Here is a 112,720-nt window from a genome sequence, read left to right as displayed (position 1 = left end):
TGTAGCCAGAGCTGCCCGGGGGCAGGCTGATGGAAGTATGGCTGCCAGTGTGTGCCTACGGCGCCTCCGACCTCCACCAATAATTCAAACTCAGCAGTACACCACTGTGAGTGGCATTGGAGGGTGACAAATCTTGCCCAAGGACACAACGAAACGTGACTGGGACAGAGCGGAAATCGAACCGCTCTGACCTCTGACCCATGGCCGCCCCAATCTTTTCACAAAATCCTTGTTCTTGCACCCCTCTCACCTCCCACACAAAATGTAACTTCAATGACACCAACGCATCACCTACTGCTGACAACAAAAAAATAGATGAATTGGGGTTAATCTCATGCCGCTCGCTTTGGCTAGCCTGATTTCCGCTAGCCGATTTATACAAGTGGCAGCGGGACCGCGGAGTTGAACAACAAGGGCAACAATGCAAAGTAACTCTTGTCCAATAATACCCGGACAATAACTGTGTGCTAACCAGAACTTAATTCATTATAGAATTTGAGGAGATGCTGCACAATGTTCAGACTGCAGGCAAATGCAACTCAAATCTGATTTTTTTTTTTCCCCCATATGTGACCTGTATCTTTTTATTTCATTTACTTCTTTTTTTAATGGCTGTCTGAATGTCTACCCCCCACCCTCAAATCCAACTGGGTCACTTTAATATTTGGTCCTACATTGGATACTTATCAGATTTTTTTTCCAATGTCTCTGAGTCTGAACAGACAGGTTGCATAAATCCGACCGATATGTCATCATAAGCCCAATATGCTTCCTGACTGCCATGTGACGGCATTTGAATATAGCATCTGACCGGTCTTGTTGAAGCGTAGCTAATGGTGAGGTTTGAAAAATTCAAATTACATGAATACGCTTAGTGGCACAAAAAAGTATAAGGACTAATATTTTTCATGCTTATTAATGCATGTCTACAAATCTTTTTTATTTCACTTTCTTAGACGTTATGATCATCATAATGATGTTTGTGCAAATATTGCGATAACCTCTCGCAAGTTATCCCAAACCTAGTCTTAAAGGCTGCGCCGATACCAGGGTAATAGCAGGTATGATATTTTCTCCATCTGCGAGGCAGCCTGGAGTCACTATCAGCTGCTGTGCTCTCCCCCGGATTGTTCTGCAGTACCTCAAACTGAGATGGAGTGAGGCCATTATGACAGTATATCTCTGGCTGGGCAACACTGCCACAGGCACTCTGCAAAACACATGCAACTGGGCAAACACACATCCATGCAGCCAAGTATTCATGTCGTAACGCACATCCTCCAAGTGCGACCACACGCATACATCAAACCTGATTGTGCTGTCATCACATTAAAAAAAGAAAGAAACGAGAGCTCGTTGTGAGACTGCCTTTTTTCCTTACATGGGGTCAAAGTTGACTTGAAATTACAGCTGCTGCTCCCATCAAAGTCAGTGATGGATCTCAACGTGCACCGTGTTTACCCACACACCCACACCCTCACTGACAGCAGCCCAGAGAGCACACAGCCATTTTGTAGCACCTCAAGGACCCCCCCATGCGCTCAAACCCCCCCAAACTGCGTATGAGCTATAGATGAGGTGGTGCCATTAAGTGAATTTGCTGTTATTTCCCCTGGCTCTTAGCTGAAGATGTCAAACCTCCGCCAGTGAGGCAGCCAAGGATGACAGGCGGCAAACACACACTCGCACACGCACACCAACACGCTCGTGCGCACACGATCCGCTTTTATTCTTCTGTGTAATTTATCAAATTGCTTGGGCATGCGGCAAATGGACCCAGGTCTCATCAGAGGGAAGAAAAAAAAGATTAAACTCGCTTCCAATGTGATTACAGTGAATTTTAACCACCTTATTCACTTTCTCTCAAAGAATTATGTCGAAGGTTTGATTGCTTTATAGATTAACTGGCTACACTTGAGCAATTAACAAGGCTTTTGACTCGTTTACAGCAACAACAAAAATTCAATGAATAGAATGCTCAAGCAGGCTTAAATACATTTTCCCCATAATGCCAACACGGACCGGCACATCCTTTGTACACGAGGCGGCGTGGTTCTCACTGAGTGATTCGTCACAGTTCCTCTTTTTGTATTACAAATCACCTCTCCTCCTTTCGCTCCCTCTCCTCTCCAAATCATTTCCTTACACATGTGTGGCTGCCCTCTCTTGCTGTGATTCTGATACTTCATAACAGTGGGAGGAAATTGAGCTGACCTTGAGGCTGCCGAGACCCTTTTCTAATGCTGATGTATGAGCCCGTGGTCACCGGCGGGCAGTAAGTGAGAGTCATGTTTTTATTTGGCCGGGTGCGTGGCCCCGGTGTCAGGACGCATAACAAGGTTCATTTCTCGGCCACTCAAGCTGCTTCAATGTCATGCAATTCCAGTCCAATAGGTATGACTTAGCCAAATGTGTCTTTGTATACAGAGATAAGTGGCGTCACGTTGCCTCGAGGATTTGGATAGCCGCTGAGGGCCACTACTTCTCTATGGTCTGAAGCGTAAATGCTGCAGCAGCACTCTTAGTTGGGTTCTCCACATTTCTTTTTTGGAGCAGCCAAGCTTCTTGTTGCCATAGAGTGATAGCAGTGGTGCTTTGACTTATGAGTTTATTTGTTCCATGACCACAATTGTAACTCAATGCATTCATATCTCCAATGTTTTTTGTTTTTTTTATTGATATCAGGGTGCCACCAGATGCTTAAAAAGTCTTAAAAGGCATTGAATCCTTGATTCAACAAGGCCTTTATTGATTAGATCAAATTAAAATGTCTTAAATTAATTTGAGGAAAATTAAAAAAATATTAACTCAGGATAAGTAGAATTCTATTATTGTAAATAGTGGGGCTTAATAGTTAATCAAATTAAAATCCGCATCACAATCGATGTTGCCTCTAATTTTCAATGTGTCTGAGCATTCACACAAAATTCCTAAGCATCCCTTCAACCTCAGACAAACACATGGTGACCAAACTAGTATCACACCTGTCCAAAACCTGAGATCATAAGTTACGTCACATCGTTTTATTTTAGCTTTAGTTCAATTTGATCTTATATATGGTATTTTGAATGTTTGGAATGATTGCTCCCCCTATGTGTTGTTAATGGTATGACAGGCCCACAGATTTTTCACTGATTCCCGTGCATGTATCAGGTGTGTTTAAATGGATGTCTAACAGGGAAGTTTGGGTTTTTTTCATTTCTCAAGTATATTCATTTGGAATTGTGAATAATCTTTGGGGAATTTGTTCCGGATCACAATAAACAGCCATTGGAATTTTCTACCAATGACCATTTGACTAATTACTGGAAAGTGCGTCTGAAAACTTTTTTTTTAACCGCGAATTGGCCGGGTTGTGTTTGGTCATCGAAAGCCGGAACAGTCTGCTCCCCCCAAATATTCAAACCCCCTACCGTATATATCAAAATAGAGGATATCACTGAATAGAGATCTGTGACATGGGTAAAATGAGCCAGTAAGAGCATTCGTGCAGAAAAACATAATTGTCTTAGTTTTATGTTTAGTTTGACCGTTACCTTCAACTGTGGCAGTAAACAGCTCACTGCCTCTGTTCGCTATCTGCCAAAGTGCTGCTTCTCGTCAAGTGAGTTGAGTTTGCTAAAAAGCTTAAAGTATGCTTGTGGAAGACATTAACAATGATCTTAATCTGACGAAGGAGGGCTTTGAATAGTAATATCAATTACCCTTCATCCTTGTCAACACAAGTAAGGATGGTGATAGTCCAAACACTCCGATTAGCCCAGCGGAGAGAACAGCCTCATTAAAATTTGATTCATATGCTCGTTTGACATTGCTCAAGGGCTACTGTTGGAGTACAAATGAGCTCGCCGATTATTCATTTGGAAATAATGCAGTGTGTTTGAACAGCCTGACGTCACCGTTGTCTGTTATTGACATCATATTCCCCCTCTTCAGTCCTCCTCCCGCCCCCTTCCCACTCTTAAGATGGCCCATCTTCTTCTCATCAGCAGCACTGTGCTCATCATGGCAATCAGCTTCCTTCTAACACAATCAGCCTGCTCGCAAATGACTGTCACGATTGAGAAATAGATGAGGGGGGGGGGGGTGGACACAATGTAATATCTGTTCAATGTGATGCAATCCATTACGACAGCGTTCGGCCATCCCTCTCCCCTAGTTCTGCTATTGATTTCTATTTTTGTTCGTGGTTTCTGTTTAAAAAGTACCCAAGGTTAATTAACATCCATAAAAGACCACATTCATGTAGACATCTTCAAATCTATATTGGCAATGTGTGCACTGTTTAAACACAATGTTTTGGTTGTTGCAAGTTGATTGAACAATTATGAAAGACTGATTGGCATTCTCAGCACACTGCAGCCAAGGGACACGATAAGTTGCTAATAAGATACGACGAGACCTGATTAGGCGCGTTTTGTACGGCTTACGGGGTGTATAAATGCGTCTGCTTTCAGCATATTTAAATGAAACTGCTCGTTTTCTATAAAAAAAAAAAATCCCCTGCTCATGATGCGTTTATTGATTCTACGGCTTGTTTCATTGGCTTTGGCTTGGTATGCTCACTTATTTCAAAAACCTCATTAAACTCCCTTTACAAATTCCTCCCAACGCATAAAAATGTCAAACGTGATTTTGTCCGATGGCATAAATCAGCGCGCATTATTCAAAATCAAATCTCACTGCATGCGGCTGAAGCTAATGTGCTGTGATGTTATTACGATATGGATATTCCTCCACCCGTCTGTGCCGCAATGTTTTGTCTTCAGTTCTTCAAGCATGCATATTTAACAGAAGCACTCTGGCGCAGCACAGTGTGCAAGTGGAAACACTCGCTGCACGTTAATGTGGTTATACAAACACAAGAATGACTCAATGGCGGCATGTCTGCTTACTGTGAAGACAACACGCTTATTGTCAGTAACGTTAAAAACAGGTGTTATCGTCATTTAGACCTTGCGTTTGTTGGACATTTAGGATTATCACAGGGTGATCCGTCTTCACTTCTCTCTGATGACGTGCGGATGTGATGTATTCACAGTCTATTCTACAACACTGACTGTATTTAAAATAGTTCAATACAGTAATGGACACCCGCATTTTCTGGCCATTGATTTTGGCGCGTTGCAGACCTCGACAGTCGATATGTTTACATGCCATATTGAATTATTGGGTGAGTCTGACTGGACTGGACTTTTGAGATGCGTGTAAACTATGGTTTGTTGAACAACATTATTGTGTCTCTTGACTTGGTTAGGGAACGCTTTCCACGAAACAAAACAAAACAAAAACAGGATTAATTGATCCCACCCGAATGACACCCCAAGAGATTTTTTTTGTGTTAAAACTAAATAAATGACCCACACTAGTTTTAAACTACCGCTGCAACTAAGTTATTTTGATAATCGATTATTTTTATTTATTCATGTTTTTGCATTGATTGATGAATCAGATTAAAAAAACATTTTCTTGAAAAACAGGACTTTATGTCAAATTCACTTAGCAGAAAACACGCCAAAAACTTGATTATGATTCAGTTGGGTCTATTAAGGATAAAAATTGTAATGTTTTAGTCTGTATTAAGTGAAAGCAGATGTTTGCAAAGATCTTATTTAGATTAAACACAAAGATAACACTGGTCAAGAAATTAGTATTTTTTTTCCCGATCAGAATAGAATTTGTAATTTATGAATTATGGGTTAGGTTCAGCAGCATGTGGATTTTTTATTTTATATTTTTTTTTTTGACATCATAGCTATAAATTGCAATGGATGTACTGCACATGCTTTTATAGGTCAAACTTAAAAATACAAAATAAAAATATCTCAAAAACCTGATGTGCTAGAAAAGTAAAGACATAAAAGTCACCTCTGATTAAAATTTGCTGATGACCAGAATAATAATTCTGCTTACATTGAGGACTACGGAAAACTGAATGTTGGCTATTAAGAGACTGATATTCTCAGGATTCGGACAATTTTAAGTTGACATGTTTTGATTAATCGATTGTGAAAGTCGTCATCAATTAATTTGCTAATTGCATAATTTGTCAATTAATCGATTATTGCACCTAAACTTTAAACACTTTGATCCCATTTCAAACACATCTGACAGTACTACATTTAATGTCTTACAAATGCTTAAATTTATTGCAAAATCATACACGTCATGCGTCATACACCCTCGAAATGCATTTTCATGAGCTCGCTGGTGGTTAGCGCCTTTCCTCATGGCATCGAAAAGCCTCGCGATGACCCACTATATTAGTTGGCGTATGCAGAAGAAAGATGTTTTATTTGATTGGCAGTCAAGAGATGAGCTGTGGGTAGTCTCAGTGCATTCAGCAAACACGCTCAGTGTTTGAGAGTGAAGACAATAGCTTGATTTATTTATGTTTTTTTTTTTCATAATTGTGCAGCCTCATTTTGAATACATGGTGGTTTTTGTTGTTTTTTTTTTCATTGGCTTCTTGTTCCTGACACTCTTCCACATGACGTGTCTAATTCACAAGACGTTTATTGTGACTTTAGGAACCTTAAGGCTTTTTGTGGCCCATCGTGACACTTTTTTTTTTCCTCAAAGCGAAGACCGTGTTTAAATGAGCCTTAAATAATTTCTTATGAAAGGTTTTGTGATTTCCATATCCGATTAGTCGCCAAAAGACAATGACTCTCAGTGACTAATCATTTGTGGCAGCCCTAGAAGACGGCCACAAACACATTTTTAGAGTGTGGGGCCATCTGAAGTAATGGATGCTGGTCTCGTGATGTGAGCCAGCTTCCTTCCTAAGGGCTGTGATGGTCAAGGGGGAGGGGGGGGACTTTAGCATGGGATTTTGGGATTGTCGTGTCAAAAAGGTCTCCCTGCAGCAGACTGAATCACAGCGTGTGTGTGTTTGTGTGTGTGTGTGGGGGGGGGGGTGTTCGTGTGCGTGTGTTTGTGCTTTTATACCAGCTTTGAAATTCAAAGACAGAGACCATCAGACTACAAAAGAAGGAAAGGCCAGTTTATCGTTTTCATCATGCCTGTCACCCCTAAAGTGCTCACATATAGTCATTATAAACTCACTTAGTCCAGAAGTCAAATTGGAATATCAAGATTTCCAGTGCCGTTGATTTTTTTTTTTAAATAAATCTTTTACGACTTGTGGGATGAGTTGTTTGTTCTAGGAATCGTTTTCTTTGCCTTGCCTCAAGACTAGTTAGCAGATTAAAAAGGAGATAGCCATGTTATTCACAAAATTATTTTAGTGACAATAAAAGCTCCGATAACAAAGTGTAAATGACATGTTCCACTTTGTTGCTGATGTTTAGCTTGATGGTTTTTGGACTGTAAATAAAATTCCCCCTCCTCTGGTTTATCTTACTAATGTTTATTCTTTCCATAATTTAATATATTATTGTTGTTTGCCGCTGTAAGCAGTGAATTTCCCCACTGTGGGATCGATAAAGTCTTCCTCCTGTAGTGTTTGACGGCCATGATGTCTGTCACGGTGGAAATCCCAGTGTTGCTGAAGGGCTGCAAAATCAATGTAGCCTATTCATATACGGTTTTAATCCTCAGATTTACTGCCATTTAATCTGTAGTTATGGCAGCGCTCTGGTGTTTTTAATGCCATCGAACAGATGTCTCTGCTCAGCCATCCACGTTAAGGTTGCACCTGGTGATCATCAACCCGTGGCACCGAGAGGCACATTTCATTTTTTTTCCCCTTCAGGTAGTAATTATTGCAGCAGGAATATAAGTACTACAGTGTTGTGATGCATTTAAAGTAGAAGTATGGGGGGAAAAAAGCTCTTGGCTACTGCTATTCTAAATGCTAATTGACAGTGTTAGGCATACATTTAACAAAAACGTTGGATATGAACATTGGTTGCGTCAAAGTGAAATCACTTCATTCAAATTCTGACGTCTTATGACTCCACTTGGAGTGAACAACTCACTTTATTCATTAAGTAGCGAATTCATTCACTTGGCACAAGATAAAATCGACGGATAGATAAAAGTAGCTAAGTAGAAAACTAGCTTCTTGCTCAAGTAAATCGAGTCAACAAAAACATGGTCAGTAGCAAAAGAGACCAAGCCAATGAATGTGCTTGCTAAAAGCTAGCATAGCATAGCATAGCATAGCATAGCATAGCATAGCATAGCATAGCATCGCATCGCATATCTGTGTTTGAACACCGTGTTTTGAAAGCTGAGCTAATATGTGGCCATTTTCAGACCATTGGCAAATATGATGAAATAAGAAGTCTTATATGCCTTTTAATATATTATGTCACAAAAGCCGCTTTCTTAATTGAATCGATTGCCTCCACCTTCCCACCCCCCTTACCTTAAGAAAATGTCGATCACAACAGTAATAATAATGAGTTTGGAATAATTCATATTAATACAGATGTATTTATTTCAAGCATTTATGTAAACATGTCAAACATTTATGTAAACATGATCCTCAATAAATTACTTGTTTGATGTTCATCCATTTAACATCAAATGTTTTGGTGGCAGCGCAATTGCACCTCCTCCTCTCTCGCATGCTTTTTTCTCATGTTGAGAAACCTCATTACATTGACAAATACTCAAATTAATTGCATTAATTACCTAGATTGCTACGTTCCACTTAGGGATGCGTGGATCGATCAGCCAGGATCGGCGCTGATTTCATTAATTTTGGTGGATCGTGATCAGCTGATTCCTTTAAATTAAAAACAATCTTGTCCACTGATCTCATCGCCCTGTGGAGTGGGGGAAAAAAATCAACCACTGTCCTCTTCCGCTGTGAGATGACTAACAGGCTTTTCATGTGCAGTTCAAACAATCCATTTGTATTGTTTGACAGGTATTGGTCGATGTTTTACAATAAAACAAGATTAGAACATTAAAGGTGTATTCTGTTGGTTATGAAAAAAAAAATCGAGATCGGCAGATAGGTTTTTTAAAACCTGGGGATCGGTGTTCTGCCAGAAAATTGTGATCTATCGTGCTTTTTGTGGTCTTTTCTTGCCACAATATGCTGCCAAAGCCGATTGTAAATTGGAATTGGTGTCAAGGAAGTACGTTGAAATGATATATCTCTGAGAGCTTTGTTTCAGTCTTTGTTTGAGTCAAATGATCGGTGAGCCCTTTAATTTTAAAAGTAACGTAAATTGGAGCGCTCCAGGAGAGGCGCTTTTGATTTAGTTTGAACTAGTTTGCTGCCTGAAGATGATGTCATCTATGCGCCCTTGAACAACATCCACACTAGCCCAACTCCTCCACTACTGGCATTGAAATAGAACGAGAATCTCTCATGATGGAAAAAATTGAATTGCGTTACTTTTTTTCTTTAATCATCAGCGTGTCTGTAGTTTCCTCATAATCATCTGCAATTCTTTAACTGCGTTGATTGAGTAGCTTACTCACCCCTAGTTATTGCCGACAACTGGAATGCTTGTCATGGTTGTTTATACTTGTAATTGTGTTTTTTTTTCCCCTCTTCTGCAATGTCATTTAACAGTCCAGTTCACACTTTGCATTTGCTGCAGCGCAATATGAAGATGAAGAGAGAAGCGTGATCATTGTTATTCCCAGACATACAAATTTAAAAGCGAGAGGACCATTCATTGAGGGTTTATTTCAGGAGACGTGTTACATCAGAAGTGGAGCATGAATAATATCAAACAGTAGCATTTTGCACTTGTAAATATCCAGGGATTGCTGCCTTGTTCTCTTCAAGCTTTGCTGTCAATAAATAATTGGATAAGAGGAACCCAGCCGTATACCCTCCTTACGTAGGAAAACACGAAAGATAAAATGTCAGGCATGAACTTGATGATATTCATGACTACAGGTGCAAACAGTTACTGTTTAAATATTAGGGTTTCTTTCTTCCATTGGAGGAAATCCATTGATTCACAGCGAATTGAGCGAAATTATTATTATTTTTTTTTAAATTATTACATTTAACCAATGATTTGATTGGCATTTCGATGAGAGTTAATCAAGACAATTATCGTACGACCTTTTATGCGCCGCACACACACACATGTGCCTCCGTGTTTTGTCTATGCAGTGTGAAACTGCTCGCATTGAAATGTAACAGATTGATGTGTGTCTTTGGTTTAAATTCCGACAACGTCTCAGCTTGCGGATGCCGAATGTGAAATGTCAACGTTATTGAACAGGTGCTGCGAGGCAGGCAGTGCTGTGATGTTTTTATTTCCAAGCTCTTGTCGAGTGAGGCGCAGGAGAGAGGGCTCATGGGATCACGGAGGGATGGGGGTGTGTGTGTGTGTGTGTTTTCGTTTGGCGTGTAGCGGGTGAGCGCCGAGATGCGCATTTATTGAGTCGTGGGAAATGACCACTGTTTTCCTTGAAGCCAACGTTACCCGTGATTGCTATTTATTATTTGCCCACCCATGTTCACCGCACGTTGTGTTACCAAATATGGCTGCCCAACTCACCCCGCGTATGCGGGACGAGCTGTTGTCACCTCATTTGTGTCATTTTTCGCATCATTCATGTATTTCTCCCCCCCCCCCCTGTCCTCTGTGTGTCTGTTTCCCGTCGGTGTTTCTCTTGCAGACTGTCGTTTTGTCAATACTTGTTGAGAGCCAGAGAGCTTGGAGGTGAATGCAGTCAAGGTTAGTCAACAATGCCTCATGACACTATAGAGCGCTGATTTAACGCTGCTCCCCCCCAAACAAATGTTTTTATACTTGCCTGTTGGACCTTTTGATACTTTTCTCTCCCTGTCCTTGGTGCTCCGAGGCATGTTGCTTCCTGTCATCATAATCACTCATATTCTCCCAACCACCTGTGCCGTTGCCTTCACTGCCACTGAAAGTGTCCATGCTCATGCTTTATGTGTGTGAATGGATTAACTTGTATTTCGTCGCTTTGCACACACTATGCAAGCCCACAATGACTCACTCACAGTCGTCTTTTGTCAGAGATGGGCATTCGTCTGCGTTTTAGTCCGTCTGTGAGTCCTTGTCAATATTTCTGGACCGAGTTAGTCAAACGGTGTCGAGAACGGATGTAGCAGTAAGATGTCAGACACAGGTGCCGGAAACCTGTCACGCAGCCAAGTAAATGAAATGAAATAAAATGTTAAAACTGTTTCAGTCCCGCAGACCTCAATGACGTGTCCCATATTGTTTTCATTTCGCAGCTCACCACCATGTGCGTGTGAGTGCTGCTGTTGTTTTTATTTTATTTGTTTTCTTTATTTGGCTGCATGTCTGCTTGTGCTGTGCCTGCATCTGATGTGAAAATTATGTTCTCGACGTCGATTGGCTGTCGATGACGTGGGACCGACTGGACGATCATGGGTCAGCCTGAAATACTGACGGGAACTTAGTGATGGACTGACGATGCCCACCTCTGGTTTTTGAAATAACTATTCCATGTTGCAGTTTTAAGGCAGGTGTTAGCTGTTACCTTAGCACAGGGGTGGGCACATTTTTTGATTGGCGGACCACTAATGGGTTGTAAAATTTGACAGATGGGCCGGACTAGGACCAGCTGGATTGAGTGTTTTGGTAACCTCACCTCATAGGAGAAAAAACAATCCATTTAATTTTAAATGAAAGTGAACAAAAGCACAGTATTTTGAGAATAAAACTAACAAGGTTCATTCATTTCATTTTTTTCAAGTTCGGCGGGCCGGATTAAAACGTTTAACGGGCCGCATGAGGCCCCCGGGCCCTAGTTTGCCCACACCTGCCTTAGCCATTTAAATATATACATTGTCGCGGTCCTGTGAAAAACATTAACGTGATGTCTGTAAAGCGCAAACTCCATTTACATAGAAAAAAAAAAGAATAAGGCCCACATAAGTGTTTTTCACACAACCACGGTATGTAAAATAACACCACTAGACCAGAACAGTGACTGTTAATCGTTGCCAGCTGTTTAAAAAAAATGCCCATATTTCCGTCCGTTTCAGATAATTTTGACTGGTCTTTCAAGACCCAGAGGATTTTGTTGCGTGACAAACTGCCCAAAGAAAGAGTAAATGTATTTATTTTGCCTGAAAAATTACGTTATCTTTTCAGCAGGGTTGGTTTCATGAAAAACGCCAGTTTCTGACCACAACCCTAAGAAAAAAATATTTTTCTGAAAAGAAACGTGAAGCACAATATATATTTTTTTACTTTTGAGACACCTCTAACTATAAAACAATCGAAAGAAGACTGAGAATGGGCTTTTGATTGGAACGTAACTAATTTACAGATATACAAGAAACAGACAACACCTGACTTGAATTGGACATGTTGTTTGCCATTCATTAGATGAACTGCATCTTTTTTTTTGTCACGCCCTTGCCACACCCTTTTGCCACACATACTTTTTTTTTTTTTTATAACATCCACATACATACTGCAAGGTGCCTACTTATGTCCGACTTGCAACGTGGCACTTTTGTTTGGTGCTGTGCCATGATGATGATCTTAATGTAAAATGGCTACCTTGGCTCGATAAACACTCAACACTGAACTCGAGCCTAGCCAAATAGCGAGTTTCTTAATATTTGGTTTTTGGCTCGTTGTGCCCTCCTGCTGATGATGTGTTCACGAGCAAAGCGCGGCAGAGTCCTCTCCTTCCAATTCCACGGCATCCGTCTTTCCCCTCGATCCGTCCTCTATATTCTGTGCGCTGATTTAAGGAGCTCACGCTGCGCCGAGCTTCTTCTGTCTATTCCCCGCTGCTCCTATTACATTGACTGTTAGCATGCAGCATGTTAGGTTACTGCGTGGCTCAACACTGTTACTCTATCTCCCTCATGTATCTCTCTCAAACTCTCTTTCCCTCTGTCTCACGCACGCACACACACACACACACACAGACGCACACGGTAAATGTTAGATTCTTCATGCATTATGCAAAATATGTTAATTCGCACAAGCAATTTGCAGGTTCCGCTTCAGCACATCAGAACAACATAATGTTAAAACATACCTGCAGGGTATCTATAATGTGTGTGTTTTTTGTGTGTATACATGCAGATGTTGCGTTTATTTAGTCTAAACTGTAAATCATAAAAACAGGCTTATCACACAAGCTACGAAACATGATGTTCTCCAAATTTTAAAATACATTTCGAGGCTAAGGAAGGAGAGTAAATCATATTGTCTTGTTTTTATATTTGGAGAATCGCTGTGTTTTTTTTTTTAACACTTCTCCACAGAATTTGAAAAGGTAACAAGCACATTAGGTGTGATTTAAATGTAGCCTTGCGTCCTTAATATAAGAGCTTTCCCTAAAATAAGGACTTTACCATTTCGGAATTACTGTCCTCCCATTTGATGCCGGGTACCTTCCAGGGGCTCAAAGATATTCGAACCATTGACTTAGAAAGAGATATTGTGAAGCATTTTGCCAGTGTTAAGCAATTCTTTGCAATTCTCCGAAAGAAGAGGGAAAAAAGACAAGATGTGATTTTAATAGAGAATATTTATTAACAAACAAGCGGAACTTGAGGTTTAATAACAATACAGCTGCTTTCAAAACATACAATCGAAACAAATACAATAAATCCTTAAAGGGGAAGTCAAGCCCAAAAAAACATTTGCAACAAAATGTCCTATGAGTCTTCACTACTGTAAACACGACATTGTGATTAATGTTGTGTTTGCAGAATATGAGTTGAGCAGCAAATTCACCCGTTTTTAGCCATTTCAAGGAGCGGCCATTTTGTCGCTTCTGCCAGCTGAAATCTACACAGATGCTCAGGGCTCAGTTAACAACCAATCACTGCTACCCTGTTTTCTGAAGCTGAGCCATGATGAGCCCTGAGCAACTGTGATGTCATTTTCAGTCGACGACAACTGGCAAAATGGCGGCTCCCTGAGGTGGACAAAAGCGGGTGATTCTAATGCGTGTCTCATATTGGCAAAACAGAATCTTAATCAAATTGCCCTGTTTAGACAAGTGGGAAATCTTTTGGGGTAACTTCCCCTTTAAGTTGGATTGTTGGAACATTTTCAAAATTAGTATTTTAACTGGTGGATTTATGAGTTGGTGACTGGAGGATTTAACTTGTGCCTGCCAGAATGAGGTGAAGTGGGGTGGTGACACTCGATTGAAGGATGTGGACCTTTTGAAAATATGTCTTTGACGGTGTCACAAAGCAGCTTGTCACATTTAAGTTTTTCGTTTCACAAAGATAATTGGCCCAACTTTAAAAATGTGTAATTGTGAACAACTCTGTTAATGGCGTTATGATCTCTGAAATATGTGTAGATTCATGCTAGTGGCTTGTTCACGTCCCAAAACTACTGTCATCTGTACGTAGGCTTTGGAGTGAGTGGTGTTTCAAAGCGAAAATACACACAAAGACGGCAAAAACTGCACTATGTGTTTGAGATGATGAGTCATAAAACTTGTATAATGATACTTTTGATACTTCAGTCATTTGAGGCACTGTATTTGGATATCCCACCAGAAAGAAAAGCAGGATGGGTATCGATTAACGTACATACTCAAGGATCACACCGAATGGCCTCTCCATTTAAAAAAGGTTAATTCAACGGTTACGTATTGACAGGTAGCACCAAAATCTATAAGTGACTGCCAAAATTAATTTGTGGTGGACCACCACAGGAAAATGTATACATGAGAAACCACTGTGAAATTGATGGCTAACCAAATAATCTTAGAATTATTTTTTTTTTTTTAAATTGAAGTGTGCCAGTTTAATGCCTTTGCAACAGGTAAAAATATTTTCAGACAAAAACAAGACCTTATCGTTAATCATTTGTTCGCTTGCGCTTTTCAATAGTTACTCCCTGGCTTAAACCTTTCTCATCACTGACCTTCAAAGTTCGAGACAACAATTACTACTTGACAGTTAGCCAGGTATTTGATGTGGCGTTTTAAGAGCGAGAGCTGCAAATAGGTGAGTTTTTGCAAACGGCTGCTCATTGGTTCCACAAAAAAAAGGTTAACTGCAAAAAAGCGGGAGGTTCACTGTACTTGGGGTAATGAGCAAGCTTTGCAGCGTCCCACCTTTCACATTCACCTCTTTTTGTAGCTTGGAAAAAAAATAAGCACTCCCGAGGGAATAGATTTGTCTTTACTCGCAGAGCTGCTTCCCAGCTTCTTTTTTTTTTTTGTTCTCCCACTGCGGAGCGGTTGATTTTGAACACTGCGGGGGTTGGAAGGCCAAAGCACCGCTAAGTGGCTTCTCTTGACCTCAGCACTGATATCCAAACTGTCTGCTCAGACAAATTTTACACGATCGCTCCTGCGAAAAATAGTCTAATCTGGTAACACAGTCTCAGCGAGCTGCCTTTGTGCCGTCTCTCTGAATAACACTTCCCCCCCCCCCCTCCGTGCTGACACACTGACTGCACACTGGACTTCCAGATTACTTCTGTCTGTTGTTTGTCATGCCAGATGGCGGAGGGTAAAAAAAGCACATGAGCTGGTAAAAGGGCCTTGAATGATTTGAAATCCTGCTCCTCTAACCTGTAAAGCGTGTGCATATTCCACTTAGCACTATCTGTAAACTCTCCAGCTGAATCACTCATGCTATAAGCAGCTGAGTATGACTGGCATGGAGTAATTGATTTTGGAATAAGCACTGCTACTGTAGCTTGGGTGTCATTCAAGTACTACACTGTTATACGGTGCCAAGAAAGAACATTATGGAAACTTGCTCAATAAATATATCTAGCTGTATCTGATATGTTGGCTTGATAGATACGGTAGATAGTCGTGTTCAGTTTTGAGTTACACTGTTAAGAGGTTTTTATTCAACTAAATGCTAATTATTGTAGTTGTAGTTTGCACTGGTGTGGAACTGTACTTTGTCATACTGAGAGCTATTCTTAATCGCTCTATATTTTGCTTGCCAAAAGGGAGGACATATCTTTTGTGTTAAACAAATACCTACCCGGCTCTACCGATTAAAGCTAAACTTTATCTTTGTGAAAGGAGAATAGTTGGATATCATATTGTACAAGTGGTCAAAGTGTTGTGCCTTCTTTCTTGAATTTTTATTCTATTTTTTTAAATTGATTTTATGTACCGTCAGCATGAAGGTGCAGGTCTACACTTTGTCCATAGGGTGGCAGTATACGGAGGCTCACTGGCAATTTAAACAGATGAGTTTGCAACCATACAGGAAGTACACTACAGGACCGCCCTTCTTTCTTTATCGCTTCCTTGATTTTGCGCTTGGTCTGCTCTGTGCTCACGTCCCAACACTGTTTGAGCCAGCACTTATCCACTCCTGGTTAAGTATCAGGCCCATGTATTGTTTGGTTGTCTTATACAGTCCACAAAGGGATCTCTCTCTCTCTCTTTCGCTCTCTCTCTCTCTCTCTCTCATCTCCCGCTCGCCCTCTCTCTGAAATAAACTGTCCATTCCTTACAGACTGTTGTGTGTGCAGACATGGAGGCCTGAACTGCTCCTTTTTATTCCAATGAATGAGGTCCAGTGTTGCTTGGAGAATCGGACACATGGACTGTCCATGTGAGAGCTTGAAGAATGCCTGTGAAAAAGCAAAATGTCTAAATACGCTCTGGCATCAGAAGGGTTTAGAAAGTATTAAATCCTTTTGATAAGTTATTCAATGGTGAATTTTACGAGGTACAGTAATGTTGTGCTATCATTCTCAATGATAGTGTTTCACTTGTATCATGGAAAAAGTTCTGAGATTAATTTCCCTTTTTTTTCCCCCACACGGGTGCGTAGTCTTTATGTCCACTGCATTTTTAGTTGTGTTGTCCATTAGTGTGTGGAAACACATTGAGGTTGGTAAACTGGTAGTTTAGTAGTTCAATGGAAAGCACTCCGTTTTCATTTGTGTTTTGCTATCATAATGATTTGAGTGTCGTTTTTATGTAGGACGGTGTTTACCACTGGCAAACGTACATAAAAGCAAGAGAAATAAAAGTGAAAACCCGAGTCGTCCCTCTTCTAAATTGCATCCATATGGCATAAGACTTACCTACAGTAGAATCACATTCTCCAAATGGTTCTTATGATTGACTTTCTCTCTCTTGAGTAACTTGGCAAAGAGATGAGGACATATGTAGCCTGCAAAAGTGTCTTTAGTTTCCTTAGTGCTTGCAAGTCATCCAAATGGGAGTGCGAATAGCTTTGTAAACAAGATATCTGTGTGAGCCGAGACCTTGCACTGATTGCCTGAAGGGAAATACCATTCCTTGGCCTTACTTGCCGTTTCACTGCTAATGCTCATAAATTAAGGTTCTGTCATGATTATAAGCTGTCTCACTGGATGCCTTCCAGTGGACATCTTGATTATCGCTCAGCCTTTTGTCTCCCCCTCGATAAGACGTGCTCAAAGATACTTGCATATCCATACTTACTATACTGCCGCATTTAGTAGTTTAATTTCCTTGTCTTTCAAGGAGATTGGAAAGCGCTTTTTTTTTTCAATGTTTCTCCTATTCTCAACTAACCCGAGGCGTTCTGTGTTTTAATTAGCAGCGCAAGACCTGATTTTCTCGTATAATTCTCGACCCACGTTGACTAAAAGGGCCATTTCGTTTTGTTTTTTTTTTCTTTAAATGCTTGCCGAAGAGGGATTGGAGTTATCGACGCTTGCTGTCAGAGGGCGAAACTGTAAGTTGAAGCAGCAGTCAGTCACACGGGCTTTGTTCTTTATGGGTAGAATATGTGCGGTTGAGATAGTCTGCTGTAAAAGCTCCATCTGGAAAATCTGCGTCAAAGGTTCTAATATAAGCAAGCCGCTCTGTCGAATGGTGAAATTGCCCTTGCGTATTATGTTCTGGCGTCATTGTTACACTGCAAAGATTTAGTCATGTGTTAAAGTCCTCCTCAAGTGCTCCACCTTCCGCTATAAAGCAAACCTGCCTCTCGGTTTACAAGTCTGTTCCTTTTAGTCAAACACCCCCCACCCGCCTCCCCCAACTTGTCGGCTCATCCCTGGTGAATGTATTAAATGAAGTTACAAGATAGGAGTACTTAAGAGGCCAGGGCCTCTGAGGTTTCTCCCAAGCATGGCTCACTCATCCATGTCTGTTTTCCCCCCCTCTTGTTTCAGCTACTGGTTCACTTATTTGTGTTTCTGAGGTTTTTGCTTTGCCTCCGACTAGCTTGTCGTGTGCAACAATCAGGCTATAGCAAACAGAGGGTGTGTTCTTGTCTGTCTGTGAGTGTTGATTGTGTCCGCCGCAGCCTTTGTTGAGTATTTATTTTTAATGAGCGCAAGTGGTGACCGACTCCAGAAATGAGTCATGTAACTGAGGAGGGAGGGGGAATTCGGTTTCGGCCTTTGATTCTGTTACAGAATGGGAGTGACAATCAGAGAGTAAGTCATGCTTTAATAGCGTAATACTGTATTACGTCAATGATGATGTGACGATACTGCGATAATTTGACGGGTGTGATATATCGAAGGAATTAAAAAAAACAAACAAAAAAGTGTGGATGTTCGATACCACTTTTCGATACCAAGTACCAATATCACGACTACTTTTAATACATACAATTTTTATTAAACCAATTTTTCCTTAAAATTGCATGAAATCAATGTCAATTTCTAGGATGTTGCAAAGTCCATGTAATAATGTTGAATTAATTCCCTTTGCAGTGACCAACCACTTTTGGTTCTGCTTGGATTAACGATAGTCTTGAAGGAGGTACTCATTGGAGGGAAAAAGGGATTGTGATGGATTGTTTGAATGCTGAATAGAACTGAAAAACACAGTCAGCTTCTCAGATACATGCTTAGGCCTGTAGAATGTGCACTGCTTGGCTTGTAACTGCACCGGTTGTCTCCTTTCATTATCGGTTAATGGTGCCCAACTTGACAGAGCCATGTGATAAACAGAGGAGCTGTGAAATCCTGGAGGTGGAGTTCTCGTCGGCTTGATAATGGATTCTTATCCGCCAGGGGAGGGGAACTGGCGCCCGTCTGCCGATCCAGCTTTGCTCAGCAAAGCCGTCGCCGAGGCTTTTGCTGCTCCTTTCCTTCTCCCGGCCCAACCTAAAAATCTACTTTGAGATGACGGCACTGCCGATTTTATTTAGCGTTGTGTTTTAGCCCTTTCCAGGACAGAGATCACCACCGCGGACAGCAAAAGTTACTGAGTAGTACATGAATGAACCCCCCCTCCCCCAAATCCCTGAAAATCCAGATGTCGGTTATCATAATTTGTGCATGAAAGTTAGATTAATTTAGTGTAGTAGTGTGTGTGCGTGCGTGCATGTGTGTTAGAGAGAGAGAGAGAGATTTTATTAGATAGTCTGTCGTTTAACAACATCCTGTCTACGCTAGCATTGATTCAGCTGCGGGATTGGTTCTAACTTTGTCGAACAGAAGAACATCGAGAAGGAATTCAATTTAAGCTTTTGTAGTTCTTTGCTAGGCTGAGACCCAAATTTTCTAAAACAAAACATTTTTTGTGAAATGTTACTACAGCTGACCTCAACAATGTCATTAACAGTCCTTTATTCTTGTCTTCTCTTACTGTTGTGGTTAAGTGAAGTTTTTCCTTTTATGACTTCATTCTCATAATTTTCTCCTCTACTAATTTGGACTGGATTGTCATATTTACGACTATAATTGTAATTTTGACCTTAATTCTTGCAGCTACATTCAAACCTCTGGAATGTTTTACTTTTTGGAATTTCTTGTATAATTCTTTTTCATTTTTTTAAATAAATCTCCAGTAGTTACAAATGCAGATTTAGTTTAACGTGGCAAGAAAAGCCATTTTCAGTCACTGATAGTGTGACTGCGGTTCATTCGCCTGACTTCCATGCAGCGTGGGTTGAGTGTAAATGGTTTTCTGTCTTCACCTGCGTCCTCTGATTGACTGTTGACCTGTCCAAGGTGTTGTCTGCTTTTTAACCTAACTCAGATGGGACAGGCTGTGCAGCATATGTGATTCTGACATCCCTGAGCATCCTTTAAGATATTTAATGACACCCCGTTGGAGTTTGCTGTAAAACTAAACGAATTACACCCATTGAGTATTTAAATGCAAAACGTGCTTCATTTTCAAAATGTTGCTAGCCGCTAATGCTAAAGTTAATGTACAAGTATCCCATTGAATTGCGAACAGCAAATAAGCATAGACTTTGGAAGTGATATTCCTTCAAATAAAAGATATTCACACACAAACACTGTGGAAACACATACACAGGAAAGAGCACTGCTCAAAGGCACATATTCTTCCCAATCTGTGATGCATAAATTGTGTTAATAGAGTTCCATCGCAACTTCTTCTCATTCTGAGCGTGTAACCCCATCCATGCACGGCATCAGACGGCTCCTAATGAGCCAAAACGCACAGAAACCGGTGGTATTTTTTGGGGGGGTTGTTTTTACAATTGCTATCATTTTAATTTGTTGTTTTACCTGATTAAGGATTCAACGTATTTTCCTTTCCTCAAAATTCTCTCAAAGACTTTTTGTAGTACCAACACACATTTGAACATGACAAAGCACAAAATACAATTCCCGATGTATCAGGTTTGTCCAGGAAGTTCCAAGACATGTGAAAAAAACATGTTAAAATAAATAAAGAGATAAGGGTGATGCATAAGAATGAAAATGTTAGCGACTTGACAAAAACAAAAATAGTGTTCAGGAATAAAGTGTTCAACATGCAGGGGTGACTTGTTTTGACCTTTGGCCTGAGTTTTAATAGTTGAAAAAATACTAAGTTTTGAAATTCAATGAATAATCACTTTAATTTCAAACTAAAAGTTTCAATCTCAATTTAATTTTTTTTTTTTTCCATAATCATCCAACACTCGATGAGAGGGCATTTTTTAAATGTAGGCATTTATAGCAGATGTACATTTTTTTATGGCTCAGCTGCTACTTTCAAAAGCACCTAATCCCGCTTTAACAGAACATCACCACCGTTTGTACTTGAGAACGGTAACTTTGATTGTTCGGTTTGTACAAACACCAATCTTGTTCAATGTAATGAAATTAAATATGACTTACCACCAGAGCGGTGAGTAGTTGCCTTGGGAGCAAGAAGAGGTTGTGTATAGGAGAAACCACCCCCGCCCCCTTGCCTCTATTGAAAAGAAGACGGCCAACATGGTTTGTAGGACAATGAAGGACCCCCCCCACCACCACCACCACTACCACCCCCACCACCAATCCCCCTCAATGCAGATATACACACACACGCACACGAGAACAACACACCACTCTCAACTGAATTTCTATTGATCCCCACTGCCTGTCTCTCCTGCTCATGTTTGGCTTCCGTGCAAAAAGAGCCCATCGCGCTGACTATTTGCTTTGGTTAATTGGATTCTGACAGTGATCCAATATCGTGTTTAAGACAATGAAAATGTGTCAAACCACCTGCTCAATGAAATGGAAATACTGCTGTTATTTCATAACTTAGTGCAGCCCTTTGTTGTTTCCCTGCTGTTTTAGCACCACTTGGGGAGGGGTGGATTGAGCTGTTTTTTTTGGAGACAAAGCAAATTGTCATTTTAGCACTGAAATCCCGGTGAATACATTTGACGTGAGGCGCTCCATAACTGCTACAATGGAATCATTGGTGATAGTGTAAATAGACTAATCACGTGATTTCCCCCTTCCCATTTTTTAATGGGCAGGATAACTAATTAATTCATTATTCCAAAATGCAAATGAGCTTTCCAAGCCTGAACAGCCTCCATTTGCTTCTTGCCGCCGGTGTCTTCCCACTAGATCAGGGGTGGGCAAACATTTGTGCTCAAGGGCCGCTTTTGATTTTTAAAATGAACTGATGGGCCAGGTCATCCGTAGAGTATTATCATTTTTTTTTAAACATATATGTTATATATGTAAATATATATATTTTTGAAGTAATTTCAAATCCCACAAAGCGGCCCTCATTGGTAAATACGCATATGCACCCCACTTGCACCATCAATCAAACCACCGCGAACCAACGTCTTGATAATAATTATTTTAAATCACCTTCATGGTTTGGTTTCCTCATTTTCTTTTTGCATGTAGTGTTGATTTGAGAGGTTATTATATCTGAGTGATTACTAGGGGTGTGTTCTGAATTGTTCACTCATACCCTAGTCACTGGGGATTTTTACATGGTGGACTACATAATTCACTCAACAGTGAAATAAAAAAAAAAAGCTTTTAAACAATACTCTGGCACGTCATAATTACGTCATTATTGTCTCATAATTACAACATACTCAATCGTCAGGTTATAAATTATTACAAAATATTATTTTAAGACGATTCCATCCATCTAATTCCCGCTTATTTTATGCCCGGATACAACCTTTAAGCCATCGTTAGCAAAGGTTACTTCTGACCAACCATTAGTACAGGAAATGACCACCATCCTTTACTGCAGCAAAATTTAAAGCAAGATTCGAGCGTTTACGCTCGAGACTTTTAGAAATAATGAAAAAAAAACAATTTAAGAAAAAAAAAATGTAAACGTTTGTACTGTCGTAAGTAGATAGTAAATGAGGCTAAGATGTATAAAACTATAAGATTATAAAACAATTTCCACTATTTATAAGTTAATGCAGAATTCCAAAAATCAATGAAAAACATCATTCTTCACGAAACCCAAAACACTGAAATATCAATTTTGAATTGTTATAGAACCACTATAATCTGTGAATTACATGGAGCTTCTTTAATTTTATTATTAAGATATTTTCCGTTAAATAAGCAATTAAATCAGCAATACTCGCTATCGCTTGTTGACGCCTATTACGAACAGCGCAGTCGAATTCATTCGAACCAGTTCTGTCCTCATATGCAACTTTCCGAACAGGCCCTGTTTTTTTTTCTTTTATCTGACGTCCACGATGTAGTCCAACTGCCTTCGTCAGCCACCGTACACACTTCCTGGTTTAGCACGCATGTGTTCTACCTTCAATGTATTAATCAACCCACCACTTACACCGTCTTTCCCCTGATAATTATTTAAAATGGGCTCCACTTACTTTTTGGGACTCGTGTCGAGTTAAAGGGTGATTGTGTCTCAACGAAGACTAGGTCCGCCATGTGGATGCGTCTGTTCAACAGCTGAGGAGGAGAAAGAGGGGGGCGATAAGGCGGGTGTGTGTGTGCGCGCGCGCGCGCGTGTGCGAGCATAGAGAAGTGAGGCAGGAGAGGAGGAGGGGGAGCGGGAGCGTGTGTGCATGTGAGCGCGTGTTTGTGTGCGCGCGCGTGGAGAAAAGGAAGCAGAGCCTGTAAACGGCGAACTCGCAGCTTTCCTCTCGCACCTCCAAGCAACCAGCAGCTCCGGGCTACTTTTTGTTCCCCCCCGCCCCCTTCTCGTCGTCGATGAAACAGCGAGTAGGAATACTTCGGACCGGGCTGGGGGGGAGGAGGTACCGCCGAACGCCACTCTCGCCCGTCTCAGCCTAGCTCGCCTCGCTGCCTTCGGACCTAGGAGCGAGGTGAAGCTGTCTTTTGTTGAAACAAGTGCGGCTCGCCTCAGCTTCTTACGCATGTGGCCGGTGGGGGTTTATTAACGTAAGGGGAAAAGTCTGCTCTCGGCGTGTCTGGATTTGGTGCAGCAAGTTCGTTGGGTCATCCCGGGCGAGGATTTAAAGAACTTGTTTGCACCGGGACTCCCCAAGAATCACCAGACTGGCGGGTGAGTAGTTGAACGCATAGGAGGGGGAGGGGTGGGTGGTGGGGGGATATGGGGACTGTTTGAAGGAGGTGGGCTGCCAGCGCGTGTGTGGAATGAGAACTATCTGATGACTAAAGCCAGGTGGCATTTAAAATGTGCACTTTTGTTGTTGTTGTTGTTTTTGTTTACTCTGGTGCAGCGAGTTTGCGTGACCTGGTGTGTTGTGACTAAGATAAAAGTTGGCTTGATTGTTGTAAAACTTGGCTGCTCTTCTGACCAGAAGATGCTTTTGGATGTGGAAAAAAACACAAGTAAACAAAAAGCTATGATGGTATCTCTTCCCGCTGTTTTAATGTCGGAGTGGGATTCCCCCAAATTTAATCTAGGCATTTTAGCTCTGGGATTGCGATTATTACAATGTCATAATCGAAAGTAATTAAGTTTCTGGGGAGGGAAAGTACTGTGCCTGTGAATGGTGTAACATTTGAAAACTGTTGAAGGACCCCCAAATTAACTTGACTTCCCCCTTCAGCACTCCAGAGGCTATGAACTCTGGCCCGAGCACATGCAGCTCTCACTGTGGGGGTGAAAAGAAGAGGGGCTGTGCCTGTTGCTGAAAAGAGCAAGTTTGGGGGGGAAGTTGTTAGTTGGTGGGATGTGTGTATTCATGGAGGCAGATGAGGATTTGAAAGCAGACCAAATTATAAGTCTGAAAGGCAGTTTATCTAATGTTTTCCAGTCTTTGAGGATGAGAAGTGAGTGTGTGTGCGTGCGCGTGTTTGTGAGCGCACTTGAGTCAAAATTGCAAAATTGGTCATAGTGAGTATTCATGTGACACCAGTCAGAAGTCATATCCACAGCAGAGCCCGTGGCCACATAAGAACAAAAAAGAAAAACTCACGAGCTGGGTAGTGATTGCCTCCAACTGCTTCAGTTATAAAAACAATTTCTTCCCTCCTCCTTCATTGTTTTACCCCGCTATTACTCAGATGTTACATTGCTAATTATGAGGAGCTTAATCTTCAACATGCCTGCATGGCTTCCTGTACGCCCCCCCGTACCACCACCAATGAAGAGAAGTGACCTCTAGTTTAATGATTCAGATGTGATTAATCCACCGGAGTTAGGAGACGCAGCGAGGGCTCGCTTGCAGATAACGACACATTATTGGAATGTAAAGGACATTTATGCTCTCAAAAATGGTCCCTACTAGTAAAGGGCAGCTCGTGTTCTACAAGTCATCGAGGAATGTAGCTGTGTGGCATTGTATAAACACCAGGTGCACTTCTGGTTAAACATTTGACTGACGCTGACTGGCTGTTTCAGATTAGTACTACGACACATCAACATTGTTTCATCGCTTGTTTTCCATATCGTCATTATGGCGCAACTACTCTCGATGCAACAGAGGATTATCTCATTTGTTAAGAATTTGTACATAGTGGCTATTTAGCAGGTGATAATGTTACCATAGATTACTTCGTTGCTGTTTTATCCATTCCAAATTTTAAATTCAGTCCACCCTTTAGTAATCCTGCTCAACTATGACTATAATTCCACTTTGTTGTTCAGCGTGCCTGTGTTTTCAGGGCTTTTTCGTTGATGGTGTTTATTTGACTGTGGTCAGAATTAAGTGTTACATTTCTGTTTCGGCTTGTGCGGTTCTCAACATTGTATTCTTGGGCGACACTCAGCCCCAAAACATGTGAAAAGCATTTTACGGTACATTTTCACCTCACCATTTATGTTGTCACTGCAACAAAATCATACTTAATATTTCGATGAGTCTTTGCCAGGCACTCATATTTGTTATATATTTCGCTAATGACACCTCCGTAGGTGACTAAATGAAATGTTTCATCAGGAGTTTGGCTCCTTTCTGCTCTGTTCATTGTAGTGTGAAAGGGTTCATATATCAAGCAGTCCCATTCCTAGATGCAGCCTCTCCTCGCAGTTTGAAACAGCTTCTTCCCGTCCCCGCTCAAGGGTGTGCTACCCATTTAGTTTCACTACTTGTGGACTGACTGAAAGGGGAAGTGGTCAGCCACGTTAAGGTGATGTGCACGGCATCCTAAACGTTTAATGTGGTGAGGCTGCAACGCGATGGGAATTTGGCTGCAAAATCCCCATTAAACTGCCGTTTATGACTTTCTGATGTAATGTTTGAAATGCTGCTTACCGACACTTGCAGCACTTTGAGCCTGGCGTGCCCTTTGATCCCGGTCCAATTCTTCTTGTCTGCGGTGGCTGTTCATGTAAAAGTAAGGGAGGTGAGGTAGCAGCGTGAGTCACCCCTGCACAAACACCACTTGTAGCAGAGAGCTGGTAAACATTCAGCTCACACACTGGCACATGTTTGAGTGTCACCTCTGAGGAATCTGACATCTGTATCAAAGAGGCTGTTTCCGAGCATGGACAGGAGAGAAAGAGGGAGAGACATGTTTCATAGAAACAGGCTGCACCGGCTGTCCGGCCGCTTAGAGGCAGATGAATGTTTGACAGCGCTGGAAAAACATTATTTAATGTGCTCGCACAATGGCCCTGCTGGGATTGCAACACACTGTCTCTCTGGCCCCTTTTCCTTCCTGTGACAGGACGATGGCAGCTGCTGGCTGGTAGAAGAAAGGGGGGGGGGGGACATGTAGAGATTGTCTGTTCATCCTGAATGATGTAATAAACAAAGAATTGGCTGAAAGAGTTATAAATGATGCAATGGTGACATGCCTCTCATTTTCTTTCTAATACCTAAATCCGCTGGGGTCTGCATATTTTTCCATGGTGTTAATGCGTTGACTGACGATGCTCTATTTCAATTACATATAAATGACGTAGTTGTTTTTGATAATTGTCAATGTGAATGAAAATGCCAGTTTGCCTCATGGAGGAAAGAAAAAACAATTTGTAAGTTACTGATGAGATAAATGTCTGTTAATTACTACCGTCTGGGTGTGTGAATGCTGCTTAGTTACACACACGCACACACACACACGCATAACCCGCCGTCACCCTCCCACTTTTGACCTCAACAATGCAGGATTTGCGAGAGCTGCCTCATCATAAAGAGAGGCAGAAAATCAACGAGAAGCCTTGGCTTCCATGCCATTGTTGCCATCACTTCATCCCCTACAAACAGGCAGACATGGTTGTGCGAAGGACTCGGTGACCGGGGGGGGGGGGAGACTGATTTGAACTGAAAAGAACAGATTTATTAATTTTTTTAAAGAAATGAGTCATTTTGATTATTTGTTTATGTGGCAGCTGCAAACAGTTGAAAACTATAGCATTGCCAAGGACAAGCTTCCAGTCTGGGCATGCGTCAGTATTATCAAAAGAAAGTCAATGCCGAAGCAGCATTTTAATGTATTATAGTCATCGTCTCGGGGGAAATTCCCTTTACACTGCTGTATATATTTGTAGCAGACCACAGAGAGAAGCAGATTACAGCTCAACGTTACCACGACAGTAATCAGGAAGCAGACTAGCATCTACTAGGTTAAATGGATTCTTGCACACAGCTCCGCTTCTAAAGCCTACCACATACTGCTACCGTGTACTTTTGAGTCACATTACTTACAAGTCTTAGTTTACATATCGCATATACAGCGACAAAGGCTATTCGAAAGACTTGTCGAGAGTCAGTTTTTGCGGGTGTGCCTCGTGTTTGGCTATAAAGCCACTACGCCAACTACTGTTCTGCTATGCATTTTAAAGCATTTTTTCTGGCGTGTGTGTGTGAGATCATTTTGACTAGGTGGTTTCTGGGTATAAATGATTGAGCCAGCCTGGTAAATTCTCTCAGGTTGTGGTTCTCCAGTGAGCCAAGTCCATACTTGCCACATATTTGATGTAGCTCACATGAAAGGGCGCTAAGGAGGCAGTACTTTCTTGCTGTGTGAATACAGAACTTGAGCATGAAGAAGTGGCGTTGGGCTTTGATTGTTCATAAAAAAATCCATCTAATTTGTTGTATGCACAGTGGAAGGGCTGATATGTTTAATTAACATAAACCCCAGGAGCCACGAATGAGTGAGAAATTGGCATAATTGAAAACAGGTCCTATCTTCTTTCCTCCCCTCTGTGTGTGTGCACATCCTTGAAGCAGCTCAGCTCATCGGAGGGCACTTTCACACATGTTATGTGTGTGTGTGTGTGTGTCAGAGAAAGAGAGAGAGAGAGAGACATATGGCTTTGTTAAAGCCAGTGCATGGTCATAAAGTGGAATGGCGATCCCCACAGGGCTACCTGCTCTGAACGCCGTCATATGGAGCCTCCTTGTCCCTCCCTATTGACGTCCCATCTGACAGCGGCTCTGTAGCGTCAACACTCAAGCTCGTCTTAACAATTATGAGAACTAAAGAGACGCAGCATAAATTTTCAGACATTAAAGCAGCTATCATTAAAACTTTAATGCATGTTTTTATTGACTTCTCCCTTTTGTCCGCAATTGAATCCCTCAAAGAAGGGAAATACTCGCCATTTGTGATGTTTTCCAACAAAGCTGTTTTTCCTATCCACACTCTCCACTTTACTGTTTCCACCTGATTTCTGAGCAATTGTTTCAAAATATGATAATCAAGTAACTGCGGTAAGGAAGTGTCCAGGCTGTGGCTGCATATCCTATTTTAGCGAGTAAACATTTAATGCGTTTAAATGTAACACCGCTTTATTTATGCATAGAATCTGCTGTTAACTCTGAATTATACATTAGTCAATGAATAATGCATCGGTGCCATTCCTTAATGATTACTTGCCAGGCAGCGAATGGTAATATTTGCTGATACATTTAGCCATTGATCTTGCTTGTGTTTAACCAAACTGGTAGAAATGATGTTGCTCCGTTTTGTCACAGGGAAAGGGGGCTGATTTTTTTTTTTTTGGCAAGGAGGTGATCAGAAGCAAGCTAATTTCTGTTTTCTTTGACTGATGTCTTTTGGAAATGACAAGTAACCTCTTAGGAATGAAAAGCAAATGGATGTGGTCTTTAGAGCATACACACATCCACAAACACCCCCACACACACACACTCGCTCTCTTGTATTTATAGATGTCATTTATTCCATTTTTACTAAGATCTCAGAGGCCCACACTTTCTTCTTCTCCTGGCTGCTCTTAAAATGAGTTATTCATCCCAAGATTTCAACAGATCAATGTCCAATTACAGTTTTGTCTTTACTGGCTTGTAGCTGTTCCAGGATGGAGTGTTTGTTTGAAGTGCACAGTCTAGACCATGTCTGCTGGACTGGTAATTTAACCTCTCCTTCGTAAAGGTTCTTTTGATACCCGTCTTTATTGGCAGCGGACCTAACAGCTGTGCCGAGCCAGATTATTGGCACATTATCCGCATACTGCTGCGAGTCTAGCAGAGTCCTTCGCCCTGACACACAAACACACACACACACACACGCTGCCCGATACTGTGCAGATATATTGCTTGTCCGCACAATGAGAAAATATTGACTTGTTGTCACTCACTCATTTGATTAGGCCTGAGAGTGATTTTACATTTCATTTGTCACCATGGCAATGCAAATTGGAAAACACTACGGCAGCATCCTTTCTATTTATCGAGGAAGCGCTGGAGCAGAAGACCTCTCTCAAAGCCGCAATGAATGGCTTTGTCACTCGACTAGTGTCATTTGCACTTGTCAGCTAGTATTTGAAAAAAAAAAAAAAATCCTACATTCAGGCGCTGCGTGGGAGTGATGTACTTCATCGAAACGACTACCATTTTCCACTTTAGCAAAGTGACACGTAAAAAGCCTTATTTTCATTTGTCTGCAAAATATCGGCGACTAATGCCATTTTAGGGTACGTTTGATATTGAACAGGTTGAGGTTGACAGTTATTTCAAATTCCTGTGAAGTCAGAAGTTGTCTTCTAAATCTGGCACACTGCAGTGAAATGTTGCTCACCACCCTGCCATATTTGAATGATACAAAAATAGTCACCAAGTTCATAAAATGAGACTTCAAAATTGTGAGAAAACAAGCCGTCGTCTCCGCTCTCAAACGCTTTGAGGGTGTCCACTAAATATTTGAAACCACGCCCCGCTGAACAATAAACGCTACTTGAGCTAGCTGCTTTCTTATTTGAACGACCAAAAAAGTATCCGCTGAAAGCCTCCAGTGACTAGAATACATCTCACCGGGTTATCACGGGGCTTTTCACTCTGCCACAGCTGCTTGTCCCAATCCCAATACCCACACTCCACCCTACGGTCCTCACTGAAGTGTGCACGTCAAGCGCGTAGGTCACAAGCACCCAATGATGGCCGAGTTGGCACAGTGCGTGTGACGTCATCCATTTACGACCCTGCGTCATCGACCATGGCAGCACGGGTTTTGCTGTTTAAAATTAGATTAAAACATAGATGGAGTGTGTGTCTTGCTAATAAAAGATGATGCAATGACACACGGGCACGATATGATTCAAGAACGGTACATTTTCAATTGGAACCATTCAGTGAAATTATGATTCGATATGGTATGGCTATAGCATTTGTCATATTTATTAATATGTAACAATATGTTAACACTCTCTAAAGGTACTCAAGTTAATTCTAAGAAACATCAAATCAAACTGATTTATAACTGGCATGCATCTCTCATGGTACATTTTAAAATGAATAATTAGATTTTGGTTGACACTCCGACTAGCTAATGTAGATAAATCGACACTGTAGTGTTAGAAATGGTCCTAGCAATTAAAAACTAAGTAACTCTAAAGAATTGTGTCACTCTTGGGAGCTCTTCATATTGTGCGTCTCTTAGCGCCATTTATTTTTATTTTTTTCAATTAGAAATCTGAAATGTTGACAAAAATAATTTTACACTGCATCGCCAACAAATGATTTGCAAGAGTGATGTAACTTGATTATCAGTTGCACTACTGCCAGAATTATTACCACTAATAATAAATGATTAAATAATATAGTAGTCTGTTCTGTGGAGCCGGTCATAATGAGAGCACCTTATAGGGATCACCAGTGGCCTTGTTCCTGCAATAATAATGAGGTAGACACTCTGAGCTGCCCCAGGCTGCATGTCAGGGGCTGATCTCTCTCTGAACCGGCAAATCATCTAATGTTTTTTTTTTAACGCTAAAAAGACAGGCTAATGGCTTTTCTTGATGTGTGTGCGCATGTAAGAGTGCTTACAGCACCACTAGCGTTCATTCACAAGCTCATCTAATTGGGTTGATTGTCAAGCTGAGTCGAGGCAGACAGAGAGGGAGAAAGAGCATTTTGGGGGAGGGGGGAGAGCAATTCTCAGCAAGAGATGACTGCACAATCCAGATATGTAAACAGGAACTGAAAAGATTTGAAATCACCATGCTGATACATGTGTGTGTGTGTGTGTGTGTTTCCCGTTGATGAGTGGAGCTTTTCGAAAGGAAATATCTATGCTTTGCCCAGACATGCGCCCGGCTAAGCATTTAAAACATGTAAACCACACGCGGAAAGTGGGAGAGCTTGAGTAAATCATTCACTGTGACCGTGCGCCATAAAACAAAGAGAGGGGAGAGTTAAAGGCAACAGATGCTCACATGGTTTGATTGTGCTTATTGGAGCATGACCTCTCCAGTCTAAACAGTAGACAATGATGCAGTGTCTGGCTAATACTCTGCCACTCATCTGTTCTCCAGGGGCATTTCGCTGTTTTTCTTCTCTCTCATGTTTATGCATTTATCTCCAAATCTTATATCTTTTCTTTTTTTTTTTTTGCCCACGCTCGCTATCTTCACAGCATACTTTGAATCCTCTGAATACAGCGGACCCTTGCTATTCGTAGAGGATGGAGACCAAATCAGGCCGCAATTTCTACAAATAATTGACACCACATCTGCATCCCCCCAAGACGATAGATATAATTTGTGATAAGGAGTGACGTTATCATTGCGTATATCAATAGTTTAGACCACAAATGTACCACAAACTATCGTCCTTAATCAAATTTAAATTGACATCGCAATATAGTTTAATGCAATTTTCAAATCGCAAAGGCTGAAATGTGGGGAAATAAACGCCTGCTTCATTTCAGTTGTTCTGTGGACTTTATTTTAATGTATACGCCTGTATGATTTTTTTTTTCATTTATGTAGTGTCTAGATAAATTCAGTGCTGAAGAAGTGTAGTCCATGTGTTTACATATCATTGTTTCATGACGCACAAAAAGTTGAAGAGACAAAGCCACAGATTTGCTTACATTGTTGTTGTAATCTGATTTAGGATTTACTGATTTAAGTTTACGCCACACTTGTTTGGTAGAATTTTATAGTTTCATAGTTGAACACATAGTGAACACTTTAAGACTACACTTTACAGTGTTTAGTAAGTTAACAACTTTAATTAAAGTACTTAAATAAACCATCTTTTTAGTTTTTAAATTAATTGATGGTTCCATCACTTAAGCATAATGCTAATTTATAACACCAAAACAATTATTCGCAATAAATCTAAAACTGTTTATTGTCATGCAGATCATTTTATTGCTTATTTGTTAAAAAATACAAAAGGGGGCCTTGGGGAAAAAAAATCACATATCAAGGGGAAAAATGCAATTAGGTTAGTTTTTAAAATTGTTCACCCCCGTACACATCTGTTGCGCGGAGGACTGATTTTTTTTTTTTTTGTTTGAGCGCAAGCCGTGAGAAGACAGAGAGAGGCTCTCGTTTGCTGGCCAGCTGAGACTCGTGTTTTTTATGGAATCACTGGACATTCCATACTCCCAAAGTACATACATTACATACTGCAATCATTCTTTTGCTACGAAAGTAGTAAAACCAAAAATGTACTTTTCTTTACCATGCAATGTAAAATTGCCAGACGCCGAGTGGGGTTTCTTCTCATAAAGTAAAAAAATTTCGATTCCCGAACTGCAAATGTGCAGGCGGTTGACTTGACTGTACTCACTTTTATACGAGACAGCTTGTAATGTTTTGCCAGCGCCAACTGAGTGAGTGACTTTAGTTGGATAAATGACAAAGCCAGTCAAGGGTAACACTGCTAAGCGTGTGAGATGACTAGATTTGCTCGAGAAAGACCCGTTTCAAAACTGACCAGATTGCCAACATGCCTTTCTGGCGCATGGCGTCCAGGTCAGCATTGTGGCAATGATCTATAGCCGTGTTCCACCAAGCGCTACACTTGACTTCATCTTGACATAGTACAGTTCAAAATGGTAAAAGCCCAATCTGGGCTGAGATCCCACTGTGGGGTGTGAACTAAGGTTGGATAACAATAGTTGTATGAGCTAAGTAGTTCATCAATTCTTTTGAAAACAAATATTATAATTTTTCCCATAGTAAGTTTGTAACATTCCCAAGAGAAGGGTCCAGAATATTAGTATAGGTCTTATATTTTATTCCAGCTTTTCATGGAAACGAGTCTAAAGATCAAGTTATCACCCACTCATAAGAAGTCCAGTTTGCAAACATGCGGTTCTCGGGGTTAGTGTGGGTCATTGTGATGACAAGACTGGACATCTGTGTCCTGGGGATCTATACTACCCGCCGGCCCCCCCAACCCTGGCACCGCCTCTCAGACTGCCGACTTTGGCGCTCATGCGTTCCACCACTTGCTTTGGTGCACCCTCCCACCCACCATCGGGGCTTATCTTGCTAGCATGACAAAGCTAACAAAGAGGATTGAAACCAATGGGATACACAACGCAACTCCTCGTCAAAATGGGGGCCTTTGTTCTGAGATCATTGGAGAGGACATCATAGCATGGAGGAGTTGTTGTAGCAGTCGGGCTTTTCATCCTCAAATGCTCAGCGTGTTGTTGCTGAAGGAGATCCCTTCCCTGATACGGCTTCACAGGAAGGTATTCCTCCGGGACTGGGCTGTTGAGGGATTTCTACAGTTCTACCATGTGCTGATTAAAGGAGCACTTGTACATAATCCCTTTTAAAAACATCCCTTTGTTGTGTGCGGCATGAGGAGAAAACGCCTGATTTGGATTTTGCAATGGCTCTCACCTAGGTGTGATCTGCCACTTTGCTAGGATAAATATTTAATGACAACATGGGGGTCTGAAATAGAGCTATTACATATGGCTGCTGAGAAATGGATGGTCTATTTCGAGCCCATACTCTTCCATAAGGCCACGGCATTAGTAGATACTCCAGCCCCAAGGTTATTAGTGTTGTGCATGTGTGAGTGGCGTGTGAGTCTTCGAACTTGCCGGAGTGATGAAAAGTAAAAGCTGCACTGTCATTCATGAATCCTCCATGAACTACACGCCCTTGGTGTCTGCATCGCACTGAGGTTAATATACACGGATCCTGTTATGGCACATGTCACTTGAACTATTACCAGAGGTGGAACAGCTGTATGACTTTGCCCTTTACCTCCTTGGTTTTGCTCCGCTTCATGCCGCATGCTTCTCGCCCTCTGGGCTTGTCTCATGTCTTTCTTTTTACACAAAATGGATTTGAAGTTTGCATCGCTGCTTGCTGCTAAGAGGTCATTGCGGTGCTGTTGAGTTCTGATCTGTGGAGGTTCATGATCCTTGCCTGACCTTTTGACACATGCACAAATTGCACCTTTCAAAGCTTGCTTTCACATCTTTGGCCTGGATCATGACGAAGCATAATGGGGCTCTGCACTGATCTGAGTCTGACTTTGCTCACTCCTCATGTTTACTCATTACACAATTGCTGTTTTGAATGCAACTACTTTCACCTTTCATGTTCGGCTGTTTCGGGTCACACTGTGGCTCTTGTTCCGTTTCACTGAAGTTCCCAGGTCCCCGTCGCTTTCAACCAGCCCAACGAGTGGTGTGCATTAACATCTTAAATGTCCGGGTAGGAAATAGTTGCGTAAACATAGCCCAGTTCTTGAAGCACTTCCCATTCCTGTATACCAGCGGTCCTTTTTCAGCCTGCACAAATGAGTGCCAAGATCAATAAAGCTCTTAGCGTGAAACCATTTCGATCAGGACTGGCTTTGCCGCTGCTCATCACACATTTTATGTACGTACGTTTAAATGAAACAAAAATCTAATCAAGTGAGCCCCCTGTCTTATCGCGCGTGTTGTTTCCAGCTGCTCAGACTTCCATGAACACATCAATTTGGAGGCATTTCCGACTCATCGTAGGTTTGCCCTGCTGATTAGCAAGTGAGGAGATGGAAGCGGCGAATTGCTGTGTAAAGTGATCCAGCCATTTTTGCTGACTGAAGCTGAACGGCGTGCTTTCGCTCCAACAGAACTACATCATAAATAAGCTAAGAGCATGTTTTTAGAGGGATAAACCGTGCCGCTTTGATAGAGAGCAGAAAGAAAGGGTTAGAGAGTCCTTCTGAACCCTTTTTTGAGAAAGCGAAAGGCAGACTCTTTAGTGCCTCTCGTCCCTCCCATTAATTATCATTTGATGGTAAGGAAATAAGAGAGTCACATTATGAGGCATAATTATTCATTGCGGCTTTTGCCCTCACTGAACGACCCCTCCCCTTATGTGCTCGGCGAGGAAGCCGGCAGGCCTGTCAATTGAACAGCCCCCACCCCTTTGTTTTTTTTTTTTAAAGGGAGAACTAGAGGGAGCTGGGTGAAGGGCGCCATTTGCCCCCGTGATATATGAGGAGCGACAGCAATGTACGTTAGGTGCATCTGAAAGAAAGACAGAAGGTCAAGGCGCATTACACTCCAGCCATTTATTGGCTGAACACACAAGCTGACCTGCACTGCAAATACCGTCGTGTTTGTACGTGCGTGTCCATATGCGTCAATGGCCTACACATTTTAAGATTGAAATGTGTATAAACAAAGATGAATGCACCACTGTAGTGAATGCGCTCTCTGTGGCTTTTTGTACGCTTTCAGATGCTGCAGGGAAGCTATTTTAACCTTGACCGTAGCTCTACAAAACCTGCTTTCGCCCTTGGAGATGGCAGAAGTGCTTGAAGCACATTTCCTGTCCATAAGCACAGCGCATGGTGTGCGCTAAACGTGACACTGGCTTGACATTACAGTTGAAGCTCTGAGGTCAAACGCAGTTCATTTTGGGACGCTGGTCAACCTCCAAATTGTTCTGATTCTACAAGGTTCCCATAAGAAACAATGCAAATATATAGCAGCAAACTTACCAACTCCCTAAAAAAAAGGGAAAAAAATAGCCACCATTCATATGAGCGCTTAAAGGTGTTGTCGAGACGTTAAGCATGACTGCAGTCCATTACCATGCATAAATCATGCAAAAGGTCCAAGAAAATGCAAAAAACATTCATCCTTGAATTCTGGCCGAACAGGTTAGAAGCACAACATTTTTGCTTGCCGTTACATTTTGCCCCAAAATAAATGATCCAAAGAAAATTGCATTGAAATTGAGAGCTTCCATTGTATTTTATACTTGACGTGTACATTGGGTGTTATGTAATTGCTCCAGCACTAAGGCAGTACTGCCTGGACTTCAAATCTTTGTGAAACTGTTCAGGGTTACTTAATGTGTTCGCTGTGCAGGCAGGCGTAAGTTGTAAGTTGTCATTAATGGTCCAGTGAGAGAAAGAGAAGCCAGAGAAAAAGCCTGCCGTGGTCAAAGCCTAACATTAACATTCCAGGAATATCTGAGACTTATTCACAACCTCTCTGATGCACAGCCCCCCCACTTTTTGAAGGCGTTGGGACTCAAGTCAGCTGTGTTGTATCCTCTTTGGACTGTGTACACTACAGGATGTAATGAGTAATCTGAAGCATGCATGTTTGTGCGCTTGGAAGCACAACACATGCGCCATCAGATCAGCCGAGTCTCAATATCGCGCGCAGAAGGGCTCGAATTTAATCTGCAGATGAGTGCTGCACTGTTGCGTCAAGAAGCTGATTGTTCTCGGCTCCCTCTGGTCATGTTTTATGAAAATAATTGCCTGTTTTAGCTTCTTTGTATTTTCAAGTGAAGACCGAAGCATGAACTTGCATTGCAGCTTATAAATCATGCATGTCGTACCTCCTTCAAGCATTTTTAAAATTGACTAGCCTACCTGTGTTTGTATATAGAGTATATTTGCGTGTGGTCGCTGTCTTTGTGGCATAGTACTAAAATACCGTCGCTGTAAGCGCTACATGTTTTATGAGCTGTCCTCAGAGGATATGGGTGCACTGAGCTCAGATCCTGCTTGTTCCAGCAGCGTTTTGATCACTCTTGGCCATTCCCCACATATTTTTTTTTATGTGCGTGTGCGATGAGGAAGTAAAAACTCTTGCAGCAATAAATGCATCTCCCCACCGAGTCTATAGCTGTGCTTTATACGTCGTGACTATATGCGCGCAACGGTCACAATGAGGAGATCCTTGATTTTCTCTTCATGTGCCTTTTCAGAGGGCACACTCCTCATTGTCAAGGATCAGCGGACACCACAGCTGAGATGGTGGGTGTCAAAGCTGAACACTGTGAATATTCCACTCCCCCCACTGACTGCTTTCAGAAGTCATTCTTTTCATTGTGCAAGCAAACTGTCAAGCGAGGAAGATTCGCTGACAGCGTCTTGCTGTGTCTCATACGCCATGATTTGTGAGTCATATCTCTGGTTTGCGACAATACTGTTGCAGTAATATAGAAGCTACCAGACAATGGAGATGTTCACAAGATGAATCTTTTCTTTTATTGTTTTGAAAGAGTTATGCTTGGTTGGGTTATGAAAATAGACTTTTCTAATTAGAGGTGATATCATCCTATGGTGGTATTACATTTTGTTGAATGGGGCATTTGTCCCTGCGCCACTCCCAACCATATGCTTAACGATTGTGTGCAGAATTTCCCACAACGCAGCTTGCTAATATCAGTTGGGGAATGGTTTTGTTCACTGGCCTAATAATTTTGTTTATAGGGGATGTTATCCAAGGCACCAGTCGGTACCCCCACTGGCCTGCGCTGCCACTCTCAAGCCTCCGGGCCGTTTTATCTTTCACGTCAACCTCAGTGGTAGCTGTAGGGCAGCCTCATAAATACATTCCTTCCCCTCGCCACACTCATTTAGTCTACCGGTTGTACTTGAACTGAAGCATATGATCATTAAGATCGCAATATTCGACGGATTCCAAGAGAGAAAGATGGGGATGTTTGATTGCTGAATTTCTACAAGTGGATTCTGATTGAGTGCTCCAATATTAAAATCTCAGTCAGTGCAACAAAATCTAAATAAAAAATGTTTTCCCCCTATTGCTCTCCATCCGAATGATTAAATGTCACATTGACGTTTTTTTTCCCACCTTCTTGAGCACTGTTGCATATTACAGATAAACAGTATATGCGCTGATGGATTCACTACGTTTAAACACATTTTGCATGTTTTCCCAGTGTCATTGTATTGCCTGACTCTTTATACTTCCTTCAAACAAAAAAAAACAAAAAACAAATGTCTCTTCACTGCCAAAAGGCCATCCCAAAGAACCAGCGAGAAACTCAGTTAAGGCTCACACTCATGATAATGCCAGTCGCCACCACGTGCCTCACATTTCTCCGCTTTCCTCCTATCAATGGCTCTGGCAAAGAGGCCCTTCATTGGTTTCAAGAGTGTCTCATTTCGAAGAAAGGGGAGAGGTGACCATGCCGCCAACCTTGGCATTTCCCCCGGGAGCCTCGTGAAAATACGGCACCTCATGAAAACCCGCTGAGCTGCTCAAATCGTCTCGTGCTCGCACCGCCTGAGCATATCCTGCAAGCTAGGCTCATCAAGTAACCACGATCGGGGCTGCTGGCATATTCTGTACATAATGCACATTATTGTAACAGCCTCCCTCCCTTAGGGCCATTTGGCCATCTCTTGGCAAACACACACACACCGGGAACTAGAAAAAGATTTAGTCTTCTTGGAGAGATGGAGGGCGGCTTAAACCCTGTGGTGCACACAGTCTGATTCTTATCAATGTGAGGTGGAAAGCACTCGACTGAAGATACTTCTATAGTATATTACAACACATGTATCGCGTTTCACACACACAGATAAGGCACACTTTATGAATAGGCTGGTATTAATCATTGCAGACTCATTCTTTGCTGCATTTCCCCTCCAAAAAGGTTAAGTTTTTATCACGATTTTGTTTCTCAACATGATTGAGTTTCTGTTTTATCTTTTTGTGTGTGTGAATACTTGAAGCTAAATTAGCGATAGACCGATACGCTTTTTTTCAGGGCCAATACGATACCATTATTAGGAGTGATGGAGGCAGATAACCGATATTTGAAGCTGATATTCATCAGTTTAGACTTCTTCTTCTGGTTGCAACCAAGTACACTCCATTTAAATTTTAATTGCTTCACACATAACCACCAATCAATTCCATTAAAAAAATAAATAAATAAATAAATAAATAAAATATATATATATATATATATATATATATATATATATATCTTGGACATAACAATCCTTGCTCTGAGTGCTGTTGCATTTTTCATGGAATTATTGTTTGCTATTTCACTACTTTTCCCCAGTCAGTCTTGGTACCCACCAAACTCACTTAAATATGGCGCATTTGTGAACGAGCGGATGGAGGCGATGTGGCCGTGTGTCACTGAATTAAAAGACAACCAAAGCAGACATGTTTCTTGGCCCTGCCAAGCAAACTCAAACGCAGGGCTCTTGAGAATAAAGCAAGATGTGATTTACACAAGGTAAGACAAAGGCGGTGAGAGCAGGCACCACTGAGAATCCCTAGTGAAGTGCCCTGCACTGTACCTCCAGCTGAGCCTTTCATTGTGCGCTTGTTTCTTGGTGGCTTGGATGACAGCTCAGATTAGATCTCACTCACTGAGTAATGGATTGGAGCTGACAAAAACCTGCTGCATTTCGACAACATTCCAGCCGGGATCCGCTCGCTGCCGAGGATCTGGTTGGTTTATTGGGATTAATTGGAGCTACCCTCATTGTTTATAACACCCGACTATCTTCACGCTAGCATTGTTTGTCTCTAATCTGTATTCATGGGAGTATTTTGTTCTATCCCGTTGCAAAGCTGCCTGTAAATCCTTGCCAATCACATTTTGCTACTTCATAGTTGTACAAACGAATATTCCATAATGACTGTCAAAGTTTGCCCCCATAACTAAGTCATTGCAGCCATTTTTTGTCTTCGCTCTTTCGTTCCTCAAACAACAAGCACACACAATGTTGTTTATTCTTAGACAGGCTTTGGTTAAAATGTCATTAAAATGAGTTACTGACAAAGAGTAAATGAATAAAACATGGCTTTGTTTAAAGGATGCTCAGGAGGAACTGGGGGATGGTAGGATTTTGTAACTGAAACCTGCTGTGTGGCCATTGAGGGGGATGATATTTTAATTGAGCCACAAACTACGTGGCGGTCTCAGGGCAGAGTTCTCTTTAAAAAAAACAAAAAAAAAAAAAAAACAACTCAGGGACAAGAGAAATGTATTTGAGTCGCTGGCCGCCACCCCTTGACTCCATTGCACTAATATAAATGGTGGATTAGGCATCATTGGCTGGGACCCCCTTAACTCCTCTCCAGCCACTGTCCCCCTCCCTCTCTTTTCCATTAAGACAGCTGGAATCTTTCAAAGGGTCCTGGCCCTGTGATTGATGTGTAATAGCTCCAAGGCTCACCTGCCCCCTCACGCCGCTGCTTTCCACAAAGCACTTTGTTTCTCGGCGAGTGGGCGGAGAGCCTTCTTGCTCGCCTTCACCGTCTGCTCCACGTCTTTCTCCTGCTCTATCTACCATCACCCCGCTAGGACTCTTCACCATTACGACTTCACACCTCAGCTGTGGTCTGCTTAAACTGCTCTTTTTAAGCTACTTCACACTCCGGCTACAGATGAGCGGTGCTTTTATGGCGTCTTTTGAAATACTGCAAACGAAACCGTTTTTCCTCTCTCAGACGGTTACTTCATACATTTGAGGATGCCATGAGCTATGTAACAGGATACAGAGAACTTGGATTGTTTCAAAGTAAATCCAGATGAGAACTAATGGCACCTAGATTGTAAAGCTCTTTAGTGAGCCCGCAACTTCAAAGTGGAATGACCTAGCCCTCAAATCGTAACGTTGTTGGTTTCATAGAAAGAGGCTTATGTTTCTAATTAGAGGCGCGAAGAGATGCTTAGCTCATACACTGATACTGGCGGCCCCCAGGATTAGAGCTGCGCTATCAAATGTAGCAGTCATCAGTGTTTTCATGTTCCTCACACCTCACACGACAAGCTACTGGATATGGACACTTCAGGGGGCCCAGGGGTAGCTTCGAAGGTGTCACACACATGCACGGAAGTCTCCCGAGCCCTTGAATATCGTGCGTGCGTTAATGTGTCCCCCGTGCGTGCAGGCTGGCAGCCCAGTGGTCGCCGTGGTAACTCATCATTAGGTGATTAATGGGGCTGTGACGAGGCTGCGGTTTAATCAGGCCCGGTGTTTGCGAGCAAGCCGACAACAGGAGCAGCTGCCCTGTCAGTTGGTGTCTGCTCACAAAGTGACAGCACCCGCTGCTTGGGAGCACGGTCGTCACCAAACACCTCTCTTGTGTACGTGTGTGCGTTTTTCTAATGTCACAAATCCTACTGTAAGTGCTTGTTTCCTCACAAACTTGCTGCCATTCCAGCCTCGCCACTCTGCTATCACCGCCATGGCAACACCGGTTGCCTTTTCCCGCGTGGGAATGTAATGACTTTTTCCCGTTAATTTGTTGCTCTGGGGTTAGCGAGGGCAGCGGCGGTGTTAAGCGTTGAGCCTGCTTTCAGGTGTAGTAAGAGTGGCGCGCGCAGCAGGCTTTTTCAACTTTGCCCAGTCGGAGGCTTTCATTATGCTACCAAAAAGAACATTTTTGGGATTGCTTAAAATGGCCCATTTCCCTAGCTGCTGGATTGTGGCGTTCCCCCCTCCAGACCTGTCATTTGACATTAACACAGTGGTGGCTGTGGCGAAGGGCTTGGATTGAGGCACAGTCCAGTAAGCCAGAGTACACACACATACACAGCAAACAAGACTCGGTCCGGTGTCATTACAGATGGTTTGCAGAGAAGCTGGCCAGCAAACTGTCAGTGAATTTCATGCTGTTCGCTCCTGTGCCGTTTATCCTGAAAAGCCCCCCTGACACCTTTATTGGCTGCTCGCCTCATCCTCCATGTTTTGTTTTAGTTATTCAGCTATGACCTCCATTTGATATGTTCTGACTTTCTTTTCAACATCCTTTTACTGTGTACACATCGTAATGCTGTGTTGAGAGATGGCAAATGTTTTAGCAAGAAGCTGGAAGGTTCTGCCCGTTTGATAAAGCTGCGCTCACAAGTGTTAATGATTGCGGAGGATGCTGCCAATTACTGTTGCTAGCCTCCCCAGCCCCCTGGCCTCTTGGAGCAATCTTGTACTGCTCATGCACAAACTATTAACTTCTGCCCGGCTAAGATGATGCTCACTCTTGTTTTCTTCTACCTCTTCTTTTCCCCAGCTTTTCTGAAACACTGGGGTTGTTGGTGTGGCCAAATTTTCCCTGGATTTGACTAGTAAATTCAGAAGACTGAAGCCCAGGCTCACAGTCTACCTTTCACGGAGGCCCAGCCGTGAGAGGACTGAGGAAGGCACGTGGCGGATCATGACGGCTGACAAAGAGAAGGAGCGGGAGAAAGAGCGGGACAGAGACAGAGATCGGGACAGGGACAAGAGGGAGTCCGGGAAGTCCCGCCGGCAAGACGGCGAACGGGGTGAGAGCGAGAGCTCCAGGCCCAGGCGCAGTTGTACGCTGGAGGGTGGCGCCAAGAACTATGCAGAGAGCGAACACAGCGAGGATGAGGACAACGACAACGGCAGCACAGGTGGAGGCTCCGGCACGGCCGAGGAGGCCGGCAAGAAGGGCAAGAAAAAGATGCCCAAGAAGAAGTCCCGCTACGAGCGCACAGAGAACGGAGAAATCACGTCCTTCATCACAGAAGACGATGTTGTTTACAGACCAGGAGGTAAGTCCTTGTTCTGTCTAATCCAATTATCAGCAGGGGGGTGGGGGGGCATATTGGCATGGCTGCTGAACAAATGTAGTAAGCCCACTCTGTCCCCATCCATCAAACTCCCAATATAAAGATCATCTTAAACAACCTGAGTAACAATGCACTCTCATTTCTTTCTGTGCCCCATTGTTGACTATACACTTGGATTGGAAATAAAAACTAATAAATCCGTGCCCTTTACAATTTGCCACTTACAGATTGCAACGACTACCTCAGGCTAAAGGCCAGTGCATCATGCAATCAATTCCAAGTTGACCCTCTCTGTGCTTTGTCTCAGGCTGAGTCAATAAAGCAAAGTGGTACTTCAATAGATGTGATAGTGGCGGCGGCGGCTACAATAATGACTTTATACAAACATTATCGAACTCACTGGAAAGTATGCTTTTTTTTTTCTCCTGAAACCAAAAGCTGTTTTATTGTTTGGCTCTTTCCAGTTTCGGATGAATTGGGCAAAATCACAAATTGATAAATTAAATTACTCCTTTAATGTTCCTCTGAAGCAGTTAGTCGTCCTTGTGTGACTTGAATGTCCACATGCTTTAAGAGGGCTCGTGTTCGGTGTGCGTCAAATCGTTTCCCTTGTCTCTGTGTGCCATAATCATGTCAGTTGTGCCTTTCCACGTATTTAACTGCCAGCAAAAGGTCAAGTAGTTGGCTGTTTGTATATTATATAGAAAGATAAAGGAACCTAAACCCTTGTGTTAGACAGTGCTCTCTATCACGTTGCCACATAATCACCCCCCCCCGTGAGCCACAAGAACGCTGACGTTAAGGCTGTAAAACAGCCTGCCATCTCTCAGTTATCATAGAGATCCTTAAACCAGCAGACTCTACTGAAACCAAACCTGCCTATTGCCCCCTTTTCATGTCTCTCTGTCTAATAATCTGCACAGACTCCACTGAAGCCTTTTTCTTCCATGTTTAATGGACAGAGCACCGAGGCTTTGTCTCATAATTCAACCATGCGGATGGTGGGGGCGGGTAAGTGGGATTGACAAAGAAAAAAAACGTAAGCAGTCAGTCACATCAATGAAACATTCAAAAGGCACATAAACAAAGTGGAGCGTCTCAGTGGATTAAGCCCGCCAAATATTTATATTCCCACATATGAGGGAACAGTGGAGCCGGTGCCCGCTTGATGGGGAATATTTATGTTTCCTGTCTTCTTCTTCAATTAGCTTGACAGGTCGAGAGCTGCCTTGTTGTCACAACCTTGCCCCCTCCCTTCCCCTGGCTCTTGCACACTCTAGTTGCTAGGCTGTCTTCGAGCAGGGATGAGCCGCAACACTAGTATGCAATTTACCACCTATTGTCAACACAGAAGATCCTCCACCTCAGTAACTGACCTCCTGCTGTCTCCTTTGCTTATTGTTCAAGTGATAAGCCCTGTGTGTGAGTGCACTGTGTGTTTTCCTCCTCCTGCTTACTAGCAGCCTTCTTGCAATCAGATTTGATGTGCGCAGCTTAGGCAGGCACAAAGCCTGCGATGGATTATGCTTTACTAAACGTTAAATCCCTTTATAGCCGTCTAGTGACACACAATATGTAAAACTGACCACCCTGGGTGAGGGATTTGCACAGGCTTCTACTGGGGGAGAGGGACTGGGATGAGAGGAACCAAACTGAAATCACTGTACATAAAACAACCCCCAAATAGTGTTTGGATGGCTTGCTATGTCATTGGACCTACAAGTCGACATTTCTGTCCTCACATAAGGTGAGCTCGAATTGAAATGGTCTTCACAGTCTCAATCTCCAGCCACCCGCACAGCTTAGCCTCTCTATCCCTGTGAGATGGGTTCAGGCGGCTTAGAGCTGACTGGATGGAAAAGGGTTGGAGGAGATGTGCAATCGGCTGGGAGCTAGTCCTGCACTAGCTTTACTGCAGTTTAAAGAGATGAAGTTGTGCATATACTGGCGTGCATGAGAAAAGGTCCTGAGCGGGTTGTATGCTTGGCCGGTGGGCAGAACAGGTCCCACCAACAACAAGCAGTCGCACCAAATCAATCTGTAGCCTGTGGTTTAGCCCATCTCCTATAGGCACCTCCAAAGCCCCAAACTCAGTTTATTCATCCTCTCTCTGGAGATTACATAAACAGCCCTGAGGGAGATTAGTGGAACAGGAGTACGCAGAGGCACACAGGTGCAAATAAAACACACACTCGAAGGTAATGAACGGTTGTGAAAATTCGCGAGTACACAACATCACACAGTGTAGACAATGCTTTTCTTTTTTTTTTTTAAACGGTCACACTGGTCCTGCCCTATCAAACACACCCATGCTGTGGTTTCTTATACACACAGCAACCACACTACTCCCTTCTCTCCAGCAGAACTGCATTTGGTGCTGCAGGTGGCAGGCTGCCATAGCATGCCTCCTTCCTTCCGAACTCACTCCCTTTTGGTCGGTAGGTTTAAAATGGCGAGCACTAATGGAAACCACCTGCCCTCCCCATCTCACTCTTCACTTCTTCCCCCCTCCTCGTCTATGTCACACAACATGGCTGCCACAGTGGTGGAAGGTGGGCCTGCTTTGGCTCGGATCAAGACAATAATTGATTTGATTTTGTACATTCCCCTCAGAGAGGCAGATTAGTGGAGTGACAGCACCTTATAAAGTGTGTGAGTGAGATGGCAGGCCCACTAGTAGAAAAACACCTTGCGTCTGCACGGGTGTTTAGGCGAGTTGTTGATGTGGACAGCTGGCGTTTTTTGCCACAACTGCTGTGGAAGTCAGGATCGTGTGTGTGTTTGTGTGTGTCACGTGCACACACATTAAGCTGTGCAGCATGAGTATGTTTGACACACAGTGCTGTATAACCAGGCGTCCCTACCCCCCTTTTTCTCCTTATACTTAGGACCAACTGTTGGCAGTAACACAGAGCATGTGCCACCAATGATTTAGTTCTATTAGGAATGCATGACTTATTGTATGACTGGAGTAGTTGTTGTATCAGCGCATGTGCTGTAATTTATCAACATCGTCTTAATCTGTGAATTTAACATATTTCAAAACAATCGGTTCCGAATTATCTATTAGAATTGAGTATGTCTAAAATGGCAACAATCCAGTGTTCCTGTTTTGTTGTGCCACAATTAGAATTTTATCTCTTGTTTCAATGCTTAGCAAACAATCAACAAGATCCCCATTTCATTGCTCTTGAAGAGCCAGTATAATGTGGTTCAGTATGTGAAGGGCCACTATTTCATGAGCCAAGACACCAGTTGGGCTGAGAGCCAGATATGCACAGCACATCTCGAGTCAAGCTGTTGATCAGCTCGCTTTTTCCAGTCAGGCTAACAAGGGGGACAAGCCCTTCAAGTCATCTTGTCTTGAAACACAACAGTGTGTAACGTGTGCCTAAGCTGCACAGATCTATTTTTAAAAGCCTTGTCTTCTCTTTCCCATGTTTCCCCATGCTTGGAACTCTGGGCAAAGAAGTCTTTAGTGAAATTCAGCCACCTGCCGCCTGTTAAATGAGAAAGTGTGAGTTTGCTGAGTGGAAATGAGGGGCGGGGGTGTCAAAGAGCCTCTGTTCTCCCTTAGGAGCTCAGTCAGCTGTAGGGCTGCCCTGTTGCATGGGGGCTCACTGTTTGGCCTGCTCGGTAGTTCCCCACCGCTTTTCCTGTCAGAACCAGATTATCATCGTTTGGGAATTATTGTTACTTTTTGTTTCATTTTGAGTTTTGTTTTTTAAACTTTGAAAATGCTCTGTTTTAGTTGCAATTTTATTAGTTTTAGTATATTTTCTTCCTCTTTTTTTGTTTGTGAGCAAGATTTAAAAAAGAAAAAACGCACTATGCCAAGTATTTAACAAAAATGTTTTTTTTTTTTTTTAAATTTTAATCTTTATTTTGTCCCTTTCCAATTAACTAATATAGCCTTAGTCAGAACAAGGAAGAACTGTTGGTCAGGCGCTAAGGGAGAGAGAGTGTTGAGCAATCAAGTGCATCATGTGCACCTCCAGGCCTTCATTACCTGTCAGGCCACCCCGCTGGGATAACCCAGCAGGAAGTGGCACAAGGCAGCAATGGAGCTTACGTATGAACACATCCTTTTCTCTGGGTTTCTGTGTGCTTTCCAAACTAAATATTTGTCACGTGAACAAAAACATTCTTAATGTGTCATGTCTAATGTCTATTCGCAGTGTTGCTGGCAACCACAAATCAACAGTAAGGATGGGGTTTTTGGGTGGTAATTCCTGCCCTTATCTTACTGAAGTGATGAACAGTGCAAATCAAAGATTTGAATCTATCCTAGCTGACTTTGTGCAGGAAGCGGGGTACGCTCTGAACTGGTCACCAGGCAATCGCACAGCACTATTTTCCAGTTGACTATTACTGTAATGCTTTCTGCAATTTTTAGTTTTTAATCATAACCACCACTTCGCACCATATAAATAAATATAAGATAAACAACAGTGTAAATATAGGCCAGCTGGGAATGCGAGGCATTTTTGACAAAACTTCAGCATGGTTTAAATCAGGCGTGGGCAAACTACGGCCCGGGGGCCACATGCGGCCCGTTAAACCTTTTAATCCGGCCCGCCAAACTTGACAAAAATTAAATGAATAACCCTTGTTAATGTTTTATTTTCTACTGGTTTGTCAAACACAGATATTTTGTTGTAATGCTTTTGTTCATTTTCATTTAAAAATAAATGTATTTTTTTTCTCCGATGAGGTTACCATAACACTCCATCCATCTGCTCCTGGTCTGGCCCCTCTGTCAAATTTTAGAACCCATTGTGGCCCATCAATCAAAAAGTTTGCCCACCCCCGGTTTAAATTATCTAATGTCAGCACAAGAAGAAGACGGGATCATCCATATCGTAGACTGCTTAAAAAGGTGATTCTCAATGACAAACACTGTTCTCCTTAATAAAATAGAGTACTCTAAATTCAACATTCTGTGGCTGTTATTTTCTCCACACTTGTTTCAGGAAATCTTCATGTTCAGCTCTGCGTAGTCGTGGTCATTAGTCTGTCTTCCTCACAGGCTTTCTGCTTTTTTTCTCCTGTTGCTCCTTTTACACCCATGTTGTTCTCTTATTGCATTCCTTTTGCGATTTAATTTTGGGATCAGTGCTCTCTAAGGGGATAGCTGGTTGGATATTAGTTGGCGGACATTTATTCCATTTCTTCCCTGATTCACTTTAGTCCCATGTGCAATTTTTATGTGACATTCTCATGCAATATTCCATTCAGCATTAAAAAAATTCCTCATCTTTATAGGGTATGTTCACACTTGACAGGTTTGGTTCCGTTAAAATGAACTTGCATTCTGTTTACTGCGTCTATTGTGACAGGAGCGAGTCCGTGTGAACATTGAGTGAACCAAGACCAAGTGTGTCAATGTGACAGAAATTGGACCAGATTTGTTACTTTCCAAATCACAAGTGTGAACACAGCCTGGGTAACCACAAAGCCCCAGCTACTGTTGTTGATATTGAGGGAGTAGAATTCTGGTAGAAGGCCAGTCTGAACTCAACACAATTTTGCATCCTAAATATATTGTGTGTTTTATTTAATTGTTGAAAAAAAAATATTGACATTGTTGTGACATTTGCGTCTTTTTTTCCCTCCCAGTTTTTCTGTTGGTGTTGCCTCGCTAAAAGAAATCCCATCTTGTTGCTTTCTAAAAAGAGCCGCTCACCCCTCCCCTTCCCCTCGCTCCTGGAACGTTGCAGCAAATTAAACAGCATCCTATTTGCTCTGCAACAGAAGAGAGTAGGACACAGCTCTTTAGCTGAGGCGAGGTGTGTTTTAGATTAGGCACGCTTGGCAGCCATAGGAGAGAGGCTGGCTGAACAATGAGCCAGGCACAGAAAATTGTTGCGTGTGTCAAAGTATAACAAAGTATATTGAATATCCTGACGTCTGATCACAGGAGTGACAATGTCATTAAAGAAGCGCTGACCAGTTTTCAGTTATGTGTGGAGTAATGATTATTTATCTCCATGTTTTGAAAGACTGAACATTTTTTAACCTGACTCTCAGGATGGTTGAATGGTGTGCTGGTCAGCAGTTTTATTGTAGGGCGGAGGCAAGTGAAAGAAACCAAACTAATGGCTACTGAGGAAGTGAGAGCACTTGACTACAAAGTCCCTGCTGTGGTCCCCCCCCCCCTCCTACAGCACACACTTCAACCCCGAAAAATAAAGGAGGAAAACCAACCCCTCCCCCTCAGACGTAGACCCCGACCCACCACAGCTTTAACCCAACGTCCCTCCCCTTTCCACTTCTCTGCCTATAGCACAGATGTGTGGAGTCAACACTTATTTTTTTCCCCCTTTCACATTTGTTGAAATAGGTGTTATAGCGGTACAAAGAAACATTTTCAAAGGAGCAGAGGAAATTAATTCACAACATACTTTTGACATTCAAACAATAGGTTCAAATGCTGTGAATGAAGCAGATCAAAACTACCTCCTGCCCTGCTGCTATTTTTTTTCCTTACCACTCATCTTTTTCACCCCATCTGGTATTCATGCCTGTTGATGTGATCTCGTCTATATGCAGCTGATCTGGCCCCTCGAAATCAATGCGTGGGTGAGGTGAAGGGACACTAAACCCTAATTCCCCCGATTTGACTCCTTAGTTACTTGTCATCGAGCTCAGATTAGTCTCTTTTGTTCTCAGCTCCCCCCCCCCCCAGTCGCTGCGCCTCTCCCTCTCACCCTCCTCCTCCATCTTGCTCGTTTGGCCGCCTCTCTCAACATGCTCCGACACTGTGTCACTCACACATCGCACAGTAGTACTGATGGATATTTTCATTCATGCTATCTTGTAAATGACTTCCTGGGATGGTGGAGAGATGAGAGCAAAGAAGGGAGAGCTTTTCGGGAGGGGGGGGAATGAGCAGAGGGCAGCATTGAGAGAGATATAATGCATCACTCAAAGCCAGCAAGGGCGATAACCCACTCCCCCTCCTCCCCCTTAGCCCACTCTTCCAAACAGCTCATTCACCCCTTAGTAGATAACAAGCCCACCCTGGGGTTACAAACACACACTCACACACACACACACACAGCTTCAAAACAAAACCAGTGATGTCACACAAGCTCTTGTATATTGACAGCAGCACCTCTACAAATAGGCTCTTGGCTGTAAGGGCCATTAAATTTCTTTTGCCACCCCTTTTTTTTCCCCTTTTGCAAGCAGGAAGATAAACCACGGCCAGATCAATAACTCAGCTGACACAAACATATAAATAACAGAGACCGTGTGTCACAGAAAATGCTTGCCGCACACCTTTTGTGTGAGGGCGCTTGGCGCCATGGAGCAGCGTGTTTTAATGACACTGGTGCAATATGACTATTAATGTGTGGTCCCAAGCATGGGTGCAAGTATGCAGTGTTAATCTGTCAACCCAGGGAGCAAATAGCATGTATGTATTCAAATTGATTTTGCATGCAGTCAAAAGCATGCTATGAATTAGGATTCGATTCAGATAGGAAGAAGATCCCATTTTGGGATGTGCTTTGTTGAAAAGGTGAACACTACTTCTTGGCATGGGCTTTATTATTTAAGATTCTGGCTTTTGTGTGAAATATATATGCAACCAACAAAGATTATTTTGAGTCCAAAGAAGGACATGACAATGTTGAGTTAAATTAATACAGACTTGCAGTCTGGCATTTGTTCAGTAGAACACTGGTAAAGTGCAGAACATTCAAGATGGAAATTCATCCTTTTAAAATGATATATTTTTTAAAAATGTAATTAATGTATGATTCCTATGCCACATTTTTCTAGCGTGAGCCGTACAAGGACTGCACGAGGCGGAATCGCCGCCATTATCCCCTCTAAATTTGTCGTCCTCTGTGCTTTTCTCAAGTGGGCTGCTATATTTTGCCGGCTGCAGCGTGATATGTTTTTGTTCTGTAAAGGGGAGGAGGGCTGTGGTTCATGACCCAGCTATACCGCCAGTCCCTCCTCCTTGCGCACTTTGAGAACGAGAACTGCTTTTTACATTTGTGAGGGTTATTTCATTTCTGGCAGAGCATAGATTTCCTTATTCTAGCAAAGCAGACTCACTGGATTTAAAGTACAACTTGTACTTTTGCCAAACCAGGTTACAGTGGCGGGGTGGGGGTCAGGGTTAACTCCGGTATTGCCCACTGATGTATAAATGGAGTGGAACAATGGCATAATTCCCCTTGGGCGTAATGTTTGCTTTGGAAAAGCAACCTTGTAGCGCTCCAAAAGTCCTTAATCCTATTACTCGCATTCCAATTGAATTTGACTCAATGCGGGAAAAAAAATCTTTTCAGCAGAGGTAACAACATTCCAAATGATTTCTGACTGAGCTTGGCTGCATTTAAGCACAAATGCCTTGGAAAGTGTGAACGTCTTCACGCTAACACACTTTTCTAATTTCTTTCAGATTGTGTGTACATTGAGAGTCGCCGGCCCAACACTCCCTACTTCATTTGTAGCATTCAAGAGTTCAAACTGGTGAGTAGTTTAATTCCCTCCTGTCCGTCTTGTTTTTGTGTGCTCACGCTTAGGCTCTTAGGTGCTGCAATGTAATGCATCTACCAAAATACAAGGAAAGGCAGCATGTTGAGCTGTAAGATTAAAAAACTTTGCAGTGTGGTGAAAGTGCAGCAATGCTGGAAATTCAAATAAACATGTTTCACCATGTGTTCACTAAATTAACTTGAGGCCAGTAAATCTTATTGAATTTAGTCTCCAATTAAAATGGCTTACTACCTCTTTTGCCGAATAGCGACTCATTTGTTTGTGAAAACCATGCTTGATCAGTTTGGAAATTTGCTGTTAGCCGTGGCGTGCTACTTATTCAATGTAATGTGTTTCTAAACAAAGCTTCTTGTTCACCTGCTGCTGCCAGTGAGCTTTAGTTGTCTTTTAGTAGATTGGCTGTTTCAACAAACCATTGAGGGCTTGGTTAGTGTCGGCCCACCCCCAGGGGACCCACATAATGGCTACCAAAAGCCAGGGTCATGATGGGAGGTCAGCTAAGAGGCCACACACACACACACACACACACTAATTCTGAAAACATATGTGTGCGTATTGATATGGTCACGTGTGTGTTGTGTATTAATGTCATGTCCTCTCTGTGAAGATTTTCGACTTTATAAGTAGTGGGTGGACAAAAAATGTTTTTCACTTGCTTCACGGAACACTTGTGTGGACAGTGTTTTTGAGTTTATATTTTAAATTGCTTTATACATCTTCTGCATTGCACAACAATATTCTACGCCAATGTTTAAAAATCAATTTATGTCCAGTCTATATAGGGTGTTTCCATGTATTTTTTTTAGACTATGTCACTTAAATGTCACCTATTACTCCTTACTGACAGATATCATTACATTTTAAGTATGCATTAAGTACTGGTCTACCACTGCCAACTACTACAGCTCTCTGTGTTTCAATAGATTTCTGTGGAACCTTTCTGTCAATTTATTTCATCTGGTACCCACATAAAATAAATAGTGGAGAAATTGTGAGAGAAACTTGATTGTAGTTTCTACATGAGATATCTAAACAAAATTTGATGTGTAGTGTGATTAGGTTTACCATTTCCAGCTATTACAACTGTCAAAAAATGATATATGATGATTTGTACCACATATGTATGTCACAGTGGAATATGTAATTTGAGGATTTGTGGACGTAACACAGATGGTAAGAGAAATACTGCTGCTGGCGCCGTTATTGCATATACGTTTGAAGTGACAAATGCAGATGTGATCGGTAGACAGGTAGTTTCCTAAATGTTCCGACACATACTAGACGTGATATAGTCGCAAATGTAGCTATGATGCAGAGTACGAGGGGTAAGAACTGAATGTTAAGCGAAAATCGAACATCTAGCACACTTTGACCCGCTCAAATGAAGTAACATTGTGGTGATGGCGACATTTATTTGCGTCATTGGTACAGTTCATATTTGCTTAAGTTGGCGAGGGTTTCATGTGTGTGATGCTCAGCGATCTTCATATTGGGGAAAAGACTTTACTTAGCGGTATCCATGCTTGTGAAGTCGCAAGGTTTTCCTCGTAACCCTTCATATGGTTTGTGGTCAGTGATTTGCTCTTCACGGCAACAATTTTGGCACATCTTAAAAAGTTATTTTGACCGGCGTCAGTTTTGCGAACCCCGAACCTCCTACTTTGCAGCCAATCAATGGCCCTATTTGTGTTTAATTTTTTTGATTGTATTAATATTCAATTATGAAAAATCGTGAAATGAACGAGAATAACAATGACTATATATATATATATCGCCCACCCCTACTATGAAGGTTTCGTTTCACGTGGATGGATTTTTTTTTTTTTAATGAGCAGGCCTTGCAGTGGGGCAGTTTGGCTCCTCAACAGCAGGCCTTTAATCGGATTCTAGCCTGTACACACACATGTGCGTGCACACAGACGTTCAGCACACACACTCCCCACTTTGACCAAGACTACCAGAAGAGACCTGGACTCGCCAGAAAAGAGTCTCTAGAAAGGATAAAACAAAAAAAAAAAAACATTTGACTCCTCCAGCCGACCTTTCTCTCACTCTCCCCTCTCTCTTGCTCTACATCTGTGTCTCATGCCCTGTCAACCTCCTTCCTCCCCCCCAATGTCCACCTGTAATTAATGAACAGCCATCTGCATGCATGTATTTGTTTGAGCAGACCGCATCTTGTAGTCCTACGCTACTACAACAAGCCCCGCTGGCTTTCCCAAACAAATGTTTTTTCGCTTTGCCTGGCTTGCTCCAAATCACAAAAGCCTGGCTGCAAAACACCTTTGAAAAAGCTGTTTAGTCTGCCAGATAAAATAGTCTTCTTCCGAGCACAATATTAGATAAATTAGGTAATAATTGTGAATTCTCGCTTGCGACGCTGAAATGCACCCCTGAACACAAAGGTGGACCACACAATTTTCCCTTTGGGTTTGCACTCCAAATGTTCTTATTTCCTGCTTTTGCCACCACATACTGAAAAGAGCAGACCACAAGACACTTGGAGGTGAGCTCACATTAGACATCAACACAATTTATTTCCCCATCTTCTCATTCTTCCCTGCATGTGTCCCTGGCCTCCACTTCTTTTCAAGCAGGGTTAAGTATTGATCGACACTCCCGCACCCGTTCTGTGCGAGACAGGGCTTTGCAGGCGCAGCCGAGGGGAAGGAAATTTCATTGCCTTTCAAGCAAACAACCGTATCAATATCCTTTGCCCTCTGTTTTTTTCCGCATATCTCCATCCAAGCCTGGAACTGTCCCGCTTGTGTATTTTAGCTAATGACCTGTGAATCCAATTAGTCTGTAGAAATACTGAATGCAGCCATCACGCTTTCGCTTGCGGTCTCGTTCATGTGGATTGACGCCTGTTCCTTTCTTTTTCTGTCTTTTGCTCAGAGGATATTTTCAACTTTGAGATGATTCACTGACTTGTCATTCCATGTTACTCACACACTTAAACACAAGCAGAGCACGGCTGCCAATAGTAGCATATGCAAAAACAAATCTTGCAGCGTAGCACAATCATCTTCCCTTGTTTGTTTAGTCAGTGGCTGCCACTGCAGCGCTAACAGCGACCTTTCTGACACATTCATCAAGCTGTCTAAACCTCATTCACTCTCTCCATGCTAAAATGTCTGCTCAGAAAGCGCAGCCACTAGTTGGAAGACATTGAACACTAGTTAACAATGTTTGAATCTGCGTTCAATTAGGAGTAGTAAAAGTAAGACATTTGAGGGCAATTATGTACAATTGTGCAAGTGGTGCAACAATTAATTGACAACTAAGCAAGCATCAAATTAGACTGATAATTGTATTTCAGCTTTGTAGTAAGAGCCTCCAATTTTTGTGGTCCTCCATGAAAGGTGACAGATTATCTTTGTGTTACTTTTACTTGAGAAAATAGTTTTTTTTGCCTATTTTACAAATGTTATGGACAAAACTAGTAAATTAATCGAAATTATTATTTTTTTGCATTTTCTGCACTGTCCATTGGAAATGGTGTTCTGTTTTTGAACAAAGACACGGAATTTGCTATTCACAGCCCTGTTCTATATTAACAATAATTCATGTTAATACCCTCAAGTAACAAAACTGGGAACCTGCAGTAATACTCCCATCAGTCTATTTTCACAAGAAACATGTCCAAATACGGAAGGTGTATCAATTGAGCACACACAAAGACCCTCCACTTTGTGATGGTGAAATTTGTCCTGCTGAATTCTATTGAACAGGGTTGTGTAATTAAACAGGAGAAGAGAGGCTGTGTGTGGGTGTATGTATTGGCATACTTCCCCTGTTCCTGGAGGGAGAAACACTGCGATCGCTTCATAAGCAAGAGAGGGGGGGGTACAAGCATGAGGGGAAGGAACAAGGGGGGGTGCAGCCAGGATTGAACGCAGCTGACTTAGCCAATAACAGCAAATGAGGTTAGATACAAGCAGAGCAGTGCTGGGGGTGGGGGTCAATGAGTGTTGAGGACGTGGACACAATGACTAGAACATTGGCTGGGAGGAGGAAGGTGAGTGACGGTAGATAAAGAGGAGCGAGTCAGGTGCGCTGAAGCATAGGAGCAGACAGATGAGATTGAGAGAGAAATGCAGACTGAGGAGACAATTGAGGTCGAGGGAGGAGGACGGCTGGTTGAAACAATACTCAACTGGGAGATATGGTGACATATTGTTTATGACTTGTTGTCTTCTTGCATGTAGTATTAAATTGTGCAAATACACTTGAGAAAATAGTAGCATGACATGCCAACCTAATCATGTCAAAACACCACCACGAGCTAAGCGCATTAAAGGGATCATCCTGTCGGGATGGCTTTTTCTTCAGGAAAAAGTTAGCATGTATTTTCAATTTTATCAATTTCTTTTTGGAGAAATCAGTGAATGACCAAGTACTCTCAAAACGCCCCTTTGTAGTCAGCAATGTAGCCACGCCCCCTCCTTCATTCCATGTCTTGGTGGGAGTCAGTGGAAAAACTGGACACAATTTGTCCAATCAGTCCTTTTTTTAATACATTGTATTTAATGTCCAAAATCGATTATCAAAATTTACATGGACTCACTTCCACTTCAATCTCTGAAAATATAAGGACTAGCCTCTCCATGTTTCACTTATAACAGAACGAGGAAATGAGCAGCTTACCTGCAGTTTTTGTCATGCCAGATTTGCTTTCTTTGATAAGCCCCCAAGTTATGAACGCGATGCATCCCGAGAGTAGATCGTTATATATTAAATTTCAATCTCTAAGAGTCACCTTGATTTAACTTTTTTTTTGTCCACGTCCAGGGGGTACGCCTCTTAAAAAAATGAGGTGCCTTAAACAGGCATACTCGGCTGGAGGGTCGGCCTCCTAGCTGCAGCTCTGGTTCTCAGAATTTTTCAAAGTCCGTCCGTCCATTTTCTGCACCGAATATCCGAGCTAAGTATGTGTGCAGGCTGCTGGATTTTCTGAAGTCCAAAAATATTGCCAAGTCTAACTTGGGGGCTTGTTGAGCGGCTGCTTATCCCAAATTGACACTCTCCAAGCGGCAACTTGCACCGCTGCATGTCTGATCGGACAGAATTAGTGTTCTGGCCTCTACGGGCAACTGCGCGGCGCAGCTCCTCGACTACCTAAAAGGCAGACACCCGCTATACAGAGTTTCAGATAATTTTGTACGGCTAACCTTGGCCGTCTCAGTGCCTGAACGCTAATTACTGCCTTGACAGCGGCAGTTGTGTTAGCCTGTTAGTGGCTGCCCGCCTTTGGGGTCTAACAAGACTTTCGCATCACTCAATGTCTCAAAAATATTTGTGCATTTCAACTTGCAAAAATAAAAATGTTTGGCACAATATATTTGATTCTATACAGCTGATAAGCGCTCACATTTAATGTCAGTAAAATCCCAAATATTGTGCTCAGTCACCGTTTTCAGCTAAGAGGTGACAATCGAATGTGACAAAGCAAGCTAGGAAACAATGCTTGCCTCAATCCGTCACAGTTAGGCTGAGATGTGCAACAAGCAATCCTTGCCCGCAAATAATGGCAGTCATTAAGAAGTGCGAAATGTAGTCATAAAAACACATTAAATCACCTCAGACTTTTTCCAGGGGTGTGAATTTTAGTGCTAACATCAATTTTTACGTACCAACCTATTATATAAGTGCTAATGTTCGGCCCAACCTACTCTTCCTTAAGATAATCAAATATTGATTAAAAATGAATAAATCCATTGTAAGTTTAAACTACTCCTGGGAGTTGACCTCTCTGACCACTTTGAAACTGATGGTTTCACTCCAAGTGTGTGCGTAACTTTCTTGGCATTAACTGTACTTTTTAGCCTCTGGTGAGTAACTGAAAAATTCACCACCAAAGACTCAATTAATTCTCCTGTTAAAACAGTTTTTAATGTGATGGGAACATGTTCCTAACTCCCATTTCCATGTCATTGTTGTGTTTCACAGAATGATTGGACTTGTGCATCCTATTGCGCATTATCCTTTAGAGCAGGGGTGTCAAACTCATTTTTTGTGGACGGGCCACATCGTAGTTGTGGTTTCCCTCAGAGGGCCGGTATGACTGTGAACCCATATGAATTGATTGGAAAGCCAGTTTTGAAATCAGAAGCTAGTAAGTAATTGTTCAACAATTTTTCAATTTATTTTAAAAGGGGAGGATTGGTAACAAATAAATGGCAATATCTCATATCTCAGTGTTGTTAAAAGTGAAGAAAATATGCTCGAAACAGGAAGTTGATGCAGATGATTTGCCCTTTGCGGGCCACATAAAATGAGGTTGCGGGCCAGATCTGGCCCCAGGGCCTTGAGTTTGACACATGTGCTTTAGCGTTTGTGTGAATGCTCAAACACATGCAAAGTTAGAGGGAACATTGACCACATGCATAACGTTTATCATCAACTTAACTTATCTGTAAGTTAACAGGGATGTTATTGCTCCTTGGAATTTGTTTTTAATCACACTCAATTAACTCCTTCACTTCCATTGACAATTATAGACGTCAAAGTTGCATTTTTTTACTCGGTTCACAATGAATGAGTTAAGGATACTTTAAATTGTCTGATTTGTGGTTATTTACAGACGAGCAGAAATATTAGCACAATATCATTTAGTTGAGCATCATTTAGTGCAATCAATAAGCGTACTCAATTTGATCTTTTAATGAATACATACAAAGGTATATTGCAAAAAATAAGTTGAATATGGTTATTTTAAATTGTCCTCCATTTTATGTTTGTTAATAGAAAACAGCTTGTTTTAGGAATAGTATTTTACCAGTCAATTTTAAACAAAGACTTGCCATCCGTATCTCATCCCGGAGAGGAATTCCATCCCTCTAGTGGCGCTTCTAATGACTGCAGTGTTACGTCTCACTTTGGACAACAGAACAACTCCTGATCAAAACACTCCAACGTTCTTTCAAGTTTCAGCGTAAAATTGTGACGTCCATGAGGTTTCTTTTATGTGGTTGTAGCAACAATACACTTCCTCTGCTCACAGTTGAAGCGTATCTCAGCCAGCTGCAGCTGTTGTCAACTACAAAATACAAATAAAATTGTATTGTATTGTATAAACCACGTTGACTGATGTTTCTTACATCTTTATCTTCATGTTTGATGATGACGCAAATATATAAGAATGTCGTTTTTTTTGTGGCCCTTGTGTGCAGCCGTAATGGAATTCAAAGTGCTGATAATTAGCTGAGCAATGATGTCCTCGAGTTAATTAGGTTGGATACTGCGGCCTCTATGTATGACTCAATGTGGCTTTGGAGAGTGCCGTCGTGTTATCGCTCTGATCCAACCTCTATGGATCTGTTTTATCTTTGTGCGAAGTGCCCTGTGATGTGTGCTGCAGTAAGTCCGGGAAAGGCAACATGTCTCACTATAATGTACAATCTTTTCATTTCTCTCACCAAATAGTCTCTTCCATTGACATGATGGTAAGGGATTCACTTGACAGGCATCACTTGTCACTCCCGAAGGCTGTGTTCCCTGTTTTTATCTCCCACCCTCGCCCACTGAACATTTTGAAATGCAATTATGGATCAGTGAGCACCGCCATCAGTCGTACTTCTTGTTAATATTTATCAAGTGGAACAGCAGCCGCTGCCTTCTCTCGAGAAAGGGGCGCTGCAGTCATTAGGTGCAATCTTCTGTGTGTGTGTGCGTGTGCGTGCAAGAGAGAGAATCGCTGAGCTCCTCTTTTAATTCCCCGGTCCACTCAGCTGCTGTAACCGAGCCGCTACATTTCACAGGCGAGAACATTCGGAGCTTCTGCCTTTCTCAATTTTGTGTGCGTGTGTATGGAGCTGTCTTCAAGTGTCTGCTTGTAGCTGCTCTCTGAGAGGAAGCAGCTTTGACAAGGGCATCTTGCCTATGTAGACATGGCCAGCCAGCTGAGCCTGCTGCAAGCTGTTTGATTGAAGCATTCTGCCTTTAATGTTCCCCATTGAGGAGCAGCGGCCGCCTTAAAGCAATAGAAGCGTACAGCAACAGCTACCAACCTCTCAATAGTTGTCACTTAACTTCAAAAGGAAAACCGTACAAAAATGGTCGCCGTCATTTCGTGTGATAGGCTACAGCAGGTTAACACGTCTAGTGTATTTTTTCCTTTATAATTAACTCTTTGGCAAATAGTTCCTTTCATTCTCTCCATATGATTAGCTGTGACTAGACCCTGGGAGTAAAGCTTGTTTTTCCACTCCCGAGACTTTCTCCATCATGACAGTTCTGATTGATTCGCCACTCTGAGGTTAGCACGGCACCAGTTCTTGCATACTCTCCCGATCCGCTTTTTTCCCCTCTTGATATTTCATTGAGATGAAGCCGTTAATGCTGCTCTTGTAATAACACTCGGTCATTTAACGGATGCGATGGTTCTTGGCTGCATTTGCCAAAGCACACACATGCTACTAGACGGACAAGGCGGACGTCCGCTTGCAAGCTCGGTGCATTTTCCTGATCCTGAGAAGCCCCTCGCATACTGCAGGGCGCTGTCTCTTCGGGCTGAAGAGTTCGATTGATTGTTCACAAGAGCACCATGATGAATAAATAAAGCATTACAAATGGCAACGGCGAGGTAACACAACTCAGCCACAGTAAATAGAAAATGCTCTTTTTAGCACTCCTTGTGGGCCTGAAAAATAAACCCTTTCTTCTTATTACATATTTTCTCAATCATTTTTTTACCCTTGCTGCCCTGCATTTGTGTTAGTTAAGTGCTGCTATGGAAACAAGTTGCCCACCCCATCGTATTATTTCCAGAGCATTAGCGTTGTGATTGCCTTTTCCAAATATGGTTGGTGTGTTGTTTCTGAACAGTGGGGGTTGGTTGCTTGCTTTGAGGCCAGGGGGCATTTTCATAAGGCTTTTTTTAAAAAAGCTGAATCAATAGCCACCACTGCGGAATTATTCAGTCGTGAAGGTTCATGCTCACTCTTGCACCTAGTTGTTTTCTTCAGCCTTATCATTTATAATACAGATGTCTCAAGTACTAAAGTTTTACATATATAAAGATGTTTACAGGGTGCGAACTGTTACTTGCCACATCAGAAGTGTAAACTTCTATTGTTGACGCATTCTATGTGGATTTTATTTGTTGGGGAACAAATGAAGTTGCATCAAAACATTTTCCGCATGTGCCAATTTACGCAACAATACACAAACTGCATAATTTTTTTCTCGTGACTGTTTTCCTACCCCAAGCAGCAATTTTACTGTCACCATAACCCTTATTTATTTAAGTCTCGAGCCAAAATCGTTCTTCATGTTTTTACATGTCTTCCTCCACCACCGGGGTGTCTAATTTATCAGGCATGCCAACTTGTTTGTGAATTTCTACTATGGCTGTCATTAATTTTCACTTTCATTCCATCCTTTTGACACTCATTTCTTTTCCACTTTTGGCTCTATTCTGTTGTTGTCTTTGGATGATCTCTTACGTATCCTTGCTTGGCCACCGAGAGCCGTGTGTAGTAACCAGACACTAAACACATTTGCGTGGATTGGTCAAGCTTTAATTGGATTGGCCTCTGCTCTAAAAACAGTGTGCTAATTTTACACCACGTCCTTGTCTTCACCCACTTCACATTTCTCCATTGCCCTCCTTGTCTCCTTTGCATTCTCAATTCTGTCTGTTCTCAAGCTCAGAGTAATTTGCAGCTTGCCCAGTGTGTGTCATGCCAATAAAAAAGACTGAGATACAACAGGAGAGGTGGCTATTGCTGTGGAAACAAAGATTTACTGTGGTATCGTATTCGCATACCCTACGTAGGGGCTTATTACAGCCAACCCCCCCCCTCCCCCACCCTTTTTTTTTCTCTCTCGGCCCCCATTGAAGAACACATGGTGCATATTTACTCTAGTCGAAAGAAAAAAGGAAGGAAGGAAATGGCAAAGAGAAGAGTAGACAGGATAAGAGGAAATTTCTGAGATTGCTGTGAGGTGTGAGGAATGTCCACGCTTGGTACCTGTGAAGCCGCTTGCTTCTCACCGCCGTGAAACAGCAGCCGAACCGCCAGAGGCTGCCATCTCCAGCGGCTCCCAATAGCACGCTCTTGACATTCTGTACATGTGCTACAGCTTGACTCGCAGCTATTTTGTGTCCTCACCAACTCTCAATGCTTGTTGATCTAAAGCAGCTGACTCACATCGTGCCTTGATCATGAAAGGAATACCAGGCAGTTTAAAAGTCTATTTTTCAAGCCTTACACAGTCCACGCAGTGTATTCAAGCAACACTTTGCAAAACCAAGAGAGGTTTTTATCGGATATGTCATAAAGATTTATTTGCTGCGGCTGCCCAATAACCAATACACAGGAGACGACAAACGCTGAATCCCGAAGCATGACACTCAGATGTGGCTTTTTAGTCCATAAAATGCAGTAATATCCTCAACAGACACTCACAACATTTGGCAACATTTCAAAGACTGCAACCTTCCTATTTGTCACTCATTTCTTTTGGGATTCAGCAAATATAGAATGGTATTTCCTTGGATACAAAGGATGGTATGTTCTCAGCTTAAGGGCGTTCGTTGTATTTCCACCCACAGTGTTTTTGACTGCTGTGGGTTTTTTTTTTTTAAGATTCGGTTGAAATTTTGTTTGTCCATCAATCACTCACTGCCTGAGGATGATGTACGAGTATCACGCCACATGTGCACCTTTTGTTTCTGCGCATAGGTGTGCATTTTTTAGTGTCAAAAGGATTGTGATAGGGATTCATAAAGATTCCGCTTCTGTCCCTGAAGGTAATATTGATTCAGATGCACCACATTGTTGGTCCCAAAAAAAATAAAATAAAAAAATTCTCAAGATAAAGTCGCATGTTGTCAAGGGTAGAAGAAGAACAGTGTTCCAGTCAAACGCAAGCCTTTGTGGGGTGTCGTCAGCCGGCAATTAACGCTTGTGTACAGAGCAGAGGGAGGTAAAAATGTAGCATTTTTGCCTATTGTTTAATTTTCTTGATGAAATTCTGACAACACAGCATACCCATTTTTTAAACAGATGTCAGTTGTCTCTTTTTTTTTTATTCAATGCCATCTGTGTTCACATTTGACCATGGGCACCTGAATACAGTGTCCCAAAAAGCCACAATTTCAGATTTAGTACAAGCCATCACTGAAGTTGACTCCGATCTCACAGTTAGCTTTTTAATCTGTTTAAGCTGCACTACCCATTTGCAGTGCACTCGCATGTCCCTCCAACGCTTTGTGGGCTTGACTCCGTTTGCACTTTCCATACCTTATGGCATTCTTGACCTTATTCCATATGGCTTCCCCCGACGTCTCCTTTATCCCTCTCCTCTGCTGTCTAGTCCCTGTAATGAATCTTTTGCTTCAAGGCATTGTGAGTGGAGTGGACCATTTACTGGTGGTGGCTCAGTCTTGAGTTTAAAAGCTCTTACTTCAGATAATACCGATTGACTTGATTTACTTAGTATATCATGCGATTGTACAGGAATCGACAAATTGATTGATGCGGTCGTACATTTTGTATCGAAAGGTTGTTCTAGGCCCCACATCACGGCAATTGTGTGCTTATTTAAAAAGCTCAGCTCATATGTTTGTGGGGTAAGTTAATACCCCCAGACGAATGCTAAAAGATTTCTAACGGTTGAATTTTACTGTTTCTTTCTAAAATAATTTCCTTAATAAATGAGGTGTTTGTTGTATCTTTTAAATGAGCCACCATAGATGATTATTTAGTTTTTTTTTCCTTTGTAGGAACCCTTTTCAGGCACTGCAGCTTAATTAGAGACAGTTTTTATTGTCAGATAAGACAATTAAAGTAATCGCTTTGAGCTGCTCTAAGACATTACATTGCAAACAGTAAAAGTGCTAATTGAACAGCGGAAGTTACAGGAGGAAAACATTGACGAACGCTATCGATTCAGCGCACGCATCGACTTTGCTCTCCCCGCTCTGCTTGGACTTTCCTTTCCTCAAGCACTTACCCCCGGCCCACCTTAACATTAAATCTAATGGCAGAGGTGTGGGTTACCCTTAAGAGAATGGAAATAATAGTCCTGCTCTCATTGTGGATGGCTGTCGGAATACAGCAGCAACTGGCCATAATTAGGTGCAAACTGTTTGCTGCCATGCTCAAATGCCATCTAAATGCCAAACGGGGGCGAGGTTGTATCTTGTATATTGGATGTTACTGTACACTCTTTACTGTGCTGGGGGGAAGGTTAGGAAGCGATGCTCTTTCCCACACTGCAATTGTAAGTTATCAGCTAAAACTATCTATCTGACAGCGTGTTTGCTGTGAGTTAAGATACAGCATACAATTAGGAAAAAAATAAGTATGATGTCATACTGGAATATTTTGAGCGTGATTGACTGTACGCCAGTATCATTAAAACACTAATTAAATGTCCCTAGTAAGAATGTTGTTCCACCTTGCAGAATGTATGCCAAACCGTACTGCTAAGAGACTTAGTTTTTCCCCCCTTTAGTTTCCCCCCGTTTCTAGTTTATTTTGCTACGCAATAGGCTGCTCGCACCGATTAGGTCATTGAAGCATGTCAAATCTCCCTCAATGGTGCCCAGTTTACACAGGCTGTTAAAATCCTTTGTCTATCTTTTGCCTTTATGCCTGTGGCATTCGCTCGTTTGCTGCTCCACATAACTACCTTGACTGGAGAGCTGGATGCTTGGTTAGAGCTGGCTGGTGAGTGCAGCACTGCAGACCCATATAAGGAGCGTGTATCAGCTCACCGTGGCTCTGCACAGAATCACAAGGTGTCTGAAGCCCACCTGTCAAGTCCCACCACAGCCATCTTTAGCACCAGCTTCACAAAAAAAAACTCAAGCGCGCATATGGCTGTACGCCAGCATGTCGATGTGCTATGCTAACAGGCTATACTGGCCGTATTTATCGTGGTAATATGTAATGCTAAGCTTGCTGTCACTGCTTACCTTGAATGAAAAGAAACATTGTTTTCACAGGCTGCTGCAACAGCCACTTAGGTTCATAGCCTCCAGAGTAAAGCACAGCTCCACATACCCCACTAAAGATTGTCGTGTGTGTGTATGTGCGTACGCGTGCTTGAGACCAGCAGCGTTTGGGTGTGGGTGTGGGAGTGCATGTGCGTGAGCTGTGTGTGTAATCACTCCTAGCTGGCGGCCTCAGAGGGAGAGGTGGAATCAATGCAGTGGGTTATGAAGAGAGGAGAGAGAGGACGGGGAGTGCGAGGGAGGAGGCTGATCAATATCATAGCAGCAGGGTGGGGTAATATCCACTTCATGCAGGGATGGGGGTACGCATGAGGAGACCAGAGGGGGTGGGGGGGGCAGAGAGGGATATGGTAAACGTATGCAAATCTCTGTGGCGCCGGTAAACAAGAGGCTTTGTGTCAATCACCAGCTGAAGCGGCACATTTTGAGCATTCTCCTCCATTCCAACACCGCGGGTGGATCTGAGGATTTGTTTGTTTGGCTGCTGCTTCCCCATTGGTCCCGCCCTGCCATGGGGGGCATGAATGGACAGCGGTAATGTATGGGCTGCCAGGGTAATGATACCCGCTGTGCAGAGAGCTGTCAGTTGCCCCGCCCTTTTGGATTCCGCAGCCTGTTAGTCAAATTCCTCTTCACAGCCAAACGATTACAAGCATGCGACGTCAAATCACCTTATCGGCCAGCAGCCAAGGAGAGGAAAAAAAATAAAATCTAAACCAAAGTTCACATACACGACACAGCTCACAGCTCTTCCGTCATCCGGCTCGTGTTTGGTTAATGGTGGTTGCCTGAGAGGATTCTGTACAATTCTGGCAAGAGTGACCCGTGTCTCCTTTCAAAGCTGGAAGGCAGGATGTGACGGAAAACAACTCACTTCTTGTAAATGGATGCTTCCTTTGCGGCGTTTTGGAAGTCCCCCTCCAAAGCACATGCATCATCAACTTGTGTGTGGGGTGATGCTGCTTTTTGGTTTCTCTCGTAGTAACGCCATCAATGTGTTTGCTACTCTTGTCTGGCTTCTGTTTTTTTTAGCCCCGAGCACGCTTCCACAGCTAATTACACTGACCTGGCCACTTGTACAACACACAGCATTGACATTGTTAAAGGCACAAACATGAAGAAAACACCATCACAGCAACAGCTCTGACCCCTCTCGTCTTTTCTTTGCTTCCCTTTCTTTTTTTTGTCTTTACCCCCTTCTCACTGCCGATAAACAGCCTTCCTCTCTCTTCCCTGACAGAGTGAGCTGAGGCGAGTAATTCTCCCATTGACAGTGAAATGCTTTACCTCCCCTACCTGACAAAACAAATGCAGTCATCGTCCCTGTGTATGGCTGCTCCAAATATGCCTTTTGATTTACACACTTCTTATATTGTCTGGGTTGGAGTGTGTTGTTCAGCCTGTTTCTTAACCGAAATAGGTTATTCATTGCGCTCTCAAGGTATATAAATCTTTTCCTGAAGTACAACCCCGCCTAACACACGTACACTTTTTTTTTCTTCTCTTCCATTGAGTCTTGTATGAAACTAAGCTAATAATTTACACCTGAATTCTCAATTGGTCTCACCTTGGCACTGACATTGTCCCATGGCCATGATGATTCGAACCACTTTCGTTGAAGTCGAACCAAACAAATTAGTTTTTTGGCTTTCGTCACCTTTTTTTACATAATTACACTCAGTTACATTCAACTGCAATTTTCTGAGCACATTTGGGGAAACGGGGGGGGGGGGCAAAATTTCAAGCATAGGTTTTTACAAGTAAAATGTATATTAGTATTTAGTGTTTAGTGATTTTTTTTTTTCAAAATAAAAGAAAAGTCCCACTTTTGATATGCAAGCAATATTTGAAAATACTCTTTGACTAGATGACCGTCACACCATTTTTTGGCTACCAGTTGAGAATCACTCATATGCACAACAATTTTCAGATGGGCAATAGTGGATTGGTTGAATAAATCCACAATGTGGAAATAATGTGCAATTGTTTAATCAAAATTAATCTTTTGTTGACGCGATGCAGTACACAACGAGGCAGCTGAAATCATTAATTTCATTTCATTTGAGGTTTAGTAGTTTAAAACCAACTCTTGCAAGACTACATTGCCAAGAATTTTAATAGTAATGAAAAAAAAAGGCGCTAGCAATTAAACAACCCATTATAATTTTGCTGGTATCACCTTTTCCATTTTCCTTTTAACATTGGTTCTCCATTTTGAGTGTCTTCCATTTTAAAGTCACAATTATTAGCTGCTGTTATTCCAAAAGGTATAAACAAACTATAATTATCCTTCTTCCTTCCACGAGACTTGTAATACACAATAAACTAATAAGTCAATTTGATCATTTTTGCACTGTCCTGGCCACATAGAAGAAGAAGGCAACCGTTTTTTTTTTTGTCAGTCTAGACTGAGAATCATGTGTTTCACATCCTTTGAGCACTGGCCATGCCTTGTTATTGCAGCTGGTTGTCTACAATAAATCTCTTGTTGCAGCACAGCAGGAGGCTGCTCAATGCTTTGTGTGTGTGTGTGTGTGTGTGTGTTGTTTTCACGCTACTTGACAGTATTTCATTTGCCCCGAATAGCTGTTTGATTTTGTATGCCGCAGCTGTAGGGACGTAACTTTATTGAGTACACACACATGCACATATTTACCGAATTTGCATCTGAGCCGATGTTATTATTGCATGCAGATTGGTCATTTGCATGCTCTTATTTGCATATTGTACAAAGCAAGCATGCATGATGGACCACCTACTGCTCAGTGCGTGGCGGTGTACATGACGTATTAGTGATAAGGACCGGTGTCATCGCCAGAGACTGATTGATAGGCAAGGTCACCTTCAGACGCACAGACGGGGAGGGAGGCAGAGAGATGAATATCTGCAGAGGCTGGATAAAACAACACAATCGCTACCGCTTGAGCTGTTTTAAGCCACGCGTGATGCCGTCTGTCCGGTTTCGGCTTGAAGATCTGTTTTTGCATGCCTTCACTCTCCCTTGATCGACTCCCAGGCATGCGTCACCATTCTCCTGGGCGTGTTGGCTATCACACAGACATCGTTGGATGTTTGTCTCTGAGCATGAATGCGGAAATGATTGCTGCGGCATATTAAATGAATGACAAATATTTATATTAGCTTGATGTGCACACACACAGAAGCCTTTCGCTTCTTTTCATGAGTCACACAAATTTAAAGGGGAAGTCAGTCAACATTTTCTTTAAAATATGTTCTATGCGGCCAACTAGTCTAAACACGGCATTTTGATGAGTTCTGTGAATGGGGAATAGGAATTAAGCAGCAAAAACCACCTGTTTTTATCAATCTTGAGGTGGCCATTTGCTATTGACTGATTGATCCTTACCGGAGCCCTGTGCAACTGTGATCAATAGGAAGTGGCAAAATAGAACCAGACAGAGTATGTGTTGTGGTAGGCAGTAGAAACGTTCTCTTTGGTGAGAAGTGAAGACTGGTTGATGGTTGCTTTTATCACTTGAAATGTCATAAAAGCAAAAAAACTAAACAAAAAGATTTAGAGATTAGAGACAAAAAGAAAAAGATTTACATCTTTGCCACTGTACTACCAGACGTGATTCTTTTCACACAAAAGCTCGTTTTCTCTGCTTTTTGGTCCGAAACAAATCCGTTTTCTGCCGATGAAAGAAAGGAAGCTGGTCAAAGAAGAAAACAGGAGAGGTTCGGTGCTACTATTGTCACAGAACACAATATTCTGTTGGTCTGGAAAGAGCTGTCAAAATACTCTAAAATGGCCAAATTAGGCAACTCTGCTTTTAAAACGTCTGTCAAATAATGACTAAAGAAAATTTAGACAAATGCCCTTCATAACTCCAAACATTAAAACATACTTCTTTGCACTTATTATGGCAATCCCAGCAAGATACTGACAATATTTGTGTGAAATTTGCACTTTTCCTCTCAGTATTCTCCATTTGCAATGTGGCAAGCAACCTGCGTTTAAAACATAAATCCTCAGTGTGCGTTATAGTGTGAAAGTTTCACGCATGTGTGTGTGCGTGCGCGAAATCGTGGGGGTGGGGGGGGGGGGTCAATTAGCTCAAGCTTCAGTAAGCTTTCTCATTTCCTGTCTTCCATTACTGCACACAGTCAACCCACGACTCATTCTCCGCCATGCCTTGCCCAGGGGGCGAAACACACACGCACACATGCACACACCCGAGGTTTAGATTAGTCAGCCGGGCAAGTGTCCATTATGTCCACACAGATCGACACAAAGCCTGATATTCATATCCTCCTGACGTGACGCCGTGCCCTCCCCCACCTCATTTGTCCAGACAGTACAGTACAAGTGAGACGTCTCATTAGCTTTTCAGGCTATGCCATTATGCTAATTAGGAAAAGTAAAACAATGGATTTCGGGATAGGAGCTTCCAAACCAAACAGGTTGAGACACTTGGCACAACAAAAACGTGTGTCGTTTCTAAAATGTCACCAGGTCTCTTTTTGCAATATATGTGTGCTGGGGTTGTGTCTGACTCATGGTTATTGCCTTGAGACCAAGGAAGTCTCTGGCCCCAATTGAAGATCCCAGGCTGCTCAAACGCACACACACACACGCACGCACGCATGCACACAGAAAGGCAGGTATCAAAGCGAGTTGGCTTTGAAGCGTCTAAATGAAAGGCTGTAGGCAGAAATGACAATGTTTTCTGGCAGGCTGTAACTTTGTGTCTGGCTGAGCGGCAGGGCTTGAGAAATAAAGTCAGTATTATGATCTGAACAGCAGATATGAGCTCCCCTAACTGCCTCCATCTGTCCTCACACAGCCCGCGTTTGAAGTCTCACTTGGATCTGCATTCTAGTCAATCGCCTTGTTCTTTTTGTGTGCGGACTAAATCACTCCTCTGTGCTTTGTTTCGCTCTTCTGAAGATAATCATCATTATGAGTGATTGTGTTGTTGTTTTTCAAATCCTCTCTCCCTCTGTGTCGAATAACATTGTTTTTTGTTGGAGTCAAAGACAAATATTTATGTTGGACTCAAGGTTAGTGTGCTCCGTTCTCACCCCAATGCTCAGTGGGGGCAGGGGAGCATGGTCAACATCATCCGTTTTCTTATTATTTCTGCCATGGATATAGTCTTTCCCTCGGGGGCTTTTTTTTTAAACACTTAAAATCACTTTAAAATATTGAGTGGACCTGCCCAATGCCGGACCTCCAATATGTTATATTGTACTTATTGTACGTATTCATACATGTGAGACTCTAAAGGCTCTCTCACACTGTTCACAAGAAATTTGTTCACTATACAATCAGAAACAGAAACACCCAATGTGCATCACATCTTGTTGCTGATTTTTCAACTTAATTTGTTTTCCCTCTCTGGTTTATTTTACTGCTGCAAGCAGTGCTTTCCCCCTTGCTGTGCTTCTCTTCTTTGGAAGTTCTCTTCTTAGAAACTTGTAGATGTAGTCTAGCGTTATTTAGCAACGCTAAATGCTAAACAAAGTGGCATTGCTAGGTAAAACTCTTGGATAATGTGTTAACGATGTGGCATCGCTGTTAGAATCCAGCATTTACGTATTAAAGTTCCAAGTTCAAAGTCAGAAAGGCCTCGCATGCCAAACGGAACACAACAGTAGCATTTGGCGAAAAGCAGGATTAACAGATTAGCAATTAATTTCATTTGTTTGCGGCTCACAACGTTGAGGCACCATGGAAGCTTGGGATTGTTACGATACTGTATACTGTGAAGAAAAAAGATTTCCATTCAGTTTTCACCACAAGTATATATCAGCCTATAAAATGGACGTATACCTGCCTGTTCCTTGAAATTTGTTTTGGAGTGTACAGCTGGCATGGGCACTGGCGCTAAAAGATGTGCACGCACACACGTACACACCCAGCACACACGCAGCAGAGGGGCGAGCAAATTTGCCCACTTTGAAGCATTCATCTAATGTGGGGCTGTGCTGACAGATGGGCCCGGTGTGTTCAAAGCAGAGCTCACCCATTCGATATCCAAACAGGTCAAGCCAAAGGGATGCAGAGGGAGAGGCGGCCTTGTGTACGCGCGGAGTAAAGGTTCTGCCAGAACCGCCACCACAGCTGGGACTCACCTCAACTCCCCGGCCTCCCCGACACACACACTCACACACACACACACACACTTCTATTCCTCCTAATCATCATCTTTCTGTCCCACACGCGGGCTGTATTTTCCCTTTTTACTCGACGGGCAAAGCAGACTGCGCAGTTGCCCTTCCCAAACATTGTGATCAGCGTTTGTTTAGTGTTTATTAAATGTACTGAAGACAAGAAGGCTTGAGGCCCTGGTTGTCCTTCCTTCGTCCCAGTGGCCGAGTGCACGCTGTGAAGCCCATACAGAGTGAGGAGGGGGGAGGGAGGGGGGGCTTCAGAGTGGAATCCTGCTGCTGCCTCTGACAGCCTGATTTAGAGCTGCTTTCTTTTACCTCTGACACACAGTTTCAGCCTGCCTTAGTCTACGGCAGGGTTGAGAGAAGAAAAGTGATGCTTATCCTGAAAGCCTGTTATTTGTGTGAGTGTGTATGTGTGTGCGTGCACACTCAGCACAAGCTGGCATTTCTTTCTAACCCCCTCTCCTTTGTCAGTCATTGAGATGTTGAAGATTGCATGAGCACTGCATATCCTGTCTACGTCACGGGTTTATGTTCACACACACAATAAAATACTGTTTGGGAGCGTGTGTCGTACAGATGGAAGCGCTTATTGAGTGCTGGCACATCTCTGCGCCTCACAAAAAGAGGGCGTAAATAGTGGAGAGCAAGATGAAAAATGACGACAATGCAAGAAGTGAAAATCCGTTCCAATCGGCTCCCATCATATTTTTGTTGCATATGTGTGTTGTTGCAAGTGCTCGTGTGATCCTTCCAACCAGCTCTTCCTGCCTCCCCCTCCCTAATCTTATCACGTTAGAGTGGAAGATTAGTCCTCCCAGATCTCATCTCTGCCTCCAAATGCCACAATCAGCCTTTTGTTCTTGGGTTGTGCTCGTTCTCCCCTCGCGGCAAGGGAGGTAAAACACTTCTCCCCATGTACCCGCCCCCAAAAGCTTGTCCTCCTTGCCATTTTGAGCCTCTGCCCGTCAATGTCACGCGGCTACCAGCGCTGACTGACAATGCTCCGGCCCACCCGTGCCCTCGGCGGTGCTGCCTAACTAAGCTGTTAGCACATAAGCAAGTGCTCGCCAAGCCGAAGCGTTGGACATTCCTTGCTAGCACTGAGCGGCTGCTGTCCGTTTGTCTGCATGTGTCTCCGATCTGTCTTTCCTGCCTCACCTCTGGCTGACAGCTCCAGAAGGAAGTCATAGATCCTGCTTGCTGATGTCACCAGCGGAGGGGGGAGGGCTAGGGGTTCACTAACAGAGTTAGCAGAGGAAGAAGCGAGTGTTTGAAAGGCAGAGAAAATAAACAGAGGTTTCCTGTTAATGAGGTGCGCTGGGGGCCTGGCGTGTGGGAGCAAGGGGGTCTGGTTTTGTTTAAAAGCAAAGCTCTTGTGTTACAGTGTGCAGCAGGAACGGAGGGCATGAGGTTTGCGGGTTACAGGTTGTCACAATGTTCCCTTGTAGCTTGCTTGCTCAGCAATAACTATCGTAAAGTATGCCTTGAACAGATGTCAGATGAAGACCTACACGGAAGGATATTAGCCTCACCGCTTGCTTTGAATTGAAAAGCACTGTCTTGATTTCAGCCCATCTGAGTGGAAACATGGAAGTAATCCCACACTCCCAGCCCCAGATTCACTCCTTTAAATAACACACATGTATTTTCCTTCTTCCGTCTTCGCTTTTCATTGTGATGTGCGTACACGGGGGGGGGGGCCCAGCTGTAGAGGTGACTGCACTCACATGCAGCCACACAAAGAGAACTGCTCACCCATGATGGATTCAAGGGGCCAGGCGCCTGAAGCCAGCGAGAGGGAGAATTAACTGACTCGCATAATTCCCCGTCTTGTTTCGCTTACTTTCGGAGCACAGATGAAAGCCTCCAGTTGTTTCTTTATTCACAAAGATAAAGGTATTTGTTTTAGAGGGATATTTCCAAAATATTTCGAGTGTAACTGTTGCGCCCCTCCCTCCTTTACTGGCTTTCTGAGTGTGGCCAAGAATGCCACAGGCCAAGCTGAGCCAGTGAAGGGAGGGGAGGCGCCATTGTGTTCAAACCCAGAGCATGACTTTCAGATTTATATCTCCAAACTCAATGAAGGGCTAGCCTTGTACCCTTGAGACTTTCAGTAAAGCACGGGGACACTTGTATTTATAAGTCTGCCAAAACGAGAACGTCTCCCTCGTCCTACCTTAATCCAACCCTCTGTTTCACTCTTCTTTTCACTTCAACCTCTCAGCACCGGCTTTGTCTTTTGGCCCGTCAGCTTGTGAGCAGCATTCCCAGGGTTGAGGGCTCGGGAGGAGGCAGGGCAGGCCATGTTTAGCCTCTGGCGGGACCTAGCGAGATAGCCGCCATTGTATGGTGCTTTGATTTTCTACGCAGTCGGCGAGGAAGCGCTCCATGCAGTTCAACACTGCCGTTTTTTTTTTTACATTGTGTGTTTTCTATGATGGCTGTAATAAAATCCATGACAATCCAAGCAATATTTTTATCTAGACTCTTAGCTGTTCAACACCCTCTTTAATTTACTCTCCACTTTTTTTATCGGCGCACATTTTTATAGGATTGTCATAATTGAAAGCTATGCTTGTCTCCCACATCTACCCCATATGTGGCACTCTGTCTTCCTCTCCATCTCTCCCCCTCTTCTGCTCAAGAGGGCTTTGACGCCACTGAGCTTTCAGACAGCATTATGCTCTATAGAGTAGACTCTATTTTGGACACTTCAGAGCAAAAGCAACATTTTAGCTTTCTCCTTGCAATGAACCGTTTCAAATAAGTGTGTTTATTTATTTATTTTTCTTCCAATGTGCACCTCTCTGTTTACCGACCCACAGGCGTTACAACATCTTGTGCTTTTTCAGGCATAAAATGAAATGTTCAGGCAGCACACTGGGTAGCGTTTACAGTCTTCTTTAGGTATTAATTATGTATAAGCACTGGATAACTGCCACTTGGTTCTTTGTGCCTGTTCTAACGTCCAAAAGGCAATCATGCCTATAAAGTCGATAGACACTGAAGAGAATGGTTGGGTGGGCAAACTGCTTGACGGGGGGGAGGAGGGCCATGACGTCACTGCGCAGATTTCTTCACACTCTGCTGAGATTCTGTCTCAGTCCATTAGTGTAGCTCTCTTTCGAGTCCAAGTGTGTGGTTGTGTGTGAATACTGACAGTCACCCAGAGGAGTCAATGCAGCTGACTGAGTGCATACCAGCTGCTGTTTAACACGTCCAGGCTCACTTCCTCCACCGTGCTCAAGGTTGAAGAGAAGAAAATGGAGTGGAGCACTAGAATGAGAACGATTAAGCAGGGAAGGAGGGAGTTGGAAGAGAATGGGAAATGCAGAGGTGGGCTTGAGGGTGATTTGCTCGGCTCAGCCTCCTCCCCAGTGACATAACTGAACAATGTACTCGAAATATCTTAACTCTGACCTCATGTTCCCCGTCATACAGATAGGATAAGACAGAAAGGGGACGTGCATTTCACTCATATCCTTTTCTCTGGTACTGATAGTGGCTCATGTACACAAGATCATGTCTTGTGTGTCATAGCCCAGCAGTCTCTGTAAATGTTCTGTCAAGTGATCAGTTGAGTTTATGCGAAGACACAATTAAAAAAAAAAAATGATAATATGAAATGAAAACAGTATTTTACCCTTTTCATGCCTCGCCCCAATTTCTCCCTAACCTCCCCCTTTTTCTTTGACTGGCCATGGATGCGAGCCTCTCTACTCGCCACTGTGCCTCCACCTGCTGGCCGTCTAAGGAATTACAGGCCTTTTCTGACCGACACTTCATAATAAGACCAGTAGATGTCAGTTTTCTGAGCATAAAGCCATAAAATGATGTAAAAAAAATAGCTCAAACAAATCATAGCCTGCTTGATTGAGGGGAAATGAACCCCCACTTGGTTCTGACAATAACTTTCCTTCATCCTATCTTTGCTTTATTAAAGCTTTAAATGACTCGCAATCCCTTTTTAATTGATTTCAGTCTCCCTGCATGCCACGTCGGCATCCGCCTGTGTGAATCTGACTTAATGCACAGCATCAATGTTGACAGACGGCTAGTTTGCGATGGTATGATCAAACAAAATGTCGTCTCTCTCTGTGTTGCAGAGTAAACGGGACCATCTGCTGATGAATGTGAAATGGTACTACCGCCAATCAGAAGTGCCCGACTCTGTCTACCAGCACCTGGTGCAGGATCGCAACAATGAGAATGGTGAGGCTGCGCACTGTTAAACACGTATCCCTTCTTCACAAACACACACACCTCTGTTCTCCAGATGTGTGAAGGCCACAGGAAGCAGCTGTGGGTTGTATTTCAAACATATCAAAAAGAAAGCATGGCCGAGTGTCTAGGGTAGAGGAAATCAGTGGTGCTCCACTGTTCCCCTGGTAACGCTCCTTCAGGCCACACAGCAGTGCTGTCAAGTGTTAATAACCTGCAGTGCCATGTGACCCTTGAGCATACACACGCTCAACAGCACCAGTCACTCTCCCCTTGATCGACTTCACCAGGAGCAAACACAATCCCTATTTTCAACATCCTCAACAACAGGATGACGTGGGGAGACCAACTGAGGCCCTTGGCACACACAAAAAAAAAGATAATTTAAACTCCTAACATGAGCTGTAAAGCAAAAAAAACTACAACAAAAAGCTAAATGGGTTTCTCAACTTTTTTTTATGAAAGCTTATTTTTAAGGAGTAATTAGACAGTTTACACTTAACTTATTACGATTTACATCTTGAGATAAAAAAAAAAACGTGTTGATGCAGACGTTTTTTTTTTTTCAACTTTTGTGAAAAGAGTGCAACTTAAAACCTCTGGATATTTTTGTATTAGCCTCATTTTTTTGCAAATAGTTGTCTAAAATAGTTGGTATTACTAGTAGACGTTGCCCTTCCAAGTGCTTCTATTTAAACTCACTGTTTTAAAAAGCAGTTAATGTGTACACCTTTTCACAAGCCACTCACCTGTTGGCAAATCCTGTTAGCTGCGCCCTGATGATGACTGAGCTGTTCTCAGTTTACTCCCAGAATGCAAACGCCTCTAAATATATACTGTTGCCAGAGCCTGGAACCCGAGGTCAAATGCATAAACAAACGTCGTTTCAACTAAACAGTGTCAGAGGCAAGGCTTTTAGTTCATGTCATCTGTTTTATGAACCAAACGCAGCATATTTTTGATTTGTCCACCGCAGGGTGGAAGTGTCAGTGTGGCGTTATGTCGTCCGCAGTGCGTCCTTGCAGCTGGGACGCTGGATTATTAGGATTAATGTCACAAGGTCGTACTACAGTGTCACAACAACTCAGCTCATTCATCAAAGTACCGTCTCCGTCTCATTCTCTGTGCTGCTGATGTGTCTTCACTCCCCCTCCAGGGGTCATTTAAGTAGAGGACTGGACATGGTGTCCTCTCCTCTGGGGAAGACGCTTTATTGGCTTCATTGAATTATGGGGCATATTATTGACCTCTGCAAATGTACTTACGACTCTTGATGTATTTAACGGCTGTGTGGATTTTATTAGTTAAATACATGCCTATTTGCCTCTCTCTACGTAGCAGATAACATCCTCCATTCATTTCTTTTCTAGACTCCGGACGTGAGCTGGTTATCACAGACCCAGTGGTCAGGAGTCGAGAGCTCTTTATCTCTGACTATGTGGACACTTATCATGCTGCTGCTCTCAGGTACGCGCAAATGCTCTCATATCTCAAAATGATTGCTGCACTCACATACTCAATGTTATCGCTTGAAAAAAATTTGAAAATGCTGCAACTGCAATTCCAAACTAACTGTGGATATCATTTTGAGCTGGATATGACTACAAATTACAATGGAACTTCCGAGATAAATCATAACATCTTTCGGGATTGTGAAATGACGGCAGGAAATAATCTAAGAGTCAATATTACTACAAGGTGTCTTCTACATTTCACCCCCCACCAAAAAAAAAACCGTGAGATTTCCTATGGGTTTTACCATCCATTATCTAAAATGATTGTTATGATGATCCATGTTTTTTAAATTAACAGCAAGCGGCCATTGTAAATGCAAACAGCAAAATTCGTGAGCTTGCTGACCAGGTGGACATTGGTGCCAAATGTTAGCATTTTATGAGCACATGGTAAAACCTTCACTTAGAAACATGAATCATTTAAGCCTGGTCCACAGTTAAGGATTTTTAACATCTGTGACAGATCCCACACATAAAGACTGAAAATCAGGTTAAATTGTGTGTGGTGTTTAGCCGCTTTTCACATTTTTACTTTATAGTTTCCCCATGTTAAACTTTAATATTGTCAAAGAGATGTAAATATAAGACAAAGTCAGAAGTAAACATAAAATGCAGTATTTAAATAGTGATTTTATTTATTGATGGGGGGGAAACAAAATCAGCGGTACCTCTCTCTGTGTGAAAAATGTCTTGCCCCCTAATTTGAACAGATTGGGCCACCCTACGCAGCAACAACTCAAATTGAGTGTTTTTATCACAGAAACTCACATCTCTGCCATTTTGTCCCACTCTTCCTTCCCGAATTGCTTTAATTCAGTAGCTGGTTGCTCTATGTCCTAGCAAGGTTTCAGCCAGACATCTGTGTAAAGTGTACTGCGCACCTAAGCATTTTTTGTTTTCGTTCGGTGTCACGTTAGCTTAGCATTGGCTCTCTCTTCTTTCTTGTTGTTGCGCAATTACGGTAGCTGCGCCTCGTTTGTCTTTAGTGATAACGATCCATATTGTAAGTGTAGCTTCTTTACCAAGACCGAGCTGAGGATTAGTTAACTTGATCAGAAGAACTGAACCGCGGGAGTATAATGTTTTGCTGCACCGGCTAGCAAGCGCAGCTTTTAGCTCGTTCCCATTAATGTGACACAGTGCAGTGCGTGTTACTTCCATGTATTATCCCGTTTTCAAGCAGCAACTCGGAGCTGATTGGTTTGCATGAACTGTCCCGAGTAGCATGCTGCTTCTGTGTGTGTGCGATAATTAACACAGATTCTGTGACAATCCGGAGTGCTACGTAAAAAACAAAGCGTTGGCAGTCACATGATAGCCTTGACTGTAATCACAACTTTGTAAAAAAAAAAAAAATTGTTAGGTAGTAAGGACGTATTATGTTTTATTGACCGGCACGTTCTTGTTCTTCAGTAAGGGCCTTTCTTTAATTGGTTACTTTGTGCTCAGTCCAAGTTGTCAAATGGCTCGAGTCGTCGGCTTTGCCAACACACATGAACATTTTGGGTCGTAAATATTGAATGTTTAATATTTAAGATTGTTAGTCCCAACCCGTTAGAGACCCTATCATTGGGACAGATCTACTCTTAATACATCTCAGAACAAAGAATAATCCTACAGGACAATTTGAAAAGGCATAAGTGAGAGGGAGTTATTTGCCATCCTTGATGGGGTAGGAGCAAAGTTGGGACAAAAACAGCCTGATGGTCTTTGGGTGTGTACTATTGTGTAGTATTTAGCACGCAGACTGTCTGCTGTTTACCAAATGTGTTGAGTTTCTGAATGTTTTTTTTTATCTTAATTGATGTTTCACCATGACAGCGTCGACATGTTAAGCTTGAACTTAATATCCACACAAAGAGAAGATTGACCACAATTATTCTCCGTTGTATTCTCCCTGTCTTCACCACACTAACAGGCGTCACTGGCTGTTTATTTTTATGCTAAATAGGAATAGTAATGCCTTCATGCAAAGAGAATTTCCTTGCTTTTATAGTCACGGGTTGTATTCATCCATCGCCCTCACTCTTCCTTTTTCCTTTAAGTAAAGCCATGTGTGAGAAACACAGTGCATGTCTCCCAGAAACCACTGACTTCAGGGCAAATTAGTTGTGACTTGTCCTACATACAGCACCCTTTGATTTCACTTCTACTACAGGCTTCAGATAAATGGGATAGAATTCCAGTGGGACGCTGTATTACTCCAGCTTGCTAAAGATGAACACTCATGCTGCCCTTTAATTTTCTTCATTTTGGGGGGGTTGTCAGATGTCTATGCAAGACAGATTAGCTTCACAATTATGCCCCCACTGTCCATGGTCAGACAGTGGGGTGTTGCAGTGAGCATGATGTCCTTACACACAGTGTTTTTTTATTTATATATATATATATATATATATATATATATATATATATATATATATATATATATATATATATTTTTTTTTTTTTTTTAATTTTGTTTTTTAATTTATTTATTCATGTATGTACTTATTTATTTCCCAATTTCAATGACCGCCATTTATACGTGGATTTTATTTTTTTGGGCTATTCGGGGGCAGGCCTGGTCCCTATCCTCTGCACTGGTGTCTGATCATTTTTATCTGCTCTTCCACAGGGGGAAATGCAACATTTCTCATTTCTCCGACATTTTTGCTGCCAGGGAGTTCAAAGCCCGCATTGACTCCTTTTTCTATATCCTTGGATATAACCCAGAGACCAGGTGAGGAGCTCTTTTCTCCATTAATCCCCAGCCTTGAAGTAGCACCTATATGCATTAAATTGAGTTGAATACATGTGGTATTATTAATTTACATTGTAGTTTCATAATTATTCACTATGTTTTAAAATATGGATGATGACTTGCCTTGTATGAATTTGAACAATTATGATTCTTAGTGATTCTCAATTCCAATTCTTTTAAAGGGGAAGTTAACCCCAAAAAATGCTATGCAACAGAATGTTCTATGAGCCTTGACTAGTCTAAACACAGTATTCTGATTAATATTGTATTTGTGGAATATGAGTTAAGCAGAAAAATCCCAAAATCCATTTCATCACTTCACACTTTTTCAGGGCTTCAGTAATGACCCATTACGGCTCACCTGTTTTCTGAAATCGAGCCTTTACTTTGTGTATTGCTGTTTCCGATGACTTTATAAGACAGGAGCATTTCATGTGAATTTAAAATTGAAATTAGCATTTTATTTGCTAAGCATTTGGTGTATAGGCATAGCAAGATTTTATTCTGTCATTGTTTAAATGCATTTGCAAAGGTCAGCACTTTCTGGGTGCTCTCATTTATGATTACTATAGGATACCTTCTCATCTGCCTCTTTTGGCCCATATGGAGTTTTCATTATATTCAGATTCAAATGTAACCAGCTTCATTCTAAATGTATATGTTTTTTTTTTGCGTTTACCTTTTAGTGGTAAATTCATACTATATTTCGACATTGTTTTTTACATGGGGGATTCAGCAAAATGTGTATATTACACCACTCCTGCATGCAGTGGAGTGCCATTACCATAAAACGTAGTCTACTCCATGCACCCGGAAACAATATAAGATGCACCCACTGCATAAAAAAATCTTATCTTGTCTCCACACACAAAGGTTTATAAGCTGCACATATACAATATAAAACATATTAACATCATAGATTCCTTTACTGCAAGGTTGTGCAGCAGCTCTATGGCCCGTTTCAACCTTCGCCTTAAAGGCTGCTTTGTTGTCAATGCCCATCTGAATACATTATTAATATGTGTGGATGTGATTTAAAAGCATAAATAAGTTACAACTTCAACATGGAGCTGATTGAAAAATTCATGAGGCGTAAACAAAAATTTTTGTTTGTTAAAGAACATGAATGTAACCAGGTGCAGGAAAAGCCGCAAACATGCTGTAAACTGGGAAAAATTGTGCCTGCCCACCAAGATGCTAGGATCACCAAACATAGAAAGTGCTGTCTGTAGGATAATAATAATTGGGTTATTCTATGCATTTCATGCATCATAGCTTGGGCTCCGACATCTCAGCAGTAAGAGTATTTAAGTCTCCAACAAATTCAAGGAAGCAAACAAGAAGAACAAAAGCATTTAAATGGCCTTTCATCATAATTCGCACTACTAATAGTGCTGTTTGTTTTTCTCCCTTTCTGTAACGTTCACAAGTTGCGCACAGCGCTTGGGGCCAAGAGAACAATGTAAAATAGACTCAAATAAAATATAGGCCTAACAGCACCACTCCAGCTCCACCATTTATACTAATAACTGTCTCCCTCCAATAGATGCTTTCCTTCAGATATAACGTTAAATAACTTTTACACAATATGCGGCTCTTGATATACCGTTATGTGAGTTCTATATTTTCATGCACTTTATATTTGTTCTGTGGTGTCGTCTCAGGGTAATGATGCTAATATAGTAGTTACATAAAAATGTGACAACGTGTTTAATATCTACAAAATAGCCCAGTTTTTGTGTTGCTCAATCGTATTTGTTGTGTGGTGTCTTTTGCATGTGTAAGAGTTACCATAGAGACCACATTAAAAAGTTGTTACAATGCTTATGGGTTTGGTGCTGCTAGTAAATAACATAAAAATGCACAGTGGATTCACATTTGTTGTTGTATCATTTTATTTATCGTTAATTTTAATTTTACTTTATTGGAAGCCACGCTGAGGGCTAATTTCCAGCAAAACACAAAGATAAATGGCGTAAATAACCTAATGCTGTGTGAGTAAAAACACAATTGAGCATTCTGCAGGGATGTTGTGACTGTAAAAATTTAGTGAACCGCTTTGTTCGCGATCCAGGGATCCACAGAAGAGAAAAATTGCCCCATCTGCTGGACCATGAGGGGCAATGCCCCCATTGCCGCTAATGCAGAGGCATCAGTGATTGTGATTCCAGCCCAGTATCATTCACTTGTTGGGGATTGTCACGTGTTGCACTGACGGTTGTCCTCGTTCTGGTCATGGGAGGGTTGCCAATTGGAGGGACCCTCTCTCCGAGCTCTGTTCATTCCTCCTCCGCCTCACTCTTCTCCCCACCCTTCCCCTCCTCTCCTCCACATGCTTGGTATTCCGAGCGGCGCTTCTGCAGCCTCGCGATTGCACCCGTGTTTATGATGGCGCATACACACAGGGGGGTGGGTCGTGGGTGGAGAGGGGCACCGATTTCCGTCTCGTGCGTGCGTGTGTCTGCGCCTCTGGTTGGCCGTCCGCCGCTGCGAGGTCGCGGCACATGCTCAGTGGCGTCCCCGTAAACAGCGAGGCGAGCGCCGTGCGTGCGTGCGCTCGCAGGCTGCTGAGGTCACGGCACAAACTCAGTGCGCGCCTCTCCATTTTGAGCACCCACGCACATATAGGTGCGATCGGGGGAGCGTTGCACACACGCCGTGTCACTCGCCAAAGAGGGCTCCATGTCCGACATGGACGACTTGTTCAGCCCGCGCAGGTAGGTAGCTTTCAGCAGCCGCGCTAATGTCGACTCCTCTTTTATTTGTTGTCCGCTTGCTGCGCTGTCATTGTGCGTTTGAGCTCGCGATCCCGTTGAATCACACCTGTAATAACGCGGTTGCTGTCCACGCGGGCATGCATCGTTTACGCGACGGGATAACACGCCACGGAGGCTCGCGTGGCTCCATTTTGCTGCTCCTGTTTACAATCGGATGACATGGCGCTCAGCAGGCTCACACAAAGCTTGACACATCCACATCCACACGCCCGCGTGGCGCCTGTTTGGAGCATTTGAGTCCCGCCGAATTGGCTCTTCTCTTGTTTTTACTACGCTGCAATTATGTCAGTGTGCCATACACTCGTGCCGCTATTGGTTGAAATTGATAAAGGGGGCGGGGCCGCGACTGATTGCGAGCACATACAAAGTTTGACTTCATGTTTGGATTTGAAGCGTCTATCATTAACAGCTGGGCTTGTTGCTCGTAAGTAGTTTACTAGTTAGACGTGTGGATCAATGCAGTGCATTTTAAGAAAAATGAAAGGCTTTTGGATCACTACTTAGCTCATTTAAATAATGTAACCAGTTTGTGCATGAGACCTTGTGACCTGTAAAGTTGTAAATATTCAATTCGAAAAAAAAATGCAATTACTTGTTTTATTTAAATAACGTAACTAGTTAGTGCATTTGATAATGAAACCTGTAAAGTAGTAAATTTAAAATTAAAATAATAATAACAACGCTTGAATTAATATGACAAAATATGACAAAATTCAAGGATATTAAAGTGTGACAGAGAACCCCATCATTTTCACAGTTCACTATTCCTGAATTCGCCTTTTTTTTTTCGTGAAACCAATCCTCAGCTCTTTGCTGAAAAACTCACATATTCCTTTTTTGTGATTTTTTTTTGCTGCACCCTACAATGCCGCCAAATCCCTGGCTTATGGGAAAGTAGTAATGGGTGTCAAGGAAGTATGTTGAAATGATGCATCTCAGCTGAGAGACCAAGATGTTTGTGAGTTTAGCCTAATGTTGTTAGCCAAAGTCTGGAGCGTCTTCGCTGCAGTGTTATTTTTTGCTCCGCTCCATACACATTTCAAATACATTTTTCAAAATAAAGTAATTGTTAAGCAATTTATTTTAAGACTAGTATGATTGTTAAAATATTAAAGTGTTTTAAGGTCATAGTTTGTGGTGCATTTATGGTTTAAACTGTTAATATAGTTACTTAAACATTTTGGGCGGGAATGTCATTTACTCCCTTTTTTTTTCTTTGCTTGGTCCCTGTCGCCCTCGCATGACTGGGCTTTAATGTACACATGTATAAGATCTTAAAAGTCTCTTGAAGCGTTTACCAGGTGTTTTGCTCTCACGCACACGCAGTCCTTCTGTATTTCAGCTTCGTTATCAGTGTCTCGTCTGGTCGTCTGCACTCAGAATTGAGTCCTGAAAAGCAGTCTTCCCCATTTGTTGTCCTTTTAGCCTCCTGCCATACTCTGCATGGACCTGGGTGGCTGCTGTAAACATGTTTGTTAACACCTTTGAGCCGTGTTGATATTAAAATCCTGTCTTAGTAAAACCGAGTTACATTAGTAGTTTTAGTTTTCAGCTTGGTTGATTTGTTTACTGTAATTAAATTCTTTAATGATAGCATTGCGTTTTATGCAATTGTTGTGACTCATGAGAATAACAGCCAATGGCTGATTTAAATGTTCTTAAATCATGATGCAAACTTGTGTGACATGCTGATGATAATCAAAATGTATTATTTTTTTAGCAATGATCATTCTTGCTTGCTTAAGTGTCTCATGGGAATGTTAGTCATAAAACAGCATTTTGGACGCAGTGTGTGGCAGCAGACAATCCCAAAATTGCTGTGGAAGGAACAGCGTGTCTAGCTGTAGATTCAATTCGCTATGTCCTGTTTGTCCCGGTGAGGTACAGCATGCCGGCTGAGGAGAACGTTGGCCCAAATAAGAAACCTGTCTGGTGGCTCAGAAGGTTGCAGCACTGTAAAGAGACTAGCGGGCCTCTTGTGTTTCAGCCAGCTCCTGATGATGGAGTGTGCGCATCTCAGTGTGCAAATCACACTGACACATTCTGGGCTGCCCTGTGCACGGCTCTATGAAAATCAGCGCTGTTACCTAGGCAACCGAAGGGAAAGGCTTTTCAAAAGGAACAGCTTGTCATTTTCTTTAATCCACTGCAGCTGGAGATTCCGAACACTATTATTAAAGTGCAGTTGCTATGGCTACCGACATTTGCGCCAGCAGCCGTTGCAGAGGCCCTGGTAGAATCCCCCCCTGCCCCTCCTTTTCTTTTAGAGGATTCCGTTTTATTCATGCATTCACAATAGCAAGCCTACAAATGCGCTGTGGTCTTACTCATAGTGTTGGGGCATTTAACTCATTTACTACCATTGACGGCTAAAGACGTCAAAGATCCATTTTTTTCTACTAGTGAATGTTAAGAGTTGTTTGAGTTTCACATTCAAGCACAGACTAATTCATCAAGTACAATGCGTGCTGCTTTCTTGCAGCTAACTTTGAAAGGCTTCCAAGTAGATACTGAATGTTGTTTCAATATGCTCTCTTTTGTCTCCTCAGGCGGCTAAACAGCACTCAGGGGGAAATCCGGGTGGGCCCCAGTCACCAAGTAAGTCATCACATGCACCGAAAGTACATATCCTGCCTTTCCAATGGAAAATGGCTGCGTTGTTGAATGTTTTATTTTACTTTGGAAACCATTTTTTTCCTTTGTATTTTTTTTCTTAACCTAACTGCAGGTCTATCTTAGGTTAATGTTCTCTTCACGTCCTAGCTGCCTGTCACTTGATCTACGGTACCATTACAAATGAATTAGATCAGTGATTCTTTAACATTTTACAACAAGTACCTCTTAAAAAAATACTCTTCAAGTGTCAACATTGTGACCAACGTTCAGGTACAATAAATAGCACACTAGCCCTAAGTATACCACGGGACTGTATGATGGACTGTGACTGCTTTAGTTCATTCATCATATTTACTTAAAAAGTGCCAAGTGTTTGGTTGCATCTACTGTATGGCCTTCGAGATGCAATGGTTTCGTACATTCATCGCTAAAAGCTTCGCCAGCTTCCCAATGCCTTGGCTCGTCCTCTCTCCTGCTCCAAATAAATTCAAATAGTAGTTTGAGTCATATTTCCTCAATGGTTTGTGCTGTTTAGTACAGCTAGTGGCGGTTTCATTACTTTCAGTTGACATTGTTAGACCTGTGCTTGGTTTGACTCTTGTCTTTAGTTTACTCTGTTCTTCGCAGACTGAAGCTATGATGAAAGTTTCTTGGAGCACGTCATCATTTAGTCACCCCTGTCTCTTTCCGTCAGTCAGCTACTGCATATTTTCCATTTAAAATCAGAACTACTTGCATCTCCCTTCATTTTTGAAGATATTGTCATTCTTTGCAATATGTTTGATTATATTTCATGTTTGAAATCTTTTTTGTATGAGTTTAAAAAGAAATAGGTTCTTCTTTATCTGCGCATCAATATTCAGTAGTATGCAGTTGATAGTCCCACCCAAAGTCTTCGATGGCATCGGCAATTTCATAACACAAGATAAGTCATTTGTGTACGAAAAGCAGCAATGTCATCAGTCTTGTTTGAATTCCAACCGTTGAGACAATAATTGTAAAATACTCTAAACAAATAGTTTCTCTGCATTATTAACAAATTCTTATTTTCAAATGAATTGCATTTAATTTTCTTTGTGGCATTTTTTCCTGCCTTTAACAACATGTAAAAACATTTGACCATGTTGCTATAGTCAAAATAATTATAAAATAACGACTTTTTTTTTTTCATTCATTCATTCATTCATTCATTCGTCCCAGTCAATTCAATGGGATATTTAGCAAAATAAATTAAGCCCAAAATCATTGATGAAACAGTTGGCCAAAAAAAAAGTTTTTTATATTTTATTTTTATATTTTGTGTTTTTTTTATTTAAGGGTTGTATTAATTTGTTTATTTGTTACTTTGTTAGAAAATGTCTCTGTCCAAAATGATAACTCAATCAAGGCTTACCAAATTTGATATATTTAAATGGAATGTTGTAGCCTAGGTTAAGATTGAAATTAACAGGATCCTTGAGAATAGTGGAAAATAATTAGGTTCCTCAAATTTGGGAATATAATACTTTTTAAAATGTAGAAAATCTTCAAGAATATCTCTTAAAATCTTTTTTTTTTTTTTTTCGGTCATTTCCAACCGGAACAGAATAAATAAAATAAGATATTAATCGTTTTGGGCGTTTGGTCATTTTATCATTTAACACAGTCTGTTAAGGGGAAATCATTGTGTGTGTGTGTATGTGTTGGGGGGTTGGTTGTTAGACGTTAGCATAATATACGATGTACTGTCATCTGCCACACTGACGTGTAGTTATGATGTGTGGCAGCTTAGCGCACAGAAGTACACACTAAATAAAGTTAAGTGCTGATGTGTGTTGACGCATCTGCGTATCATCGTGCTTGTCCTCTTACGCCGACGCCACTACTCAGGCGCACAGTTTGAAACGTTGATGACGGGTGGAAAGCTGATATTTTCTTCAAGCCTGCGTGCTATTTGTAGTGTGACACCATCTGTCCTATTCCTTCTCCCCCCGAACCTAATTAGGCCAAGCTTCCAGAGCTGCAGCCTTTCCCCTCCTCTGGTGGCCAGGCCGTGACGGAGAATGAGGAGCTGGTCTGGATGCCGGGGGTCAATGACTGTGACCTTCTCATGTACCTCAGAGCTGCAAGGTGAGCCTGAGTCTTCATTCATCAGTGTCACCCAAGTGTATTTGTTAATATCATGTAAAATCAACATTTGTTTGCATTGCACACAAATCAAATTTGATTTCACTTCTCCCCAATGCTGATTTAAAATGCTAATTGTAATTGGTTACATTTAGTTCTGTGTAGATTTGTTTTCTAGAAAACAAGAGTGATGACATGTGCTGTATGTAGGAAAGAAACTAATTATCATAACACAATTATCAAGAGCAAAATGACCCCGCCCCCCTGTTGACTATGTGCTGCATCCACAGGAGCATGGCCGCCTTTGCAGGGATGTGTGACGGAGGCTCTACAGAGGATGGATGTCTAGCAGCGTCTCGAGATGACACTACATTAAACGCACTCAACACTGTAAGGACAATACTGTAATTCTTAACACTGAGCTCAACGTAGTCGAAAATACCATCGTAATGTTTGAATCACCAGTGGTCCACCTATTACTGCATCACTTCAGTGATGGGTAATGACACGGCCCCTGAGCCAGTGGAGCCGCCTCCTGTAGTAAACTCTCCCTCAGGGCTTTCTTAATACATGAGATGTAATGAGAGATGTGGCTGTCACTCTGAATTTGAATACAGAGATATAAAATCCTATGGAGGAGATGAGAGGAGTCATAAACAGGGCATTTGTATTCCAACTCTATAAACCAGGACATTAACAGAGCTGGCTGGTCATTGTCTGTCAACCTTCCTCTTTGGATTTGCAATTCCAATGAGTAGCACTTATTTTTTTTACTCAGAGGAATAGCCCCAGTAATGTCTATTTTTCAGGCAATTTAATGTTGCACTAGGCTGGAGGCTGCATTGCGACTTGCCTTTGTCTCTGTGTTGTTCGGCGCCTCGGCTTTTCCTTTCATGCTCAAGATGAGGTTTCTGATCAATATCCATTCTTTGAAATGCACTTTGTAGTGTGTAATAGTGTATCTCCCCAATAAAACACACACACACACACAAACAGATGAGGGGAATGCTTTCACTGAGACTTAATTGCCAAAGACACTGGGAAAACCATAAACAAAGTAAACAACAAAGGACAGTAGTCCCAGGAACCTTTTTTTTTAGATCAATAAAAAATGGGTGAAAAATAAAGACAGGCTGCGACATTTTTGCACACGGAGGTTCTTACACCTTGGTTGGGCTTCAAATGTCACACTAAAAGTGTGATGCATAGTCTTTTACTGTTACACTCAAGAACATGTGATCAGAAGGTGTTTAAGGTTGGAGTATATTTGAAGTCATATATTTCTGTATAGATTTCAGCAAATATCCTCAGGACCATATGTGTCAAACTCCTAGCCTGCGGGTCACTCCTGGCCCAGCATGTAATTACATCCGGACAGTATAATCACCCAATAGCATCACATATATACAGTACAATACATTGCTGGGTAAGTAATTTTGAAATCAGAAGCCGGTAAAAAAAAAATGGTTGTTCCACTACTTTTCAATTTATCTTAAAAGGGGGTGTTGGTAATAAAATATGTGTCTCAGTGTTATTAAAAGTGAAGACAATTTTCAATTTTACACATTTTATTAAGAACCTTAACGTTGACATGATTTTCCTTGCGGGCCACATTAAATGACGTGGTGGGCCAAATCTGGCCCCGGGCCTTGAGTTTGACACCTGTGCTCTCTTAAAGACACAATGTGGAGCATTGATGACATAAACTGCAAATCCCATAATGCAGCACAGCAGTTGCCTTACCAAATGATCATTCCCTTGCCTCCATCTACATGCGACTTGAACCCTTTCTCCTTAGAGGCATGAACACATTTTCTCTGTGATGAAACTCAGAGCTTTATCCCAGACATAAACAAACATGTTGCCAAGAAAAGATGGCAAGTATTCAGCTCTGACAAAAAAAAGCAATGGATCCTGAAATAGATTTTATTTTTATGCTCAATAGGTGTTGAGGCTCTTTGACCCATTATTGAAAGTGTGCTCTGAGGTTTGGCCGCCAAAGTATGACACCCCTGTTATAGATTTAGGTTTTAGGGTATGAGCTGCTTTTCTGTTGAAATTTAAGGTTTGAATCCATGTTTAGTCAGAATACATTTATCTGCATGTGTTGTGATTTTAATTGACTTGTTTTTTGTTTTTTTTCCCCCAATCTTTTTCCCGCAGCTTCATGAGAGCAGCTATGATGCCGGCAAAGCTCTCCAGCGACTGGTGAAAAAGCCGGTACCAAAGCTGATTGAGAAGTGCTGGTCTGAGGAAGAAGTGGTAAGTGCAGCACAGCGTCCATTTTGAAACACACGCTTATAACACGTGTACGCTCTGCGTCAAGGGAAGTGTTAAAAGGATGGGGTTTTTTTTTATTCTCAATGTGGAATGTTCTTGTGTTGCATGTGCAACAGCTGACAGACTAGTTTATGCCTGTGGAGGGTGCTGTTGAGCGCAAGTTGGATCGGTGCTCTTGGTCGGAGTCAAAAAAGACATCAGGAAAAACACTTTCCAGCTCCTCCCACCCTCAAGAGCAGCTGCATCCGGTTTATCGCCCACAAAATAAATCTTTAGGGGAGAAGGCTGGAAAGGGTATAGGCTGAGGGCTGGTAATCCTATCCTCCATTTGAATTTAGATGTACATTTTGACACAGCTGTTCAAGGAATGGAATCAGAAAATGGCCGATGGGAATGGAAAGGATGCTATGCCACAACAACAACTAAATAATCACAGCTCCTTTATCATTCAAGTGAAGTACATTCAACGCATTCCTTCTGCGGGGACTTCTCCCTCCTCTTTTCTCTTTTTCCACATGATTTTACTGCTAAACCTGAAGCTTGGCCTCCTTTTGTTCGCGTTTGAGTCTAGCGCCTCAGATGTAGTGCAAGTGAAGCGGTATTCTTCTGTGCATAATTGAACATGATGGACGCGTTTTTAAGAAGGAAAAGCCGACAGCGGGTCATTTACTTTTGTTGCACCACTTTGGAGCTCTTGTTTCCCTTTCACGCTTGCAGGCAAGCATAAGGCGATACTGCTATGGAAAAGTGACATAACAAACATGTAGAAATGTTGACAATCCTTAAACAGCAGTTGTAATGTTCCATGTGTGGTGTGTGTCGTGTGGAGGCCATTAGTGCAACACTTGCCCAACCTGGGGGGGTTGGATATCCAGTAGGTCCCAGTGATCTGCTCACCACTTGTGCCTTTTCAGCCTCATGGCCTTGAGGGACATGTGTCAGTGTCGGACCAGCCCACAGAAACAAGCTCAGCTTCTCTTCATTTATTTATCATCCGCAGTGCCTTCCTTTTACATCTCTTCTCCTTCTGGCTGAGCGTCATTATCCCTGTCTGCGCTTCCTCCCCACCCTGGCCGTACTTATGAGAGATGTGAATACTTGTGACAGCGGGTGCCGCTGGAATGATAGCAGTGGCCTGTCTCCAAGGTCACTTGTCAGCCTCCCCTCCTCCACTCTGACTTGCCTTGCCCTCACACATCTCTCAGACGGCAGCTGCTGACACATAATCCAGGACCGCCACTAAACTCTCCAGATATGTATATCTGTGCAGAATACATGTCAACACAGGTAGATTTAAGTATGTTGATTTTGTACCAGGATTTATCCTTACTGAAAATGAAATGAAGATATCTTGGATCAGGCATTGTGGACACATTCTTGGCTACCTCAAGCCATTTTTACAGTGCCGTTGCCGGTAAATATACACATTATAGAGTAACACTAAGTCCAGGATTTCTTTCTCTCTTCGAGACAGAACTCATTCAAGCAGGCCTTGCGTGTTCCAACAGCTGTTGCGGCTTGCACCTTTAGGATAATTAGATGGGTGGCCACATGCACACCTGCAGCAATTGCTCTCAACACAAAGATGCGTGGGCTAAAGTCTGTGGCACTAACTTTATATATGATACGGCTCGGCTACTACCTAAGAAAGTGGTCCCGTTCCAACTTGATTTCAATCCCCATCTCGCATGACACACAGAACATCACGCTGGTAAATAGATGGCCAAAACAGTCTTGAATGGCTCGCGTTTCAAGGGGCTATAGATAAAAAAAACGTAACTTATTGCATAAGTATGTCATCTAGTGGCAGCAAATAAAAAAAGCGCCACCAGATGACGTCGTCCCGAGGCCACAGTCGTGTTTGTGGCTTGCGAGTTCGGAATACAATTACATAACTCAACCCAAAACATGATGCCGGCTTAATAAGCGCTCTCCTTTTTGGTTTATATATGAAGACATTTTTTATATATATATATATATATATATATATATATATATATATATATATATATATATATATACATTCAGAGTAATGTAAAGTTATTTTATATTTAATGTAAAGTTATTTTACACAGAGTCACACAGCCGTGGTGGCTCACACACTTCCACAGACACTTCCCCACTTACACAACACATGTTCCAACATGCAAAGCCAGACATAAATAAACAATACACGTGGTGTTTTTTGATTTTGTTGGTTTTGTTTTGTTTTTTAGTCTCATGAGATGGAAAACTCGCTAAGAATTACTCACACTTGTGTGTCAGGCTTTAATTATAGTGTAAAGGTCTCTGCTTGCTCTGACCAGTCATCTCTTTAGCAAATTGTTTTAACGATAGAAAAGTACTTGAATATTTAAAAAGAATAATAAAAATGATGGCTTGCGTTTACTAGATTATGACTCATTTACATCATCATACATCGAGCATCTACATTGGTGTTGGCATTACATATGAGTGAACGGCCTTCCAGCAAAATCTTTAGTGCAATTAATGACTTTAAAATGATGGCTTAACTTCTTATGTTTTTGAAAAATGCTCTTTGCTTTGCCGTCATTGCAAACCTAATCTAATGGAAGCTCCCGTTATAGATGCCAATAATGCCAATAACAGGCGGTGCCATCTAAACAAACAGCAGTCGCAGCAGTTTTGCAGTCTGTCGCTGTGTCAGAGATGTATGACTGCGGTGCGGCTGTAGGTCTATATTCCTCAGCCAGCTGCACTGTGCCACGGCCTATCTCAGCCTGTGTCTCCAGCTGATGGATGACCCGAGTTGGCTGCCAACATCACTGAGGTGGGAGGGAGCCCTCGGGGGGAGTAATGCCCCCACCACCAGACCACCAGTTGTTCAATATAAGCTCACCTACAGTTGACTTAAGATTGTTTTAGAGTTAAACGAAGTGATTTATGTCTGTGGTCAGCAGAGGAAGATCTATGTTCCGATACATAATTCTGCACACTCGTGTTTCACCAAGTAGCGGTATCGGTACCGTATCATGATTTTTAGGGGGCAAAAGTAATGCAATACTTGCGAAGGTTGGTGCGTAGCACGTCACACAGAAGGCGGTAGGTCGCCCGTCTGTGAGATGCGAAAGGTTAAATCCTTCCTGTATAAATGAATAAATATCCCAGAATGGAGATGTAGGTTGCCACATTCACAGGCATCTAACCTTTATGAAGAACGGTGTGTGCACATTTTCAGCCGGCTTCCTCGATAGCTCTGTTTCCTTTGAAGTGTGTCTGTTTCATCCGGTCCTACATGTGGAATTACAAACACTGTGGGGTACTGTTACAAACCACAATATATATGTGGCCGGTTAGGTCTTGAACCATCAATTGATCGCAATCCTAAACACCGGAAACATATTTATTGTTTGTCTGAGCTGTGAAGCAAAAGTGGGTGGATCATTCTCGTATCACTCTTGCCACGCAACAGGCAGATGCTTGTAATTAAACGTTTGTAATACACTCAAACTTTGTGGTTTAAACAGATAGGATCTTAACGGGAGATTGTCACTTGCCAACGGCATGAGACACGAGGTGGATTCAAAGACCGTAGGGCATTTCAAACTTGGCCAGAAATAAAACTCACTCAATGCAGTGAATGTTAATAGCTACAAATACCTAAACAATGTGGACTTTCCAAGAGTCTATAAAAGCTGACATAGCAAAAAAATTGATGGGTGGTGATGTCACTTTTTGCTATTTTACTTAATTACGATGCTCCATTTGGTCTCGTGTATGTTACAATATCTAATCAAACGATAAGCTTCCATCCTCCATTCTAGTTGTTGGGATGTCAAACGTTAAACATTCAGAGATTTTTCTGCTCAAAAGGCTTAATAATAAATGTTGGTGTCTTAAGGCATTAGGACAGTAATGGATGTATATAAAATAATGAGAGGTGTTTAAAAATGTTTAAAAATATTCTAAATTCTTTTTTTTTATTTTATCAAAAGTATTCTTATCAGTTACACTCTAGTAATAGTTTGAATTAATACAAATAAAACTAATTTGCACATGTGTGAGCTTATCTGCAGTTTTGATTTGTTTTGTTTTTTAACTCATGTTTTAGGTTTTTGCCATGGTGTCCTTTCAGTATTGGTATCAGGTACTCATTATCAAAGTCAAAATGTTGATATTGTGCTAACTCAAGTGCACACTCTAATCCATATAAACGTGTTAATTCTGAAAACTGCATATGAAATATCGTTAACTATTAAGTCAGTTATTCAATAAAGTAGTACAATTGTGGTCATACTAACATTTCCTTGTCATATCACCGTCAATCATAGGACAAATAACATTGCTCCTTAGTTTTGTTTGGCAAGCCATCATCACCCCCAGGCTCTTGAGGTTTGGTTTGTACACGACCAGCTCTGAAAGGATGTCTTTTAGCAAGTCAGCTACATTATAATGTCTCCATATTGCTTGAAATGGATTTTGTTGGCCAATGTCGTACTTGCAGTGGTGTTGTCTCAAAATAGCACATAAAAATAGTGTGGCATGTGCAAGCTGGCAATCCTGATCTTATTGATGCTTATATACACATTATCAAAACCAGTTTTCCAACTTCCAGCAATGAACTATAAGGCAGGAAGTGCGCACAGGCAACAAAGACCTATTGAGTTTTTTTTTCTATGTCTCCCTCTCCACCTCACAATGGAGAGGGGAAACTTGGGGCGGGGCTAAAAAGCGGCAGCTCTCTTGAACACACTCCCGACAGAAAGGCCTGTTTCTGCACAGCGGCTGGCTATTTGGTAGCACTCCCAGCCATAACCCCCCTCCTCTTCCTCTCACTCGCTCTCCGACTCCTCCAAACCCCTCCTCTGGCGCAGTGTTGCCCAGCAACGGAGGGCTGGAGCAATAGGAGCAGGGGCAGAGTGATTCAGGGAGCAGATTGGTGGATGATTTATTAGCCGGGCTGGAGAGCAGTGAGCTGAAATGGAGTCTTAAACTGGAGCCGACATGTAGAGAGGGAGGAGGCAGCCAGTAAGAGGAAGAAAACTGAAGTGAAGTGAAGAGGAGGGGGGAGGGAGCCCATGACAGAACGTGGAAATTATATAGTTGGGAACATAATTAAGGTGACATAATTAGGACAGACATAGAAAGTGAACTGAACCTCACGGCGACAGAACTAGGCATTACATGGACACATCTAAACTCATCTGGGAGGGAAGATAATCAAATATTGGTGAATTCTGTAGACATTTTTTTTTTGTTTTTTTATTATTAGCTGGTTTTGTCCTCACGTGTTTCAAAGGCTTGAAATTCTCCTAGTCACATTGTCGACATTGTTTTGCCATTATTGAACATACTCAATGGCCAAATGTCAGGAGTTGCTTGTAATATGGCGCTCAATTGTGGATAATCTTAGTCCTCAAGTGTGGTTGGAGGCAGCAAAGGCTCTTCAGTTGGAGACGGCTCCATCTGCTGGTTAATCAGACGCTACACCTACAGTCCGATTAGTGCAAATTAACCTCCACCTCAGCACTGCAGCATGTTTTTTTATGCTTGGGGGAAAAAATGTTTTCTTTTAACACTGCTTGCTTGTTTGGCTAAACTGAATTAAACACATTCAACTCAGTCAGTTGTCCCTTTTTCCCCCTGCAATTACGCCATTCTCTTCTCAAAAGAGTTGTTGTTGGTAGCTGTTTTTGTGTTTTTCAAATTAGGCTTTTGTTCCCCACCCAATCGGATAAACAATGTGTTGGTTACATAACATACAGTACGCTCCATGGAAAATGAACTCCCAACACTTGCGAACGATTCTGTGTCTGGTTTTCCCCCTCGCTTGTCTCCTCCTTCCATGTCCGAAACCTTTCTCCACACATCACATATCAGCCAGCTTCGTCACACTCGAGCTGCTCTTGATTGTTGCCTTCCTGTGTATGTCTTAAACACTTTGAACATCAAGTAAAGCAGATAATGGCCTGGGTATTTGTGTATAGTGTGCAAGACCTGAAGTCTGAAGTATGAACATGTAGGAATGGGGGCTTTTCTCAACTCAAATGGGAAGTGCAATGCTCCACTCCAGGTTTTCTCTCCTGCTGCAAACCAGAGGCTCTCTTGCAGAAAGATCACATGTAAAGCCTTCCCCTTTGTAGTGGAAGAGCGAGGGTGACAAGCTATTTCTTGCTTGTAAAAAAAAAAAAACAAGAGGAAAAAAACAGCAATGTACCGTCAGAGACATTGTGGATTTACTCCCTGATTCTTTCTTTTCCCTCGGCTGGATATTAGAGGCTTGTGATTATCCGTTCGGACTTTTGCCTGCTTTTAGCTGGAGTTACTTGGTGGAAACGGACGGGGGCTCGCCTCTGGAACAAGAAAGTAAATCTGGTGGTTGTCTGCTTGACTGGTTATGAATGTTTTCAGCCTCTGCTTTTTATGGCATGTGCCTCTTAAAGGAGGAGAGATGTGTTTAGGGTGTTCCGTTTTTTTTTTTTATATATACATATATTTCTCATTGAGCTGATGTTCGAGTGTCACCTTCGGTCATCTTTCAGCGATCTTTCAATTTCACCTAGGTCTATTTGTCTATCTCAAATAATGATTAGAAAAATATAAAAACTGTCCGTGTGTCAGGTATGTTTTGAGGAGGAAGTTTTGGTGGAGCCTTTGAACTTCACTTTTGTGATCAACATGTCTTCCCCATGTCTCTCTTGTTTTACATCTGCCCCCCACGTAATTTCACTGTCTCTTTTGCCCGACTTGTCATTTCCCGTCTTTTACTTTGACATGGCTTTGTTTGCAATGCATGTTAAATTGCCTGCGCAGGCTTTTAATACACATTAGAACTTTTGAACCACAGTGAAATGAAAACAATGTTTTTTTTGCAATTTTGCTGAATTTCAAATTCTAATAATTTTCTGTCTGTAAAATCTGCAGAAACGCTTCATTAAAGGGTTGAGACAGTTCGGCAAAAACTTCTTCAGGATCCGGAAGGAGCTCCTGCCGAACAAAGAAACGGTACAGTTGTTTATTTTCATCTCCTTTTAAAATGTACCTTTTTAAGTTTCATGTAACCAACAGAGTAATTGAAAAGGTCTAAGTAAAATGTAAAAAAAAAAAAAAAAAAAAAGTTCTTGGCAAAATTATTATTGCAAGTATTATTATATCTTCAATGTCATGATATAAAATGTGATACCTGATAGAACCACCCCCACCACCTCATGATAACAAATTGAATTGAAATTAATCTGCAATAAGCAAGTTGCAGTGCTGGGATATGCGTCACTGCATTTATCGCATTTGTCAGGGCTCAATACCGACCGAGTATGCAGCACCTGGAAGTGGAGCATGTCACACCAAAGCTTTAACGCGTTAAAATGGGAATCCAATCACATTACATTTGGAGGAGTTTTCTCAGTACAATATTTGTTATATCTCTGACTGTAACTTTCCGAGCAGGTAGTTCCAGGTTTTTTTTTATACTTGTTAAATGATCAGTCTTCTTATAATTTTTTTTGTGCAATAATCTTGTTCATCATATAATAAGTGATATTTGTCGTTGGTATCCACATGCCATTGGCAAATAATCACTCCGGATCATCAGGACTAATGACTTAGATTTCATTGTTTTTCGTGCATTACACCAGAACGAATTAAAGGCATTAAATGAAAAACGTTTTTGTTACTGTACACTGGCAGTCGGCGTGCGCACGCCACATACAGCATGTTAATCATCACCAACTGATTGTGTGACCAGTGTTATGGTACAACTGGGTCAAATCTAGGCATGGCAATGATTAACACTCGTATTAAGTGTGACTGTGATGAAAGCAAATACAAAGCAAAAACGTGTTTGTCATTCATACGCAGGTTCACTTTCTTTTCTGTTGGGAACTGCAAATATAATCATTTTCATACATATATTATCGACTTGCATGTTGTATCTGTGCCCCATGAACTGTTGAGTGGCGCTCCTGGCAAAGCGGTTGTCAAACTTTTTTTTTGCTCTAGCACCACAGTCCATTCTCAAAAAGACAGATGAGATTAAAAAAAAAAGTTAAGAAGCTTCTGTAAACTGCGTGTGTGTGTGTATGTAAACAATACAATACTATACAACTTTATTTAAATAGCGCATTTCACAACAGCCGGAGCTGTAACAAAGCAATTTCCATATGGTGTAATATAAATTAGAGGGAAATTAGAACACAAATGAAAACACAAACAATACATACCAGAAGAACAGCAGAACCGTAACGGTCTCATGTTTAGTCAAAAGCTAAATAACATGTATATATTGTACTTTTTAAAATTGCATTTACAAGAAAATTCCAATTTAATAACAAATGAACTAAATCATTGCATTTTAATGATCCTTTTTTGGGTGGGTGGGTTGGTCTGGCTAATTTAATGTAACAAATATTCCAAGACATTTGCCCACCTCTGCTCTCGCGCCGCATTTTTTAATCCTCAAAGCCCAATTAGAGTTTCCTGACAATAGAGTATGAATCCAGTTTTTCACAAAGGCTTTGTTAAATTATTTCTGAAATACATGCCCGGTCCGGTTGATTGGCTATAAAGAAGGTATTAGTGCAATTCAACCTGGAGGGGAGTCTTCTTGGCAGGAGAGGTAATAGACCTCCTCCAGGTTCGAGGCCTGCCACCGCCACACAGCAGAGGAAGATTAATTTCCCCCCCTGCAAATGGAAAATAAACTGCCCTTTAAACATATAAAAATAAAAGAGGAGAAAATGACAGAGCAGTGTAACAGCAAGGGGAGGAGAAAGCTAAGAAGGCTGGGCGTTAGCTCGCTGTCGACGCTGAGTAGTTTGGCTTTTTGCATAGAGAGGAAAACTCCGCTTATGACTGAACTTGCGTTTATGCTGATCGAAGCGAGTGCCATTTAATACCCGCAGGAAAGCTCTTGTTTATTTCCTCCCGCCTCCTTCCCAAATCCTACCTCTTAAACATGAGCCCAACATTAATTCTGGATGTTTCTACTCTTTGCACACATACACGTCTGTTACTGCACATGCCAGACAAAAGAAGCATATCACATCAATGCTGTTTTACCTTTGTCTTTTGTCAAGTCAGAACCATGATTGAGCTCGAGTGCAGAGCATAAAGGCCCCCGGGGGCTTTACGGGTGTGGTACGCTGTCTGTTCTTACTGTTGGACCATATTAGCCCAATCGGCACTGAGGCTTCAGTCTGGCTCGAACAGCCTGAGCTGAGGGCAAAGCACCCAGCACTGTGTAAACACATCAGGCCTGACTAACACTCTGGAATGCTTCATATAAAATCACAAAAAGGCCCGGAGGGGGAAGTGGGTGTGTCGTCTGACTCGCCTTGCTGCCACCATTTCCTTCAGTCCAGAGTTGGTGTCGTAGGGAACAAGCTCTCTGCTGCCATGGGTTTAAATAAGTAAAAATATGTAAATAAGCTGAAGCAGCAGATCAAAAGAAATGTGTAGGCCTACTAGTGTCATTGGGGTTGTTTTCTTTGGTTGTTTGTTCTTTTTTAATATATGAAAAGGTGGTTTGAGGAGAAATTAGCAGTAGCGATCAGCTCAAGCTCAGTTTGCCGTTCAGCTCAGTGGACGCATTTTAATCGAAACATTTAGGTCGATACTCATCCTCACCAGGGAAAAAAATATTAGCATGTAAGCGTTTCATGTTTCGTACACGCCACATGAATCAGTCGTCTTATGAAAATCTCAGAACACATGTGACCAGAACGGTGAATAATTTTTTCCAGCGTCACTTTATTAGGCCAGAAAGTGTGGAATCGTTGTTTCCCTCGAAGAAAATCGAGCACTGCCCCTCGGGGTCGTGTCATTAACAAAATGTCCAACAGGAAAAACTGTTTTAACTCAACCTCAAAGCAGATGTTTGCCCTCATCCAATCTGTTCAAACGTCAAAGTAAATTAATTGTCAAGTCCTTAGATCAGCAGCCAGAACCTTGGGCATGGGTTTGATTTATAAATACTTTGGTTGAAACCCTAATTAAAGCAGCTACAAACGACAGACGCCTGGGCCAGTTAGCGGCAGCTGTCAGAAGTGCCACTGAACAGCTTCCGTGTTGTGTAAATGATCTAACTCATCCGGGCATTGGAATCGCTGTGGGCTGGTCGCGTTGCCTGTCCGTATTGATGTTCTATTAACTGACAAGAGGCAAGAGCAGAGGCTAGGCAAAAGCCTTTTTTTCTGTCTGAAAGATGGAGCTGGGACAGCTATAGTTCCCTCTATAATTGAGCTCTTTGCTCGGCTTCATTTTGTGTTTTTTGGGAACAGGCTTATCAGCACAACACGCAGGCTTGAGCCTCCAGCAAAAAAAGGCTCTGTTGTCATCCAATCTGCTTTCATTGGGAAAAGCGCTTACAGCAGGAAAAACACGAGTGCTGATTCTTCAGCATGTTCATCCCTGACCTATGAAAGCAGAGCTTATTCAGTCATTCTCCTGCTGAAAGGTTCCGCACAGCAGGGAAGGGTTGTCTATTTAACCGCCTCTCACATGCACATCGCTCTGCCAACCAAGGTCTTTTTGCTATTCAGCTGATATCTTTTGCTGAGGGACAAGGAGCATTTATCTTTAGACCGGAGTCTAAAACATGGCTGGAATTTTTTTCCGTAAGAGGTAAATTAATTATATTATTGTGACGTAGGCGCTTTTGAATCGTGACATCAACGATGGCAATTTGATTATGGAAGCTCCTCCCGACAACATTATATTGATCAATACGGCACTGGCATCAAAACAGGAAATCTGAATATGCCGATTTTTTCTTTTTTAACCCATTAAGAATAGGAATTGATAAGAAAGACTAATAAATCATTCTTGTCCTGTTCAGCTACATGGTCATGCAGAATGGTGAGGATGGTTAATCTTTATTATCTTGGAATTTTTTTCTCTGTGCTATGGGGCAATTTCAAATACTGTACTCCCTCTGTGGTTCTGCATATTCTGCTATTTATTGGAAATGCAGCTGGACAGAACAAGGTTTGTAAGGGGACAGACAGAGAGCAGAACACAAATAAGGGGGCGGGGCATCACAAATTGCGGAATAACATAATATGCAACTACAATAATGTCATATAGGAGCTGCATATCTCTGACAAAAAGACGCACCCTGTGAAAAAGAGATACAACAAGTGCCCATTAGGGAGACGGGAGAAGATTGGGTAGGACAGGACTGGGCATCACAGGACGAGTGTAGTGAGCCAAGGTGTAGTTATGGCCTGCACCTGTCAGGAATTGAGTCCAATGTGCATCCTACACATTGCTTTTGGCTGTTATGAAAACATCTTTTCCCAGATGGATTGCAAATATCTATTTAGTTAAGACAAGCAGTACGGCATAGCTCAGTCCAACCACAATTAGTCTGTCCGGAAACCACATACATTTGTAGCACTATAGTTTCATTCACTTTTGTGTGTGGCACACATAATTTTTTAGCTCTGTTGTCAGAAGTGGTAAAGAGCCCGAAAATAGTGTTGTACACATTTTGACAATCTTCCCTGAAAGTACCAAATGCTTTGGTACATGTGGTGCTAAACAAAGTGGAGTACCTTTAGCCCCCAATATTGCAAACAAAACACAAAGATCATGATTGGCCAAAAAAAATACCTATGCTGTAAAATAATTTTAAACTCGTTATTACATTTATCTTAAAAATGAATGGTTTACAGCTTATTTGATTTTGAAATATGATGCATCGCTTACTTTTTGATTACGCCTTTCCTGTTAATCAGCGCTTTAGCACCATCTTGTGGCAATTCAGAGTTTTGTCGAAAGCCACAAAATCTGCATCGCCCTTTTAAAGGGAGAGTTTTCGAGCAGATTTCTGAGAGAAGGTTCAGCTAATAAAACCAAAAAAAAAAAAAAAGATTCAAAGTTAACCGCTAATGGTGGTTCATAGGTTGTTTGACAGCAAACTGTAATTTCCTGGCCAAAGTTAAATTAGTTCAAAATCTTTTTTTAACTTGACTATTTTCAAGTCACTGTGTTGCGCCGGTGTGGCATCACACAATTCACTTTTTCTGATAGATAGAACTATTACTATTGGAATCGTGTCTACAAACAACATGGTTTAAACGCAAACCACATCGGGAAATCTTGCTTCGACTCTCACCTTGGCGAAACAAACGAAACTGGACCGCTTGGTGCATGTCAGTAAGCAGGAAGAGTGCCAGTTTAGGTTGCACGAATGTTGTTTACACAACTCGCCATCAGTCGTTACCCACAAAATAGTTGTGAGTGCATGGTCTCTGCACTCTCAGATAGCAACATTTATTGCAAAAAAATGTATTTGCCAAGAGCTGTTTTGGAAAAGGTTGTGGTCGTATTGTGCGCTTGATTGTCCATTGTTACCCACTGCTGGCTTTTTACTCCTTCCCCTCCACCCGCAGCCCTCCCCCTTTTTCTGCTCTCCTCTGTTCGTTCTTTCTTCCCGTGCTCCTGCCAGTAACGGCCTTAACCGTTTGGCTTCCTGTCAAAGCAGGGGCCTTTTGTGGCTCTGTCACAAATCTGCCAGGAAAAACAGAAACCATCTGTTCAGGCCTTAGCCAGAGTGGGGATGAGGGTGTAAATGCACAAGTTCAGCCCTCGCCCTTAGTTGTGCCTTCCCACTTGGCCTCCCAACCACCAATTAGCCTGAAGATGAATGGAACCTCATCAGGTCTAATCCTTAAAAACAGGAGCATCATCGGTACGATTTAACGCAGTGTGATTCAACGCTTGCTGCAAATGTTTCATTTGATATTGTTCATGGGAGTCATTCCCACCACTCTAAGCGCTTGCTCTGTTTCTCAGTCCTGTCTCTAGGGAGATGAAACATCAGCATACTTGAATCCTCTACTGCATGAATATGTCACACATCTGTTTGTTTGTAGGCAACCATTTTAAGTGGCAATAAACGGAATGGAAGCTCTGAGCGTCGTGTTAGGGGTGTAAGCCCTTTCCATGTCGGATAATCCACGGACCAGAAAGCTCCTGCAGATTGAAGCTCTGTAAAAGGCCTCATAATGCTGAGCTTATGTTGTCACTATTTCATGTTCTACGGAATGGCAGCACACTCTGTACCGCGCTGCTCTGATTTAGTGGACAGGCGCGGGGAATTATAGCCCAGCAAGCCAAGGCCACTCTGGACTGCCATTCTTTCTGCTTACCCATATACCAATGTAATGTTTTTGGTGACCAGCTACTTTACATTATTTTACCGTCCATACCTTTTGAGTTTTGATTCATCAATTAATTGTAAATTGGTTCACCGCTTCTTGCATTAGCAATCAGCTGCGCCAGTCAATCGGCGCAGCTGTTAATGCCCATTTAAAGGCCCAAGTTCACGTTTTAGCCTGTGCCTAGTGCAGTGGTACTTGCCGTGGTGTGATTGATGGCGAATCTGCGCCTTTGTCTGCCAAGCTGTTGTTGAAGCCGTGTAGCTGTCGGCCTGCAGCAAGGCGTCAGGAAATCACTGTTGAGAACAGTCATTGTGACGCGTGCGCACGGCACCACGCGACACTTTTGATCTGCACATTTCAATTGGATTTCACATCAGGACGCCTGCCTTTCCTCAATTAACACCTAAACCTTGCCTACCCTAAACAGCTTGTCACACTCAAGTGAAAAGAGCCTAGCAAATCACTGCTAACTTCTTTCTACTTGGTTACCACATGCACAAACACTAGACCGTTTAATATCTGCAAATGTGCCATGAGTCATTTCTCCTTTCACCAACTTTCTTTATTCTCCTTTTATCAATTCTTTTACAACTATAGAATTACACAGCCTCATCTGTACTTGGGTCTAGGTCATGAAATCAATTCAACTAGTCCAGGTGTGCTCATTTGCAAAAGTCTAGAACCCTGAAAAAAAAGGTAGATTCGAACCGGGAGAGCTTTCGAGCCGCTACCTTCTTGTCAACAGAGCAGCACTCTCTCGCTCGTGTTTGCAGCACTACTTTGCCTGAGAAGAGAGAAAGTCCTTTAGGCGTTGGTAGGTATATAAATTCAACCTTCATGAGGGGGGATATCTTATTAAACTTGCCTAAGTCAAGTGAGCTAATCATTTTTCAGCCAAGCAAAGCAGCCATTGAGAAAGAATCAACTCACTCTCTTACGTCTCATACTCCAAACATCTCGAGGCATTTAATGGGCAACCACGGACCAATCTCTTCTCTTGTGCATTCTCGCAGTAAACAAGATAGTAACTTGCCTTTCCACCGGACTTGATCTCAATAGATAAAATGTTCTACACTGACACAGACAAGCTGTTGATGCACGCAATGCACTCACTAATCTTTGTCAAGTTTCCTAAATGAAGCAAGAGAAGAGAACAATCAATTGGCATTAAACCCTTGGAGCTTTGTCAAACAGCGGTTTAACAGACCTTAGATGCTAAATGGTTGCCCTCTGGGCTTTAAAGATTACAGTTGACTTACGATTCACCCTACAACCGCACCAAACCTTCATGAATTTGTAATTGGGTGGGGGGGGGGTTGCTTGAGTGCCAGCTAACAAGTGAAAAGAAGGTACGAGATGCAGAGGAAACTACATGCTTATGTTTTATGAGTGTGTCCAGAGAGCAGCTGTTAATATGTACAGGCAGAGTGCTTTCATATCCACGATTGCAAGTGTTAATGTTTCATTTGGATATTGATTTCCTGACGAGCCTTTCTGCAAGCCGGATTTATTCACGCCGCTTACTTGCGAGATCGCCCTGTCGAATGTTTGATTAAAGTTCAATTGACTCTTCCAGCGACGGGGCGAGGAGCCATTTCACTCCCCATTTGTACCGCCAAAGCACCGCCTGACATGTTCTTTTGTTCCCATTCAAACTGCTGCCACCCAGGCAGCCACCAGTGCACTGATCCTAATATCCGCGCATTCAGTCAGCCTTCTCGCCTAATCCTAGGACAGACAGGCCCACGGCACAAACATGCCCAGCCAGCTAGAAATCCTGGAATGGACTGAACTACAGATCCCTCACACATAAGCGCTGTTTGTTTTGTGATTCGTTCAACATCTTCACAGCACTTGCATTTTATTTCAGGGTGAGCTGATTACCTTCTACTACTATTGGAAGAAGACCCCGGAGGCAGCCAGCTGTCGAGCCCATCGCAGACATCGCCGCCAACCCGTCTTTCGGCGCATCAAGACACGAACAGCTTCCACTCCGGTCAACACTCCGTCCCGTCCACCCTCTAGTGAATTCTGTACGTATTGCAGGCGACGCATTGCAACAAGACCTCACATGCTCTGGAGTTTGCTCAAATTATATGATGTGTGCTGTCCTCTTGTCTTCTAGTGGACCTCAGTTCAGCCAGTGAAGATGACTTTGACAGCGAGGACAGTGAACAGGAGCTGAAGGGCTACGCCTGCCGCCACTGCTTCACTACCAGTAAGCCGCTGCGATTCATTTATAGACGCTCGCCGGGAATGCGTCAGCATCGGACTGCTTTCCACTGTGCTGGAAGACAGATGGGCATCGGATGATGTTGAGACTAATTCGATCAAATCAGACATGAGGCCAAAGCTCAATCGCTCACCACCTCATTATCCATCGCCTCTTGACTCACAGCTGGCTCCCAGTTGATCGCACGCAGATTAACACAATGTCACAATGAGGGTGGCCACTAACTTGAGCATCACAGATCTCATTAGTATTGTCATTACTGAAAATCTGTCACGTCTTTGTCTTTTCTCACGGTTCACGCTGCTGTTTGGTGTTTTTTTGCACTCCTTCAGCCTCCAAAGACTGGCACCACGGGGGCAGAGAGAACATCTTGCTGTGCACAGACTGCCGCATTCACTTCAAGAAGTACGGGGAGCTCCCTCCCATCGAGAAGCCCGTGGACCCACCGCCATTTATGTTCAAACCTGTCAAAGAGGAAGAGGATGGACTCAGCGGGAAGCATAGCATGAGGACCAGACGGAACCGAGGCTCGGTGCGCATAGTTTGTCTTTTTACTCTCATGAGCCGTCACCTCTGAGTCATTTTAGGCCAACTTTACATGCTTTCTTCAATGTGTTATTCATTTTAGGAGTCCTCGATACTGATTCGTATTAATTATCTGCTTGTTGTGTAGATGTCAACGCTACGTAGTGGTCGTAAGAAGCAAACAGCCAGTCCCGATGGCCGAGCCTCGCCTATCAATGAGGATCTGCGCTCCAGCGGGCGTACTTCGCCCAGTGCTGCAAGTACTGACAGCACCGACAGCAAGACGGACACCATGAAAAAGTCCACCAAGGTAAACGCAGAGCGGACCTCCTTCAACTTGTCTTTTAAACGTTTTTCTCGAATATTTAATCATCTCCGTCCGTGGTCCCAACAGAAGATTAAAGAGGAGGCTCCTTCACCCTTGAAGAGTGCCAAACGGCAGCGAGAGAAAGGAGCTTCAGACACGGAGGAACCTGAGAGGGCCGGTGCCAAAAAGTCCAAAACACAAGTGAGTTGCAATCATGTTTATTTTTTGTCTCATCTGTATGTGTATGTAAGCGCATAAACTCAGAGGGCTCTTTCCTCCTTCCCAGGAGCTGAGTCGACCAGACTCTCCCTCCGAGTGTGAGGGAGAGGGTGAGGGCGAGGGTGAGAGCTCCGATGGACGCAGCATCAATGAGGAGCTCAGCAGTGATCCTAAGGACATTGACCAGGACAACCGCAGCTCTTCTCCAAGCATCCCCAGTCCCCGTGACAACGAGAGTGACTCAGACTCTTCTGCCCAGCAACAGCAGCTCCTGCAGAGCCAGCACCCTCCAGTCATCCAGTGTCAGCCAAGCACCTCATCTGCTGCCCCCCCGGCACCGCCACCGCCTCCTGCCGCAGCCTCAGCCCCGTCGCTGCCTCCGCAGGTGTCCCCTACGGCGGCCTCCGCATCTCTGCCGCCTCAGCCTCTTCCTCAAGCAAGCCCCCTGGCTCTCATCCAGTCAGGATCCTCCCGCCATCCTCAAAGGCTTCCCTCTCCACATTCGCCCCTGACTCAAGCCCCGCCTCCTGGTCCCCCAGTACCACCACCGTCATTACCCAGCTCGCATCACGGCCCCATGCCTCCCATGCCACATCCGCTGCTGCCTGGCCCCCCACACTTGCCCCACCCACACTCACTGCCCGGCCAGGGCTTCCCTGTCAGTCAGTCTCAGGTCCCGCCCCTGCCAATATCAAGCCAGTCACAACCAAGGCCGCACTCCCCTCCCTCTCAGTCGTCTTCTCACAGTGGAGGACAGCCTCCCCGGGAGCAGCCCCTCCCACCTGCACCAATGTCAATGCCTCACATCAAGCCCCCACCGACAACACCTATCTCTCAGATACCCACTCCACAGTCCCACAAACACCCGCCGCATGTGTCGGCGCCTCCGTTCCCGCAGATGCCTTCCAACCTGCCTCCACCTCCTGCTCTCAAGCCCCTCAGCTCGCTATCCACCCACCACCCTCCGTCGGCACACCCGCCTCCGCTTCAGCTCATGTCTCAGGGGCAGCAGCTTCAGCCTCCCCCGGCGCAGCCTCCAGTTCTCACCCAGTCCCAAAGCCTGCCTTCATCATCCAGCCACCAGCCTCCTCCAGCTCCTTCACTGCCGCCCTCTGCGGGGGCACCACATCCCAATGGGCCGCCACCGCTGCCCTTCCCCCCTCACCCTTACAGTACAGTTCTACCTCCAACCGGCCCCTCCGCATCCTCATCAAACTCTATGCCGGGATTACAACCTGTGTCTTCCTCCGTCCCGCCCTCCTCAATTTCCATGCCGCTCCCTGCGTCTGTCACTTGTGGCGGACTGGGCACAGGGCTCCCGCCCGTGCACATCAAAGAGGAGCCGCTGGATGAGACGGAAGAGCCAGAGAGCCCCCCGCCCCCACAGAGGAGTCCCTCCCCCGAGCCCACTGTCGTCAACACGCCAAGCCATGCCAGCCAGTCTGCACGGTATGTTCTTGTCGCCAGTGCCGATTGCTATACGATATTGTTGCGTCACAAAAGCATGTGACTTGCAGCTCCGGTTTTTTTTGCATTACTTGCGAGGATGACTCTGAACGCGCGCAAAAGCAGTTAGTTTTCAGGATTTACTGTTGAAATGTTCAACCTCAATCATCTCAGCCACAATTTGCTCCTGGCTGGAAACGTTCATGTAAGAGGAGCAGGGAGATGAATTCCATTGGAATGTTAATTTGTATTTTTTTTAGCTTAAGTGTTTTTTTTAAACTGCAAGGCAATGCAATGAATAGGTCCACGCAATGCGACTGGAATATTTGAACCAAATGCAAGTAAGTTGTCTTCCAGTGCATTTGTATTTGACTATTTTGCCAACCAACAAACATTGTTTACATTCTAAAAACATAACACGTATATCATTATGGATTGACCAGCAGGGATTGGGGTGAGCTGTTCCATAGGCTGTCTATCCCCACCCCCATTCATTAATCAAACCATAATTGAGCCTTCTTGATTTTGATGATTTTATTTCCTCTTTTTTTAAACACAGGTTCTACAAGCATCTGGACCGCGGTTACAACTCGTGCGCTAGGACCGATTTCTACTTCACTCCATTGGCCTCTTCCAAACTGGCCAAGAAACGAGAGGAAGCTGTGGAAAAGGCCAAGAGAGAAGCCGAGCAGAAAGTACGGGAAGAGAAGGAGAGAGAGAGGGAGAGGGAAAAGGAACGGGAGAGAGAGCGGGAACGAGAAAAGGAGGCCGAGCGAGCAGCGGTGAGTTGTTGTGCTTGTTTTAATGCGAGTGGGAATATTTCCTTTTGAGCACTTTCTAAACATGGTTCCTGTCCCCTCACAGAAAGCCTCCTCCTCGGCCCATGAGAGCAGAATGGGCGAACCGCAGATGGCCGGGCCCGCCCACATGCGTACCCCCTTCGACGGACCCCCCACCACTATTGCAGCCGTGCCTCCCTACATTGGCCCCGACACCCCTGCCCTGCGCACCCTCAGCGAATACGCCCGACCTCACGTCATGTCCCCGACCAATCGAAATCACCCCTTCTTCGTGTCCCTCAACCCTGCAGACCCCTTGCTGGCCTACCACATGCCCAGCCTCTACAACGCCGACCCGGCCATGCGGGAGCGCGAGCTGCGAGAGCGGGAGATGCGCGAGAGGGAGATCCGCGAGCGGGAGCTGCGGGAAAGGATGAAACCCGGTTTTGAGGTCAAACCTCCCGAAATGGACACTCTTCACCCTTCCACAAACCCCATGGAGCACTTCGCCCGACACGGGGCCATCACGTTGCCCCCCATGGCCGGCCCTCACCCCTTCGCCTCCTTCCACCCGGGCTTGAACCCGTTAGAGCGTGAGCGGCTAGCCCTCGCCGGGCCTCAGCTGCGACCGGACATGAGCTACCCGGAGAGGCTGGCGGCGGAGAGACTCCACGCCGAGAGGATGGCCACCATGGCCAACGACCCCATCGCCAGGCTCCAGATGTTCAATGTCACGCCGCACCACCACCAGCACTCACACATCCACTCCCATCTGCACCTGCACCAGCAAGACCCTCTTCACCAAGGTAAATCGAAGCCCTGCACATTACACAAACATCATGCACCATTCACAAAATGTTGGGCATATTCGGCTATCAGGTGAAATTTCAGGATAAACCTAAAATGCACTTTAACCTGAACAGGTGAACTTCATTTGACCTTCTCAAATGGTTTAATTGACCATCTATTCATTGTTTCAATGCTTTTTGTGCAACCCGCTCTTCTCTAGCAAGTAACTTTGACAAGATTCACAACAAACGTTTGAGTCATGAAAATGTTCCAAGAACGTCAGATTTTATTGACTCTTCCAGTTTCTCTCTATCTCTCTTACAACCTGCTGATAACACTCGAAGCTCAGTAGCCACGTCACACTGAGGTTTGTAGCCACACTGTGACGAGGTACCTTTAATCTTTAGCTCGTATACTCATGTATTTATTTACACTTTCACTGTCTGGGCCACTTGAAACGGATGTTTACCACACTGGTCCGGATTTTTTATGCAGGTGTAAATTTAAAAAACAAAAACAAATGAGCAAGTGTAAACACAAACCAGGGTTGATCGAACCAAACATACCTGATCCTCCGTCTTGTATTTAGACACGCCGCCGCCAGCACACGCTCCTTCAGGTTATTGCATACATTCCCCGACGCTGTTTTAAAATTAGAAACAAGAGTATTGACTGAAACCTGCGTTGAATGAGCTGCTCTTGCCACTCAAAAGTAGTTTCCAGCTCGACTAACAGCTCAAATATGCGGAACAAGGATGCAGCTCACTGGAATTCCATGTTTTCCTCCATTTGTGCCCACCATTCTGCCTCGTCATTTCGGTGCAAGGAGCACTGACCATCACATGCCTGAGCATGACTTTATAGAATAGAGTTCACTGGTAAAGAGTACAGCGTGAATACAAAACGCACCGAACAAAAACAATTGAGTCCACTTTTGGTTTCAATTGTCAAACTCCTCATGATGTGAAAATGTGAAACTCATGAAGAGGACTGCTTAAATAGCAATTGCAGTTGATCCAAGAAATGTACTTTGAACTCCAGGACATGTGCATTCAAAGGTTTAGAGAAGGTCAAATTGCATTTTAGGTACATCCTGAATTTTCACCCCAGAGCCCAATATCCCTAACTATTTGCGAGTAGCAGATATGTTCATTGTACGAATCATTCAGAATGTCTATGCCGGCAAATGATTTGCAAGAAGATGAGGAATTTTACTCATGACATCAACCCGCAAACTGCTGTTTTACGTGCACGGGTTAATTAATATATGCTTGAGATCATCCTACTACTACTGCAATGCCAAAGAACTGTTAAATTCTAAACTTAAACTTGTAAAGCAACTTACAATAAATGTGCTTTTTTAGGATTAAACCCTTTTTTTTTTTTTTTTTTTTTTTTTTTTTTTACTATGTTGCAATGTTTTGCTATTATGGTCATACTTGCCTAAGGAAAACATTCTCATGACATCGAGTGATTGGGATAAAATTGGTTCCACTCATATTTTCATTTGGGTGTGTTATTATCAAAACCCCGTTGCAAAATGTGCCTGTTCAACGGTTCGCCTTATTATAATTTGCAATGTACAGCCAAAACTAAAATACAAATCACACAACTCATATTACACGCAGTCATGATGCTTGCCTTGAAAAGCACTATTTAAATGATGATGATGATGATTCTCATAAGCAGTAATATTAGTCCAATTTGAAAATATATCTGATTTATAATGAGGGTTGTACAGCTGAATTGCCATTTTGAGATGTTTATCTATCAGCACAGAATTGTAATCACATTGTTAGTCAAGCAAATGTATTAACTAAAAACAAAACAATTGTGCTAATATTTAATTTTAAATACATTATAGAAGGATAATGAGACTACTCTGAGCTGATGTAATGCTTTTGTTGTCATAATGGAATTTTTTATTTGAGTCTTCTGTAGATTAACATTAACAGGAAATTGATGTTTTATAGCACTTGTATGTTGAATGAATATGTTCCCTTGTACTCTGAACGTAAGGCTCTGACACCCAGCAGGTGGTGGTGAATGTCTTGTGTGTCCTCCAGGTTCCGGGGCCCACCCCCTCGCCGTAGACCCCCTGGCGGTCGGACCGCACCTGGCTCGCTTCCCGTACCCGCCCGGCGCCATCCCCAACCCGCTCCTCGGCCAGCCGCCACACGAACACGAGATGCTCCGCCACCCGGTGTTCGGTAGGCACCCGGCCGCTCTCGTCTATCATTGGGGTTGCGAAACGGGAAAGCTTCTAGTTTCTCTTTGTAGACATCAATGCAAGATAATACAATTAAAGTACAATTGTCATATTTTGAAATATTTTCTTAAACAATCACTTGTGTCATTGAAGAAAAAAAAACATGATTGTTGAGTGAAAATGTCTCATCTGCCTGACCCAATCCCATTCAAAAATTAACACCCACAAATAAGTCCCATGCCAAATCAAAATCCCGTGGAAAGTTTTCCAAACATTCCTGCAATTTTGCAATCGTAATTTATGAATCGAGGCGCTGAAATGTTTGCTTTGTGCAGGAGCTCCATACCCACGGGACCTACCCGGCGGTCTGCCGCCGCCCATGTCAGCGGCCCACCAGCTGCAGGCCATGCACGCCCAGTCGGCCGAGCTCCAGAGGCTGGCCATGGAGCAGCAGTGGCTTCATGGCCACCATCACATGCACGGAGGCCCGCTGCCCGGCCAGGAGGACTACTACAGGTTCGACCAGCACCACCCTGCAGCCGCCATTGGTCCTTGTCGCAAAGTGGATATAGTCATAGATTAATTTCTGTTGTCACTCATTGTATATCTCACAAATACTGACTTGCTTAATATGACTGGGGATAGTTTCTGATTGATCGTCTCAGAGATATTCATTTCCAACTCTTAAATCGTCTCACAAAAATGTCCAAACAACACAATGAGGTTTAACGCATGTTTTTTTTTTTGGTTTTGTCTTCTTCCTTTCAGCCGACTGAAGAAAGAGAGCGACAAACAGCTGTAACTGGCCCAGGGAGGAGACAGGAAGTTGTGAACAACGCAAAAAGGCCAAGTGGATCCAATTCTTCTTATTTTTCATCTCCCCTCCACACCCCCTGAGAGATTTCTTTGGTATATAGCCAGTAAAGTGACACAACATCCTGAAGACTCCTGCATGACAAGCTTCCCTGGCATTTCTTTTTGTAGGTGCTAGAACAAGAAGACACACTGTGCTTATCCCCCCAAAAAAAAAAAAGAATAACAACATGGCCGCCTACGGAAAATAACAAGTGCTATCTTAAATTCAACATTTATTTTAATACATTGTTGGACCTTTTTTTTAATCATTTTAAGAAGAGCTACCGCATGGAGTTTTTTTTTCCTTTTTATTTGGAATTTGTAAATAGTATATATAAACATATAATTATAATTATTATTATTACTAGGTGTGGACAAACAAGTCGTTTCAACCTCCGCTGCAGTTGTGTTGATGCATTATCCCTTGTTTCAAAGGGGAGCACCATGGCATTATTCTTCTTATGATTTGAACCATTTGAGTTGTGACCTTGGTCTGACATTGCCGTGTTAGATTTAGTCCCACGTAGCCCATGTGATAACCCCGCCCCGCCCAACCCGAAACCTGTCACACCAACTCATCACACACCAGCTTTTTCAGAATGTGTCAACACGGCGTGTTGACTTTGTGACTTGAAACACTTGAAGCTTCACTTCATCCATGACGACAACTAAAACGAACATTTGCACTGAAATTTATTTTTATCCTCTGCCGTCGTTATTTAAGCCCAAAACATCAAGTCATATGAAATACCTTTTTTCCCCCCCCCAACAATTTGGACAATGCCAGAAGTCTTTTTATTATAGATGAATTTGATACATCATCACAGGAGCCCTATGGGACTTTTTTAACAGTGGCATCCTCTCCCGTCATGTTCACTGTGGTCGCACATGCGACTACCAGTGAGCGCGCATGTGCGTATGTCTGTGCGTGTGTGTGTGTCACACCAGTGTGCGCTTCATGTTTTCCAACTCAATGCACGAAGACTGTTTGACTTGTCATGGATTTTAACAAAACTGTGGCTTACTCATTTTTTTATGATTTTCTTTTTGCCAAATGAAGAAACTGTACTCGCATTTAAATGACCATGTCATACTTCCTCGGAGCACTATTTTTATGTTGTTGTTTTTTGCAAATGGAAAGTCTTCTGACCTTCCCTTTCTGACGCACTCTTCATCCTCCCGTCCTTCCCTGAGCGTCCTTCTTTGCCTTTCCCGACCCTTTTTTGTGTCTCCAAACCTTTGGTGTTCAGTGTTGTCAATGGTTTAGCTTCTCGTTTCAAAGCGGCAGCAGCAGAATGTCCGTTCTGACTGCCAAGATTTCTATATATACTGGTATCTTGAAGCTTATTGTATATATGAGTAGTCGCCATGGGATGACACAATGTAAACAAAAAGTAGAAAGAAATAAGAAAAATTGTGAGTCCTGTGTTCTCTCCATTTGAGTATTTTGTAATTTTTTTGAAAAATTTGTGGAATTAAAATGAACGACTAAGTTACACCACAATATGTGACTCTAATTTGAATGTCTTCTATATCCATATTGTCGACTGTGGATGAGTTACATCCTATGACTAACTCTCTTTGGACGACAGGCGGTGTTCACGCTTGACTGGTTTCTAGCCAGTCACAGGGCACCATTAATGCTCACATGTGTGCAGACTCGGCCAGCTGAGGTTTGCAGATTCTACCCTTGTCAGTTTAGACGGAGTCTTTTTCTTGTTTAAAACAGCAAAGTTAAGAGTGTGATCACAATAAAATATTCTCAATGAATACAGACCCGTTCACTCTCATTTAAGGAAGCTGCGGAAAGGAGAGGACTGTGAGAGGAAGTGCTGGTGTTTTCAATAGGATGTGTTTATGTATGTATTTATT

At 42.7% G+C, this 112,720-nt stretch overlaps 1 protein-coding gene and 1 long non-coding RNA gene across 6 annotated transcripts; one reads left to right on the top strand and one right to left on the bottom strand.

The window, feature by feature from the left end:
• Positions 1-13,778: 13,778 nt before the first annotated feature.
• Positions 13,779-24,789, bottom strand: LOC148340108 (uncharacterized). 2 transcript variants are annotated; one of them, XR_015842489.1, is made up of 4 exons: positions 24,464-24,789; positions 22,925-23,006; positions 20,943-21,018; positions 13,779-16,484 (listed from the first exon to the last, which is right to left on the bottom strand). It is a non-coding gene; the product is annotated as an uncharacterized LOC148340108 (long non-coding RNA). The 2 variants fall into 2 exon arrangements; XR_015842488.1 differs by lacking the exon at positions 13,779-16,484 and having other exon boundaries at positions 18,374-21,018.
• Positions 23,108-112,352, top strand: rerea (arginine-glutamic acid dipeptide (RE) repeats a). Of its 4 annotated transcripts, none has more exons than XM_088289860.1 (22): positions 23,108-23,583; positions 41,955-42,459; positions 50,897-50,967; positions 74,212-74,317; positions 75,697-75,793; positions 78,458-78,562; positions 83,910-83,958; positions 85,961-86,085; positions 86,373-86,472; positions 88,246-88,344; positions 95,248-95,328; positions 103,357-103,519; positions 103,612-103,704; positions 104,052-104,251; positions 104,393-104,554; positions 104,639-104,752; positions 104,838-106,219; positions 106,776-106,998; positions 107,081-107,801; positions 109,851-109,994; positions 110,329-110,509; positions 110,762-112,352. In XM_088289860.1, exons 2-22 carry the CDS (start codon positions 42,099-42,101, stop codon positions 110,793-110,795), a joined length of 4,611 nt encoding a protein of 1,536 aa, XP_088145986.1. In that variant the 5' UTR covers positions 23,108-23,583; positions 41,955-42,098; the 3' UTR covers positions 110,796-112,352. The 4 variants fall into 4 exon arrangements, with proteins under 4 accessions (XP_088145986.1, XP_088145985.1, XP_088145988.1 ...); XM_088289859.1 differs by having other exon boundaries at positions 23,109-23,583; positions 109,821-109,994; XM_088289862.1 differs by lacking the exons at positions 23,108-23,583; positions 41,955-42,459; positions 50,897-50,967; ... (1 more) ...; positions 75,697-75,793; positions 78,458-78,562 and adding an exon at positions 81,008-81,300.
• Positions 112,353-112,720: the final 368 nt, after the last annotated feature.

This window comes from Idiotropiscis lumnitzeri, chromosome 3, assembly GCF_059441095.1.
Source record: "Idiotropiscis lumnitzeri isolate Australia: NSW breed Sydney's pygmy pipehorse chromosome 3, RoL_Ilum_1.0, whole genome shotgun sequence".
Lineage (NCBI taxonomy): Eukaryota > Metazoa > Chordata > Actinopteri > Syngnathiformes > Syngnathidae > Idiotropiscis > Idiotropiscis lumnitzeri.
The sequence above is the reverse complement of the archived record's forward strand: the minus strand, read 5'-3'. Positions and strand labels throughout refer to the sequence as shown.

What these genes read in the sequence shown, in the direction of transcription:
- rerea (XM_088289859.1), top strand. Translation starts at nt 42,099, where the DNA reads ATGACGGCTGACAAAGAGAAGGAGCGGGAGAAAGAGCGGGACAGAGAC. An exon ending in GGATATAACCCAGAGACCAG is followed by an intron (nt 78,563 to 83,909) that starts GTGAGGAGCTCT and finishes TTGTCTCCTCAG; the next exon opens with GCGGCTAAACAGCACTCAGG. An exon ending in CCAGACGGAACCGAGGCTCG is followed by an intron (nt 104,252 to 104,392) that starts GTGCGCATAGTT and finishes CTTGTTGTGTAG; the next exon opens with ATGTCAACGCTACGTAGTGG.